A 144,179-nucleotide genomic window follows, 5' to 3' on the forward strand; every position below is an offset into this window, starting at 1 on the left:
ACTTAAAGTGGGAGTGTACATTTGGAATGAAATGGTTAAACACTAACAGACTGGAAAACTCTCCATGCCTTGAACATTACAGCAGCTGACATGTTGTTGCATTGATGGTTAAATTGTTGCCATTGATGCAAAGGGCAAAGAGAATATTCATCACCAGTGGGAGCAGTTACTTGTATAGAAACATAGAAACATAGAAAATAGGAGTAGGCCACTTGGCGCTTCGAGCCTGCACTGCCATTCAATAAGATCATGGCTGATCATTCCTTCAGTACCCCTTTCCTGCTTTCTCTCCATACCCCTTGATCCCCTTAACCGTAGGGGCCATATCTAACTCCCTCTTGAATATAGAAACATAGACATAGAAAATAGGTGCAGGAGTAGGCCATTCGGCCCTTCGAGCCTGCACCGCCATTCCATGAGTTCATGGCTGAACATGCAACTACAATACCCCATTCCGGCTTTCTTGTCATACCCCTTGATGCCCCTAGTAGTAAGGACTACATCGAACTCCTTTTTGAATATATTTAGTGAATTGGCCTCAACGACTTTCTATGGTAGAGAATTCCACAGGTTCACCACTCTCTGGGTGAAGAAGTTTCTCCTCATCTCGGTCCTAAATGGCTTACCCCTTATCCTTAGACTGTGACCCCTGGTTCTGGACTTGCCCAACATTGGGAACATTCTTCCTGCATCTACCCTGTCTAAACCCGTCAGAATATTAAATGTTTCTGTGAGGTCCCCTCTCATTCTTCTTGCATCTACCCTGTCTAAACCCATCAGAATATCAAATGTTTCTGTGAGATCCCCTCTCATTCTTCTGAACTCCAGTGAATACAAGCCCAGTTGATCCAGTCTTTCTTGATATGTCAGTCCCGCCATCCTGGAAATCAGTCTGGTGAACCTTCGCTGCACTCCCTCAATAGCAAGAATGTCCTTCCTCAAGTTAGGAGACCAAAACTGTACACAATACTCCAGGTGTGGCCTCACCAAGGCCCTGTACAACTGTAGTAACACCTCCCTGCCCCTGTACTCAAATCCCCTCGCTATGAAGGCCAACATGCCATTTGCTTTCTTAACCGCCTGCTGTACCTGCATGCCAACCTTTAATGACTGATGTACCATGACACCCAGGTCTCGTTGCACCTCCCCTTTTCCTAATCTGTCACCATTCAGATAATAGTCTGTCTCTCTGTTTTTACCACCAAAGTGGATAACCTCACATTTATCCACATTATACTTCATCTGCCATGCATTTGACCTATCCAAGTCACTCTGCAGTCTCAGAGCATCCTCCTCGCAGCTCACACTGCCACCCAACTTAGTGTCATCCGCAAATTTGGAGATACTGCATTTAATCCCCTCATCTAAATCATTAATGTACGATGTAAACAGCTGGGGCCCCAGCACAGAACCTTGCGATACCCCACTAGTCACTGCCTGCCATTCTGAAAAGTACCCATTTACTCCTACTCTTTGCTTCCTGTCTGCCAACCAGTTCTCAGTCCACATCAGCACACTAACCTCAATCCCATGTGCTTTAACGTTGCACATTAATCTCTTGTGTGGGACCTTGTCGAAAGCCTTCTGAAAGTCCAAATATACCACATCAACTGGTTCTCCCTTGTCCACTCTACTGGAAACATCCTCAAAAAATTCCAGAAGATTTGTCAAGCATAATTTCCCTTTCACAAATCCATGGTGACTTGGACCTATCATGTCACCTCTTTCCAAATGCGCTGCTATGACATCCTTAATAAGTGATTCCATCATTTTACCCACTACCGATGTCAGGCTGATGGTCTATAATTCCCTGTTTTCTCTCTCCCTCCTTTTTTAAAAAGTGGGGTTAAATTGGCTACCCTCCACTCCATAGGAACTGATCCAGAGTCAATGGAATGTTGGAAAATGACTGTCAATGCATCCGCTATTTCCAAGGCCATCTCCTTAAGTACTCTGGGATGCAGTCCATCAGGCCCTGGGGATTTATCGGCCTTCAATCCCATCAATTTCCCCAACACAATTTTCCGACTAGTAAGGATTTCCCTCAGTTCCTCCTTCTTACTAGACCCTCTGACCCCTTTTATATCCGGAAGATTGTTTGTGTCCTCCTTAGTGAATACCAAACCAAAGTACTTGTTCAATTGGTCTGCCATTTCTTTGTTCCCTGTTATGACTTCCCCTGATTCTGACTGCAGGGGACCTACGTTTGTCTTTGCTAACCTTTTTCTCTTCACATATCTATAGAAGCTTTTGAAGTCCATCTTAATGTTCCCTGCAAGCTCCTCTCGTACTCTATTTTCCCTGCCCTAATCAAACCCTTTGTCCTCCTCTGCTGAGTTCTAAATTTGTTCCAGTCTCTGGGTTCACTGCTATTTCTGGCCAATTTGTATGCCACTTCCTTGGCTTTAATACTATGCCTGATTTCTCTTGATAGCCACAGTTGAGCCACCTTCCCTTTTTTATTTTTACACCAGACAGGAATGTACAATTGTTGTAGTTCATCCATGCGGTCTCTAAATGTCTACCATTACCCATCCACTGTCAATCCCTTAAGTATCATTCGCCAATCTATCCGAGCCAATTCACGCCTCATACCTTCAAAGTTACTCTTCTTTAAGTTCTGGACCATGGTCTCTGAATTAACTGTTTCATTCTCCATCCTAATGTAGAATTCCATCATATTATGGTCACTCTTCCCCAAGGGGCCTTGCACATCGAGATTGCTAATTAATCCTCTCTCAATACACAACACCCAGTCTAAGATGGCCTCCCCACTAGTTGGCTCCTCGACATATTGGTCTAGAAAACCATCCCTTATGCACTCCAGGAAATCCTCCTCCATCGTATTGCTTCCAGTTTGGTTAGCCCAATCTATATGCATATTAAAGTCACCCATGATAACTGCTGCACCTTTATTGCATGCACCCCTAATTTCCTGTTTGATGCCCTCCCCAACATCACTACTACTGTTTGGAGGTCTGTACACAACTCCCACTAACGTTTTTTGCCCTTTGGTGTTCTGCAACTCTACCCATATAGATTCGACATCATCCAAGCTAATGTCCTTCCTAACTATTGCATTAATCTCCTCTTTAACCAGCAATGCTACCCTACCTCCTTTTCGTTTTACTCGATCCTTCCTGAATGTTGAATATCCTTGGATGTTGAGTTCGCAGCCCTGATCATCCTGGAGCCATGTCTCTGTAATCCCAATCACATCATATCTGTTAACATCCATTTGCGCAGTTAATTCATCCATCTTATTACGGATACTCCTTGCATTCAGACACAAAGCCTTCAGGCTTGTTTTTTTAACACCCTTTGTCCTTTTAGTGTGCAGTGTGGTGCAGTGTGGCCCTTTTTGTTTCTCGCCTTTGTTTACTCAGCCTTCCACTATTGCTTTTTACCTTGTACCATCTGTTTCTGACTCTATATTACTTCGCCCTGTCTCACTGCATAGGTTCCCATCCCCCTGCCATATTAGTTTAAACACTCCCGAACTGCATTAGCAAATGTTACCCCCAGGATATCAGTTCCAGTCCTGCCCAAGTGCAAACCATCCATTTTGTACAGGTCCCACTTCCCCCAAAACTGGTTCCAATGTCCCAGGAATTTGAATCCCTCCCTCTTGCACCACTGTTCCAGCCACGTATTTATTCTAACTATCCTGCTCCCTCTACTCTGATTAGCACGTGGCACTGGTAGCAATCCAGAGATTACTACCTTTGAGGTCCTACTTTTAAATTTCACACCTAGCTCCCTAAATTCAGCTTGTAGAACCTCTTCCCGCTTCTTACCTATATCGTTGGTACCTACGTGTACCACGACAACTGGCTGTTAACCCTCCCTCTCTAGAATGCTCTGCAGCTGCACCAAGACATCCTTGAACTTGCACCAGGGAGGCAACATACCATCCTGAAGTCTCGGTTGAGGCTACAGAAACTCCTATTTATTCCCCTCACAATAGAGTCCCCTATCACTATAGCTCTCCCACTCTTTTTCCCGCCCTTCTGTGCAGCAGAGCCACCCATGGTGCCATGAACCTGGCTGCTGGTGCCTTCCCCTGGTAAGTCATCTCCCCCAACAGTATCCAAAACGGTATATCTGTTTTGGAGGGAGATGACCGCAGGGGACTCCTGCACTACCTTCCTGCTCTTGCCTTGTTTCTTGGTCACCCATTCACTATCTGTCCTAAACCTTACCTGCGGTGTACCAACTCACTAAATGTGCTATCCACAACATTCTCAGCATCGCGCATGCTCCAGAGGGAGTCCATCCGCAGCTCCAGTGCCGTCATGCGGTCTGTCAGGAGCTGCAGCTAGACACACTTCCTGCACACATAATAGTCAGGGACACTGGAAGTGTCCCTGATTTCCCACATAGCACAGGAGGAGCATGACATGGGTCCAAGCTCTCCTGCCATGACTTAACCCTGAAATTAATTTATTTACTAAAATTTACTTAAACACCAAACAGCTACTTAGTAGTTCGCTGCCAATTAAACCAATCTAATAGTCAGTCTAAAAGAGAGTTATACTTACCAGTCGAACAGCCAACCACTTACCAGCTTGGCTGATACGTGACCTCTCGATTTCGCACCCCTCTATCTTTGTCTGCAGCTGGTTGGGCTGGTCTCTGGGCTTTCGTCCCATACTCTCGCATCCTTATCAGCTGCTCTAGTGTCAGCATTGGTAGGAAAAACAAGACAAAACAGCACCTGCCACCCCCACTTGCCTGAACTCACCCACTTACCAAACTCACGAATGCCACTCTATGCTGCTGCATTCAATGAACTGACATCAACATCTCTCTGCGGCAGGGAATGCCACAGGTCAACAACTCTCTGAGTGAAGAAGTTTCTCCTCATCTCAGTCCTAAATGGCCTACCCCTTATCCTAAGACTATGTCCCCTGGTTCTGGACTTCCCAACATCGAGAACATTCTTCCCGCATCTAACCTGTCCAGTCCCGTCAGAATCTGATATGTTTCGATGAGATCACCTCTCATCCTCCTAAACGCCAGTGAATAAAGCCCAGTTGATCCAGTCTCTCCTCATATGACAGCCAAGCCACCCCTGGAATCAGCCTGGTGAACCTTCGCTGCACTCCCTCAATAGCAAGAACATCCTTCCTCAGACTAGGAGACCAAAACCAAAACCAAATACAATATTCCAGGTGAGGCCTCACGAAGGCCCTGTACAACTGCAGTAAGACCTCCCTGCTCCTATATTCAAATCCCCTAGCTATGAAGGCCTTCTTTACCGCCTGCTGTACCTGCGTGCCCACTTTCAGTGACTGATGAACCATGACACCCAGGTCTCTTTGCACCTCCCCTTTTTCTAGTCTGCCGCCATTCAGATAATATTCTGCCTTCGTGTTTTTGCCCCCAAAATGGATAACCTCACATTTATTCACATTATACTGCATCTGCCATGTATTTGCCCACTCACCTAACCTGTCCAAGTCACCCTGCAGCCTCTTAGCATCCTCCTCGCAGCTCACACCGCCCCCAGTTTAGTGTCAAGCGCAAACTTGGAGATATTACACTCTATTCCTTCATCCAAATCATTAATGTATATTGTAAAGAGCTGGGGTCCCAGCACTGAGCCCTGCGGCACCCCACTAGTCACTGCCTGTCATTCTGAAAAGGATCCGTTTATCCCGACTCTCTGTTTCCTGTCTGCCAACCAGTTCTCTATCCACGTCAGCACATTACCCGCAATATCATGCGCTTTGATTTTGTACACCAATCTCTTGTGCGGGACCTGTAAAAAGCCTTTTGAAAGTCCAAATACACCACATCCACTGGTTCTCTAGTAGTTACATTCGCAAAAAATTCCAGAAGATTCGTCCAGCATGATTTCCCTTTCATAAATCCATGCTGACTCGGTCCGATCCTGTCACTGCTTTCCAAATGAGCTGCTATTTCATCCTTAGTGATTGATTCCAACATTTTCCCCACTACTGATGTCAGGCTAACTGGTCTATAATTACCTGCTTTCTCTCTCTCTCCTTTTTTAAAAAGTGGCGTTACATTAGCTACCCTCCAGTCCATAGGAACTGATCCAGAGTCGATAGATTGTTGGAAAATGATCACCAATGCATCCACTATTTCTAGGGCCACTTCCTTCAGTACTCTGGGATGCAGACTATCAGGACCCAGGGATTTATCGGCCTTTAATCCCATCAATTTCCCTAACACAATTTCCCACCTAATAAGGATATCTTTCACTTCCTCATTCTCACTAGGCCCATTGTCCCTTCGTGCATTCGGAAGGTTACTTGTATCTTCCTTTGTGAAGACAGAACCAAAGTATTGGTTCAATTGGTCTGCCATTTCTTTGTTCCCCATTATAAATTCACCTGAATCAGAATGCTAGGGACCTACGTTTGTCTCTACTAATCTTTTTCTCTTCACATATTTATAGAAGCTTTTGCAGTCAGCTTTTATGTTCCCTGCAAGCTTCCTCTCGTACTCTATTTTCCCCTTCTTAATTAAACCCTTAGTCCTCCTCTGTCGAATTCTAAATTTCTCTCAGTCCGGAGGTTTGTTGCTTTTTCTAGATAATTTATATTCCTCTTCCTTGGTTTTAACACTATCCTTAATTTCCCTTGTTAGCCATTGTTGAGCCACCTTCCCAGTTTTATTTTTACTCCAGACAGGGATGTACATCCATGTGATCTTTAAATGTTTGCCATTGCTTATCCACCGTCAACCCTTTAAGTATCCTCTGCCAGTCTATTCTAGCCAATTGCCACCTCATACCGTCAAAGTTACCTTTCCTTAAGTTTAGGACCCTAGTTTCCGAATTAACTTTGTCACTCTCCATCTTAATAAAAGGAATTCTACCATATTATGGTCACTTTTCCCCAAAGGGCCTCGCACAACAAGATTGCTAATTAATCCCTTCTCATTGCACATCACCTCGTCGAGGATGGCCAGCTCCCTGTTTGGTTCCTCGACACATTGGTCTAGAAAACCATCCCGCATACACTCCAGGAAATCCTCCTCCACCGCATTGCTACCAGTTAGGTTAGCCCAATCTGTATGTAGATTAAATTCGCCCATGATTACTGCTGTACCTTTATTGCACACATCCTTTATTTCTTGTTTGATGTTGTCCCCAACCTCACTACTACTATTTGGTGGTCTATACACAACTCCCACTAGCGTTTTCTGCCCTTTGGAATTCCCCAGCTCCACCCATACCGATTCCACATCATCCAGGTTAATGTCCTTCATTATAATTGCATTGATTTCCTCTATAAACCAGCAAAGCCACCCCGCCTTATTTTCCTTTCTGTCTATCCTTCCTAAATGCTGAATAGCCTTGGTTTGAGTTCCCAGTCTTGGTCACCATGGAGCATGTCTCCGTGATGCCAATCACATCATATCCATTAACTGCTATCTGTGCAGTTAATTCATACAACTTATTCCAACTACTCCTCACATTTGAGGCAGAGAGGCTTGAGGCTTGTCTTTTTAAACACAATGTGCCCCTTTTGAATCTTGCTGTATTGTGGCCCTTTTTACCTTGGGTTTCTCTGCCCTCTACTTTTACTATTCTCCTTTCTATCTTTTGCTTCTGCCCCCACCCCTTCTATTTCCCTCTGTCTCCCTGCCATATTAGTTTAACTCCTCTCCAACAGCACTAGCAAACACTCCCCCTAGGACATTGGTTCCAATCCTGCCCAGGTGCAGACCATTCGGTTGCCTGGGGCCATGGCTCTGGAGTCCCCTCCCTACATAAGGTAGAGGACCAGGATTTGACCATTTGGTCCCTTCAACCTGCTCCACCATTCAGTAAGATCTTGGCCTCAACTCCACTTTCCTGCATGCTCACCGTAACACTTGACTCCTAAAGGGCTTACCTCTGGGTACTTGTCCCATTCCCTTATGTTGCTCAGGACATTTTACAAGTGCTACATCAATGCAAGTTGTTGGATTACAGCATTGGAACAATCACTGAAATACACCAAATAATATACTCTCAATGGATACACAGATTTAGAATTAGATCTTCCACACAAGACCCTGAAGATGCAGTTCAACAAATCAGACTTACACCAGAAGAAAAGAGGAACAATAAAGCAGTTACACAGCCCAGTGTAATTCTGGGCAGACATTAATCTGAAAATAAGCAACCACTCACTCAAATATAAAATGACAAAACCCAGTTCAATACCAAACAGTTTATTCACCATGAGGCCAGGTCTCACAGCCTGTACAAAGTCACAGGCAGTCATTCCGTGCATGAGAGAATCTCAGACAATTCTCTAAAGACTGGTACAGAACACAACAAGCTTGTTCCTGGCAGTCAGTTCAATCGCTCTCCCCCAGGTGTGCTTGTCAAACAGGTACTCCCCCATGCCATTCTCAGGGGCTCCCAGTCTCTTCAGGTTGGTGATGTGATCTCCAAGCTTCTTGATCATCTTCACTTGTTCATCCAAGTAGTGGGTCTCCAGGAAGTCACACAACTGAAAGAGGGAAACAAGTTAGGGCCAGGAGCAGATCTCAAGGAACATTGGAACATACCCCTCGAGAATTTGGATTGTAATCCTCTTGAACTGGAGGATAGTTAAGTGGTGCGATTAAAAATCAATGGAATTACTGCACCATTTAGATTAAACTTGCTGCACGATAGTTGCTGGGGCACATTTACTCGTCAATGTCCACAGTAGGCCAGCCTCCTGTCCCTTCCTACCACTTACCCACCACAAAAGACATCCCAACATGAAGCTATTGAGCAGTGATCTTTGCAATAGGCTCAAGGACAGCAAGGTTCCACCACCTCCAACTTACCCAGAAACCCACATCAGGAACTTGCATGAGGGTCAGTGTTCCCAGTGGAGAGTTTGTGCAGATCCCGCAGACTCTGGTTCACATTCTTCTCCATCTGCAGAGCTCTCTGCATCGCCTCCAGACCATTGCTCCAGTTTCTGAAGAGGTAAGTCCTTTACAATGGATTAAACAAACAAGTATTAAGGAATTCAGGATGAAAAAAATGCAATCAGAAGTCTAGGTTAACATGAACCAATGTGTTAGAATATAGAATTACTGCATTAAGCCATCAATCACTGGTGTCAAATTAATGACATGAATAGCATGGATATATTGAAGGGGAAGCTAATTAAGTACACAAGGGAAAAAGGAATAAAAGGATATGTTGCTAGATAAAGCAAGGTGGGAGGAGACATCTGGAGCCTAATCACCGGCATAGACCAGTTTGTCCGAATGACTGGTTTCTGTGCTGTAAATTGGAACCAACTGCTTTAGAATGTATTGGGAACAATCAGTCTAAGGGGAGCCAGACAGAAGGCCCCTCGTTTATGGAGCCAAACCTTGATGTCTGCCAAGATGATTCGATCTCCATGCCAATTCTGGAATTCCATCAGTTTCTCAGCATGCTCTCATTCCTCATGTGACTGCTCCTTGAAGAACGCAGCAAAGTGACGCAGGGAAACATCATCCCGGTCAAAGTAGAAGGACTGCAGAAGGATCAGAAGAGTAGTTGTTTATTGCATGGCAGACCCTTTATCATGGGCACTGTACATGAAGCCAAACTCTTCTTGCTTTCAAGGGCTCAGTCTCACTGAACTTGTATGTACATAGTTATGGAAACTAGCACCTACTCAACTAACCTGGTAAAGATGGTGGATAATCTCACCTCCAGTTGCAGGGAAACTGACAAATGGAAACTTAGTGATTTGCAAAAATTTGAAGGCTATGGGAACATGGAGTGGACGAGTTGTATCGCTCCACCAAACAGTCAGTGAGGCACAATGGACTGAATGGCCTCCTGTGCTGCATCATTCATGATCACCAATTCAGTTTTGATTGAACATGCTCAAAACTAGACCCTTAATCTTGGCACCCAATATTCATTGTAGCTCTGGAAATTAGAGAAGGAATTGTAAAGATTTATACCCTGGTCACCAGTCACACACTAATAAATCATGGTTTATTGACAGATCTCCTTTGTACAGGCTAGTTGAGGGGCAGTATTGGAACTCAGAGCAACCCCCTTAAAAGTAGAGATAATGGGGGCAAATTTGACCTTATGGTGTTTTCCCATGCACCTCCAAGCACCACCCCCCCGCCAACATTTTACCTCAAGCAGCGCCGGAAAATTTCCCTGCGATCGTGGCCGATTCTCAGACCATCTGTGGAGCTGGCGTGGTGCAGAACAAAGAGGGGGGGCGGAGCTAGGTCCCAGTACTGAGAACATTGCGGCGACCTCTGCACATGCGTGCTAGAGTCTGCACACATGTTCTGTAGCTCCTGGCAGGCCGTTTCAGCAAACAAGCGCTGCAGCTGTGCGAGGGGCCAAAGTACACCATCCCTGGCCAAATAGGTTCCCTCATCGGCAGCTCGCTGCATTCCCCAAGTTACGAGTTTTTTTTTTTCTAAATTTGTTTATTGATTATTACTTTGGTCTTGGTGCTTTAGGGGCAGGGTTCCTTCTATTTTCTTTGTTAACTAATCGCTTATTACTTTGTGCTTTAAATGTAGTTACTTGCACCAATTCTTTAACTAAGAAATCTTTCTGTGAGGAACCATACATTAGTTTGTACAACTTTTTTCTGGCCAAATTGGCATAAATGGTGTAAGTGGCTGGGAACGCCCCCTTTTGAAAAAAAAACTGACCTAACAATTAAATGGCCACATTTGCAACTAAAAGATACCAGAAAAAAAACCAGGTTACACCAAAAAAAAGTGCAACTCATGGGGAAATTTGGGCCCCTCGTCACAGTGCAGAATTCATCTAGTTTTTCTATTTTGAACTATTTCAGCTGAACTGACTACATTCATGTCAAGGAATTAAAACTACCACAAGCAGCATGAATTTGGCACCATCAACACAAAAAAGCATTTCAGAAGAGAACCAGATACGACAGAATAAAAGTTGAGAACCCCTCAGAAGTGGAGGTGCTTAGTGAAGGTCACAGGGTAGGGAAGAAAAGAGATTGAGGGAGAAGCCACTGAGTACAGACAATTGATGAAAGCTTTAGCTGGGCTGGGTACAGCACAGGATTTCATAAATTCACATTACATAGTCTCCATTGTGGAGTGGCAAAAACACAAACCTCACAATAGAGAGATAAACATAGGAGGAATAAAACTCCATGTTGATCTGCTTGTTGACAGCATCCTCACAGTCCTGGTGGCCATCTTGCAAAACCATCTTACTGTTTTATTTTCTGAAGTAAAAACATTGTCGAAGTACAAAGGTAACATTGAATCAATCTCAAACTCCTGCATTAATACTGAGGGATAATCCAGGGTGTGGCACTCTTGATGATGAGTGACAGTCATCAACACTCAATCAGAAGTGTCAGCCTCTCAGAGCACCAATCAAGTAAAGGAAGGAGGTTAGATGGCTTCCCAGAGCCAGTCAGATCTTTGAAGAATGAACATCATTGGCTGACAACTCAATGAGGATCTCAATTGTCCTAACTTTCCTCAAACACAGTTCAAATATCCAAAGTCACAGGTTTAATTGGATCCTCTACTCTTTGGGCTAATTAATTGGGATGATTAAATCAGCTATCGGAAACACTTAAACCATAAGTGCCCCCTTTATAAAGGGGAATAGACTGAAAGATCGACATTATGGCAAAACTAACATAAAAATCTTTCAAATTTTATGTTAGTTCCCTGTATCCACGCTGCACTGCAGTCCCTCTGGTGCCCACAGGTCACGGAAAGGCTCCAGCATACCAACAGACACTGCTTGCTCCCTCTCCAGGGATAACCAGGCACGGACATAGCCGCAGAAGAGAGGCAGGCAGACGGAGAGAACACCCCATCGACTGTGCTCTGCCTGGACCAGTTAATGGCCACCTTGAAAGGGTCATTAAATCCTCTGTTGTTTGCGAGTCAGTGTATTTTTACTAGTACTGGTTTGTTCAGTGGGTTGGTCATTTGCAGGTATCTGCGGGTTTGAAGCAACATCCAAATAACTCATTGGATATTTATCAATAGACTATGTCTAGAAATAGAAACAGAGAAGTTGAGAAAGGGAAGGGAAGAGACAGAGATGGACCATGTGAAGGTGAGAGAAGGGTGCAAATTGGAAACATAGTGAATTAAATTTTCCAGTTTATTCTGAGAGCAGGAAACAGCACCGATGTTATCAATGTGCCAGGAAAAGAGGTGAGGGAGGGGACATGGTGGTATTTAAATACAAGGATAAGAATCTTGAATTTGAGGCGCTGTCAGACTGGGAGCCAATGCTGCTGTTATGTATCAAATAACTCCACGAGGCTAAGTACGGTGAGCTAGTTCAGGCATGACCTTACTCCAGTTTATTTATTCTCAAAGTGAGGATTCGACATGGCTGCCAACATTATATACACAGCTTGCATTGTCTACCAGTGACAATTAGGGCTCCGACAGTCACGCCAGGTAAAACCCAGTTAACATACATAACATCATTCACTCTTAAAGTCCTTGGTATAGGTTGCATTTACTAGTTGAGACGGTCTGGGGCCTTTCGCTCCCTGGTTGATCTTCTCAGTTTGAAACCAAACTTGGGTGAGTTAGTAGGACCATTGTTGCATTGCGGAACAGTCGGTCTGACAGGGCTATCAGGGATGGTAGGTATGTCTTCATGAATCACACAAGGCTCAACTAATGGTTGGATGTGTGTTGGTTGGTCAATGATGATGTCATCTTCAATTTATTCCGGGATTGTCTGTGAATCGCAGTTTGGTTTGGTTAATGTGCTTCTTGCACGTTTGGCTATTTAACCGTTTGACTACAAACACCTTGTTCCCCTCCTTGGCCAAAACCGTGCCAGCAACCCACTTTGGACCATGACCATAATTCAGGACAAACACAGGGTCATGAACAGCAATGTCACATGATACAGCCGCGCGATCGTGGTACCATTGCTGCTGTTGACTTCTGATTTTGACATGATCATTGAGATCCAGGTGTACAAGGGAAAGCCTGTTTTTGAGGCCTCTCTTCATTAAGGAGAGGCAGAAGTCCGGGGTCGGAGGCCTATAAAAGTCCAGCGAGTGAGGATTGTCGGTGAGTCGAGGAGAGGCGGGAATCTGGGTTCAGAGGCCTATAAAATACCCGTGAGTGAGGAGCATCGGTGAGTTGAGGAGAGGCCAGGGACGGAGGCCTATAAAAGATTAGCTGGTGCAGCTGCAGGGGCTGATGGTAAACAAAGAAGTAGAAAGAAATCGAAAGTCAAGGGGGTAAGTGATTGGCTGGTGATTGGTGAGTAATTTTTATTTTTCTTTTCCCTGTCAGTAGGTAACCTTTATCATTGTTGTTGCCAAATTAAGTTAATCTTCGGGTTAAATCATGGCAGGAGAGCTCGGACACGTGTCATGCTCCTCCTGTGCTATGTGGGAACTCAGGGTCGCTTCCAGTGTCCCTGACGACTACATGTGTGGGAAGTGTACCCTGCTGCAGCTTCTGACAGACTGCATTGCGACACTGGTGCTGCGGATGGATTCACTTTGGAGCATGCGCGATGCTAAGGATGCCATGAATAGCATGTTCAGTGAGTTGGTCTTACCGCAGGTAAAGGTTACACAGACAGATCGGAAATGGATGACCAACAGGAAGAGCAGTGGAAGGATGGAAGTGCAGAGGTCCCCTGCCATCATCCCTCTCCAAAACAGATACACCGCTTTGGCTACTGTTGGGGAAGATGACTCATCAGGACAGGGCAGCAGCAGCCAAGTCCATGGCACCGTGGGTGGCTCTGCTGCACAAGAGTGCAAGAAAAAGAGTGGAGGAGTTATAATGATAGGGGATTCTATTGTAAGAGGAATAGATAGACGGTTCTGCGGCCGCAATCAAGACTCCAGGAAGGTATGTTGCTTCCCTGGTGTAAGGGTCAAGGATGTCTCTGAGCGGTTGCAGGACATTTTGAAGGGGGTGGGTGAACAGCCATTTGTCATGGTGCATATAGGTACCAACGATATAGGAAAACAACAGGATAATGTCCTATAAGCTGAATTTAGGGAGCTAGGAGTTGAATTAAAAATAGGACCTCAAAGGTAGTAATCTCAGGATTGCTACCAGTGCCACGTGCTAGTCAGAGTAGGAGTCGCAGGATAGCTCAGATGAATACCTGGCTTGAGGAGTGTTGCAAAAGGGAGGGATTCAAATTCCTGGGTCATTGGAACCGGTTCTGGGGGACGTGGAACCAGTACAAGCTAGATGGTCTGCACCTGGGCAGGACCGGAACCAATGTCCTTGGGGGAGTTTTTGCTAGTGCTGTTGGGGAGAGGATAAACTAATATGGCAGTGGGATAGGAACCTATGCAGAGAGACAGAGGGAAGTAGAATGGGAGCAAAAGCAAAAGATAGAAAGAAGCAAAGTAAAAGTGGAGGGCAGAGAAACCCAAGGCAAAAATCAAAAAGGGCCACATTCCGTAAAAAATCTAAAAGGGCAAAGTGTGTTAAAAAGACAAGCCTGAAGGCTCGCGCCTCAATGCGTGGAGTATTCATAATAAGGTGGATGAATTAACTGCACAGACAGCAATTAATGAACATGATATAATTGGCATCACGGAGGCACGGCTCCAGGATGACTAAGGCTGGGAAATCAACATCCAGGGTATTCAACATTCAGGAAGGATAGACAGAAAGGAAAAGGAGATGGGGTAGAATTGCTGGTTAAAGAGCAAATTAATGCAATAGTAAGGAAGGACATTAGCTTGGATGATGTGGAATCTGTATGGATAGAGCTGCGGAATACCAAAGGGCAGAAAACGCAAGTGGGAGTTGTGTACAGACCACCAAACAGTAGTAGTGAGGCTGGGGACAGCATCAAACAAGAAATTAGGGATGCTTGCAATAAAGGTACAGCAGTTATCATGGGCGACTTTAATCTACATATAGATTGGACTAACCGCACTGGTAGCAATACGGTGGAGGAGGATTTCCTGGAGTGTATTCGAGATGGTTTTCTGGAGCAATATGTCAAGGAACCAACTAGAGGGCTGGCCATCCTAGACTGGGTGATGTGTAATGAGAAAGGACTAATTTGCAATCTTGTTGTGCGAGGTCCCTTGGGGAAGAGTGACCATAATATGGTAGAATTCTTTATTAAGATGGAGAGTGACACAGTTAATTCAGAAACTATGGTCCTGAGCTTAAGGAAAGGTAACTTTGATGGTATGAGAAGTGAATTGGCTAGAATAGACTGGCAAATGACACTTGAAGGGTTGATGGTGGATAGGCAATGGCAAATATTTAATGATCACATGGATGAACTTCAACAATTGTAAATCCCTGTCTGGAGTAAAAAATAAAACAGGGAAGGTGGCTCAACCGTGGCTAACAAGGGAAATTAAGGATAGTGTTAAATCCAAGGAAGAGGCATATAAATTGGCCAGTAAAAACAGCAAATCTGAAGATGGGGAGAAATTTAGACTTCAGCAGAAGAGGACAAAGGGTTTAATTAGGAGGGGGAAAATAGAGTATGAGAGGAAGCTTGCTGGGAACATGAAAACTGACTGCAAAAGCTTCTATAGTTAAATGAAAAAGATTAGTGAAAACAAACGTAGGTCCCTTGCAGTCAGATTCAGGTGAATTTATAATGGGGAACAAAGAAATGGCAGACCAGTTGAAGAAACACTTTGGTTCTGTGTTCACTAAGGAAGACACAAATAACCTTCCGGAAGGACTAGGGGACCGCGGGTCAAGTGAGAAGGAGGAACTGAAGGATATCCTTAATAGGCGGGAAATTGTTTGAGGGAAATTGATGGGATTGAAGGCCAAAAAATCCCCAGGGCCTGATAGTCTGCATCCGAGAGTACTTAAGGAAGTGGCCCTAGAAATAGTGGATGTATTGGTGATAATTTTCCAACAGTCCATCGACTCTGGATTAGTTTCTATGGACTGGAGGGGAGCTAATGTAACACCACTTTTTAAAAAATGAGGGAGAGAGAAAATGGGTAATTAGAGACCAGTTAGCCTGACATCAGTAGTGTGGAAAATGTTGGAATCAATTTTTAAAGATGAAATAACAGCGCATTTGGAAAGCAGTGACAGGATCGGTCCAAGTCAACATGGATTTATGAAAGGGAAATCACGCTTGACAAATCTTCTGAAATTTTTTGAGGATGTAACTAATAGAGTGGACAAGGAAGACCCAATAGATGTGGTGTATTTGGACTTTCAACAGCTTTTGACAAGGTCCCACACAAGAGATTGGTGTGAAAAATTAAAGCACATGGTATTGAGGGGAGAGAAGACAGGAAGCAGAGAGTCGGGATAAATGGGTCCTTTTCAAAATGAAAGGCAGTGATTACTGGGGTGCCGCAGGGCTCAGTGCTGGGACCCCAGCTCTTTCCAATACACATTAATGATTTGGATGAAGAAATTGAGTGTAATATCTCCAAGTTTGCAGGTGACACTAAGCTGGAAGGTGGTGTGAGCTGTGAGGAGGATGCTAAGAGGCTTCAGGGTGATTTGGACAGGTTAGGTGAGTGGGCAAATGCATGGCAGATGAATTATAATGTGGATAAATGTGAGGTTATCCACTTTCGGGGCAAAAGCACAAAGGCAGAATTTTATCTGAATGGCGGCAGATTAGGAAAAGGGGAGGTGCAACGAGACCTGGGTGTCATGGTACATCAGTTATTGAAAGTTGGTATGGAGATACAGCAGGCGGTGAAGTAGGCAAATGGTATGTTGGCCTTCATAGCTAGGGATTTTGAGTATAGGAGCAGGGAGGTCTTACTGCAGTTGTACAGAGCCTTGGTGAGGCCTCACCTGGAATATTGTGTTCAGCTTTGGTGTCCGAATCTGAGGAAGGACGTTCTTGCTATTGATGGAGTGCAACGAAGGTTCATCAGACTGATTCCAGGGATGGCTGGACTGACATATGAGGAGAGACTGGATCGACTGGGCCTTTATTCAATGGAGTTTAGAAGGACGAGAGGGGATCTCATAGAAACATATAACATTTTGACGGGACTGGACAGGTCAGATGCAGGAAGAATGTTCTCAAAGTTGGGGAAGTCCAGAACCAGGGGACACAGTCTAAGGATAATGGGTAAGCCATTTAGGACTGAGATGAGGAGAAACTTCTTCACTCAGAGGGTTGTTAACTTGTGGAATTCCCTTCCGCAGAGAGTTGTTGATGCCAGTTCATTGGATATATTCAAGAGGGAGTTAGATATGGCCCTTACAGCTAAAGGGATCAAGGGGTATGGAGAGCAAGCAGGAAAGGGGTACTGAGGTGAATGATCAGCCATGATCTTATTGAATGGTGGTGCAGCCTCGAAGGGCCGAATGGCCTACTCCTGCACCTATTTTCTATGTTTCTCCGTTAACAGCTTGGCAGGGGGGATCCCGGTGAGTGAGTGGAGTCTCGTCTGGCAAATGAGCAGAATGCAGGTCAAGTGGGGAGCCATGAGTCACGCGTTTTTGGCTCTGCTTAATGGTTTGGACAGCCCGCTCCGCTTGACCACTAGACATGGGTTTGAAAGGGGCAACCTGATTTGCTTGATGCCATTATGAGTCATAAACTCCTGGAACTACGAACTGGTGAAACACGGTCTGTTGTCGCTGACAAGGACGTCGGGTAGTCCATGAGCGGTGATCATTGCCCGGATGCTTTCAATAGTGGCTGTGACGTTCTGGATGACATAATTACGCATACAATCCACTAAAAATATGTTGCCGAGAAATGGGCCGGCAAAGTCTATGTGGATCCTTGACCACGGTTTGGACGGCCATGACCATAGATTCAGCGGAGCCTCCACAGGTACATTACTCAGTTACATGCAAATGTTGCACTGATGCATGCATGACTCCAAGTCCGAGTCAATGCCGTGCCACCAAACGTGAGACCTGACAATGGTCTTCATTATGACAATGCCTGGATGGCTGCTGTGTAAATCTTGCACAAAAGTTTCCTTGCCTTTTTTTGGCCTAACAACACGATTACCCTATAACAGACAATCAGACTGAACAGACAATTCATCTTTGTGGTGGCTATAAGGCTTAATTTCATCCTGCATTTCCCTGGGAATGGCAGACCAATTTCCATTTCAGACACACCTTTTTACGTTTGACAGCACAGGATCATGGCTGGTCCAGGTCCTAATTTGGCGAGCCGTGAAGGGTGATCCCTCGCTCTCGAACGCATCCATGACCAGCAACAAGTCTGCGGGCTGCGGCATTACCACCCCGGTTGTGGGAAATGGTAGCCAGCTGAGCGCATCAGCACAGTTTTCAGAGCCTGGTCTGTGGCGGGTGACATAATCATAAGCGGATAATGTCAGTGCCCAAGACACTGGTGTTTATACCTTTGTTCTCAGAAAACAATGAAATGAGCGGCTTGTGGTCTGTTTCAAGTTCAAACCGAAGCCCTAATATGTATTGGTGCATTTTCCTAACCCCATATATGCATGCTAAAGCCTCTTTCTCTACTAAACTATAGGCTCTATCCGGCTTTAGACAGACTTCTGGATGTGTAGGCAACTGATTGGAGTTTGCCTGATACATTGGCTTGCTGGAGCACACAACCGACCCTATATGAAGAGGCGTCGCAGGCTCGCACTAACCGCTTATATGGGTCATAGTGTACCAGTAATTTATTGGAACATGGTAGGTTCCTGGCCCTCTCAAAGGCTCTGTCTTGAGATTTGAGTTGTTACCCTTTCTTAGCAACATGTGCAAAGGCTCTAGCAATGTGCTCAAACTAGGTAGAAAGTTACCGAAATAGTTGAGAAGACCCAGGAACGAATGCAGCTCCGTCACACTCTGGAGTCTGGGTGCATTCTTAATGGCCTCTGCCTTCGAGTCCCTAGGCCTGATGTCATCTGCCACAATCTTTCTCCCCAGGAATTCAACATCTGGTGCCATGAAAACAGACTTGGAGTGTTTTAGCCTGAGTCCCACTCTGTCCAGATGACGTAGAACCTCTTCCAGGTTTTGCAGGTATTCGGTGGCATCGCGACCGGCGATCAGGATGCCATCTTGGAAGATGACAGTTATCGGGAAGGACTTCAGCAAACTCTCCTTATTTCTCTGAAATATGGCTGCCATCGAGCAAATTCCAAAAAGGCATCTGTGGTATATAAACAGTCCTTTGTGCGTGTTGATACAAATCATTTTTTTTGAAGATTTGACCAGCTCCTGTGTCATGTAAGCAGCATTCAGGTCCAATTTGGTGAACGACTTCCCCGCCGCTAACATTGCAAACAGGTCGTCAGCCTTGGGTAATGGATACTGATACTGTATCGAGACTCGGTTGATTGTTACCTTGTAGTCGCCACAGACCCTGACCGTGCTATCACTTTTCAACATCGGGATAATTGGACTGGGCCATTCGCTGAACTCGACTGGTGATATGATTCCTTCTCGTTGAAGTCTGTCCAGTTCGATCTCGACCTTCTCCCACATCATGTACGGAACAGCCCGAGCCTTGTGATGAACGGGTCTTGCATCAGGGCCAAGATGGATCTGCACCTTGGCTCCTGTGAAGTTGCCAATGCCTGATTCGAACAACGAGGGAAACTTGCTCAGCACTTGAGCACACGAAGCATCATCCACTGAGGATAAGGCTTTAATATCGTTCCAGTTCCATTTCATTTTCTCAAGCCAACACCTGCCGAACAGTGTTGGGTTATTAACTGGAACGATCCACAACGATAAATCATGCACAGCTCCATCATACGATACCTTTACTGCCGCGCTGCCAATGACTGGTATGAGCTCTTTGGAGTAGGTACACAGCTTCGTGTTGATTGGGCTCAGTTTGGGTCTTTTTGCCTTCGTGTCCCACAGCTTTTCGAAAGCCCTCTGGCTTATTATTGACTGACTCGCACCCGTGTCCAATTCCATGGATACTGGAACCTCATTTAATTTAACTTCCAGCATTATCGGAGGAATTTGGTAAAAGAATGTACCCCATACACTTCTCCATCCTGTACCTCGGGTTGAGTTGCCTTAGCCGCTTGATCCACACTGGATCGATCATCCTCGGCCACGTGGTGTGTCGCAGCATGCTTGCTCGGTTGCGGACACATTCACTGAAGGTGCCCCACCGCCTTTGCACACTTATTCTTGAATCGACATTGATGGGCCCCAATGATAGCCCCCGCAATGCCAACCAGGCGAGATTTGTTTCGCCCCCAATGGCACACTTTGAGCAGTTACAGGTCGTACGAATGCGGACGAGTAGGCCCTGCCATGTGCAGCTCTGTCTGCCGACGATATTATTTTATGCACAGTACTTGCCGGTGAGCTTCGATGCTGGGAAGATATCTGTTTCGAGTTTTCGTCCGAAGACATGCATGCCTGGACGATCATGATGGCACTGCTCAAGTCTAGAGATTCAGCAGCCAGCAGCTTTCGAATGATGACCTTGTGGCCAATGACAAGCACGAAAATGTCCCACAGCATTTCCTGCAACGCAGCTCTGAAGTTGCACGGCTCAGCGAGACGTCTCAGGTCGGCGACAAATTCCGCCACATCCTGGCCCTCGGAGCGATTGTGAGTAAAGAAATGATACCTCGACATGATGATGCTTTCCTTCAGTTCAAAGTGGTTCCAAACCAGCGTACACAATTCATCGTAAGTCTTATCCGTTGTCGAGTCAGTGAGAGGAGATTCTTGATAAGGCCATAAATTTTTTACCCACAAACTGTGAGGAGAACCTGCGCTTAATTGCGTTATCGGTTCCTTCCAATCCATTGGCTATGAAGTACCAGCCGAGGCAATCAGTGAAATCCTCCCAGTCTTCCCCTTCCATGAATCACTCCAAAATTCCAACAGACATGGTTGGGTGAAAGCTCGTATTTTTAACTCGTCACCAATTGTTATGTATCGAATAACTCCACGAGGCTAAGTATGGTGAGCTACTTCAGGCATCACCTCACTCCAGTTTATTTATTCTCAAAGTGAGGATTCAACATGGCTGCCAACATTATATACACGGCTTGCTCGTGTCTGCCAGTGACCATTAGGACTCCGATAGTCACGCCCTCCATTGACAGGTAAAACCCAGTTAACATATATAACAGATGGTCCACAATCACAGGGGTTATGGGTGAATGGACTAGGTGTCTGTTACAGGCAGCAGAGTTTTGGATAAGCTTAAGTTTATGGAGCATGTAAGGCGAGCAGGAGAGCATTGAAATAGTCAATTCTAGAGATAAAAAGGCACAGATGAGGGTTAACCATTCGCTCAGTTCTGAGCTAAGAGCGAGGAACGCCTGCAGCTGAACCACATCCCTGTTCAGCATGTTAAATTTATCTAGAACCTTGGCTAGACAACACTTGGAGTATTGTGCACAGTTCTGATCACCATAGAATTCGTAATCTAAGAGAGACTTCAAGAGAAACTTTTTTACTCAGAGTGTTTAGAATCTTTAACTCGCTATTAAAAGGAATAGTTGAGGCAAAAAGCATAGACAGTGTTTAAGGGGAAGCTGGATAAACACATGAGGGAGGAATTATTGGAAGGATATGCTGATCGGGTTAAATGAAGTTGGGAGGAGGCTCAGTGTGTGAAGTCAAGTCCTCTCAGTACTTCGCTCTCCATGCTCATGATTGAAAGACGATTAAATCGATCTTGTCTAATTCGTTTTCTCACCTCATCCTTGATGCGTTTTACGTTCAAGAAGAACCGCTCACCACTACAATTTGCCAGGCTGAATGGCCTTTTTCTGTGCTGTAAATTCTATGTAATTCTTAAAACAAGGGCACCTGTAAAGTTTTTCACATCGAGTGAGCTGAAGAATTTGTTTTATCTGAAACATGAAGCCATGAAACTCATCAGCACGCAAAACCCAACATGACTTGTAGAATTGTGACTCATCAACGTATGAATTGTGGTGACATCGATACTCCAAAAGTGCCATTGAGAGATGCAAAGAGTACGGTAACATCGTGATTATGGTACTGGATGAGTAATCCAGAGGCCTAGACTAATGATCCAAAGTCCCACCACGGCAGCTGGGGAATTTAAATTCAGTTAATTAAATTTAAATCTGAAATAAAAAGCTGGTATCATAAATGTTGCCCAGGGAGCTATCGGATTGTCGTAACAACCCATCTGCTTCACTAATGTCCTTCGAGAAGGAAATCTGCCATCCTTACCCGGTCTGGCCTATATGCGACTCCAAACCCACAGAAATGTGATTGAGTTTTAACTGCCCTCTGAAATGGCCTATCAAGCCACTCAGTTGTAACAAACCACTACGGGAAACATTAATAAGAATAAAACATGACGGATACCCGGCATCGACCTTGGCACCGGCTTCTGACATGACAATGGTACACCCAGCCCAGTCGACCCTGCAAAGTCCTCCTCACTCGTCTGGAATGTTGTGCCAAAATGGGGAGAACTGTCCCACAAGCTAGTCAAGACCAGGCCCTCAAAACTGTTACCAAGCTCATGGTCTACAGGGCTGTAGTAATACCTGCCCTCCTGTATAGCTCAAAGACATGGACCATGTACAGCAGACACCTCAAGTTGCTGGAGAAATATCACCAACTATGCCTCCGCAAGATCCTACAAATCCCCGGGGAGGACAGGTGCACCAACATCAGCATCCTCGTCCAGGCTAACGTCCCCAGCATTGAAGCACTGACCACACTCGATCAGCTCCGCTGGGCAGACCACATAGTTCGCATGCTAGACACGAGACTCCCAAAGCAAGAGTTCTACTCTACTCTGAGCTCCTTCATGGCAAATGAGCCAAAGGTGGGCAGCGGAAATGCAAAAAGGACACCCTCTAAGCCTCTCTGATAAAGTGCGACATCCTCACTGACACCTTGGAGTCCCGAGCGCACGACCACCCTAAATGGAGGGAGTGCATCCGAGATGGCGCTGAGCATCTCGAGTCTCATCGCCATGAGCATGCAGAACTCAAGCACAAGCAGCAGAAAGAGTGTGCGGCAAACCAGTCCCATCCAGCCCTTCCCTCAACGACTATCTGTGACTCCCGTATTGGACTGTTCAGCCACCAAAGAACTCACTTCAGGAGTGGAAGCAAGTCTTCCTCAATTCCGAGGGATTGCCTATGATGATTATAGTCAAGCAATAGCCTGACAGTGATAATCACAGAATCATACCTTTCAGCCAATGTCCCAGATTCCTTCATTACCATCCTTGCGCATGTCCTGTCCCACCGGAAGGGCAGACCCACCAGAGGTGGTGACACAGTGGTATACAGTTGGGAGGGAGTAGCAGTAGGAGTGCTCAATATTTACTTTGGACCCGATCAAGTCCCATGGGTTCAGGTCAAGTATGGGCATGGAAACCTACCGCCCTCCCTCAGCTGATGAATCGGTACTCCTCCATGTTGAAGGCCACTTGGAAGAAGCACTGATAGTAGCAATGGACTTCAATGTCCATCACCAAGAGTGGCTCGGTAGCACTGACCAAGCGGGATGTGCCCTGAAGGATATAGCTGCCAGATTGGGTTTGCGACAGATGGAGAGAGAACCAACACAAGGGAGAAACCTACTTGTCCTCAACCTCACCAATCTACCTGTCACAGACTGATCTGTCCATGACAGCATTGGTAGCAGTGACCACCACACAGTCATTGTGGAGATAAAATCCTGTCTTCACACTGAGGACACCCTCCTTCGATTGGCTCGACCACAGTGTTAAATGGAATAGATTCAAAACACATGTAGCAGCTCAAAATTGGGCATCCAGGAGGCACTGTGGGACATCAATAACTGCAGAATTGTATTCCACCACAATCTGTAAATTCATGGCCCGGCATATCCCTCACTCTAGCTTTACAAACAAACCAAGTGACCAATCCTAGTTCAATGAGGAGTGCAGACGAGGATACCAGGAGCAACACCAGGTGCACCTAAAAATGAAATGTCAATTATCGAAACTGCAACTCGACTACATGCATGCTAAAAAAACAGAAGCAACATGCTACAGACAGAGCTAAGCGATCCCACAATCAACGGATCAGATCAAAGCTCTGCAGTCCTGTCACATCTAGTCATGAATGGTGGTGGATGATTAAACAACAAATGGAGGGAGGAGGCTCCATGAATAACCCCATCCTCAAATGATGGCGGAGCCCAGCATGCGAGTGCAAAAGACAAGGCTGAAGTATTTGCAACCATTTTCAGCCAGTAATGTCTCATGGATGATTTTTCTCGGCCTTCTCCTGAAGTGCCCACCACCACAGAAGCCAGTCTTCATCCAATTCAATTAACTTCACATGATACTAAAAAAACAGCTGAGCGCACTGGATACTGCAAAGGCAATAGTCCCCGACATCATCCTAGCTGTCTTATGCTCCAGAATTAGCCACCCCTCAGCCCATATGTTCCAGTACAGAGATACTGGCATCTACGCGACAATGTGAAAAACTGCCCAAATACATCCTGTCCACAAAAAGCAGGACAAATCCATTCCGGCCAATTACCGCCCCATCAATCTACTCTCAATCATCAGCAAAGTAATGGAAGATGTGGTCAAGAGTTCTACTCATCAATACCTGCTCACCGATGCCCAGTTTGGGTTGCGTCAGGACCACTTGGCTCCTGACCTCATTACAGCCTTGGTCCAAACATGTACAACGGAACTGAATTCCAGAGGTGAGGTGAGAGTGACTGCCTTTGACATCAAGGCAGCATCTAACTGAGTGCAGCCTCAAGGAGCCTTAGTAAAATTAAAGTCAATGTGAATATAGAAAACTTTCCACTGGCTGGAGTCATACCGAGCACAAATGAAGATGGCTGTCACTTTTGGAGGTCAATCACCAAAGCCCCAGGACATTGTTGCAGGAGGTCCACACGGCAGTGTCCTCGGCCCAGCAATCTTCAACTGATTCATCAATGATGTTCCCTCCATCATAAGGTCAGAAGTGGGGATGTATGTTGAAGATTACACAGTGTTCAGTTCAATTTGCAAAACCTCAGAAAATGAAGCAGTCCAAGCCCGCATGCAGCAAGACTTGGATGATATTCAGGCTTGGGCTGATAAGGGACAAGTAACAATGGCACCACACTAGTGCCACGCCATGACTGTCTGCAACAAGCAAGAGTCTAACCATCTGCCCTTAGCATTCACTGTCACTGAATTCCCCAGCATCAACCCCTGTGGGTCACCGTTGACCAGAAACTTAACTAGACCACCCTCACCTGCAAGTTCCCCTCCAAGTTACACGCCATTCTGATTTGTAAATATATCGGCGTTCCTTCTTCGTCACTGGGGCAAAATCCTGGCACTCCCTCCCTAACAGCACTGTGGGAGTATCTTCACCACAAGACTGCAGCAGTTCAAGAAGATGGCTGACCAGCACCTTCTCAAGGGCAATTAGGGACGGACAATAAATGTTGTCCTTGAGCTCAAACATTGCTGGTCTCTATAGCTGTTACTCACTTCTTTGCCCACACAGCTTAACAGAAAATCCACAGCAGCAGCGGTTCGTTTACTGAGCTACCCGCAGTAATAACTCTGAATGCAAAGAGCACAGATGCATTCAAGGGGAAGCTAGATAAATTTGAGGGAGAAAGGAATAGAATGATATGCTAATAAGTCTAGATGAAGTGGGGTGGGAGATGACTCACATGGAGCATAAACCACAGCATGGCCCAGTTGGCCCGAATGCTCTTTTTCTGAGATGTAAATTGTAAGTAATTGTTAAAACACGAGCACCTGTAGTTTCACATCGAGTCAGCTGGTGACTTTGGTGAATACATGAAGTCATCAAACCCATCAGCACGCAAAGCCAGGCTGACTCGTGGAACTGTGGCTCATCAATATATGACATTTTGTAACATCGCTACCCCAAAGGTGTTTTTGAGAGTTGTGAAGACATTAACCTGGAATGTGTCCATGGCAAATTAATTGCACCAACTACAGTCCTCGGCTAAATACCTAAAAATAACTTGTAAACACTGGATTATTGGAGCTGAGGAATTAACATTTGAATCCATCCATAGCCGAAGGAGAGAAATGGAGATCCAATCCAGGGTGATGGTTGAGTAATGCACAGTGGTATTAAATACAAATTGATAGAGTTTAAGGCATTAGGGCCAGGGCAGGGGAGAAATGTGTTTAATTTCTTGGGCCTTTTGCTTTATGCAATGAAATACATTTATTCCTTCCAGAAGGATTATATTTTGTTGGAGTACAGTTAGTCTTTCAATACCTTACCCAATTCCTTATTCATGTGAATCTAGGTTGTGTTGGTGCGTTATTCAACCATGATGGGAGCGGGTGGAAGAGAAGCTGTCCTAGAACCACACCGACTAGGGTATCCACACTGACCAATGAAGCTGTGACAGCAAGCTGATGCCACCTGTTGCTTTCCCTTCTCACCCAATTTTAGTGCCCAGAGTTCAGTGTGCTGAGACATTGCTTGTCTGCCTACAAAGCTTAACAGAAAGGCTATAGCAGCAGTGGTGAGTCCTGATACTGAAGTGCCTGGATAACTGAACAGGATCTGTAGTAGCTACTGCAAACAAACTGCTCTTCACAGGGCTGATACACTTAAGAGGAAGCTAATCCAGGACTTTCTTCACTTGACTGAAATGGTGCAACACTGATTTACTGGCAAATTTCCCTGTGTTAAACACATGTTACATCAACTTGTATTTTAATTCGATTGAATTGTCATTTATGCAAGTGCCGATATTTGGAAGAGGTAATTTTATACAGATGTCCAAGTCCCAAGCTCTGGAGATCCCTCCCTAAACATCTCTGTACCTCCTTAAAACATACCTCTGACTGTGCTTTTGGTCATTGGGCCAAATCTCATAACACTGTTGCACAGCACTGTGTAATTCTTGTTTGATGTAAACCGAGACTCCAGGATGGTATGTTGCCTCCCTGGTGCAAGGGTCAAGGATGTCTCGGAGCGGGTGCAGGACATTCTAAAAAGGGAGGGAGAACAGCCAGTTGTCGTGGTGCACATTGGTACCAACGACATAGGTAAAAATAGGGATGAGGTCCTACGAAACGAATTTAAGGAGCTAGGAGCTAAATTAAAAAGTAGGACCTCAAAAGTAGTAATGTCGGGATTGCTACCAGTGCCACGTGATAGTCAGAGTAGGAATCGAAGGATAGCATAGATGAATACGTGGCTTGAGCAGTGGTGCAACAGGGAGGGATTCAAATTCCTGGGGCATTGGAACCGGTTCTGGGGGAGGTGGGACCAGTACAAACCGGACGGTCTGCACCTGGGCAGGACCGGAACCAATGTCCTAGGGGGAGTGTTTGCTAGTGCTGTTGGGGAGGATTTAAACTGATATGGCAGGGGGATGGGAACCAATGCAGGAAGACAGAGGGAAACAAAAAGGAGGCAAAAGCAAAAGACAGAAAGGAGATGAGGAAAAGTGGAGGGCAGAGAAACCCAAGGCAAAGAACAAAAAGGGCCACTGTACAGCAAAATTCTAAAAGGACAAAGGGTGTTAAAAGAACAAGCCTGAAGGCTTTGTGTCTTAATGCAAGGAGTATCCGCAATAAAGTGGATGAATTAACTGTGCAAATAGATGTTAACAAATATGATGTGATTGGGATTACGGAGATGTGGCTCCAGGATGATCAGGGCTGGGAACTCAGCATCCAGGGGTATTCAACATTCAGGAAAGATAGAATAAAAGGAAAAGGAGGTGGGGTAGCATTGCTGGTTAAGGAGCAAATTAAGGCAATAGTTCGGAAGTACATTAGCTTGGATGATGTGGAATCTATATGGGTAGAGCTGCAGAATACCAAAGGACAAAAAACGTTAGTGGGAGTTGTGTACAGACCTCCAAACAGTAGTAGTGATGTTGGGGAAGGCATCAAACATGAAATTAGGGGTGCGTGCAATAAAGGTGCAGCAGTTATAATGGGTGACTTTAATATGCACATAGATTGGGTTAACAAAACTGGAAGCAATACTGTAGAGGAGGATTTCCTGGAGTGCATAAGGGATGGTTTTTTAGACCAGTATGTCGAGGAACCAACTAGGGGGGAGGTCATCTTAGACTGGGTGTTGTGTAATGAGAGAGGATTAATTAGCAATCTCGTTGTGCGAGGCCCCTTGGGGAAGAGTGACCATAATATGGTGGAATTCTGCATTAGGATGGAGAATGAAACTGTTAATTCAGAGACCATGGTCCAGAACTTAAAGAAGGGTAACTTTGAAGGTATGAGGCGTGAATTGGCTAGGATAGATTGGCGAATGATACTTAAGGGGTTGACTGTGGATGGGCAATGGCAGACATTTAGAGACCGCATGGATGAACTACAACAATTGTACATTCCTGTCTGTCGTAAAAATAAAAAAGGGAAGGTGGCTCAACCGTGGCTATCAAGGGAAATCAGGGATAGCATTAAAGCCAAGGAAGTGGCATATAAATTGGCCAGAAATAGCAGAGAACCCAGGGACTGGGAGAAATTTAGAACTCAGCAGAGGAGGACAAAGGGTTTGATTAGGGCAGGGAAAATAGAGTACGAGAAGAAGCTTGCAGGGAACATGAAGACGGATTGCAAAAGTTTCTATACATATGTAAAGAGAAAAAGGTTAGTAAAGACAAACGTAGGTCCCCTGCAGTCAGAATCAGGGGAAGTCATAACGGGGAACAAAGAAATGGCGGACCAATTGAACAAGTACTTTGGTTCGGTATTCACTGAGGAGGACACAAACAACCTTCCGGATATAAAAAGGGGTCGGAGGGTCTAGTAAGGAAGAGGAACTGAGGGAAATCCTTATTAGTCGGGAAATTGTGTTGGGGAAATTGATGGAATTGAAGGCCGATAAATCCCCAGGGTCTGATGGACTGCATCCCAGAGTACTTAAGGAGGTGGCCTTGGAAATAGTGGATGCATTGACAGTCATTTTCCAACATTCCATTGACTCTGGATCAGTTCCTATGGAGTGGAGGGTAGCCAATGTAATCCCACTTTTTAAAAAAGGAGGGAGAGAGAAAACAGGGAATTACAGACCGGTCAGCCTGACATCGGTAGTGGGTAAAATGATGGAATCAATTATTAAGGATGTCATAGCAGTGCATTTGGAAAGAGGTAATATGATAGGTCCAAGTCAGCATGGATTTGTGAAAGGGAAATCATGCTTGACAAATCTTCTGGAAACTTTTGAGGATGTTTCCAGTAGAGTGGACAAGGGAGAACCAGTTGATGTGGTATATTTGGACTTTCAGAAGGCTTTCGACAAGGTCCCACACAAGAGATTAATGTGCAAAGTTAAAGCACATGGGATTGGTGGTAGTGTGCTGACATGGATTGAGAACTGGTTGTCAGACAGGAAGCAAAGAGTAGGAGTAAATGGGGACTTTTCAGAATGGCAGGCAGTGACAAGTGGGGTACCGCAAGGTTCTGTGCTGGGGCCCCAGCTGTTTACACTGTACATTAATGATTTAGACGAGGGGATTAAATGTAGTATCTCCAAATTTGCGGATGACACTAAGTTGGGTGGCAGTGTGAGCTGCAAGGAGGATTCTATGAGGCTGCAGAGCGACTTGGATAGGTTAGGTGAGTGGGCAAATGCATGGCAGATGAAGTATAATGTGGATAAATGAGGTTATCCACTTTGGTGGTAAAAACAGAGAGACAGACTATTATCTGAATGGTGACAGATTGGGAAAAGGGCAGGTGCAAAGAGACCTGGGTGTCATGGTACATCAGTCATTGAAGGTTGGCATGCAGGTACAGCAGGCGGTTAAGAAAGCAAATGGCATGTTGGCCTTCATAGCGAGGTGATTTGAGTACAAGGGCAGGGAGGTGTTGCTACAATTGTACAGGGCCTTGGTGAGGCCACACCTGGAGTATTGTGTACAGTTTTGGTCTCCTAACCTGAGGAAGGACATTCTTGCTATTGAGGGAGTGCAGCGAAGGTTTACCAGACTGATTCCCGGGATGGCGGGACTGACCTATCAAGAAAGACTGGATCAATTGGGCTTGTATTCACTGGAGTTCAGATGAATGAGAGGGGACCTCATAGAAACGTTTAAAATTCTGACAGGGTTAGACAGGTTAGATGCAGGAAGAATGTTCCCAATGTTGGGGAAGTCCAGAACCAGGGGACACAGTCTAAGGATAAGGGGGAAGCCATTTAGGACCGAGATGAGGAGGAATTTCTTCACCGAGAGTGGTGAACCTGTGGAATTCTCTACCACAGAAAGTTGTTGAGGCCAATTCACTAAATATATTCAAAAAGGAGTTAGATGAAACCCTTACTACTAGGGGAATCAAGGGGTATGGTGAGAAAGCAGGAATGGGGTACTGAAGTTGCATGTTCAGCCATGAACTCATTGAATGGCGGTGCAGGCTAGAAGGGCCAAATGGCCTACTCCTGCACCTATTTTCTATGTTTCTAAGTTATTTTAATTGAAAAATAAGCAACCACTCAAACTTACAAGGAGACAAAACCCAGTCCAATGTTGAACAGTTTATTTATACAAAGTCACAAGCCATCATTCCCTACATGCCTGGCGGAGGGTCCCCCAATTATATCAATACAAGTACGAAACACTAAGCTTAATCCAGTCAGTTTAGTCACTCTCGCCCAGGATGTGTTTGTCAAACAGGTACTCGCCCATCCCATTCTCAGGGGCTCCCAATCTCTTCAAGAAGCTTGGAGATCACATCACCAACTTGATCATTTTCATTTGTTCTTCCAGATAAAATCTTAGAATAGTACAGCATAGGAGACAATTTGGCCCATCGAGTCTGCACTGGTTCTTTCGAAGAGCAATCCGGTTAGTCCCACTCCCCCGCGCTTTTCCCATATCACTGATTTTTTTTCTCCTTTAGTATTTATCCATATCCACACTGAAGGCTATTATTGAATCTGTATCCACCATCCTATCAGGCCGTGCATTCCAGATCATAAACATTTGTTATGCAAAAAGGTTTTCCCTCATGTCACCTCTGGTTCTTTTGCCAATCACCTTAAATCTGCACACTCTGGTTATCGACCCTTCGACCATTGGAACAGTTTCTCTATCTCAATCCTTCATGATTTTAAACACCTCTATCAAATCTCCTCTTAGCCTTCTCTGCTCTCAGGAGAATATCACAAAAATGATCATCATCATCATAGGTAGTCCCTCAGAAGTGAGGAAGACTTGCTTCCATTCTAAAAATGAGTCCTTAGGTGGCTGAACAATTCAATAAGAGAACCACAGTCCCTGTCACAGGTGGGACAGACAGTCGTTAAAGGAAAGGGATGGTGAGACAAGTTTGCTGCATGCTTTTTCCGCTGCCTGACGTGATTTCTGCATGCTCTCAGCGATGAGACTCGAGGTGCTCAGCGCCCTCCCAGATGCATTTTCTCCACAAGGCAGTCTTTGGTCAGGCTGTCCCAGGTGTTGGTGTGGATGTTGCAGTTTATCAGGGAGGCTTTGAGGGTGTCCTTGTAATGTTTCCTTTGCCCACCTTTGGCTTGCTTGCCGTGAAGGAGTTCCGAGTAGAGCGCTTGCTTTGGGAGCCTCGTGTCTTGCATGCAAACGATGTGGCCGGCCCACCGGAGCTGATCAAGTGTGGTCAGTGCTTCAATGCTGGGGATGTTGGCCTGGTTGATGACCCTAATGTTGGTGCTTCTGTCCTCCCAGGAGATTTGTAGGATCTTGTGGAGACATCGTTGGTAGTACTTCTCCAGCGACTTGAGGTTTCTACTGTACATGGTCAATGTCTCTGAGCCATGCAGGAGGGTGGGTAATACTACAGCCCTGTAGACCATGAGCTTGTTGGTGGATTTGAGGGCCTAGTCTTCAAACACTTTTCCTCAAGCAGCCAAGGCTGTGCTGGCGCACTGGAGGCGGTGTTGAATCTCGTCATTAATGTCTGCTCTTGTTGATAAGAGGCTCCAGAGGTATGGGAAATGGTCCACGTTGTCCAGGGCCACGCCATGGATCTTGATATTCAAAAAGGAGTTAGATGAGGTCCTTACTGCTAGGGGGATCAAGGGGTATGGCGAGAAAGCAGGAATGGGGTACTGAAGTTGAATGTTCAGCCATGAACTCATTGAATGGCGGTGCAGGCTAGAAGGGCAGAATGGCCTACTCCTGCACCTATTTTCTATGTTTCTATGATGATTGGGGACGAGGAGGGTGCACTGTGCGGTGAGGACAGGCTGATGGAGGACCTTTGTCTTACGGATGTTTAGCGTAAGGCTTATGCTTTCGTACGCCTCAGTAAATACATTGACTATGACTTGGAGTTCAGCCTCTGTATGTGTGCAGATGCAGGTGTCGTCCGTGTATTGTAGCTCGACAAGAGACGTTGGGATGGTCTTGGACCTGGCCTGGAGTCGAATAAGGTTGAACAGGTTCCTACTGGTTCTGTAGTTTCGTACCACTCCAGCGGGGAGCTTGTTGATTGTGAGGTGGAGCATGGCAGCGAGGAAGATTGAGAAGACGGTTGGGGCAATGGCACAGCCCTGTTTGACCCCAGTCCAGACATGGATCATGTCTGTAATGATGCCATTGGTAAGGATCATGGCCTGCATGTCGTCGCGGAGCAGGCGGAGGATGGTGACGATTTTTTGGGGGCATCCGAAATGGAGGAGGATGCTCCATCGACCCTCGTGGTTGACAGTGTCAAAAGCCTTTGCAAGGTCGAAGAAGGCCATGTATAAGGGCTGGTGCTGTTCCCTGCATTTTTCCTGCAGCTGTCACGCTCTAAAAATCATTTCCGTTGTGCCTCATTCGGGGACGAAATCCACACTGTGACTCCGGGAGGAGCTCCTCAAAAGGGATATAGAGGCACTGGAAAAGCTGCAAAAATGATTTACCAAGATCATAGCAGATCTGAGAGGTTATATCTATCTATCATAGATGCATTTAAGGAGAAGTTAGGAAACACATGAGGGAGAAAGGAATAGAAGGATATTCGGATGGGTTGAGATGAGGAGGGGTGGGAGGAGCTCGTGCGGAGCATAAACACCGGCACGGACCCATTGGGCCAAATGGCCTTTTTTTTATGCTGTAAATTCTATGTAATTCTTAAATCATGGACGCCTGCAAATTCTTTCACAACGAGTGTGCTGAAGACTCTTGTGCGCAACGTGAAGCTGTCGAACACATCAGCAGTAAACCCAACCCGACTGGTAAAATTGCAGCTCATCAACGTGTGAAATGTGGTGACATGGAAACCCCACAAATGCCTTGGAAAGATGCAAAGACATTAACGTAGAATACCTGAAGACAGCAATTTAATTGCACGCACTGCAGTTCTCAGCTAAGTTCCATAAATTAACCTGTAAATACTGGATTATTGCTAGCGGCAGCATTATCAACATTTGAATCCATTCGTGAGAAGGAGACAAATGGGAATCCAGTAGGATTTGTGAAGGACAATTGCTATTTGGTATGAAAAGCACAATGGGCCTGAATACCAATCAATACAGTTCTGGAGGAACTGCTGGTGTTGGGTTCATACACTAATGGAACAGGCCGGTGGGGGTGGTGGGGCGGAGTAGGGGGGAACACAGGGAGAAAAAGATATTTTTGGGACGAGTATATTTAATTTGGGTGTTTGGAGTAGTGCATTTAATAAAGTACATTTACTCCGGCCAGATAGATATTTTGTTGGAGTACAGTTCCACACACATTCCTTACTCATGCAAGTGTCTAGATAGAGAATGAGGGCAGGATAGACAACCATGAATTAGAGGGACAGGGAGGGGTGTCAAAACCAATCTCAATAGGGTATCCACACTTCCCCAATAAGAGATCTTTTGAATTCTTGACCCTGAACCTTTGATTATAATTAAGGCTGGGATTGTTAGCATTTTGTAGTCTTAAGGAAACAATGGATATGAAGATCAGGCAGGAAAGTGGAGTCAAGATTGAAGATCAATTATGATCTTATTGCATGTCAGAGCTGGTTCGAGGGGCTGTATCCTGCTCCTGAATCTTACATGGAGAGCAAGCCACTGACAATTGTTGATTCTCCTCGACCCTGCCCCCTGCATCAGTTCAGTTAGCTCAGACATTGCTGGTCTGTCCAACACTTATTTGCTTCTCAGCTAACATAGAAACATAGAAAATAGGTGCAGGAGTAGGCCATTCGACCCTTCTAGCCTGCACCGCCATTCAATGAGTTCATGGCTGAATATTCAACTTCAGTACCCCATTCCTGCTTTCTCGCCATACCCCTTGATCCCCCTAGTAGTAAGGACCTCATCTAACTCCTTTTTGAATATATTTAGTGAATTGGCCTCAACAACTTTCTGTGGTAGAGAATTCCACAGGTTCACCACTCTCTGGGTGAAGAAGTTCCTCCGCATCTCGGTCCTAAATGGCTTACCCCTTATCCTTAGACTGTGACCTCTGGTTCTGGACTTCCCCAACATTGGGAACATTCTTCCTGCATCTAACCTGTCTAACCCAGTCAGAATTTTAAATGTTTCTATGAGGTCCCCTCTCATTCTTCTGAACTCCAGTGAATACAACTTACCCAGAACCCCATATGAGGAACTTACTTGAGGGTCAGTGCTCCCAGTGGAGAGTTTGTGCAGATCCAGCAGACTCTGGTTGACATTCTTCTCCATCTGCAGAGCTCTCTGCATCACCTCCAGACCATTGCTCCACTTGTCCTGCTCAGGTTTCTGAAGAGGAAAGTCACAGTTCCTTCACAATGGATTAATTAAAAATAATTGAAGGAATTAGGGATGAAAAATGCAAAAATGAAAATCAGAATCTAGGATGCCATGAACCAATGTGTTAGAATATAGAATTAATGCATTAAGCCATCAACCACTGGAGTTAAATTTGATGAGATGAATAGCATCGATGTATTTAAGGGGAAGCTAAATAAGTACACGAGTGAAAAAGGGATAGAAGGAGGATATGTTGCTGGATAAAGCAAGTTGGGAGTAGATGTCTGCAGCCTGATCACCAGCATAGACCAGTGTCCAAATGGTTGGTTTATGGTGTAAATTGGAACCAACTGCTTTTGAATGTATTGGGAGCCATACAGAACACCTGTTTAAGCCAAACCTTGATGTCCGCCAAGATGATTCAGCCTCCACGCCGATTCTGGAATTCCATCAGTTTCTCAGCAGGCTCACGTTCCTCATGTGACTGCTCCTTGAAGAACTCAGCAAAGTGACGCAGGGCAACATCATCCAGGTCAAAGTAGAAGGACTGCGGAGGGATCAGAAGAGTATTGGGCATCACATGACAGATCCACTATTGTGGTTATTGTGCATAAAGCCTGTTATGTATTTAACCCCTTCTAACCTGTATTAGACCACCACCACCATCACACCTACCTGTTGGAATCCCAAGAGATCCAACATCCTTTGGGAGCATGGTGTATATAAGCAGGCCTACCATGAGGTACCTGCACTCTGGAGTCTTATAAAGGAGTTGACGTCACACTTGCTCATTGTACTCAGATTCATCCTTTATTTTGAATGTACCAGAACCAAACTCAATTTTGCTTCCTGCTAAAGGGGTCACAGTCTCCCTGTATTTCCATGTATAATGTTACACATGCTAGCACCAGCCTACTGGCTTCACTAATGTGGTAGAGTGGAAAACCCCCTAGCAATAGAGAAGCTGGCTAATGGAAAATCACAGGTTATTGGACCGCATCCTCTTGCCATAGGCAAGAAGGACATTTTTTTTTAAAATAAGTGCATGGCCTACTTGAAAGGATGGTGGAAGTAAATTAAATGGCAACAGTCAGAGACATAATACAGACCTTTTGCAGGGCTATGAAATGGAGCAGGGGAGAAGGACTAGTTGGATAGCTCCACCTAACAGCCAGCACTGGCCCAATGGCGACCTTCAGTGCTGTCTCATCCCATGGTTACCAATTCAGCTTGGATAGAACATGCTCAAAACTACAACCTTAATCAATTTTAAGTTTAGAAATTAGAAAGATTACTACTCACAGTACCACTTCAATCATGGTTTATTGACCCAGATCTATTCTGTACAGGCTAGCCAAGGGATACTACTGGAACGAGAAGCAAATCCCTTAAAGTAGGAGATCTAGTCACAGTGCACAATTCACATAGTACATCTGGCCCAAGTGTTACTGGCTACATTCATCCCATGGAACCAAAACTAAGCAGCATTCATTTGGCACCTTCAACACTAATCAAGGCATTTCAGCAGACAACCAGATACCACCCCTCAGAGTTTGAGGTCATCGGTGAAGGTCAAGGTGGAGAAGCAGAGGGGTTAGGGGAGAGTTCCAGAGTAGGGAGGGGAGAAATGGCTGAAGGTTTTATCACCAATAAAGCAAAGGGAGTTAGATTAAAGACAGAAGGGCAAAAACTGGTATGTAAAGCTGGAGTTCAAGAACATTAGGAACAGGAGTAGGCCATTCAGCCCCGCAAGCCTGTTCCACCATTCAATATGGTCAGATCTGCAGCTCAACTCCATTTATCCAGTAAGTAATTAGGAAAGCAAATGTTACATTGGACTCTAATTCCTTCATAACAGAAGCTAAGAGTAAAGAAGTCTTGCTACAATTATACAGGGCATTGGTGAGGATTACCTGGAGTATTGTATACAATTCTGGTCTCCTCACCAAACGAAGGAGATACTTGCCTTAGGAAGTAGAACAAAGGTTTACTAGACTGGTTCCTGGAATGAGGGGATTTCACTATGTCGAGAGATTCAGTAGACTAGGCGAGTATGCCACAGACTTTAGTAAAATGAGGTGCAAATCCAATTGAAACAGCATTCTTAAGGGGCTTTACAGGAATAATGCAGAGAAAATCTTAACCGGAACTGGGGAAATCTAGTACAGGGGGGTTACAGTCTGAGAATAAGGGGTTGGCCATTAAAGACTGAGAGGAGTTGAAATTTATTCACTCAGAGGGTGATGAATTTATGGAATTCTCTACCCCAGAGAGCTGAGGATGCCCAGTTGTTGAGTATATTCAAGACAGATTGATATACTTTGGGGAAATAAAGAAATTATAGGATATGGGGAGAGTGCAGAAGGTGGAATTGAGGGAGAAGTTCAGCCAAATGGCCTACTCCTATTGCTTATGTTCTAATCCCTTGATACCCTTACCCAACAAAAAACTTGCCCAAGCAACCACAGCCTTAGGTGGTTAGAATGTGGGAAGCAGGGAGAGAGAATATGTTCCAGACTTCCACCACACATGAAAAATTGCTTCTCAACTTCTCTCATAAATGGTCTATTTCTAATTTGAAGACTGAATCCCCTCATTACAAAAAGCAAGGTAAGGAAAGGCCATGGAGTGATTTAGAAATGAAGGTTAGGAATCCTGAATGCCATGCATTGAATGCAAAGTGTATTCCAAACAAACTTCAACAACAAGCTCACAAAGGCCCAGGAAAGAGTCATTAAGATTCACCAACTATGGCTCAGGTACTGCATGGAACATAAAGGCAGTTTGTTAAAGAATACACAAGGTGATTACTTCTATTATAGTATAACTTTAACAAATTAATTCACTGTGCATCAAGTGAGGGGTGGGCTGGATACAATACAGAATCTAGTAACTTCACATTGCACAGGTCCCATTGTGAAGTGCTCAGAAATACATGACTCACCATGGAGAGATAAACATAGGAGGAACAGAGCTCCATGTTGACCTGCTGGTTGACAGCAGCCTCACAGTCCTTGTGATAGTTCTGACACACTTGAGAAGCCATTCTAATTTGCTTTTCCAAAAATCTAAGACTTGTTGAAGCACAAAGCTAAAAGTTGGTTAACACCAAACTGCTGGATAATGCAGGGCGCGACAGCCTAGCTGTGAATGACATTCCTCAATACCCAATCACAAGTTGCAGCCTCTGTCAGAGCACCAATCAAGGAAAGGGAGGCGGGGCCATGACTCCCAGAGCCAGTCATGAACTTTGAAGAATGAACATCATTGGCTGACTCTTCTTTTTGCCGGTGGCAATTGTCAATTTAACTTCAAGTCTGGGCCCCCTTTTTAAAGGGGCACAACCAATAAAGACTGCAACAAAAGATGTGAAAGGAAACTTAACAAATTAACTTAAAATTCTATACCCGGGATGATGATGCACTCCAGCTCCTCCTCTCACGGAAGGCCGCAAGCGTGACGATGGACACCGCATGCTCCGTCTCCAGGGACACCCGGGCACGAACTTAGCCACGGAAGAGAGGCGGGCAGTCGGCCCGAACGACTACCTCGAACGCCTGCTGCCCGGCCCTGTTGCCGGCCCCCTTGCCCAGGTTAATTGAATCTTCCATTGTTTGCGAGTCAGTGCCTTTTTAATAGTTCTGTTCGGTTCAGTGGGTTGGTCATTTTCAGGTATGTGTGGATGCAACATTCAAAGGCAGACCAGTGAGTCTGCAAAGCAACCGACAGCGGGTCAGGTGACTGGACAGTGAGTGTGAGGAATGTGACAAGTGCAAGTGCTCAGATACTCCATCACTTCCAAGTTTAGTGAGCACCTGTACACACAGGAGCTAGAATGTGGTGCGGACTGTGGGATTTTGAGTTCTTGTTATGTTACCATGACATTTTACAAGCAATGGAATGGACTGCAGTCCAAAAAGAAAGAAAGACTTCTATCCAAATATCTCCTTGCACCTGGACTTCATTGTGGCAGCCTTGGGAACGCTTATCCTCTCAGGAAGAAGAAAGAATTACATTTGTACAGCTCTTTTCACAGCCTCAGGATGCCCCAAAGCTATTTACAGCTAATGAAGTACTTTTTGAAGTGTAGTCAGTGTTGTAATGTAGGAAATTACAACACTCTGTGCGGCAGACAATTTGTGCACAGCAAACTCCCGCAAACAGCAATGTGATAATGACCAGGTAAGCTGTTTTAGTTGAGGGATAAATATTGTCAAGGACAGCGGAGTGAATTACCTTGAGATCTTGAGAAATAGAAACCTGAGATCTTTTACTTCTACCGAAGCGAGCAGACAGTTTGCTGTTTCATCGGCATGACGGCACCTCCAACAGTACAGCACTCCCTCAGTACTGCTCCTCTGACAGTGCAACACTCCCTCAGTCATCATCATCATAGGCAGTCCCTCAAAATCAAGGAAGACTTGCTTCCAATCTAAAAGTGAGTTCTCAGATGACTGAACTGTCCAATACAGGAATTACAGTCTCTGTCACAGGTAGGACAGACAGTCGTTGGAGGAAAGGGTGGGTGGGACTGGTTTGCCGCACACTCCTTCCGCTGCCTGCGCTTGTTTTCTGCATGCTCTGGGCGATGAGACTCGAGGTGCTCAGCACCCACCCTGGATGCTCATCTTCCACTTAGGGCAGTCTTTGCCCAGGGACTCCCAGGTGTCGGTGGGAATGTTGCACTTTATCAAAGTGGCTTTGAGGGTGTCCTTGAAACATTTCCTCTGCCCACCTTCGGCTCGCTTGCAATGTAGGAGTTCCAAGTAGAGCGCTTCCTTTGGAAGTCTTGTGTCGGGCATGCGAACAATGTGGCCCGCAGAACAGAGCTGGTTGACTGTGGTCAGTGTTTCAATGCTGAGTATGTTGGCCTGATCGCGAACACTAACGTTGGTGCGTCTGTCCTCCCAGGGAATTTGCAAGATCTTGCACAGACATCGTTGGTGGTATTTCTCCAGCGATTTGAGTTGTCTACTGTATATGGTCCACGTCTCTGAGCCATACAGGAGGGCGGATATCACTACAGTCCTGTAGACTATAAGCTTGATGCCGGATTTGAGGGCATGATCTTCGAACACTCTCTTCCTCAGGCCGCTGAAGGCTGCACTGGCGGTGTTGAACCTCGTCATCAATTTTTGCCCTTGCCGATAATAGGTTCCCGAGGTATGGAAATTGGTCCACGTTGTCCAGGGCCACACCGTGGATCTTGATGCCTGGGGGGCAGTGCTGTCTGGTGGGGTCAGGTTGGTGGAGGACCTTTCTCATCTCTCTCATCTGGAAGGAGGAGAGCATGCTGGGAGATCTCAGACACGCAGTAATCGTGACCATCTTTAAAAAAGGGGACAAGTCCGACTGCGGCAACTACAGAGGAATCTCCCTGTTATCAACCACCGGGAAAGTCAGCGCTAGAATCCTCCTCAACCATCTTCTCGCTGTGGCTGAGGAGTTCCTCCCAGATTCACAGTGCAGATTCCATCCACTATGGGGTACAATGGACATGATCTTTATGGCGCGACAACTGCAAGAGAAATACAGGGAACAGCACCAACCCTTGTACATGGAGACCTTAGAAAGTCCTTTGACACTGTTAACCTTGAGGGACTTTGGAGCATCCTCCTCCGTTTCGGCTGCCCCCAAAAGTTTGTTGCCATACTCCGCCTGCTCCACGACAACATGCAAGCCGTGATCCTGACCAATGGATCCATCTTAGACCCAATCCACTTCCAGACCGGGGTCAATCAGGGCTGCGTCATTGCGCCAACCCTCTTCTCGATCTTCCTCGCTGCAATGCTGCACCTCACATTCAATAAGCTCCCTGCAGGAGTGGAACTAAACTATCGAACCATTGGAAAGCTGTTCAACCTTCATCGCCTCCAGAACAGATCCAAGACCATCCCATCCTCTGTCGTCGAACGACAGTACGCGGATGACGCTTGCGTCCGCGCAAATTCAGAGGATGAACTCCAAGTCATCGTCAACATCTTCACCGAGGCGTTTGAAAGCATGGGCCTTATACTAAACACATGTAAGACAAAGATCCTCCACCAACCTGACACCCTCAGTACTGCCCTCCGACAGTGCAGCCCACCCTCAGTACAGCCCCGCCGACAGAGCAGCACTCCCTCAGTGCTGCCCACCGACAGTGCAGCCCACCCTCAGTACTCCCTCTCCGACAGTGCAGTTTATCCCTCATTACTGCCCCACCGACAGTGTAGCACTCTCTCAGTACTGCCCCTCCGATAGCGCGGCGCTCCCTCAGTACTGTCTCTCCGACAATGTGGCGCTCCCTCAGTACTGCCCCTCTGACAGTGCGGCTCTCCCTCAGTAGTGCCCCTCTGACAGTGCAGCGCTCCCTCAGCACTACCTCAGTACTGTCTCTCCGACAATGGAGCACTCCCTCAGTACTGCACTGGGAGTGTCAGCCTGGAGTTGTGCTCAAATCTCTGGAGTGGGAATTGAACCCACGACCTTCGGACTCCGAAACGAGAGAGTGCGACCCACCGAGTCAATCTGACTGATTGATAAAACTAAAAGCTCTCAGTCACCTTGTCCATCAATATCTATCTCAATCATTTGTAAATTCTCCACGTTATCTTCCTCCACGATCCCCAGACTCAACCCCCATGTTGATGCCTTGTGGCCTAGAGCCATTTAGTTTCTATTCCCACTGTCGAATTCACTTCCCTTGTCTCATTCTCTTGCATTTCCCAAATTAAATGGAATTTTCCCACCCAGCAGCCCATGTATCTCGATATCTTTGTTTTTGTAGGTCTTCCTCTCCCCTATTATTAGATCCATGCAAGCTTTGAATGATGGGTAACTGTGTATGTGTGTTTTTTAATGTTTTAAATATCTGAGGAGACACCTTTTGCATGAGTGTATTCTGTCTACTTTACATGTACTACGGTAATTGTGCAGTACATTCTTACAGGGCTTGAGAGGATAGATACAGGGAGGATGTTTCCCCTGGCTGGGAGTCCAGAACAACGGGTCACAGTTTCAGAATAAGCAGTCAGCCATTTAGAACTGAGATGAGGAGAAACTTTTTCACTCAGAGGGTGGTGAATCTTTGGAATTCTCTACCCCAGAGAGCTTTGAATGCTGGGCCATTGAATACATTTAAGGTGGAGATAGACAGATTTTTGAACGACAGTGGAGGCAAGGGTTATGGGGAACAGGCAGGAAAGTGGAGTTGAGGCCAAGATCAGATCAGCTAAGATCTTATTGAATGGTGGAGCAGGCTCAAAAGGGCCAAATGGCCTACTCATGTTATTATGTAAACCTCTCTGCCTCCTTTAAGACACTAAAATGTACCTGTAGTCCCACTGCCTCATGTGGCTGAACACACATGAACATTTTCAGCATTTCCGCATTGCAATGCAAGTTTGAAATGCATGGATAGAATTTTCAAGATAAACTTTAAATTGAAATTAAATCTTCAACATGTCTGAATTTTTATCTAGATTGATATTGTGCAATGAGAAGAGGTTGTGCGGGGTCCTTTAGGGAAGAGTGACCATAACATGATTGAAATCTTCATGAAGATGGAAAGTGAAGTAGTCCAATACAAAATGAGGGTCCTATATCTAAACAAAGGAAACTACGAAGGTATGAGGAATGAATTGGTGATGATAGATTAGTAAGATTAATTAGAAGTCATGATGGTGGATAGTCAATGGTTAACAGTAAAGGAACGAATGCATGAATTGCAACAGTTATACATTCCTTTCTGGCGCAAATACACAAAAGGAAAAGTGGCCCAACTATGGCTTACAAAAGAAATTAAGGATAGTATTAGATTGAAAGAGGAGTCATACAAAGTTGCCAGAAAAAGTCGCAAGCCTAAGGATTCGGAGCAGTTTATAATTCAGCAAAAAAGGACCAAGAGATTGATTAAGAGGAAGAAAATAGAGTACGAGAGTAAACTTGCAAGGGACATAAAATCCGACGGCAAAAGTTTCGACAAGTACGTAAAAAGAAAAAGATTAGTGAAGACAAATATAGGTCCTTTACAGTCACATATGTGAGAATTTATAAAGGGGAACAAGGAAATGGCATAACAATTAAATAAAGACTTTGGTTCTGTTTTCTATTCACGGAAGAGGACACAAATAACGTCCAAGAAATGCTCGCGAACCAAGGGTCTAGTAAGCAAGAGAAACTAAAGGAAATTATTAATTTTTTTAAAAAGTGCTGGTGAAACTAATGGGACTGAAAGCCAATAAATCCCCAAGGCCTGATAATCTGCATCCCATAGTATAAAAGCAGTAGCCATGGAAATAGTGGATGCATTGGTTATCATCTTCCAAATATATAGATTATGGAACAGTTCCTGCAGATTGGAGGAAAGCAATTGTAACCCCACTATTTAAAAAAGGAAGAGAGAAAACAGGGAACTACAGACTGGTTAACCTAATATCAGTAGTAGGGAAAATGCTAGAATCTATTATAAAGGATGTTATAACGGGACACAGAAAATATCAACAGACTTAGACAAAGTCAGCATGGATTTATGAAAGGAAAATAGTGTTTGACAATGCTACTGCAGTTTTTTGAGGATGTAACTGATAGAATAGATAAGGGAGAACCAGTGGATGTAGTGTATTTGGATTTTCAGAAGGCCTTTGATAAAGTCCCTCATAAGAGGTTAGTGTGCATAATTGAAGCACACAGAATTGTGGCCAATATACTGGCATGGATTGAAAATTGGTTAATTGATAGGAAACAGAGAGCAAGAATAAACAGGTCTTTTTCTGGGAGGCTGGCAGTGACTCGTGTGATAGAACAAGGATCAGTGCTTGGGCCCCAGCTATTCTATATAAATAGATGGTTTGGTTGAGGAAACAGTGTAATATTTCCAAGTTCAGGAGCAAGGAAGTCTTACTACAGTTATGCAGGGCCTTGGGGAGACCAGACCTGAGAGTATTGCATGCAGTTGGTCTACTTAATTAGAAAAGGGTACACTTGAATTAGCAGACATGCAGCAAGTGTTCACCAGACTGCTTCCTGGGCTGGCAGGACTGTCGTATGAAGAAAGATTGGGTCGATTAGACCTGTATTTACTAGCGTTTAAGAAGAAGAGAGGAGATCGGATCTAATTGAAATGTACAAAATTCTGACTGGGCTGGATAGCCTGGATGTGGGGAAAGCATGTTTCCCTTGGCTGGAAATTTTAGAACAAGTAGGCACAGGCTTAGGATACAGTGTAGGAAATTTAGGACTGATGAGAAAGTTGTTCAGAGGGTGGTGAAGCTGTTGAATGTGTGACCACAGACAGCAGTGGAACCCAAGTCACTGAATATATTTTAAAAAAAGGAGATAGATAGATTTCTTGGGATAAAAGACATCGAGAGGTAGGGGGAGAAAGCAAGAATACAGTGTTGAAATAGATCAGCTGTGATATTGAATGAGTGCAGGCTCAAAAAAGCCAAATGGCCTGCTACTGCACCCATGAATACACATGTCACAATATTGAAATTATCCCAGCAAAAAAAAAAAATTATAGGACTGCTCCTACTGGCAGAAGAACCACAGCTGACCTGAGGAAACACTTTTATGCAGTGAGTGGTTATAATCTGGACTGCACTGCCTGAGAAGGGGGGGGGGCGGGGGGGAGGGGGTGGAGGCAGGTTCAATCATGGCTTTCAAAAAGGGAATTGGATAAGTACCCGAGGGAAAATATTTTGCAGGGCTAGGGGAGCAGGCTGAAGTGCTCTTGGAGAGCAGTCAGGTGCTCAACTGCCCAGGAGGCCAATCATTCTATGACCAAATCTTAGTGCAATACTTGCTGTAACCAAGTTATGGTAACTGAAAAAGCAGCAACCACAAACTTGCAAGGAGACAAAACCCAGTCCAGTATTGAACAGTTTATTTACAGTTCATTACATTTCACAGAGCCCAGGTCTCAGCCTGTACAGTCACAAGCCATCATTCTCTGTAGGAATGAGTCTCACACACACAGACAATTATATAAACGCAAACTTTAATCACTATCCCCCAGGGTGTGCTTGTCAAACAAGTACTCTCCCAGGCCATTCTCAGGGGCTCCCAGTCTCTTCAGGTTGGTGATGTGATCTCCAAGCTTCTTGATCATCTTCACTTGTTCATCCAAGTAGTGGGTCTCCAGGAAGTCACACAACTGAAAGAGGAAACTAGTTATGTACAGTAGCAGATATCAAGGAGCATTACAGCTTATCCTCAAGTTTGGATTTTAATCCTCTTGGACTGGAAGATAGTTAAGTGATGCAATTGAAATCAATGGAATTACTGCATTATTTAGATGAAAACTTGCTGTACAAAAAGGTGCAGGATCAGACACATTTACAATATCTACCCCCATAAAAATAGACCCAACAAAGTTATTGGGCATGGAGATCTTAAATTATGTCCAAGGACAGTAACTTGCCAAAGGCCCACATTAAAAGCATTAGGAACTTACATGAGGGTCAGTACACTCAGTGGCAAGCTTGTGTAGATCCAGCAGAGTCTGGTTCACATTCTTCTCCATCTGCAGAGCTCTCTGCATTGCCTCCAGACCATTGCTCCACTCATCCTGCTCTGGTTTCTGAAGAGGAAATTCTGATGTGTTTATTTAATCCATTTTGTAAGTGAACAAGTATTTATTACAGTTTAGATGCTCTGATAACAACTACAAGGCAACATATTGTACTTCAAATGTAGTGACCTTCGTCCATTTAATGAAACTCCAGAGTGAGGATCACACATGGTGGCCTGCCTTTTATACTGGGCCTGGAACACCTGTACATATCTCCCACTGCAGTGCAATCTGGTGGCACACCTTCGTGACCATACAGCTGGTGCACACATTTCCCATAGTAGTGCCATCTGGTGGCACATATGCAATAGTACAAGCAGTAAACAGGTTTGGATAAATGACAGTAGTGAAGGAGTTAGGGATGAAAAAATGCAATCTGAAATCCAAGATACTGTGACCCAATGTGTTTGAATATAGAATTACTGCATTAAGCAATTAACCACTGGAGTCAAATTGATCAGTTGAAGAACAGATGTATTTAAGGGGAAGCTAAATAAGTACATGAGGGAAAAAGGAATAGGTGGTTATGTTTCTGGATAAAGCAAGGTGGGAGGACGATGTCTGGAGCCTGATCACCAGCATAGACTAGTTTGTCCAAATGGCTGGTTTCTGTGCTGTAAATTGGAACCAACTGCTTTAGAATGTATTGGGAACAATCAGTCTAAGGGGAGCCAGACAGAAAGCCACTCGTTTATGGAGCCAAACCTTGATGTCTGCCAAGATAATCCGGCCTCCACGTCGATTCTGGAATTCCATCAGTTTCTCAGCATGCTCACGTTCCTCATGTGACTGCTTCTTGAAGAACTCAGCAAAGTGACGCAGGGCAACATCATCCCGGTCAAAGTAGAAGGACTGCAGAGCGATCAGAGGAGTAGTTGTTTATTGCATAGCAGAACCATCATGAGCATTTTACATAAAGCCACGCCCATTGCTCTTGCTTTTAAGGGCTCAGTTTCATTGAACTTTTATATAGTTATGGAAACTAGCCCCTATATAACTAACCTGGTAAAGATAGTGGATAATCTTACCTCCAGCAAAAGGGAAACTGGCAAATGGAAACTGAGTGATTTGCAAAGATTTGCAGGGCTATGGGAACAGAGAGTGGATGAGTTGTATCGCTCCACCAAACATGTCAGTCCACCAACGATGGACTGAATGACCTCCTGTGCTGCATCATTCCATGGTCACCAATTCAGCTTTGATAAATTAGAATCTTAATCTTAACACCCAATATTCTTTGTAGCACTCAAAATTAGTGAAGGAATTCTATCAAGATTTATACCCTGGTTACCAGTAGCACACTAATAATCATTGTTTATTGACACAGATCTAGTGTGTGCAGGCTAGTTGAGGGGCAGTATTGGAACTCCAAACAACCCCCTTAAAAGTAAAGATCTAGTCACAGTGCAGAATTCATGTCATACAAAAGAGAAAAAACTAGCTGAGTTTTACTAGCTACAGTTATGCCAAAGAATTAAAACTACCACAAGCAGCATGAATTTAGCACCATCAAAACATTTGAGAATCAGATGGCACAGAATAAAAGCTATGAGAACCCCTCAGAATTTGAGGAGCTTGGTGAAGTTCACAGGGTAGGAAAGCAGAGGGGTTAAGGGAGAGGCCACAGAGTACAGACAATTTATGAAGTCTTTACCACCAATAAAGCAAAGAAAGTTAGAGGAAAGACAGAAAGATACAAACTTGTATTTAAAATTAAGAGGTTCAAAACACTTGGGAAGCAGAAACATTTGTAACACTTGCTTCCCAACCTCCCCCTGTGGAGGGGAGGGATGGCTGGGAAAGAAAGTGTTTCAGATTTCCATCACACTGGTGGGAAAAAAAAACTTCCTGACTTCCCTCCTAAATAGAGGAGCTGTATTTTTATGACATCACCCATTGAACCAGCAATATAAGAAAAGTCCATGCAGTGATTTAGAATGAGGAGACAAATTCTGAATTCTGAATTCCTCACATTGAGTGTAGAATGCATTACAAATAAACTTCAAGCTCAAGAGCGCAGGAAAGAGAGTCATTAAGATTCAATATCAGAATATGGTACAGCTGCTGCAAGAAACAGACAATTTGTTAATGAGTACACAGGAAGATAAATTATATCATATTGTAGCTTTAAAAATTAATTCACTGCATAGATTGCAACAAGGGGGGAGGGGGGGGGAGTGGAGGAGGAGGGGCAGCAGAAAGAAATAGGTGGGCTGTGTACAGCACAGGATTTCATAAATTCACATTACATAGTCACCATTGTGAAGTAGCAAAAAACACAAAACTCACCATAGAGAGATAAACATAGGAGGAATAGAGCTCCATGTTGATCTGCTTGTTAACAGCATCCTCACAGTCCTGATGGTAGTTCTGACGCAGTTGAGAAGCCATCTGACTATTTTATTTTCTGAAGTAGAAACTTTGTAGATGTAAGAAGGTAACATTTATTCAATCTCAAACTCCTGTATTAATACTGAGGGATAATCCAGGGTGTGGCAGTCATGCTGATGAGTGACAGTCATCAATACCCAATCAGAAGTTGCAGCCTCTCAGAGCACCAATCAAGTAAAGAAGGAGGTAAGATGGACTCCCAGGGCCAGTCACATCTTTGAAGAATGAGCACCATTGGCTGACAACTTAATGAGTATCTCAATTGTCCGAACTTTCCACAAACACAGTTCAAATATCCAGAGTCACAGGTTTAATTGGATCCTCTACTCTTTGAGCTAATTAATTGGAATTATTAAATCAGCTATCGGAAACACTTAAACCATAAGTGCCCCTTTATAAGGGGGAATAAACTGTAAGATCCACATTATGTCAAAACTAACATAAAAACTTTTCAATGTTACATTATTTCCTTGTATCCACGCTGCACTCCAGTCCCTCTGGTGCCCACCGGTCACGGAAAGCCTCAAGCATACCGGCAGACACCGCGTGCTCCCTCTCCAGGGACACACTGATACGGATATAGCCGCAGAAGAGAGGCAGGCAGACGGAGAGAAAACCCCATCGACCGTGCTCTGCCTGGACCAGTTAATGGCCACCTTGAAAGATTCATTGAATCCTCTGTTGTTTGCGAGTGAGTGTCTTTTTAATAGTTCTGGATTGTTCAGTGGTTTGGTCATTTGCAGGTATCTGCGGATTTGAAGCAACATCCAAACAACTCATTGGATATTTGTCGATAGACTATGTTTAGAAATAGAGACAGAGAAGTCGAGGAAGGGAAGTGAAGTGACAGAGATGGACCATGTGAAGGTGAGTGAACGGTAGAAATTGTAAACATAGTGAATTAAATTTTCCAGTTTGTTGTGAGAGCAGGAAACAGCACCGATGTTATTCATGTGCTGGGAAAAGAGGTGAGGGACGGGCCATGGTGGAATTTTAATACAAGGATAAGAATCTTGAATTTGAGGCGCTGTCAGACCGGGAGCCAATGGTGGTCCACAAACACAGGGGTCATGGGTGAATGGGGCTAGGTGTGTGTTAGGATACGGGCAGCAGAGTTTTGGACAAGCTTAAATTTATGGAGCAAGTAAGGCTCGTAGGAGAGCATTGAAGTAGTCAATTCTAGAGATAAAAAGGCACAGATGAGGGTCAACTATTAGCTCAGTTCTGAGCTCAGAGCGAGAATGGTGACAGATTAGGAAAAGGGAAGGTGCAACGAGACCTGGGTGTCATGGTACATCAGTCATTGAAGGTTGGCATGCAGGTACAGCAGGCGGTTAAGAAAGCAAATGGCATGTTGGCCTTCATAGCGAGGGGATTTGAATACAGGGGCAGGGAGGTGTTGCTACAGTTGTACAGGGCCTTGGTGAGGCCACACCTGGAGTATTGTGTACAGTTTTGGTCTCCTAACTTGAGGAAGGACATTCTTGCTATTGAGGGAGTGCAGCGAAGGTTCACCAGACTGATTCCCGGGATGGCGGGACTGACCTATCAAGAAAGATTGGATCAATTGGGCTTGTATTCACTGGAGTTCAGAAGAATGAGAGGGGACCTCATAGAAACGTTTAAAATTCTGACGGGTTTAGACAGGTTAGATGCAGAAAGAATGTTCCCAATGTTGGGGAAGTCCAGAACCAGGGGTCACAGTCTGAGGATAAGGGGTAAGCCATTTAGGACCGAGATGAGGAGAAACTTCTTCACCCAGAGAGTGGTGAACCTGTGGAATTCTCTACCACAGAAAGTAGTTGAGGCCAATTCACTAAATATATTCAAAAGGGAGTTAGATGAAGTCCTTACTACTCGGGGGATCAAGGGTTATGGCGAGAAAGCAGGAAGGGGGTACTGAAGTTTCATGTTCAGCCATGAACTCATTGAATGGCGGTGCAGGCTAGAAGGGCTGAATGGCCTGCTCCTGCACCTATTTTCTATGTTTCTATGTTTCTATGAATGCCTGCAGCTGAAACACATCCCTGTGCAGCATGTTAAATTTATATAGTACCTTGGCTAGACAACACTTGGAGTATTGTGCACAGTTCTGATCTCCATAGAATTAATAATCTAAGAGACTTCAAATGAAATTTCCTTACTCAGTGTTTAGAATGTTTAACTCGTCATCGAAAGGAATAGATGAGGCCAAACGCACAGATGCGTTTAAGGGGAAACTGGATAAACACGTGAGGGAGCACGGATTGGAAGGATATGCTGATACGATTAAATGAAGTTGGGAACAGGCTCAGTGTGTGAAGTCAAGTCCTCTCTGTACTTCGCTCTCAATTGAAAGAATATTAAGTCGATCTTGTCCCATCCTTGATTCGTTTTACGTTCGAGAAGGACCGCTCACCACTGCAATTTGCCAGGCTGAATGGCCTTTTTCTGTGCTGTAAATTCTATGTAGTTCTTAAAACATGGGCACCTGTAAAGTTTTTCACGTCGATTGACCTGAAGAATTTGTTTTGTCTGAAACATGAAGCCGTCAAATTCATCAGCACGCAAACCGAACCTGACTTGCAGAATTGTGAGTCATCAACGTATGAATTGTGGTGACATCGATACTCCAAAAGTGCCATTGAGAGATGCAAAGAGTACGGTAACATAGTGGTTATGTTACTGGATGAGTAATTCATAGGCCTGGACGAATGATCCAAAGTCCCACCACGGCAGCTGGGGAATTTAATTTCAGTAAATTAAATTAAAATCTGGAATAAAAAGCTAGTATCAGTAATGTTGCCCAGGGAGCTATCGGATTGTCGTAAAAACCCATCTGCTTCACTAATGTCCTGAGGGAAGGAAATATGCAGTCCTTACCTGGTCTGGCCTGTATGCGACTTCAAACCCACAGCAATGTGGTTGAGTCTTAACTGCCCTCCGAAATGGCCTAGCAAGTCAGTCAGTTATAACAAACCGCTACGAGAAACATTAAGAACAAAACAGGACAGACCACCCGGCATCGACCTCGGCACTGACCTCTGACATGACAATGGTACACCCAGCCCAGTCAATAATGCAAAGTCCTCCTCACTAACATCTGGAATCTTGTGGCAAACTGGGGAGAGCTGCCCCACAGGTTAGTCAAGCAACAACCCGACATAGTCATAATCACAGAATCATACCTTCCAGCCAATATCCCAGACTCCTCCATCACCATCCCTGCGTATGTCCTGTCCCACCGGAATGGCAGACCCACCAGAGGTGGTGACACAGTGGTATACAGTCGGGAGGGAGTAGAGGTTGGTGTCCTCAACATTAATTATGGACCCGATCAAGTCCCATGGGTTCAGTTCAAGCTTGGGCATGGAAACCTCCTGCTGATTACCACCTACCACCCTCCCTCAGCTGATGAATCAGTACTCCTCCATGTCGAAGGCCACTTGGAAGAAGCACTCATAGTAGCAATGGACTTCAATGTCAATGACCAAGGGTGGTTCGGTAGCACTGACCAAGCGGGCTGAGTCCTGAAGAAAATAGCTACCAGATTGGGCTTGTGACTGATGGTGAGAGAACCAACATAAGGGAAAATCCTGCTTGACCACATCCTTACCAATCTACGAGCCATAGATTCATCTGTCCATAACAGCATTGATAGCAGTGACCACCATACAATCCTTTTGAGGCGAAGTCTTGTCTTCACACTGAGGACACCCTCCTTCGTGGTGAGTAGGTCGACCAGAGTGTTAAATGCAATAGATTCAAAACAGATCTAGCAGCTCAAAACTGGGCATCCATGAGACACTGTGGGCCATCAGCAGCCGCAGAATTGTATTGAACCACAATCTGTAACCTCATGGTCCGGCGTATCGTTCACTCATTACCATCAAGCCAAGGGACCAAACCTGGTTCAATGAAGAGTGCAAAGAGAATGTCTGGCACAATACCAGGCACAACTAAAAATGAGCTGTCAATTGGGGAAGCTGCAACTCAGGACTACATGTAAGCTAAACAGTGGAGCTAACGTGCTACAATCAGATCTAAGCAATTCCACAATCAACGGATCAGATCAAATCTCTGCAGTCCGGCCACATCCAGTCATGAATGGTGGTGGACAATTAAAAAACAAATAGAAGGTGGAGGCTCCTTGAATAACCCCATCCTCAATGATGGCGGAGCCCAGCACGCGAGTGGAAAAGACAAGGCCGAAGTATTTACAACCATCTTAAACCAGTAGTGTCTCATGGATGAAATTCTTGGCCTCCTCCTGAAGTGCCCACCACCACATAAGCTAGTCTTCATCCAATTCAATTCACTTCACATGATATCAAGAAACAGCTGAGTGCACTGGATACTGTAAAGGCAATTGGCCCCAACATCATCCTAGCTGTCTTATGCTCCAGAACTAGCTGCGTCTCTAGCCCAGCTGTTCCAGTACAGAGACACTGGCATCTACCCGACAATGTGAAAAACTGCCCAGGTATGTCCTGCCAGGAAAAGCAGGACAAATCCATTCCGGCCAATTACCACCCCATCAGTCTACTCTCAATCATCAGCAAAGTAATGGAAGATGTTGTCGACAATATGCTCACTGATGTCCAGTTTGGGTTGCGCCAGGACCACTCGGCTCCTGATCTCATTGCAGCCTTGGTCAAAACATGTACAAAGGATCTGAATTCCAGGTGAGGTGAGAGTGACTGCCTTTGACAGCAAGGCAGCATCTGACTGAGTGCGGAATCAGGTAGCCCTAGTAAAATTGAAGTCAATGCGAGTATAGAAAACTCTCCACTAGCTGGACTCATATCTAGCAGAAAGGAAGATGGTTGTTGGAGGTCAATAATCTCAACCCCAAGACATCGCTGCAAGAATTCCTCAAGGCAGTGTCCTTGGCCCAACTATCTTAAGCTGCTTCATGAATGACCTTCCCTCCATCATAAAGGTCAGAAGTGGGGATGTTTGCTGATGATTACACAGTGGTCAGTTCCATTTGCAACACATCAGAAAATGAAGCAGTCCATGCCCACATGCAGCAAGACCTAGATGACATTCAGTGTGGGGCTGATAATGGGCAAGTAACAATGGCACCACACAAGTGACAGGCAATGGCTATCTGCAACAAGTGAAAGTCTAACACCTGTCCTTAACAATCACTGTCGTTGAATTCCCCAGCATTAACCCCTGGGGCTCACCGCTGATCAGAAACTTAACTAGCTCAGCCGCATAAAATACTGTGGTAATAAGAGTGGGCCAGAGTCTGAGTATTCTGCGCTGAGTGTCTCACCTCCTGACACCCTAAAGCCTTTCCACCATCTACAAGGTGCAAGTCAGGAGTATGGTGGCATACTCTCCACTTGCCTAGATGAGTGCAGCTTCAACTCTCATCAAGAAGCTCGACACCATCTCGGACAAAGCAGCCCGCTTGATTGGCTCCCCATCCACCACCTTCAACATTCACTGCTTCCACCACCGGTGCACCATGGCTGCAGTGTGTACCATCGACAAGATGCACTGCAGCAACTCGCCAAGGCTTTTTCAGCAGCACTTGCCAACTCATGAGCTCTAGCAATTAGAAGGATAAGAGCAGCAGAAGTTTGGGAACACTATCACCTGCAAGTTCCCCTCCAAGTTACACACCAACCTGACATGGAAATATATCACCATTCCTTTTTCGGCACTGCGGCAAAATCCAGGAACTCCCTCCTAACAGCACTGTGGGAGTACCTTCAACACAAGACTGCAGCAGTTCAAGAAGATGGCTGACCAGCACCTTATCAAGGGCAATTAAGGACGGGCAATAAATACTGGCCTTGAGCCCAGACATTGCGGGTCTCTATAGCTGTTACTTGCTTCTTTGCCCACACAGCTTAACAGAAAATCCACAGCAGCAGCGGTACGTTTACTGAGCTACCCGCAGTAATAACTCTGAATGCAAAGAATATAGATGTATTTAAGGGAAAGCTAGATCAACACAAGGGAGAAAGGAATAGAAGGCTATGCTAATAGGTCTAGATGAAGTGGGGTGGGAGAAGGTTCACATGGAGCATAAACCACAGCATGGCCCAGTTGGCCCGAATGGTCTTTTTCTGTGCTGTAAATTGTAAGTAATTCTTAAAACACGAGCACCCCTGTAAAGTTTCACATCGAGTGAGCTGGAAACTTTGTTGAATACATGAAGCCATCAAACCCATCAGCACGCAAACGGCTGACTCGTGGAATTGGGGCTCATCAATATATGAAATATTGTAACATTGATATCCCAAAGGTGCTTGAGAGTTGCTAAGACATTAAACAGGAATGCGTGTTCATGGCAATTTAATTGGACCCAATAAATTCCAGTAACATTTGAATCCATTCAAGGCAGCGAAGGAGAGAAATGGAGATCTAATCCAGGGTGATAGTTATGAAATTTGCAATGGTACTAAATACATAATTGTATAAGTGGGCTTATAAATTGAGGGTTTAGGCATTGCTGCCAGGGCAGGGGAGAAATGGGTTTAACATCTTGTGCCTCTTGCTTCGTGGAATTAATTAAATACATTTACTCCTTCACGAAGGATTATATTTTGTCGGAGTATAGTGAGTCATTCAATACCTTATTCAGGTGACATTCAATACCTTATTCAGGTGAATCGAGGTTATGTTGGCAAGTTATTCAACCATGATGGGAGGAGGCAGAAGAGAAGCTGTGCCAGAACCACACCCACTAGGGTATCCCACACTAACCAATGAAGCCATGACAGCAAGCTGATGCCACCGGTTGCTTTTCTGCCTCACCCAATTGTAGTGCCCAGAGTTGAGTGTACTGAGACAGTGCTTGTCTGCCTATAAAGCTTAACAGAAAGACTATAGCAGCAGTAGTGAATCCCATTACTGAATTGCCTGGATAACTGAACAAGATCTATATAAGCTACTGAATACAAACTGCCCTTCACAGGGCTGGTACACTAAATAGGAAGCTAATCCAGGACTTTTTCTTCACTGGACTGAAATGGTGCAACACTGATTTACTTGCAAGTTGGCCCTGTCTTTAACAGATGTTGCATTGATGACAATTCACTCCAACAAAATATAATGGCAGATAGATGGAACAGTTAATTTTATACAGCTTTTAAGTTCCAAGCTCTGGAGATCCCTCCCAAAATATCTCCTTGATACATACATCTGACCAGGCTTTTGGTCACTGGGCCAATATCCCATGGGGCTGTCAATTGTCCGAACGCACAGTTGAACATTTTAGATCTTACAACAGGTGCTTGATTATCCCAGTCAATACATCAACATTACACTAGAAGAACACATTTCATAGGACTGCATCCCATCACACTGTTGCACAGCTCAGTGGAATTCTTGTTTGATGTAAACCAAGTCATGTTAAATGAAAAATAAGCAACCACTCAAATTTACAAGGAGACAAAACCCAATCCAATGTTGAACAGTATATTTAGTGTGATGGGTCTCAGCCCTTTGTGCAAAGTCACAATCCATCATTCCCTACAAGACAGGGGTCTGATTATGTAAATACAAGTACAAAACACAAATAGTTTGATCCCATCAGTCAGTTCAGTCACACTCCCCCAGAATGTGCTTGTCAAACAGGTACTCCATTCTCAGGGGTTCCCCATCTCTTCAGGTTGGTGATTTGATCTCCAAGTTTCTTGATCATCTTCACTTGTTCATCCAAGTAGTGGGTCTCCAGGAACTCACACGACTGAAAGAGGGAATCTAGTTATGGCCGGAACAGATCAAGCAACATCCAAACTTATCCCTCGAAAGTCGGGTATTTTAATCCTCTTGGACTGGAGCATAGACAAGTGGGGTTATTAAGACTGATGTAAATTTTCTCCACTCACTCAGTAACTCCTATACAATGGGTGCTCAGATGCTGGAAACATATTTATGTCTACAGCAGGCCAACCTCCCAGTCCTCTCCCCAAGTAACTGAAGAACCCAGGAGAGATACCCCAACACAACACTATTGGGCAGAGATCTTTGGAATAGGCTCCAGGACAGCAATGTTCCAATGTCCCGAACGTACCCAAAAACCCACATGAAGGAACTTACATAAGTGCCGGTGCTCCCAGTGGAGTGTTTGTGCAGATCCAGCAGACTCTAGTTGACATTCTTCTCCATCTGCAGAGCTCTCCACATCGCCTCCAGACCATTGCTCCACTCATCCTGCTCTGGTTTCTGAAGAGGAAAGTCACAGGCAGTTCACTTACAATCAATTAAACAACATACATGAGAAAGTAGAAGGAAGACAGGTGAAAAAGCAACCAGACGTCCAGGTTACCATAAACAATGCATCACAGGAATATGCAATTATTGCATTCCACCACCAGAACCATGGAATCAAATTGGAACAAATTGCTTTAGAAAGTATTTAAAACAAATTATGCCAAGGGGATTCTGAAAGAAGGCCACTCATTTATTGAACCAAACCTTGATGTCCGCCAAGATGATTCAGCCCGCACGCTGATTCTAGAATTCCATCAGTTTCTCAGCATGCTCACGTTCCTCATGTGACTGCTCCTTGAAGAACTCAGCAAAGTGACGCAGGGCAACATCATCCCGGTCAAAGTAGAAGGACTGCGGAGAGAATTTTAAACAGCTTCTTCAGACATAGATCTTCATCTACAATGCAAGAATATTATTTTTCCCCCTAGTTAGCTAATTCTGAGTCTTTCAAAAATAAATACCATTTGTTAACTAGCTAAAGTGCAATTTGCTTCACTAACCTGAGTTGGATAGCCACTCCTCCCTGTAACAGGAAGAAAGAGGTCTAGTCAAACTCAATTCTACTCCTGGATAAGTAATACTTCTGGTCATTCACACAAGACGTTAAACAGAAACCCTGTCTGTCCTCAGGTGGATGTGAAAGATCTCAAGGAAGAGACATTTACACTAGCCTATATTCTCTAGAGTTTGGAAGAATCAGAGGTGATGTCATCGAAACATACAGAATTCTTACAGTGCTGGACAGGGTAGATGCAGGGAGGAGGTTTCCCCTGGCTGGGGAGTCAGGAACCAGGGGTCAGTCTCAGAAAAGGGGTCAGCCATTTAGGAGTCAGGGGAGGAGAAATTTCTTCCCTCAGAGGGTGGTGAATCTTTGGAATTCACTACCCCAGAAGCGTATATTCAAGACAGATCAATAGATTGGATATTTAGGGAACAAAGGGATATGGGGACAGTGCAGGAAACTAGAGTTGAGGTAGAAGATCAGCAGTGATTTTGTTGAATGATGGATCAGGCTGAGGGACCAATGGCCTACTCCTTTGTTCTAGTTAATACTTCAGAGAACAGGGGAGATCGCTGCAGTGTGCCAGCCAATATTTATCCCTCAACCCTCACCACTAAAACAGATGATCTGATCATTATCTCATTGCAGTTTGTGGGAGCTTACTGTGCACTATTTGGCTGGCTGCATTTCCCACTTTACAATAGGTAACTACACTTAACTCCTTCATTGGCTACAAAGCACTTTGGGACATTCCAAGGTAGTGAAAGGCACTATAGAAATGATTATTCTTCCTTTCTAATCCAAGATTGGGCACGGAGTGAAAAAAATCCTCCACTCCAGTAGTTTTCGCAGCAATAGTGTGTTAGTGTTAGTGTTTTCTCGGAAGAATCACTCGACACTCAGAATCGGTTCCAACACCAAAGCGGTCTTTATTTCACCGGTGGGGAGAGAGCCTCTGGTTAACTCCAGGTATTCCACTCTCCACCGAACAAATAGTTTCATGGATTTTTATATGTTTTACAACAGTTTACGACAGTTACATCAGCCCATTTCGGTTGGATACTATCCAATCATACTGATTATAGATTCAATTAGACCAATAGATAGAGTTAGTCTCTAAATGTGAAGTAGCTCATGTGTTGCCAAGAGATGTGTTGCTAAGGTGTGTGTTGCTAGGAATTACTCATGCATCTTGTAACATGGTCCAGGCCCCCTTTATCTTACTATCCTTGGGTGCTGTCTTTGGGTAGCCTCCTTATTAGAATTACATATTCGGTTCTTGTCATCTCGGGCTGATTCATGCCCTCGTTATGTGATGTAGGCCCCCCTTATCTCTATTTCTCGGGGCTCTGCTGTGTGGAGTTATAATGGTTTGTTATAGTTATCTTGTATCCAAGGCATTCCTGGCAGTGGGCCTCACAGGGTTATTGCTCGGTCAGTCTCAGTCAATAGTTCACAGCTTGACTACCTGATTTCCCATCATGCTTGGAGGAGCCCTCCAGGCAGCCATTTTATATTTGGCCACTTTAAACATATTTGTGTATTCAGCAGGTGCCTAATGCTTAGTGTTTAGATATATTCAGCAGGTGCCTAATGCCTACAAGAGATCTCAGCAGTGAGCAGGGCTCCAAAGCCAGGATTCTCAATATTTCACCTCCAATTAATGAGATCACTAGTTAGGACCTGCCCACATTTCACTCACTACAGTTCCCCCACTGAAATTGAACATTGTCTCAGGTCAACAAGGCCCTGACCAGGTTTGTGCTCTTCCGTAACACACTCAGGCAGCAGCTGAGCTGGTTTCAGATTTTAAACTTGAACAGAGGGCAGCTGCTACAGGGAGCAGTCCATTAACTCAACAAGATCCCCCTGTATTACACACCTGAAGCCCTCACTGCCCAAAGACTCTTCTCCCCCAGGGAAGGAATCCAGAGAAATACAGCTTAAAGCCAGTTCATGGAACTGGAGAATTTCCAACTTTTCAGAATGTAGCAACAAGGAATACAAGACTCACCATGGAGAGGTAAACATAGAAGGAACAGAGCTCCATGTTGATCTGCTTGTTGACAGCAGCCTCACAGTCTTTTTTGTAGTTCTGACACACTTGAAGGCCATCCTCACGACCTATATTACACTATCACCTGCACAGTTCTAGTATTAACCTTTTCTTACAGAAGCACCTTTATTTATACTACTGGGCCAGCTGCATTCAAAGAAGGAATAACATCCAGACTGATTCCCGGGATGGCGGGACTGACCTATCAAGAAAGACTGGATCAACTGGGCTTGTATTCACTGGAGTTCAGAAGAATGAGAGGGGACCTCATAGAAACATTTAGAATTCTGATGGGTTTAGACAGGTTAGATGCAGGAAGAATGTTCCCAATGTTGGGGAAGTCCAGAACCAGAGGTCACATTCTAAGGATAAGGGGTAAGCCATTTAGGACCGAGATGCGGAGGAACTTCTTCACCGAGAGTGGTGAACCTGTGGAATTCTCTACCACAGAAAGTTGTTGAGGCCAATTCACTAAATATATTCAAAAAGGAGTTAGATGAGGTCCTTACTACTAGGGGGATCAAGGGGTATGGCGAGAAAGCAGGAATGGGGTACTGAAATTGAATATTCAGCCATGAACTCATTGAATGGCGGTGCAGGCTAGAAGGGCCGAATGGCCTACTCCTGCACCTATTTTCTATGTTTCTATCACCAATGATGATTGGCTCTCAGGATTTGTCAATCAGGAATCTTCCTTGAATCCAGGCTCCAATTCACAAAAGAGACATAGAAAATTAGTAGCAGTAGTAGGCCATGCAGCCCTTCGAATCTGCATCGCCATTCAATATGATCTTGGCTGATCCTCTATTTCAACACCATATTCTAGCTCTTTTGGGGTGGTTTGTGGCCCAGAGCCAATCAGAGCTTTGGAAAACATGGCATTCGGCCCAATCAGTCCATGCCGGCGTTTATGTTCCACTCGAGCCTCCTGTCTTTCCTCCTCTAAATTTATCAGCAAAACTCTCTATTTCCTTCTCCCTCATATGCTTGTCTATCCTCCCCTTAAATGCTTCTATACTATTCAATTAAAGCACTTCCTGTGGTAGCAACTATCTGCATAAAGATGTTTCTCCTGAATTCCCTATTGGATTTCTTGGTGACTATCTTATATTGATGGCCTCTAGTTTTGCTCTTCTCCACAAGTGGAAACATTCTCTCTGTATCCACTCTATCAAAGCTTTCATAATTGTAAGGACCTTTATTAGGTCACCCTCAGCATTCTCTTTTCAAGAGTAAAGAGCCTGTTCTTTCAAGATAGGTATACCCTCACATTTCTGGTATCATCCTTGTAAATCTTTTTTTACACCCTCTTCAGTTGTTCTGTAACTGTGTCTCATCATAGATTCATGCAGCACAGAAAGAGGCATTCAGCCCATTGTGCCTGTGCAGGCTCTTTGAAGGAGTGATCGAATTAATCCCACTCCTCAGCTCCTTCCCCATAGCCCTGCAATGTTTTTCTTTCCTCCTATATATCCAATTCACCTTTTCAAAGTTACTGTTGAATCTGCTTCCACCGCCCTTTCAGGCAGCGTGTTCCAGATCACAACAACTCTCTGCGCAAAAACAATTCTCATCTCTCCTCTCTGGTCCTTTGCCTTTCATGTTGGTGTTTCTCTGAGATCCAACGCCGTGACGTCTGGTTTCAGTGCAGAAGTGGTTCAGTCATGGATTAGCTGATGAGAGGTGTTCCCTTGGATTAAAACTCTGTTTTAGATAGGTCAGAGAGGGTGGCAGTGATTCAGATCCAGAGCCACCAATCACACACAGGTCCTTATAATTATGAAAAGTTTGATAGAGTGGATAGAGAGAGAATGTTGACCCACCTGAACCGAACATCTATCTGGGTATTTACACCTGTATTGGTCGAAGGATCCAAGATGCAGTCACAAAGGGCTTTGAGCAAACTGATGGACATCACATGGTCACACTCAATGCCAGCCCAGTGGGCAGCAGAGACTTCGATTCAGGCCTGTGGTTACTGGGACTGAGGGAAGCTTTGATCCTTCCACAGGATCTCTTTCATTCAGTGTCACTCCCTGTGGGGAATCGGGATGGCGGTAGGCAAAGAAAGCACAAGGTGGTGAGAAGCTTCCTTTGCCATTGATGAATTTTCATACAATAGCAAAGATTGAATAAGGTGACTGGAAACTTTGAGAGATGCAAAGACATTAACGAGGAATGATTGAAGATGGCAATTCCATTTCACTCATTGCAGTTCTCAACTAATTAATTTATAAACGTTGGATAAATACAATTGAAGTGTTGAAGGGTGTGGGGGCAGGAGAAATATTTATTGTTCTTCCTTGGTGGTTTAATTTATTGCTTTTTGCGTTTAATGAAATTCTTTTACTCCTTGCAGAAGGAATACATTTTATTTGAGTACAGTTCATGATTATCTCTCTCTTTAATGCCTTATACAACTTCTTATTCACGTGGGAGCCGAGGTAGACAGTTTATTCAATCAACATCCGAAAGACAAAACAGAAAAAATATTAGGAACCAAGTTCATCCTATCCCCAAAAAGAATTCACACTTTCTGCCCCAAGAGGCCAACATTTGAGATGCATTTCCCAATCACCCAATTGTAGTTGCCTTTTGTACTGTAAGCATCGGCGTAAACATCGACACAAACTTCAGGATTTTGGACTTTAAGTTTGGACATTGCTTTTCCATATTTCATTTACAGAGCTGACAGCATGACTGGGACAGACCCAGGCATTTTCCACAGGAATACACATCAGGTGGGTGGGGATAGTCTGGGATGGGTCAATGGCTGAAAGCAGGAACCTCATCACAGGTAGATGGCTGATGGGTTACCATTACATGACAAAAGGGTCCTCCATCAGTGAGAGATCAGATAAACTGGTCAGTGCTCAAGCCATCAAACTGGAATGAGATAGCCCTGAAGCACAGGAACCTCAGGACAAAGGAAGCTATTGGCCACCCAGACTCGTTGGAGCCTTTATCCCCAGGAGGAGCCTGGTAACAAAGGCACAGGCCGGAGATGTGAATCATGCTCTTTAGTTGGACTGCCTCAGGCAAAGGACTGGTTTATGGGGCAAGGATTCAGCAAGCATTTTTCAGGTATAAGAAAAGCAGTTTACTGCCATCTTTCTCTCTATCTCTCTTTCTTCTACAGTTGCTTGCTTTATTCAACACCTTCAAGGATTGAGCACTCCATCTGGGACAGAGAGAAGAAACCATCAACAAGAAAAGACAGCCTCGTGACTTTGACTGCGAAGCTGACCTTGAGACTGGAACTTGTAAACGACTGATACGAAACCAGGAGAAGCAGCGAATAAGCCAGAGGGGGTAACTGGTGAGCAGTATCCCAACCCACATATCCTTTAGACCAGCACATCATGTGGAGCGGTGTTGTGCATACCAACCAAGCCTTAGGGGTTTAGTGGGGAGGTTCTGCACGGATCATAGGTGTACGCACAGTCTTTGGTACATATTCAATGGTGCACTATTGATCCAAGCAGGTGTGTTTTAGTCGTGGATACTTTGCATTCGGATGGGCCCGTCTTGTGTGTTGGATTGTGTTTGTTTTACACCACCGGGGTGTGTTTTGCTGGAAGCAAGCAGGTGCTTTAACATGAAAGCATTATGACAGAGAGATCTATCTGAAACTGAATATTCTGTTCACTACTATAATTCCCAGGTCTAGAACTAAAATGGCTTTTGGGTGGGGGGGGGGGGGGGGGGGTGTACAGAAATGTAAAATAACTAAGACAAACCACTTACAGTACCATGAGTTCAGGGTACTCCCACAATGAGCTCAGACATTGCTGGTCTCCACAGTTGTGTTACTTTGACCACAAAACTGACCAGAAAGTCAGCAGCAGCACCAAGTTGGGTTCCGTGAGGGACCTCCAGTGTATGCCACAGGAACTACGCAGTGGGATTGGTAAAAGCTTACTTTAAATTAAATGCATTTTTATCAAAATTACAGCAGCTGAGAGTTTGTTGTATTGAGGGATTAAAAGAGCTGCCATTGACACAGAGCAGAAAGAATATTTACCACCAGTGGAAGCAGTTACTTTGGCCCAAGCTCTAGAGTTCATACCCTGAAAATTCTTTCTTACTCCCTTTAGACCTTCCTGTTTGAGCAAGAGTTTAGTCATCTTTCCTGTCACTCATTTTTGTTTGGTAACACTCCTGCCAAATGCCTGGGTACATTTTACTATGTTAAAGGTTATATCAGCAGCAAGTTCTGTTACAATCCGAGGTGAAGAGAAATGCTGGAACACAATAATTGAAATACAAGACGACAAATTGCTCCCAAGGTATAAACAGAATTAAAATTAGCTCAACATACAAGCTTAAATTTGTAGCTCAATAAATTAGACTTAGACCTGAAGGAGAGAGGAAAATAAAGCTGTTACACAGCCCAGTATAATTCTTGTCTGATGGAAACCAAATGCTGTTAATCTGAAGATAAGCAAACACTCAAATTTACAAAAAGACAACCCAGTTCCATATTGGACAGTTTATTTACAGTCAATTACATTTCACATCACAAGACCAGGTCTCAGCCTGTACAAAGCCACAAGCCATCATTCGCTTCAGGACAGAGTCTCACGTACTGAACATAAGCTTCAATCACTCTCCCCTAACGTGTGCTTGTCAAACATGTACTCCCCCAGGCCATTCTCAGGGGCTCCCAATCTCTTCAGGTTGGTGATGTGATCTCCAAGCTTCTTGATCATCTTCACTTGTTCATCCAAGTAGTGGGTCTTCAGGAAGTCACACAACTGAAGGAGAAGAGGGAAACAAGTTATGGCTAGTAGCAGATATAAAGGATCATCAGAGCATCCCCTGGAGTTGGGATTTTAATCATCTTGGACTGGAGAATAATAAAGTAGGGCAATTGAGATTGATGTAAATTTGCTCTAAGATCCAGTAACTCATGCACAATGAGAGCTTAGATCCTGGAAACACTGGGACATAGTTACTTCTCAATGTCCACAGTAGGCCAACTTCCCAGTCCTCTCCACTGACAAACCCAGGAGAGACCGCCAAAAACAAAGCTATTGGGCATGGAGCACTTTTGAAACAGCTCAAGGACAGCAACAATCCACCACCTCCAACTTAACTAGAACCCCATGAGGAACTTACATGAGGGTCGGTGCTCCCAGTGGAGAGTTTGTGCAGATCCAGCAGACTCTGGTTGACATTCTTCTCCATCTGCAGAGCTCTCTGCATCGCCTCCAGACCATTGCTCCACTCATCCTGCTCTGGTTTCTGAAGCAGAAAGTCACAGGCAGTTCACTTACAATGGAACAAACTAAACAAGAGACAGTACAAGGAAAATAGGGGTGAAAAAGCAACCAGACATCAATGTTACCATAAACAATGTCACAGGAATATAGAATTACTGCATTCCAATACCACAACCATGGAGCCAATTCCTTTAGGAGGTATTTGAAACAAGCAATCTTAGGGGATCCAGATAGGAGGCCACTCCTTGATTGAACCAAACCTTGATGTCCGCCAAGATGATTCGGCCTCCACGCTGATTCTGGAATTCCATCAGTTTCTCAGCATGCTCACATTCCTCATGTGACTGCTCCTTGAAGAACTCAGCAAAGTGACGCAGGGCAACATCATCCCGGTCAAAGTAGAAGGACTATGGAGAGATCAGAATTTTTGGGCATCACATGGCAGACCTATTATTGTGGGTATTGTACATAAAGCCAAACTCAATTTTGCTTCCGGCAAAAGGATTTAAAGTCTCCCTGAATTTCCATGTACAATGTTACACAGGCGAGCACCAGCCCATTGACTTCACTAATGTGGTAGAGAGAGTGGATAATCCCCTAGCAATAGGGAAACTGGCTAATGGAAAAATCAAGTGATTGGCAAAAGGACAAGGACTAGAGGAAACTTGGTTATTTTTAAATGCATGGGCAATTTGAAAGGATGGTGGAAGTAAATTAAATGGCAACATTAAAAAAAAAAGACTTAATACAGACAAATCTGTAAGGCTGAGATCAAGCAGGGGAGAGAGACTAGTTGGATAGCTCCACTCAAGTCAGCACAGGCATGATGGGCCAAATGGCCTCCTTCAGTGCAGTATCATCCCATGGTTACCAATTCAGCTTTGATAGAACATGCTCCAATCTAAACCTTAATCTTGGCACCGAATGCTCATGTGTAGCTTTAGAAGTGAGATTTTTTATTAATTATTATTATTATTATTATTATTATTAATAATACACAGTACCACACCAATGATGGCTTACTGACCCCAATCTATTTTGTTCAGGCTATACATGGGGCACTACTAGAAAAGTAGAGATCTAGTCACAGTGCACAATTCATACAGTACATCAGGCCCAATTGTTACTGGCTACATTCATCCCGTGGAACCAAAACTAAGCAGCATTCATTTCACACCTTCAGCACTAAACATCAAGGTATTCCAACAGACAACCAGATACCACCCCTCAGAGTTTGAGGTCAAGGTAGGAAAGCAGAGGGATTAAGGGAGAGTTCCACCGAGTAGGGGGGGAAATGGCTGAAGGCTTTACCACCAATAAATCAAAAAGGGAGTTAGAGAAAAGACAAAGGCAAAAACTGGTAGCTAAAATCGAGGTCGTCAAGAACGCAAGGAACAGGAGTAGGCCATTCAGCCCCTCAAACCTGTTCGACCATTCAAATGGTCAGATCTGCAGCTTACCACCATTTATCCAGCAAGTAATTAGGACAGCAAATGGTGTTAGCATTTGTTACAAAGGGATTAGATTTCAAGAGTAAAGAACTCTTTCTACAATAATATAGGGCATTGGTATGGACACATCTGGAGTATTTTGTATAATTCTGGTCACCTTACCAAACAAAGGACATACCTGCCTTAGAGATGGAACAAAAGTTCACGAGACTGGTTCCTGGAATGAGGAGATTGCCTTATGTGGAGATTGAGTAGACTAGGCCAATGTTCTAGAGTTTAGTAGAATGAGGTGCAAATCTAATTGAACAAAATTCTTAAGGGGCTTGACAGGGTTAAAGCTTATCCTAACTGGATATATCTAGAACCAGGGGGTCATAGTTGGAGAATAAGGGGTTGGCCATTAAAGTCTGAGAAAGGTTAAAATTTCAATACTCAGAGGGTGATGATTTATGGAATTCTCTACCCCAGAGGGCTGTGGATGCTCAGTTATTGAGTATATTCAAGACAGGAGGTCAATTTATTTTTGGGAAACTGAAGAAATTATGGACCAAGGGGATAGTGCGGGAAGGTGGAATTGAGGGAAGAGATGAACCAAATGGCCTACTCCTATTGCTTATGTTCTAATCCCTTGATACCCTTACCCAACAAAAACCTTGCCCAGGCACCCACAGATTTGGGTGGGTGGAATATGGGAAGCAGGGAGAGAATACGTTCCAAACTTCCACCATTGCTTCTTGATTTCCCTCCTAAATTGTCTGGTTCTAATTTGAAGACTGAATCCCCTCATTGCAAACAGCAAGGTAGGGAAAGGCCATGGAGTGATTTGGAAATGAGGATATAAATTCTGAATTCCATGCATTGAAAGCAGAGTGTATTACAAACAAACTTCAACTACAAGCTCACAAGAGCCCAGGAAAAAGAATCATTAAGATTCACCGATTATGGCTCAGGTACTGCATGGAACAGAGGCAGTTTGTTAAAGAATACACAAGGTGATAATTTCTATAGTATAGCTTTAACAAATGAATTCACTGCATCAAGTGAGGGGTGAGCCAGATACAGCACAGAATGTAGTAAATTCACATTGCACAGGTTCCATTGTGAAGTGCTCAGAAATATAAGACTCACCATGGAGAGATAAACATAGGAGGAACAGAGCTCCATGTTGACCTGCTGGTTGACAGCAGCTTCACAGTCCTTGGGGTAGTTCTGATGCACTTGAGATTCCATCCTAATTTGCTTTTCCAAAAATCTAAGCCTTGTTGAAGCAAGAAGCTAAGAGTTAACTAATTTCAAACTCCTGTCTTTATACTGCTGGATAATCCAGGGTGGGACAACCTAGCTGTGAGTGTCATTCATCATACCCAATCACAAGTTGCAGCCTTTGTCAGAGCACCAATCAAATAAAGGGAGGCGGGGCCATGACTCCCAGAGCCAGTCATGAACTTTGAAGAATGAACATCATTGTTTGACCCTTCTTTTTGCCGGCAATTGACAATTTAAAGTCAAACATGGCTCCCCTGTTTAAAGGCACACAACTATTTTTGTTGTAAACTAATAATCAAATGCCTCCTGATTAAAGGGGGGGAGCGGGGGCACACTCCAAAAACTTTTCAAGTGCCCCTTTTTTTTTAAGGCATTGAAACACAAGTTATACAAGTGATCCCTGGCTAAAAGGGGGGAGAGGCACTAAAACCATCACAGTAAACAAATTAAACTTTAAACAATAGTAATCAAATTAAAATTTGTTTGCCAGGGGTGATGATGCACTCCAGTCCCTCCTCTCACGGAAGATCGCGAGCATGTCGATGGACACCACATGCTCCGTCTCCAGGGACGCCCGGGCACGAATGTAGCCGTGGACGAGAGGTGGACAGTCGGGCCGAACGACCACCTCGAACGCCCGCTGCCCTGCTGACGGCCACCTTGTCCAGGTTAATTGAATCTTCCGTTGTTTGCGAGTCAGTGTCTTTTTAATATTCTGCGCGGTTCAGTGGGTTGGTCATTTTCAGGTATCTGTGGATGCAGCATCCAAAGACAGACCAGTGAGTCTGCAAAGCAACCGACAGCGGGTCAGGTGAATGGACAGTGCATGTGAGGAATGTGACAAGCTCAAGTGCTCAGATACTCCATCACTTCCAAGTTTAGTGAGCACCTGTACACACAGGAGCTAGAATGTGCTGCGGACCATGGGATTTTGAGTTCTTGTTATGTTACCATGACATTTTACAAGCAATGAAATGGACTGCAGTCCAAAGAGAAAGAAAGATTTGCATCTGGACTTCATTGTGGCAGCCTTGGGAACGCTTATCCTCTTAGAAAGAAGAAATAATTCCATTTATATAGCCCTTTCATGGCCTCAGGATGTCTCAAAGCTTTTTACAGCCAATCAAGTTCAGCAATGTGTTAATGACCAGATAATCTGTTTTGGTTGAGGGATAAATATTGTTAAGGATACCGAAGAGAACGCCCCCTGCGCTTCTTCGAAATAGCATCCTGAGACAGATGGTCTAGCATCTCATCTGAAAGACGCAGCTCCGACATTGCAGCAATCCCTCAGTACTGCCCCTCAGACAGTGCAGCAATCCCTCAGTACTGCCCCTCAGACAGTGCAGCAATCCCTCAGTATTGCCCCTCAGACAGTGCAGAACCCTGTCAGTAATGTGTGTGTGTGTGTGGAGGCAGGGTCATTGAATACATTTAAGATAGATAGATAGATAGATTTTTGAACAATAGGGGAGTCAAGGGCTATGGGGAACATGCAGGAAAGTGTTGATACCAAGATCAGACCAGCCATGATCTTATGGATTGCCTATGCATGTTATTATGTAAACCTCTCTGCCTCCTTTAAGACACTAAAATTTACCTGTCATCCCACTGCCTTATGTGACTGAACAAACGTGAACATTTTCAGCTGTTGTATTACAGTATTGCAATGCTTGATTGAAATGCATGAATAGAATTTGCAAGATATACTCTTATGTATTAATGCTTGGGGGTCACCAGACACCAGAGCACACCACGGTCGGATGCCATCGGGCTGTATGCATGTGTGTTTGGTCAACTGAATATAAGCTGGATGTCTTTTTCACGCTGGCACTCTTGGGTTGGAATAAAGATGGATCAGGTTGCACCTGAGTGCGTTTACAGTAACCAGACTTTTGAGTCATTATGTATATGTAGAATTGAAATTAGGTCTTCAACATGTCTGAATAGCTATCGTAGATTGGGTACTGTGCAATGAGAAGGGGTTAATTAACAGTCTTGTTGGGTGGGGTCCTTTAGGGAAGAGTGGCGATAACATGAATGAATTTTCATGAAGATGGAAAGTGAAGTAGTCCAATCATAATCTAGGGTCCTAAATCTAAACAAAGGAAACGACAAAGATATGAGGAATGGCTATAATAGATTGGGAAGTGTGATTAAAAGGCATGACGGTGGACAGTCAATGGCTAACATTTAAGGAACGAATGTATGAATAGCAATAATTATACATTCCTTTCTGACTCAAAAATACAAAAGGAAGAGTGACCCAACCATGGTTTACAAAAGAAATTAAGGATAGTATTAGATCCAAAGAGCTGTCCGTTATGTATTTAACCCTTTGTAACCTGCATTGCACCTGACCACCAGAGGACCCACCTGTTGGAGTCCCAAGGCATCCCAGCATCCTTTGGGAGCACAGTATATAAGCAGGCCACCCATGAGGTATCTGCACTCTGGAATCTTAAAGGAGCCAAGATCACACTCGCTCTTTACACACACACTCATTATAAATGGGGAGACTGAGTACTAACAGTCATACAATGTTGCCAGAAAAAGTAGCAAGCCTGAGGATTGGGAGCAGTTTAGAATTCAGCAAAAAAAGGACCAAGAGATTGATTCAGAGGGGGAAAATAGAGTATGAGACTAAACTTGCAAGGAACATAAAAACGATTGTAAAAGTTTCTCCAAGTACGTAAAAAGAAAAAGATTAGTGAAGACAAATGTAGGTCCTTTACAGTTAGAATTGGGATAATTTATAATGGGGAACAAAGAGATGGCATAACAATTGAATACTTCAGTTTTGTCTAAGAGAACACAAATAACATCCCACAAATGCTAGGGAACCAAGGGTCTAATGAGCAAGAGGAATTAAAAGAAATTAGTAAGAAAATAGTGCTGCAGAAACTATTGGGACTGAAAGCTGATAAATCCAAGGCCTGATAATCTGCATCCCAGGGTACTAAAAGTGGCAGCCATGGAAATAGTGGATGCATTGGAGTATTTTTTTTTTTTATAAAGGCTATAACTGATATTAGATAAGGGAGAACCAGTGGATGTAAATTATTTGGATTTTCAGAAGGCCTTTAATAAAGTCCCACAAGACTTTAGTGTGCAAAATTAAAGCACATAGAATTAGGGGTAATATACTTGCATGGATTGAAAATTGGTTAATTGATAGGAAACAGTAGGAATAAACAGGTCTTCTCCTGGATGGTGGGCAGTGACTAGTGAGATACCACAGGGATCAATGCTTAGGCCCCAGCTAATCACCTATATAAATAGATTTGGAGGAGGAAACCAAAATGTAATATTTCCAATTTTTCCCCTAGTACAGGAGCAAGGATGTCTTATTACAGTTATACAGGGCCTTGGTGAAACCACAGCTGGAGTATTGTGTGCAGTTTTGGGTCTCCTTAACCAAGAGAGAGCACAGCAAAGGCTCACCAGACTGATTCCTGGGACGGAAGGATTGTCGTAGGACGAGAGATTGGGTCGATAAGGCCTGTATTCACTAGAAGAGGAAAAGGGGACCTTATTGAAACATACAATTCGGACTGGGTTGGATCGGGAGGATGTTTCCCCTGGCTGTGAAGTCTAGAATAAAAAAGGGGCATAGGCTCAGGATAAGGGGTAAGAAATTTAGCAGAGAGATGGATAACTCTTCACCGCAGAAGGCAGTGGAGGCCAAGTCACTCAATATATTTAAGGAGATAGCTATCTTGATACAAAAGGCATGAAGGATTATGGGGTAAAAGCAGGAATATGGTGTTGTGTTAAAGAATCAGTTGTGATTGTATTGAATGGCAGTGCAGGCTTCAAGGGGCGAATGGCCTACTACTGCTCCTATTTATGTTTCTATGAATATAGATGCCAATATATTGAAATTACCACCGCAAAAGAAAAATTATAGGACTGTTCCCACCCACAGAAGGGTCAACAACCAGCAGAGATTTAAGGCAAGTGGCAGAAGAATTACAGCTGACTTGAGGAAAAACTTTTAAGCAGTGAGTGGTTAGTATCTGGATTGCACTGCCCGAGAGGGTTGCAGAGGTAGATTCAATCACTGAATTGGACAAGCACCTGAAGGAAAAAAAAATTGTAGGGCTACAGGGAAGTGGGACTAGCTGAAGTGCTCTTGCTGAGAGCTGGCATGGGCTCAACAGGCTGAATGGCCTCCTGTGCTGTTACCATTCTATGATTGAATCTCAGGGCAACACTATTGCATAGCCTAGTACAATACTGGGGCTGTAACCAAGTTATGGCAAATAGAATATAAGCAACCAATCAAACTTGCAAGGAGACAAAACCAATCCAATATTGGACTGTTTATTTACAGTTAATTACATTTCACATCAAGAGCCCAGGTCTCAGCCTGTACAAAGCAAAAGTAGAAGAGAATCTCAATTATTTAGTCACAAGATTCAGTCACTCTCTCCCCCAAGGTGTGCTTGTCAAACAGGTACACTCCCAGGCCATTCTCAGGTGCTCCCAGTCTCTTCAGGTTGGTGATGTGATCTCCAAGCTTCTTGATCATCTTCACTTGTTCATCCAAGTAGTGGGTCTCCAGGAAGTCACACAACTGAAAGAGGGAAACTAGTTATGACAGCAGCAGATATGAAGGAACATTGGAGCTTACCCCTGAAAAGTTTGGATTTTAATCCTCTTGAACTGGAGGATAGTCAAGTGGTGCAATTGAAATTTCTGGAATTACTGCACCGCATTAAGATGAAAACTTGCTGTACAAAAAGGTGCTTGGATCACAGACACATTTACAATATCTACCCCCAAAAAATAGTCAACACAAAAGCTATTGGGCATGGAGATCTTTTTAAATTAGGTTCAAGGACAGCAAGGTTCCACCACCTACAACCTACCCAAAAGGCCCACATTGAAGCATTAGGAACTTACATGAGGGTCAGTGCTCCCAGTGGAGAGTTTGTGCAGATCCAGCAGACTCTGGTTCACATTCTTCTCCATCTGCAGAGCTCTCTGCATCACCTCCACACCATTGCTCCACTCATCCTGCTCTGGTTTCTGAAGAGGAAATTCTCATGTTCACTTACAATGTATTGAAGGAATTAGGGCTGAAAAAATGCAATCAGAATTCTAGGAGACCATGAAGCAATGTGTTAGAATATAGAAATACTGCATTAAGCCATCAACCACTGGAGTCAAATTGATCAGGTGAATAGCACAGATGTATTTAAGGGGGAGCTAAATCAGAACATGTGGGGAAAAGGGAGAAGGATAGGTTGCTAGATAAAGCAAGGTGGGAGGTGATGTCTAGAGCCTGATCACCAGCATAGACTAGTTTATCCAAATGGCTGGTTTCTGTGGTTTAAATTGGAACCAACTGCTTTAGAATGATTTGGGATCAATCAGTCTAAGGGGAGCCAGACAGAAGGCCCCTCATTTATAGAGCCAAACCTTGATGTCCGCCAAGATGATCTGGCCTCCACGTCGATTCTGGAATTGCATCAGTTTCTCAGCATGCTCACGTTCCTCATGTGACTGCTCCTTGAAGAACTCAGCAAAGTGACGCAGGGCAACATCATCCCGGTCAAAGTAGAAGGACTGCGGAGAGATCAGCAGAGTAGTTGTTTATGCAAGGTAGACCCATTATAATTGGCATTGTATATGAAAGCAAGAGCAATGGGCTTGGCTTTAAGAGCTCAGTCTCATTGAACTTTTATGTAGTTATGGAAAATAGCCCCAACACAACTAACCTGGTAAAGATAGTGGATAATCTCACCTCCAGCAAAAGGGAAACTGGCAAATGGAAACTTAATGATTTGCAGGGCTATGGGAAGAGTGGAGGAGTTGTATCGCTCCACCCAACAGACAGCGAGGCACAATGGACTGAATGGCCTCCTGTGCAGCATCATTCCACGATCACCAATTCAGCTTTGATTGAACATGCTCAAAACTGGAAACTTAAATCTTGGCACCCAATATTCATTGCAGCTCTGGAAATTAGTGAAAGAATTGCCACAAGATTGATATCCTGGTCACCAGTAGCACACTCCAATAATCATTGTTTATTGACACAGATCTATTGTGTGCAGACTAGTTGAAGGGCAGTATTGTAACTCTGAGCAACCCCCTTAAAAGTAGAGATCTAGTCACAGTGCAGAATTCATATAGAAAAAACAACACTAGTTGAGTTTTACTAGCTAGTTATGCCAAGGAATTAAAACCACAAGCAGCTTGAATTTAACACCAAAACATTTGAGAACCAGATGCCATGGAATAAAAGTTATGAGAACCCCTCAGAATTTGAGGTGCTCGGCGAAGTTCACAGGGTAGGAAAGCAGTGGGGTTAAGGGAGAGGCTACTGAGTACAGACAATTTATGAAGCCTTTACCACCAATAAAGCAAAGAAAGTTAGAGGAAAGACAAAAAAGGGCACAAGCTAGTATTTAAAAAATTGTTAGAAACACTAGGAACAGGAGGGAAGCAGAAAGATTTGTAACATTTTCATCCCATCCTCCCAGTGGAGGTGAGGGATGGCTGGGAAAGAAAGTGTAGCAGATTTCCACCACATTTGTGGGAAAGAATACTTCCATTTAGGAAGGAAGTCAGGAGAAGCTGTATTTTTATGACATCACCCATTGAACTGGCAATGTAAGGAAAGTCCATGGAATGATTTAGAATGGAGGAAACAAATTCTGAATTCCTCACATTGAGAGCAGAAAGCATTCCAAATAAACTTCAAGCTCAAGAGCCCAGGAAAGAGTCATTAAGATTCAATATCAGAACATGGTACAGCTGCTGCAAGGAACAGAGAGTTTGTTAATGAGTACACAGGAAGATAAATTATAGCTTTAAAAGTGAATTCACTGCATAGATTGGGGGCAGGGGCAGCAGAGAGAAAGAGGTGGGCTGGATACAGCACAGGATTTCATAAATTCACATTCCATAGTCTCCATTGTGAAGTACCAAAAAACACAAAACTCACCATAGAGAGATAAACATAGGAGGAATAGAGCTCCATGTTGATTTGCTTGTTGACAGCATCCTTACAGTCCTGGTGGTAGTTCTGACACACTCGAGAAGCCATGTTAGTCATGTGTTTTTTCTTCTGAAGTATAAACTTTGTCGAAGTACAAAAATAACATTTAACCAAATATCAAACTCCTGCATTAATACTGAGGGATAATCCAGGGTGTGGCAGTCTAGATGATGAGTGACAGTGTTCAATATCCAATCAAAAGTTGCAGCCTCTCAGAGCACCAATCAACTAAAGGGAGGAGGGGAGATGGACTCCCAGAGCCAGTCAGATCTTTGAAGAATAAGCATCATTGGCTGACAACTCAATGAGGATCTCAATTGTCCTAACTTTCCTCCAACACAGTTCAAATATCCAGAATCACAGGTTTAAATTAATCCTCTTCTCTTTGGGCTAATTAATTGGGATGATTAAATCAGCGATCGGAAACACTTAAACCGTAAGTGCCCACTTTATAAGTGGGAATCAACTGTAAGGTCAACATTATGACAAAACTAACATTACAAACTTTTCAAATTATAATTCAGTTCCCTGTATCCACGCTTCATTCCAGTCCCGCTGGTGCCCAGTGGTCATGGAAAGCCTCAAGCATACCGGCAGACACCGTGTGCTCCCTTTCCAGGGATACCCATGCACGGACATAGCCGCGGAAGAAAGGCAGGCAGACAGAGAGAACACCCCATCGTCCGTGCTCTGACTGGAGCAGTTAATGTCCACCTTGAAAGATTAATTGAATCCTCTGTTGTTTGCGAGTCAGTGTATTCTTAATAGCTCTGGATTGTTCAGTGTGTTGGTCATTTGCAGGTATCTGCGGGTTTGAAGCAACATCCAAATAACTCATTGGATATTTATCAATAGACTATGTCTAGGAATAGAGACAGAGAAGTCGAGAAAGGGAAGGGAAGGGACAGAGATGGACCATGTGAAGGTGAGTGAACGGTAGAAATTGGAAACATAGTGAATTAAATTTTCCAGTTGATTGTGAGAGCAGGTAACATCACCGATTTTATCAATGTGCTGGGAAAAGAGGTGAGAGAGGGGCCATTGTATAATTTAAATACAAAGATAAACATTTTGAATTTGAGGTACTATCAGACCGGGAGCCAATGATGGTCCACAATCACAGGGGTTATAGGTGAATGGGACTAGGTGTGCATCTAAGTCTAGCTGGAAAGCATTGAAATAGTCAATTCTAGAGATAAAAAGGCACAGATGAGGGTTAACCATTAGCTCAGTTCTGAGCTCAGAGCGAGGAACACGTGCAGCTGAACCATATCCCTGTGCAGCATGTTAAATTTATATAGAACCTTGGCCAGACAACACTTGGAGTATTGTGCACAGTTCTGATCTCCATAGAATTATATAGAAAGTTAGAATTAGTAATCTAAGAGAAACTTCAAGAGAAACTTCTTTACTCAGAGAGTGTTTAGAATGTTTAACTTGCTATCGAAAGGAGTAGTTGAGGCAAAAAGCATAGCTGTGTTTAAGGGGAAGCTGGATAAACACATGAGGGAGGAAGGATTGGAAGAATATGCTGATAGGGTTAAATGAGGTTGGGAGGAGGCTCAGTGTGTGAAGTCAACTCCTCTCAGTATTTCACTCTCCATGCTTATGATTGAAAGACTATTAAATCGATCTTGTCCCATTCGTTTCCTCACCTCATCCGAGATGCGTTTTATGTTAGAGAAGGACCGCTCACCACTGCAATTTGCCAGGCTGAATGGCCTTTTTCTATGCTGTAAATGCTATGTAATTCTTAAAACATGGGCACCTGTAAAGTTTTTCACATCAAGTGAGCTGAAGAATTTGTTTTGTCTGCAACATGAAGCCGTCAAACCGATCAGCACACAAACCCAACCTGAACTGTAGAATTGTGAATCATCAACATATGAATTGTGGTGACATCGATACACCAAAAGTGCCATTGAGAGATGCATAGAATACGGTAACATAATGGTAATGTTACTGGACGAGTAATCCAGAGGCCTGAACTAATAATCCAAAGTCCCACCATGGCAGCTGGGGAATTTAAATTCAGTTAATTAAATTATAATCTGGAATAAAAAGCAAGTGTCATAGAAACATAGAAACATAGAAAATAGGTGCAGGAGTAGGCCATTCAGCCCTTCTAGCCTGCACCGCCATTCAATGAGTTCATGGCTGAACATGAAACTTCAGTACCCCCTTCCTGCTTTCTCGCCATAACCCTTGATCCCCCGAGTAGTAAGGACTTCATCTAACTCCCTTTTGAATATATTTAGTGAATTGGCCTCAACTACTTTCTGTGGTAGAGAATTCCACAGGTTCACCACTCTCTGGGTGAAGAGGTTTCTCCTCATCTCGGTCCTAAATGGCTTACCCCTTATCCTCAGACTGTGACCCCTGGTTCTGGACTTCCCCAACATTGGGAACATTCTTCCTGCATCTAACCTGTCTAAACCCGTCAGAATTTTAAACGTTTCCATGAGGTCCCCTCTCATTCTTCTGAACTCCAGTGAATACAAGCCCAGTTGATCCAGTCTTTCTTAATAGGTCAGTCCCACCATCCCGGGAATCAGTCTGGTGAATCTTCGCTGCACTCCCTCAATAGCAAGAATGTCCTTCCTCAAGTTAGGAGACCAAAACTGTACACAATACTCCAGGTGTGGCCTCACCAAGGCCCTGTACAACTGTAGCAACACCTCCCTGCCCCTGTATTCAAATCCCCTCGCTATGAAGGCCAACATGCCATTTGCTTTCTTAACCGCCTGCTGTACCTGCATGCTAACCTTCAATGACTGATGTACCATGGCACCCAGGTCTCGTTGCACCTTCCCTTTTCCTAATCTGTCACCATTCAGATAATAGTCTGTCCCTCTGTTTTTACCACCAAAGTGGATAACCTCACATTTATCCACATTATACTTCATCTGCCATGCATTTGCCCACTCACCTAACCTATCCAAGTCACTCTGCAGCCTAATAGCATCCTCCTCGCAGCTCACACTGCCACCCAACTTAGTGTCATCCGCAAATTTGGAGATACTGCATTTAATCCCCTCGTCTAAATCATTAATGTACAGAACAGCACAGAACCTTGCGGCACCCCACTAGTCACTGCCTGCCATTCTGAAAAGTACCCGTTTACTCCTACTCTTTGCTTCCTGTCTGACAACCAGTTCTCAATCCACGTCAGCACACTATCCCCAATCCCATGTGCTTTAACTTTGCACATTAATCTCTTGTGTGGGACCTTGTCGAAAGCCTTCTGAAAGTCCAAATATACCACATCAACTGGTTCTCCTTTGTCCACTTTACTGGAAACATCCTCAAAAAATTCCAGAAGATTTGTCAAGCATGATTTCCCTTTCACAAATCCATGCTGACTTGGACCTATCATGTCACCATTTTCCAGATGCACTTCTATGACATCCTTAATAATTGATTCCATCATTTTACCCACTACTCAGGTCAGGCTGACCGGTCTATAATTCCCTGTTTTCTCTCTCCCTCCTTTTTTAAAAAGTGGGGTTACATTGGCTACCCTCCACCCCATAGGAACTGATCCAGAGTCAATGGAATGTTGGAAAATGACTGTCAATGCATCTGCTATTTCCAAGGCCACCTCCTTAAGTACTCTGGGATGCAGTCCATCAGGCCCTGGGGATTTATCGGCCTTCAATCCCATCAATTTCCCCAACACAATTTCCCAACTAATAAAGATTTCCCTCAGTTCCCCCTCCTTACCAGACCCTCTGACCCCTTTTATATCCGGAAGGTTGTTTGTATCCTCCTTATTGAATACCGAACCAAAGTACTTGTTCAATTGGTCTGCCATTTCTTTGTTCCCCGTTATGACTTCCCCTGATTCTGACTGCAGGGGACCTACGTTTGTCTTTACTAACCTTTTTCTCTTTACATACCTATAGAAACTTTTGCAATCCGCCTTAATGTTCCCTGCAAGCTTCTTCTCGTACTCCATTTTCCCTGCCCTAATCAAACCCTTTGTCCTCCTCTGCTGAGTTCTAAATTTCTCCCAGTCCCCAGGTTCGCTGCTATTTCTGGCCAATTTGTATGCCACTTCCTTGGCTTTAATACTATCACTGATTTCCCTAGATAGCCACGGTTGAGCCACCTTCCCTTTTTTATTTTTATGCCAGACAGGAATGTACAATTGTTGTAATTCATCCATGCGGTCTCTAAATGTCTGCCATTGCCCATCCACAGTCAACCCCCTAAGTATCATTCGCCAATCTATCCTAGCCAATTCACGCCTCATACCTTCAAAGTTACCCTTCTTTAAGTTCTGGACCATGGTCTCTGAATTAACTGTTTCATTCTCCATCCTAATGCAGAATTCCACCATATTATGGTCACTCTTCCCCAAGGGGCCTCGCACAATGAGATTGCTAATTAATCCTCTCTCATTACACAACACCCAGTCTAAGATGGCTTCCCCCCTAGTTGGTTCCTCAACATATTGGTCTAGAAAACCATCCCTTATGCACTCCAGGAAATCCTCCTCCACCGTATTGGTTCCAGTTTGGCTCGCCCAATCTATGTGCATATTAAAGTCACCCATTATAACTGCTACACCTTTATTGCATGCACCCCTAATTTCCTGTTTGATGCCCTCCCCAACATCCCTATTACTGTTTGGAGGTCTGTACACAACTCCTACTAACGTTTTTTGCCCTTTGGTGTTCTGCAGCTCTACCCATATAGATTCCACATCATCCAAGCTAATGTCTTTCCTAACTATTGCATTAATCTCCTCTTTAACCAGCAATGCTACCCCACCTCCTTTTCCTTTTATTCTATCCTTCCTGAATGTTGAATACCCCTGAATGTTGAGTTCCCAGCCCTGATCATCCTGGAGCCACGTCTCCGTAATCCCAATCACATCATATTTGTTAACATCTATTTGCACAATTAATTCATCTACCTTATTGCGGATACTCCTTGCATTAAGACACAAAGCCTTCAGGCTTGTTTTTTTAACACCCTTTGTCCTTTTAGAATTTTGCTGTACAGTGGCCCTTTTTGTTCTTTGCCTTGGGTTTCTCTGCCCTCCACTTTTCCTCATCTCCTTTCTGTCTTTTGCTTTTGCCTCCTTTTTGTTTCCCTCTGTCTCCCTGCATTTGTTCCCATCCCCCTGCCATGTTGCCCAGGGAGCTATCGGATGGTAAAAACCCATCTGCTTCACCAATATCCTTAGAGAAGGAAATCTCTGTCCTTACCTGGTCTGGCCTATATGTGACTCCAAATCCACAGCAATGTGGTTGACCCCTCTTAACTGCCCTCTTAAATGGCCTAGCAAGCCACTCAGTTGTAACAAACCACTACGAGAAACATTAATAAGAATAAATCAGGACGGACTACCCAGCATCCACCATGGCACCGGCTTCTGAGATGACAATGGTACACCCAGCCAGCCCAGTGGACCCTGCAAAGTCTTCCTCACTAACATCTGGAATCTTGTGCCAAAATGCGGAGAGTTGTCCCACAGGCTAGTCAAGACCAGGCCCTCAAAACTGCCATCAAGCTCATGGTCTACAGGGCTGTAGTAATACCTGTCCTCCTGTATAGCTCAGAGACATGGACCATGTACAGCAGACACCTCAAGTTGCTGGAGTAATATCACCAACAATGTCTACAAATCCTACAAATCCCCATGGAGGACAGGCGCACCAACATCAGCGTCCTCGTCCAGGCTAACATCCCCAGCATTGAAGCACAGATCACATTCGATCAGCTCCGCATGGGCAGGCCACATAGTTCGCATGCCAGATATGAGACTTCCAAAGCAAGTGCTCTACTCGGAGCTCTGTCAAGCAAATGAGCCAAAGGTGGGCAGCGGAAACACTACAAGGACACCCTCAAAGCCTCCCTGATAAAGTGCGACATCCTCAGTGACACCTTGGAGTCCCTGGACCAAGACCACCCTAAGTGGAGGAAGTGCAGCCGAGAGAGCGCTGGGCACTTCGAGAGTATGCAGAAATCAAACACAGGCAGCGGAAAGAGCGTATGGCAAACCAATCCCATCCATTCCTTTCCTCAGCGACTATCTGTGGCTCTCGTGTTAGACTGTTCAGCCACCAAAGAAATCACTTCAGGAGTGCAAGCATGTCTTCCTCGATTCCAAGGGTCTGCCTATGATGATGATAGTCAAGCAACAGCCTGACATAGTCATAATCACAGAATCATACCTTTCAGCAAATGTCCCAGATTCCTCCATCACCATCCCTTCGTATGTCCTGTCGCACCGGAAGGGCAGACCAACCAGAGATGGCGGCTCAATGGTTTACAGTCAGGAGGGAATAGCGGTAGTAGTCCTCAACATTTACTCTGGACCCGATCAAGTGCCATGGGTTCAGGTCAAGCATGGGCATGGAAAGCTCCTGCTGATTACCTTCGACCACCCTCTCTCAGCTTGAATCAGTACTCCTCCATGTTGAAGGCCCCTTGGAAGAAGCACTGATACTAGCAATGGACTTCAATGTCCATCACCAAGAGTGGCTCGGCAGCACTGACCAAGCAGGCTGAGTCCTGAAGGATATAGCTGCCAGATTGAGCTTGCGACAGATGATGAGAGAACGAACACAAGGGTAAAACCTACTTGACCTCGTCCTCACCAATGTACCTTTCACAGATTCATCTGCCCATGACAGCTTTGGTAGCAGTGACCACCACACAGTCCTTGGAGACGAAGTCCTGTCTTTACATTGAGGACACCCTCCTTGGTGGTGAGTGGCTGAACCTCAGTGTTAAATGGAATAGAATCAAAACAGATCTAGCAGCTCAAAACTTGGCATCCATGAGGCAGTGTGGGCCATCAGCAGCTGCAGAATTGTATTCCACCAAAATCTGGAAATTCATGGCCCAGCATATCCCTCGCACTAGCTTTACAATCAAACCAAGTGACCAATCCTGGTTCAATGAGGAGTGCAGACAAGGATACCAGGAGCAACACCAGGCGCACCTAAAAATGAGATGTCAACCTGGAGAAGCTGCAACTCAGGACTACATACATACTAAACAGTGAAAGTAACATGCTACAGACAGAGCGAAGCGATCTCACAATCAATGGATCAGACCAAAGCTCTGCAGTCCGACCACAACCAGTCATGAATGGTGGTGGACGATTAACCAACAAATGGAAGGAGGAGGCTCCATGAATAACCCCATCCTCAATGATGGCGGAGCCCAGCATGCGAGTGCAAAAGACAAGGCTGATGTATTTGCAACAACTTTCAGCCAGAAGTGTCTCATGGATGATTTTTTTCAGCCTTCTCCTGAAGTGCCCACCACCACAGAACCCAGTCTTCATCCAATTCAGTTCACTTCACAAGATATCAAGAAACAGCTGAGTGCACTGAATACTGTAAAGGCTATAGGCCCCGACATCATCCTGTCCGGTTCATGGTCCAGAACTAGCCGCGCCTCGAGCCAAGCTGTTCCAGTACAGAGACACTGGCATCCACCCAACAATGTGAAAAACTTCCCAGGTACGTCCTGTCCACAAAAAGCAGGACAAATCCATTCAAGCCAATTACCGCTCCATCAGTCAATTCCTCATCATCATAGGCAGTCCTTCAAAACAAGGATGACTTGCTTCCAAAAAGGAATGAGTTCACAGGTGTTTCAATGAAGGACCTAATATTCCAGATCCTGAACTACATCTTGGAGGGTTAAAAATGCCCGTGCTTGGATTTTTTAAACGTGTGGTGCCTGTTGCACACCAGTCACCACACGGGCTTGACAGAGCTAGGACTTGGTCCAGTGACAAGGATTACCCAAGATGACTGGAGACTAGCTCTGCTGCACAGACTGAGCGCGCACACATACAGCAGTGTGGGCTTGCTCGTGCTGCCCCTGGGCCCTCGTCTCCTCTGGGCCCCAGACTCACGCCTCTCCTGGGCCCCGGTCACTTCCTTCTACAAACTCTTGACACTTCTTCGCCCCTCCTGCTGTGCCTGCCCGCACTGCAATGAGCGACCTGACTTCGCAGTCATTATCACATTGCTGTTTGTGGGAGCTTCCTGTGCGCAAATTATCAGCAAAGTGATGGAAGATGTTGTCGACAGTGGTACTCATCAATAATCTGTTCACCGGTGCCCAGTTTGGGTTGCGCCAGGACCACTCGGCTCCTGACCTCATTACAGCCTTGGTCCAAACATGTACAAAGGAGCTGAATTCCAGGTGAAGTGAGAGTGACTGCCTTTGACATCAAGGCAGCATCTGACTGAGTGCGGCATCAGGAGCCCTAGTAAAACTGAAGTCAATGCAAATATAGAAAACTCTCCACTAGCTGGAGTCATATCTAGCACAAAGGAAGTTGGTTGTGATTGCTGGAGGTCAATCATCTCACCCCAGGACATAGCTGCAGGAGTTCCTCAGGGCAGTGTCCTATGCCAACTATCTTATACTGCTTCATCAATGATCATCCCTCCATCATAAAGGCCAGAAGTGGAGATGTTTGTTGATGATTGCACAGTGGTCAGTTCAATTTGCAACACCTGAGAAATGAAGCAGTCCACGCCCAAATGCAGCAAGACCTGGACAACATTCAAGCTTGGGCTGATAAGGGACAAGTAACAATGGTGCCACACAAATGCCAGGCAATGACTATCTGCAACAAGCAAGAGTCTAACCACCTAACCTTAGAATTCACTGTCACTGAATTCCCCAGCATCGAAACCTGGGGTCACCGTTGACCGGAAACTTAACTAGACCAGCCGCAAAAACACTTTGGTAACAAGAGTGGGTCAGAGGCTGGGTATTCTGCAGTGAGTGTCTCACCTCCTGACAACCTAAAGCCTTTCCACCATCTACAAGGCACAAGTCAGGAGTGTGGTGGAATACTCTCCACTGACCTGGATGAGTGCAACTTCAACAATACGGAAAAAGCATGAGACCATCCAGGACAAAGCAGCTCTCTTGATTGGCATCCCATCCATCACCTTCACCATTCGCTGCCTCCACCACCGGTGCACCATGGCTGCAGTGTGTACCATCGACAAGATGCACTGCAGCAACTCACCAAGGCTTTTTCAGCAGCACTTGCCAACCCAAAAGCTCTAACACCTAGAAGGAAAAGGGCAGCAGAAGTTTGGGAACACTATCAGCTGCAAGTTCCTCTCCAACTTACACACCAACCTGACTTGGAAATATATCACCATTCCTTCTTCGTCACTGGAGGAAAATCCTGAAACTCCCTCCCTAACAGCATTGTGGAAGTATCTTCACCACAAGACTGCAGCGGTGCAAGAAAATGGCTGACCAGCACCTTCTCAAGGGCAATTAGGAACGGGTAATATATGCTGGCCTTGAGCTCAGACATTGCTGGTCTCTGTAGCTGTTACTCACTTCTTTGCCCACACAGCTTAATAGAGAATCCACAACAGCAGTGGTGCGTTTACTGAGCTACACGTAGTAATAACTCTGAATGCAAAGAGTATAGATGCATTTAAGGGGAAGCTAGATAAACACAAGGGAGAAAGGAATAGAAGGATATGCTAATAAGTCGAGATGAAGTGGGGTGGGAGAAGGCTCACATGGAGCATAAACCACAGCATGGGCCAGTTGGCCCAAATGGTCTTTCTCTGTGCTGTAAATTGTAAGTAATTCTTAAAACATGAGCACCTGTAAAGTTTCACATCGAGTGAGCTGGAGACTTTGTTGAATACATGGAGCCTTCAAATCCATCAGCACGCAGACCCAGGCTGACTCATGGAACTGTGGCTCATCAATTTTTGAATTTTGTAACATTGATACCTCAAAGGGTCTTTTGAGAGTTGCTAAGACATTAACCTGGAATGTCTGTACATGGCAATTTAATTGCACCCAATACAGTTCTCAGCTAAATTCCTAAAAATAACTTGTAAACACTGGATTTTTAGAGCTGCAGCATTAACATTTGAATCCATCCATAGCCATAAAGGAGAGAAATGGAGATCCAATCCAGGGTGATGGTTATATAATGCACAGTGGGACTAAATACAAATTGATAGTGGGCTAAAAAATTGAGAATGTTGGCATTGGGGCCAGGGCATTTGAAAAATGGGTTTAACTTCTTGGGCCTTTTATTTTGTGGAATTAATGAAATATATTTACTCATCCCAGAAGGATTATATTTTGTTGGAGTACCGTTAGTCCTTCAATACCTTACCCAATTCCTTATTCATGTGAATGGAGGTTGTGTTGGTGCGTTATTCAACCATGATGGGAGCGGGCGGAAGAGAAGCTGTCCCAGAACCACACCCATAGGGTATCCACACTAACCAATGAAGCTGTGACAGCAAGCTGATGCCACGTGTTGCTTTCCTTCCTCACCCAATTGTAGTGCCCAGAGCTCAGTGTGCTGAGACATTGCTTGTCTGCCTACAAAACTTAACAGAAAGCCTATAGCAGCAATTGGGAGTTCCATTACTGAACTGCCTGGATAACTGAACAGGATCTGTAGCAGCTACTGAATACAAACTGCTCTTCACAGGGCAGGTACACTAAATAGGAAGCTAATCCAGGACTTATTCTTCACTGGACTGAAATAGTGCAAACTGGTTTAATGGAAAACATTCCTGGTGTTGAACACATTTTACAGCTACTTGCATTTTGTTGGATTTAATTGTTATTTATGTAAGAGCAGATAGTGAGACCAGGTAATGTTGTACAGAAATCTAAGGTCCAAGCTCTGGAGATCCCTCCCTAACCATCTCTGTACGTCCTTAATACATACCTCTGATCAGGTTTTTGGTCACTGGACCAATATCCCATGGGGCTGTCAATTGTCTAAATGCACCCTTCAACGTTTTAGATCTTACAAGAGGTATGGAGAAGCTGGCAACAAGATGCACTGCAGCAACTCGCCAAGGCTTCTTCAGCAGCACTTGCCAACGCATTAGCTCTAACACCTAGAAGGACAAGGGCAGCAGAGGTTTGGGAACACTATCACCTGCAAGTTCACCTCCAACTTACACACCAACCTGATTTGGAAATATATCGCCGTTCCTTCTTCGTCACTGGAGGAAAATCCTGAAACTCCCTCCCGAACAGCACTGTGGGAGTATCTTCACCACAAGACTGCAGCGGTTCAAGAAAATGGCTGACGAGTACCTTCTCAAGGGCAATTAGGGATGGGCAATATATGCTGGCCTTGAGCTCAGACATTGCGTGTCTCTATAGCTGTTACTCACTTCTTTGCCCACACAGCTTAACAGAAAATCCACAGCAGCAGTGGTGCGTTTATTGAGATACCTGCAGTAATAACTCTAAATGCAAAGAGTATAGATGCTTTTAAGGGGAAGCTAGATAAACACGAGAGAGAAAGGAATAGAAGGATATGCTAATAGATCTACATGAAGTGGGGTGGGAGAAGGCTCACATGGAGCATAACCCACAGCCTGGGCCAGTTGGCCCGAATGGTCTTTTTCTGTGCTGTAAATTGTAAGTAACTGTTAAAACATGAGCACCTGTAAAATTTCACATCGAGTGAGCTGGAGATTTTGTTGAATACATGAAGCCATCAAATCCATCAGCACGCAGACCCAGGCTGACGCGTGGAACTGTGGCTCATCAATATATGAAGTTTTAAAACACCGATACCCCAAAGATGCTTTTGAGAGTTGCTAAGACATTAACCTGGAATGTGTGTACATGGCAATTTAATTGCATGCAATACAGTTCTCACTAAATTGCTAAAAATAACTTGTAAACACTGGATTATTGGAACTGCAGCATTAACATTTGAATCCATCCATAGCCATGAAGGAGAGAAATGGAGATCCAATCCAGGGTGATGGTTATATAACAAACAGAGGGCCTAAATACAAATTGATAGTGGGCTTATAAATTGAGTGTGTAGGCATTGGGGCCAGGGCAGGGGAAAAATGGGTTTAACTTCTTGGGCTTTTTGCTTTGTAGAATTAATGAAATACATTTACTCCTTCCAGAGGATTATATTTTGTTGGCGTACAGTTAGTCCTTCAATACCTTACCCAATTCCTTATTCATGTGAATCGAGGTTGTGTTAGTATGTTATTCAACAATGATGGGAGCGGGCGGAAGAGAAGCTGTCCCAGAACCACACCACACAAGGGTATCCACACTAACCAATGAAGATGTGACAGCAAGCTGATGCCACCTGTTGTTTTCCCTCCTCACCCAATTGTAGTGCCCAGAGCACATTGTGCTGAGACATTGCTTGTCTGCCTACAAAACTGAACAGAAAGCCTATAACAGCAGTTGTGAGTTCCATTACTGAACTGCCTGGATAAGTGAAGAGGATCTGTAGCAGCTACTGAATACAAACTGCTCTTCACAGGGCAGGTACACTAAATACGAAGCTAATCCAGGATTTATTCTTCTCTGGACTGAAATGGTGCAAAATGGTTTAATGGAAAACATTCCTGGTGTTTAACACATTTTACAGCTACTTGCATTTTGTTGGATTTAATTGTTATTTATGTAAGGTCAGATATTGGGAACAGCTAATGTTACACAGAAGTCTAAGGTCCAAGCTCTGGAGATCCCTCCCTAATCATCTCTGTACCTCCTTAATACATACCTTTGATCAGATTTTTGGTCACTGGGCCAATATCCCATGGGGCTGTCAATTGTCTAAACGCAACCTTCAACGTCTTACATCTTACAACAGGTATATATCCCAGTTACGACAATCGACATTACACTCGAGGATAAACAAATTTCATAGAACTGAATGCCATCACACTGTTGCACAGCTCAGTTTAATTCTTGTTTGATGTAAACCAAGTTATGTGAAATGAAAAATAAGCAACCACTCAAATTTACAAGGAGACAAAACTCAGTCCAATGTTGAACAGTTTATTTACACTGACGGGTCTCAGCTCTTTGTACAAAATCACAAGCCATCATTCCCGACAGGACTGGGTCTAAATTATAGAAATACAAGTATTAACCACAATAAGCTTCATCCAGTCAGTTTAGTCACTCTCCCCCAGGGTGTTCTTGTCAAACAGATACTCTCCCAAGCCATTCTTGTGGGCTCCCAGTCTCTTCAGGTTGGTGATGTGATAACCAAGCTTCTTGATCATCTTCACTTGTTCATCCAAGTAGTGGGTCTCCAGGAAGTCACACAACTGAAAGAGGGAAACTAGTTATGTCCAGCAGCAGATACCAAGGAATGTCAGCTTCCACTTAAGAATTTAAATTTTAATCCTCTTGCAGTGGAGTATAGTCAAGCAGTACAATTGATGGAATGAAATTTAACTTACTGCACAATAGGTGATCAGATCCTGGGATCACTGAGATACATTTACTAGTCAATGTCCACGGTAGGCCACCTTCCCCTGTCCCTTCCCAAAGCTCAATTGAAATTCACCAACAAAGCTGTTGGGCGTGGAGATCCTTTAATTAGGCGCGAGCACAGCAAGGTTCCACAACCTCCAACTTACCTAAAAGCCCACATTAAGAATTTACATGAGGGTCGGTGCTCCCAGTGGAGAGTTTGTGCAGATCCAGCAGACTCTGGTGCACATTCTTCTCCATCTGCAGAACTCTCTGCATCGTCTCCAGACCATTGCTCCACTCATCCTGCTCCGGTTTCTAGAAAGCAACATTTCACATATAATGGATTAAACAAACCTACAATCAAATGTCAACATTACCATGATCCAATGTGTTAGAATATAAAATTGCCATGAGGCCATCACAACTATTGGAGTCATATTAATGAAGCAAATAGCATATTTAAGGGGATACTAGGCAAGTGCATGGGAGAGAAAGGAATAGAACAATATGTTGATCGGGTTAGATGAAGCAAGAAGAGAGAAGGCTTGTGTGGAGCATAAAAACTGGCATTGACCAGCTTGGCCAAATTAGAAACAAATTGTCTTATATTGATGGCCTTTAGTTTTGCTCTTCCCCACACATGGAAACATTCTCTTTGTATCTACTCTATCAAACATTTCATAATTATATAGACCTCTATTTGCTCACCTCTCAGCCTTCTCTTTTCAAGAGAAAAGAGACCCAGCCTGTTCATCCTTTCCTGATAAGTATACCCTCACTTTTCAGGTATCATCCTTGTAAATCCTTTTTACACCCTCTTCAGTTGTTCTGTAACTGTGCCTCATCATAGATTCATACAACACAGAAGGAGGCCATTCAGTCCATTGTGCCTGTGCAGGCTCTTTGAAAGAGTGATCCAATTAGTCCCACTCCTCAGCTCCTTCCCCATAATCCTGAGATTTTTTTCTTTTCACCTATATATCCAATTCACCTTTTCAAAGATGCACTTAAATCTGCTTCTACCGTACTTTCAGGCAGCGTGTTCCAGATCAAAACAACTCGTTGCGTAAAAAAATTTCTCATCTCTCCTCTCTAGTCCTTTCCCTTTCATGTTGGTGTTTCTCTGAGATCCAAAGCTATGACGTCTGGTTTCAGTGCAGAAGTGGTTCAGTCCTGGATTAGCTGTTGAGAGGTGTTCGCTTGGATTAAAACTCTGCTTCAGATGGGCAGAGCGGATGGCAGTGATTAAGGTCCAGAGCCACCAATCACATCCACAGGCACTGCCCTTTTGAGGGAGATACCACCAATGAGCACAGTTGAGCCACCTGACCCGAACATTTGTCTGTATATTTACACCTGTATTGGTCGAAGGATCCAAGATGCAGTGACTGTCCTGCGGTCACAAAGGGCTTAGACCAAACTGATGGACATCACATGGTCACACTCAATGGCCATCCTGGTGGGCACCAGAGACTTCGATTCAGGCCTGTGATCATTGAGTCTGGGGGACCCTTTGATCCTTTCCACAAGATCTCTTTGAATTCAGTGTCACTCCCTGTGATGAATCGGGATGGCGATAGGCACAGAAAGCCCAAGGTGGTGAGAAGTTTCCTTTGCTATTGATGAATTTTCATACAATAGCAAAGATCGAATAAGGTGACTGGAAACTTTGAGAGATGCAAAGACATTAATGAGGAATGACTGAAGATGGCAATTTCATTGCACTCACTGTAGTTCTCAACGAATTAACTTATAAACATTGGATAAATACAGTTGCAGTGTCAAAATTTGAATCCATTCTCAGGGTGAAGGAGACACATGGAGATCCAGTAGGATTTGGAGAGGTTGATTGTGATTTGGTATGAAATGCACAATGGGACTGAATACAAATAGATACATTTATGGAGAAGCTGCTTGTTACACTCATAATAAATGGTTAGACTGAGTATTGTGTGTAATGAGCAAGTGTGATCTTAGTTCCATTATTACAATTACATCGTGGGTGACCTGCTTATATACTGTGCTCCCAAGGGATTCCCTCAGGTGGTCAGGTGTGATGCAGGTTACAAGGGGTTAAATACATAACATCACTCCCCCGTGAAGTCAACAGTACACTTATTTACAAGGTGAGACAATCTGGGGCTTTGTGCTCCCTTGTCTATCGTCTCGGTACAAATGCTGGTGAAGGTGGGTTGGTCCTTTCTTCACTGGGCTTTTGGGCAGCTGACTTTGCCGGGCTTCTGGGGATGATGAGTTCTGTTTTGTGGTCAACTATGATGTCAGTTGCCACTTGTGTGTGTGTGTTGGAAGGTCAAATTTGGTTGGGTCCTCTTCGGGTTGTTTGTAGCTGTTGGTGAACCGCAATTTGATTTGGTCCAAATGTTTTCTGTGCATTTGTCCATTGGTCAGTTTGACCTGAAACACCCTGCTCCCCTCTTAGGCTGTGACCAAGGTGAGCCATTTGGGACCATATCCATAATTGAGCATAAACACAGGATCATTGATCTCAATAACGCATGACAAATTTGTGCGGATATGGTACACACTTTGTTAATGTCGCTTGCCCTCCACGTGATCATGGCGATCAGGGTGGACAAGAGAGAGCCTTGTTTTAAGCACCCTTTTCATGAGCAGCTCAACTGGGGGAATCCCGGTGAGTGAGTGGGGTCTGGTGCGGTAGCTAAGCAGTACTTGGGACAACTCGGTCTGCAGGGAGCCTTTCGACACACGTTGCAAGTTTTGCTTGACGGTCTGAACTGTCTGTTCTGCTTGGCCGTTGAATGCGGGCTTGAACGGGGCAGATGTGACATGTTTGATCCCGTTGCGGGTCATGAATTCCTTGAATTCAGCACCGATGAAGCACGGCCTATTGTCACTGACTAGGACATCAGGCAAGTCGTGCGTGGCAAACCTGGCTCGTAGGCTTTCAATGGTGGCCGTGGATGTGCTTACAGTCATTATTGCACATTCAATCCATTTTAAGGAAGCGTCCACGACAACCAAAAACATTTATTCCAAGAATCTACATGGATCCTCGACCACAGTTTGGATGGCCATGACCACAAACTTAGCGGTGCCCCTCTGGGTGCTTTGCTCAGCTGAGAGTAAGTGCTGCACTGGTGCATGCATGACTCTAAATCTGAGTCGATGCCAGGCCACCACACGTGAGATCTGGCTATGGCTTTCATCATTACGATGCCTGGGTGGGTGTTGTGCAGTTTGCAAATAAATGTGTCTCTGACTTTCTTGGGCAAGACCACGCGATTACCCCACAAAAGACAGTGCGCCTGCAGGGACGACTTGTCTTTGTGCCTGTGGAATGGCTGAATCACTTCCTGCATCGCCACTGGGACACTGGACCAGCTCTCATGGAGAACACAGTTTTTTTACCAAGGACAGTACTGGATCCTGGCTGGCCCAGATCTGGTGGGCCGTAATGGAGGACTTCTCGTTCTCAAATGCCTCCGTGACCATGAGCAAGTCCGCTGGCAGTGCCATTTCCACCCCGGTGGTGGGCAATAGTAGCAGACTGAGAGCTTCTGCACAGTTCTCTGTGCCCGGTTTGTAGCAGATTACATTGTTATATGCCGACAGTGTGAGCGTCCATCTTTGGATGCGGGCAGAGGCATTGGTATTAATCCTTTTGCTCTCCGAGTATAGCAATATGACCGGCTTGTGTTCAGTTTCAAGCTCGAACTTCAGGCCAAACAAGTACTGGTGCATTTTTTTACACTGTACATTCATGCCAGAGACACTTTTTCAACCATGTTGTAGGCCCTTTCGGCCTTGGATAATTTCCTGGATGCATGCGCAACTGGTTGCAAGATCCCCGATTCATTAGCCTGTTGTAACACACACCATACCCCATATGACGACGCATTGCAATCTAACACTAATCATTGACATGGGTTATACAGGACAAGCAGTTTGTTAGAACATAATAAGTTTCTGGCTTTCTTAAAGGCAGCCTCTTGTGAATTCCTCCATACATAGTCATCTCCCTTGTGCAGTAGCGCATGTAGGGGTTCTAGCAGGGTGCTTAACCCAGGTAGGAAATTACAGAAGTAGTTAAGGAGTCCCAGGAATGACCGCAGCTCCATCATGTTCTGTGGTCGTTGCGTATTCTTGATGTCCTCCGTCTTGGCGTCGGTGGGTCTGATGCCATATGCAGCGATTCTCCTTCCTAAGAATTTGACGTTCTGTGCCAAGAAAACGCACTTTGAGCGTTTCAATCTGAGCCCCAGGCGATCCAACCAACTAAGAATCTCCTCCAGATTCTTCAAGTGCTCTATGGTGTCCCGACCTGTAACCAATAATTCGTCCTGGAAGACCACTGTGCAAGGAACTGACTTTAGCAGGCTTTCCATGTTCCACTGGAAGATCGCTGCGGCCGACCGAATCCCGAACAGGCACAGGTTGTAGATAAATAGACCTTTGTGCGTGTTATGCAGGTGAGACCTTTTGAAGACTCCTCCAGCTCCTGCGTCATGTAGATCGAGGTCAGGTCCAGCTTGGTGAACGTCATCCCTCTAGCCAGGGTCGCAAATAGATGGTCTGCCTTGGGTAACGGGTTCTGGTATTGCAGCGAAAAACGGTTAATCGTTAGGTTATAGTCCCCGCAAATTCCAACCGTACTGTCCTCCTTGAGTTCCGGGACAATCGGACTGGCCCAGTCGTTGAATACCACCGGCGCAATGATGCCTTTGCGTTGCAGCCTGTCCAGCTCAATTTCCACTTTTTCACGCGTCGTGTACGGTACCGCCCGAGCCTTGCGGTGGATGTGTCACGTTCCAGGAAACAAATGGATCTGCACTTTCGCCCCCCGAGAAGCATCCAATGCTTAGCTCGAATAACAATAGGAACTTGCTTGGAACCTGGGTGCATGAGGCTTCGTCGACGGACAAAAGCGCTCGGACGTCATCCCAGTTTCAGCGGATTTTCCCCAGCCATCTTCTGCCAAACAACGTGGGGCCATCCCCTGGCACAATCCACAGTGGGAGTTCATGTACTGCTCCATCATAGGAGACTTTGACTTCAGCACTGCCAATTACAGGGATTAGTTCTGTTATGTTTGTAACCTTCACATAACTGTAACCAATATGTAACAACACTGTACACTGTATACAACTGTGAAATACACACCTTGACCACAGTGGGTGAACTTGTAGGAGACACTCCTCATCTGGTCAGCCAGGTACTTAAAGGGAGGTTCCACGCAAGCTCAGCACTCCGTGGTCCTAGGAATAAAGGTGCAGGTCATGTAGTGACCTTGTCTGCAGGACAAGCCTCGTATGACTTTATAGTACAGTGCAGAGACACCACATTTGGCGACGGGAAACGCGAATTAACGACTCACGAGGATGGCCACCATGAAAGGTACTGTGTTGGTGAGGACTGGGACGATTTCGTTGAGAGGCTCCAGCAGAACTTTGTCACGAAGGACTGGCTGGGAGAGGCAGCAGCCGACAAGTGAAGGCAGCACCTACTTACCAGCTGTGGGTCTAAGACGTATGCGCTGATGAAAGACCTGCTCACACCTGAGAAGCTGGCAACAAAACCTTTGAGGAGCTCAGTAAACTGATCGGCGAGCACCTCAAACCAGCGAGCAGCATACAAATGGACCGACACCGATTCTATTCACACAGACGTCAGGAGGGACAAAGCATACCAGACTTCGTTGCAGACCTTCGGCGTTTAGCTAGCCTCTGTAAATTCACAGTTGCCGACAGCGGGGAGATGTTAAGGGATTTCTTCAGTTAAGGGATTTGGTCATGCCGGGTTTTTCAGGAAGCTTATTGGGACCAAGGACTTGACTTTGCAAAGTGCAGTTTTGATAGCTCAGACCTTCTTAGCAGGGGAAGGGGAGACCAAGATAGTTTAGGTGCACAGCCCTGGTTTCAACGTGGTGATGAATCAGGGAGTTAATGGTAAAAAAGACACAGAACCCCGCAGGCAGGCAAGGGCAATTTGACACCGCTCAGGCAGGCAAGGGCAATTCGACACTGCCCAGGCAGCAACAGATTCCAGGGTGGGACAGCAACAGAGACAATGGCAGGAGGATCGGCAATTCACACCATCACAAGGGACAATGCGTCCCGGGATGGGACCATTGACACTCAGCAACAGAGTGATCAGAAGTAATCAAAGAGACAATCAGAGAGGAATGCCTGGTAACAGTCCATTTGTCCACAACAATCTCAGCTCATGCTGGAGGTGTGGTGGCAGACACACTGCAAAAACCTGCAGGGTTCAACAATTTATCTGCAATAGCTACAATTTCAAGGGACATTTGGCCAGAATGTGTAGAAAACCCATAGCGAGGTTAATTTACGAGGCAGAGGAACCAGATGAAGAGTCTGCAAGACAGTTGGATGCTTGGGGCACAGCCATGGATGCTGAAGTTCAGCGGGTTCACGTGGCAGACATCCAGAGCTCATACACTAAAACGCCGCCTATGATGATGAAAGTTCTATTAAATGGCATCCCTGTACACATGGAGCTGGACACAGGAGCTAGACAGTCACTTATGAGTGTCCAACAATTCGAAAGACTATGGCCACATAAAGCTAGCAGACCCAAACTAGAACGCATTGAGACGCAATTACGAATGTACACCAAAGAGATCATCCCAGTGCTCGGCAGTGCAAATTTGGTGGTCACACATAATGAATCAGAGAACGGGCTGCCACTCTGGATTGTCCCGGAGAATTGGTCCTGCGCTTTTTGGGAGGAACTGGCGAGCCGAGATGAACTGGAAATGGGGGGATGTGCACGCCATTTCATCTGTGGAGCGAAGTTCATGCTCACAGGTCCTCCAGAAATTTGAATCACTATTTCACCCTGGTGTCGGGAATTTCAAGGGCGCCAAAGTAGTGATACGCATCAGTCCAGTGCACCACAAAGCCAGAGCCGTGCCGAATGTGATGCGTGAGAAAATTGAGAGGTAGTTGGACAGGCTGCTAAGAGAGGGCATAATATCGCTTGTTGAATTCAGTGACTGGGCAAGCTCCATCGTCCCTGTCCTTAAAGCGGCTAGCTCGGTCAGGATTTGTGGCGACTACAAGGCCACCATCAACCAAGTGTCACTACAGGACCAATACCAGCTTCCAAGAGCGGAGGATCTTTTTGCCACGCTAGCAGGTGGTAAATTGTTCACCAAGTTGGACCTCACTTCAGCCTACATGACCATGGAACTGGCGGATGAGTCCAAGCTACTAACCAACATCACTACGCACAAGGGGCTATTTGTTTACAAAGGTGTCCGTTTGGCATTCGATCAGCAGCCGCTAGCTTCCAGAGGAACATGGAAAGCTTGCTTAAATCCATTCCTGGCACAATCGTATTCCAAGATGGCATCCTCATCACGGGTTGAGACACCGAGGAACACCTCCACAACCTGGAGGAGGTGCTACGCCGACTGGACCAAATAGGCTTGCGACTAAAGAAGTCCAATTGTGTGTTTTTGGCCCCAGATGTCGAGTTTTTGGGCAGGAGGATTGCCGCAGATGGGATCCATTCTACCGAATCTAAAACGGAGGCGATCCGTCGTGCGTTGCGGCCTGGCAACACATCGGAGTTGCGGTCATTCCTGGGACTCTTAAACTACTTCGGGAATTTTCTGCCGAACTTAAGTACATTGTTGGAGCCACTACACGTGCTCTTGCGTAAGGGTTGCGAATGGTTTTGAGGGGACTGTCAGGAACGGGCTTTCAATCGGGCGCGGAACCTGCTTTGTTCAATAAGCTGTTGACCTTATACAAGCCCTGTAAGAAACTGGTTTTAACGTGTGATGCATCATCCTGTGGGGTTGGGTGTGTGTTGCAGCAGAGTAATGATGAGGGCAAACTTCAACCTGTGGCTTTTGCCTCCAGGTCGTTCTCCCAGGCAGAACGAGGATATGGGATGTTTGAAAAGGAAGCACTCACATGTGTCTATTGGGTAAAAAAGATGCACCAGTACCTTTTTGGCAGAAGGTTCGAGTTAGAAACGGACCACAAGCCATTAACATCCTAGTTGTCCGACAGCAAGGCTGTCAATGCCAATGCGTCAGCTCGCATACAGCGATGGGCTTTCACGCTGGCTGCGTATGATTACACCATACGGCACCGACCAGGCACCGAAAATTGCACTGATGCACTCAGCAGGCTCCCACTGACGACTATTGAGGGGACATCGGAGTAAAGTGCAGAGATGGTCATGGCCGTTTATGCTTTCGGCAGCGCAGGCTCCTCCATCACAGCCCGTCAGATCAAAATCTGGACCAACAGAGATCCCCTCCAATCACTGATAAAGAAATGTGTCCTGACTGGGGATTGGGCGCCCGCACACGGAGCGTGCCCCAAGGAGGTCAGACCGTTTCACTCTCCATCCAAGCCGACTGCCTATTATGGGGCAGCCGGGTGGTCATGCCCCAGAAAGGAAGGGAAGCCTTCATCAGGGAACTCCACAGCGAGTACCCAGGCATTGTGCTCATGAAGGCCATTGCCCGGTCACATGTATCATGGCCGGGAATTGACTCAGACCTGGAACACTGTTTTCGTAGGTGCACGACGTGTGCTCAGTTGGGAAATGCCCCGAGGGTGGCCCCCCTCAGCCCATGGCCCTGGCCCACCAAGCCATCGTCACGCATTCACGTCGACTATGTGGGCCCGTTTATGGGAAAAATGTTCCTGATTGTTGTCGATGCATACTCGAAATGGATCGAGTGCATCATATTGAATCCATGCACGACATTCACCACTGTGGAGAGTCTGCGCACGGTATTTGTGACCCACGGCTTGCCAGACATCCTAGTTAGCGACAATGGCCCGTGTTTTACGAGCTATGAATTCCAGGAGTTTATGTTGGGTAATGGTATCAAACACGTCAGGACAGCGCCGTTCAAGCCGGCTTCCAATGGCCATGCGGAATGTGCGGTTCAAATCATAAAACAGGGCATGCTCCGGATTCAAGGACCCTCTCTTCAGTACCGCCTATCGCGCCTCCTGCTGGCCTATATGTCCCGCCCGCATTCACTCACGGGAGTCCCGCTGGCGGAACTACTCATGAAACACATGCTTAAAATGCGGTTGTCCCTCATTCATCCTGCTCTGTAGGACATTGTTGAGGGCAAGCGCCAGTCCCAAATCGAGTGCCATGATTGCAACCCAGTGGGGAGATGCACAGAAATCAATGACCCTGTATTCGTTCTCAATAACGCATTGGGACCCATGTGGCTTGAGGGCACTGTAATAGGCAAAGAGGGGAATAGGGTCATAGTGGTCAGACTAAACAATGGGCAGATATGCCGCAAACATCTGGACCAGGCAAAGAAAAGGTTCAGCATGGACACTGAGGAACCTGAAGAAGACTATGGGATGTCAACCACACCACTGCCAGTGAACGAGCAACAAGGACATTCAACAGCATGCACAGTCCCTGCAGCCAGGCCGGAGAGGCTGGAACCAACTCAGGCGACAGAGATACATGCCACAGTTCAACCACCAGAGCCACAACTTTGGCGCTCCACGAGAGAGCGTCGACCGCCTGAAAGACTCAATCTTTGACCCAAAGACATTAGGGGGGAGGTGATGTCATGTTTGTAACCTTCACATAACTGTAACCAATATGTAACAACACTGTACACTGTACACAACTGTGAAATACACGCCTTGACCACAGGGGGTGAACTTGTAGGAGACACTCCTCACCTGGGCAGCCAGGTACTTAAAGGGAGGTTCCACGCAGGCTCAGCACTCTGTGGTCCTGGGAATAAAGGTGCAGGTCATGTAGTGACCTTGTCTGCAGTACATGCCTCGTGTGACTTTATAGTACAGTGCTGAGACACCACAAGTTTCTTGGTATAAATCCTTAGTTTAGTGTGATTGGGGCTGAGCTTGGGCCTGTGTGCTTTCTTTCCCCACAGCTTGTCAAAGGCCTTTTTACTCATTATGGACTGACTTGTCCCCGTGTCCAGCCGCATAGTTACTGGAATGTCATTCAGTTCAACTTTCAACTTAATAGGTGGGCAGTTTATCATGAATGTGTGTACCCTGGACATTTTTGCCTCCTCAGTACGAGTTTCCAATTCAGTCTGATCCACTGTGGATCGATCTTCCTCTGCAATGTGGTGGTTTGCAGTATTTGCAGAGTTTGCAGCTCGCCTGCACATTCATTGGAGGTGTCCCATAGTTCTGCAACTATTGCATGCATGGGGCCGATGATCACCTCCACAGCGCCAACATGGTGTTAACTGCCTCGCATTAACAGATGATGGCGGATTCTGGGTCAATTGAGGTCGGGCCACAGCAGCCGGCTTGTACGTTCAGCCATGTACATTTCTGCTCGAGACCGATGTTACTTTATGCAAAGTACTGGCAGAAACTTTTTTTTCTGTGAAATCTGCTTAGTTTTGTTGCTGGTGGACCTAAGTGCCTGGGCTATCGTTATGGCTTTACTGAGGTTCGGAGTTTCTACAGTCAACAGTTTGCGAAGGATTGTCTCATGTCCGATGCCCAGTACAAAAAAGTCTCTGAGCAGTTGTTCTAGGAATCTCTCAAACTCACAATGTCATTCGAGGCTTCTTAGTTTGGCGACATAGCTCACCACTTCCTTGCCCTCCGATCATTGACATGTGTAGAACCGATATCTCGCCATCAAAATGCTTTCCTTAGGATTTAGGTGCTCCCGGACCACAATTCTTCGTAGGATTTCTCTGTTGCTTTTGCCGGGGCCAGTAGATCCTTCAAGATGCCATAGTTTGTTGCCCCACAGAAAGTTAGGAGGAGCGCCCTTTGTTTGATGGCATTCTCGTCCCCTTCTAGCTCATTGGCCACAAAGTATTGCTTGAGTCTCTCCACGAAGACCTCCCAATCATGCAACTTCTCCAGGATGCCGACTGTTCTTAGCATTTTCGCGCAGGTGCTCGTTACCTCATCGCCCATTGTTAAACTCGTAATAAATGCTTAGACTGAGTATTGTGTGCAATGAGCAAGTGTGACCTTAGCTCCTTTATTACAATTCCAGAGTGCAGGTACCTCGTAGGTGGACTGCTTATATACTGAGCTACCACAGAATACTGGAATCCCTTGGGACTGCAACGGGTGGATCCTCTGATAGTCAGGTGTGATGCAGGTTGCAAGGGGTTTAACACATAACACTCATGGTATTGAGTTTGTAAATTGATGGAGCTTGGTGGGGGGGGGGGGGTTCAGAAAGAGGGGGAAGAGTGCTTCGCGCCAGAGAAATATCGATTTAACTTGCTTTATTTTGTAAGATATTTGTTTTACATATTTAATGAAATACATTTACTCCATACAGATGGATTGTCTAGAGTTGTAGTTCAGGTCCAAAGGTGCAACTCATCCTTCAATACCTTACTTGAGAGCGTGTGGAAGGGGGTTGGCGAGGAAGGTGAAATATTTTCAGAACCAAGTTGTATCCTCTCCCGCCCAGAAATTTACACATTTCCACCGCAACTGGAGTAATTATGTTTCAGATTACTTTCCCAAGTACCCAATTGTAGTTGCCTTCAGTACCATGTGTTCCAGGAGCTGTCACAATGAGCTCTGACACCACAGTGCTATTTTACCCACAAAGCTGACAGCAGCAGCAATGAGTTGGTTAAGTGAGCAAACTGCAGCATATCCCACAAGAGTAACTCAGTCAGATTGGTACAAGCTCATTTTTTGAAGAAATACTACGTAAAGTGCTTTCCTAGGGTACTTACCATTCTTAATAGGATTGATCCATGGAATGAAATGGTGCAACACTACTTCATTGTTAAAATGTACAGAGAGTTTCTCAACATTATAGCAGCTGATATTTTGTTGTATTGAGGGATTAAAGAGAGAGTTGCTGTTGATGCAAATGGCAGAGAGAATTGGGCCAAGTTCGAGAATTCCCTTCCTAAAAATTCTCTCCCTCACCTCTGACACTCCTTAAAACCTTCCTCTTTGTCCAACAGTGTCACCTGTGGCTCAGATGCAAATTGTGAATTAAATTAGATCTTCAAAGCAGGAGCCTGATAATCCAGACAAAAATCAGACTTGCACGAGAAGGAGCGAGGGCAATAAAGTGGATACAGAGCCCCGTGTAATTCTGGCCTAAAGTTAATCTGAAAATAAGCAACCACTCATTCAAATTTACAAGGAGACAAAAAACAGGAGACAGCACTGAACAGTTTATTTACATTTCACATCAAGAGCCCAGGTCTCAGCTCTTTGTACAAAGTCACAAGCCCCCATTCCCTGCAGAATTGGAGGGGTGGGTTCCTCAATTATATAAACACAGGGACTGAACACAAGCTTCAGTCACTCTCTCCAAGGCTATGCTTGTCAAACAGGTACTCCCCCATGCCATTCTCAGGGGCTCCCAGTCTCTTCAGGTTGGTGATGTGATCTCCAAACTTCTTGATCATCATTACTTGTTCATCCAAGTAGTGGGTCTCCAGGAAGTCACACAACTGAAGGAGAAGAGGAAAACAAGTTATGGCCAGTATCTGAAAGTTGTGATTTTAATCCTCTTGGACTGGGGCATCGTCTAATGGGGTAATTAAGATTGATGTAAATTTGCTTTAATGATCCAGTAACTCTGTACAATGGGTACTTAAATCCTGGAAACACATTCATGTCCACAGTAGGCCAACCTCCCGGTCCTCTCCCCAATTAACTGAAGAACCCAGGAGAGAAACCCCAACACAACACTATTGGGCAGAGATCTTTGGTGTAGGCTTGAGGACAGCAATGTTCCACGACCTCCAAATTACCCAGAAACCCACATGAGACACTTACATAAGGGTCAGTGCTCCCAGTGGAGCGTTTGTGCAGATCCAGCAGACTCTGGTTCACATTCTTCTCCATCTGCAGAGCTCTCTGCATCACCTCCAGACCATTGCTCCACTCATCCTGCTCTGGTTTCTGAAGAGGAAAGTCACAGGCCATTCACTTACAATCAATTAAACAAAATACATGAGAAAGTAGAAGGAAGACAAGTGAAAAAGCAACCAGACATCCAGATAACCATAAACAATGTGTCACAGGATGATGCAATTATTGCATTCCACCACCAGGACCATGGAATCAAATCCAGAAAGAAAGCTAGTTGTTTATTGAAACAAACCTTGATGTCAGACAAGATGATCCGGCCTCCACGTCGATTCTGGAATTGCATCAGTTTCTCATTCCTCATGTGACTGCTCCTTGAAGAACTCAGCAAAATGACACAGGGCAACATCATCCCGGTCAAAGTAGAAAGACTGCAGAGAGAATTTTAAACAGCTTCTTCAGACATAGATAATGCAAGATTATTTCCCCCCCCCCGCAGTTAGTGAATTCTTAATCTTACAAAAATACCAACCATTTGTGAACTAGCTTAAGTGCAATTCGCTTCACTAATCGAAGTTGGATAGCTGCTCCTCCCAATAACAGGATGAAAGATGTCAAATCAAACTCAATTCTACTCTTGAACAAGTAATACTTCCCATCATTCACAAACACTGTTAACAAAGGCTGTGTCTGTCCTCAGGTGGATGTGAAAGATCAAGAAATTGAGTAGATTAGGCCTCCATTCTTCCAGAGAAAGAGGATCTCAGGGAAACATTCAAAATTCTTACAGGGCTGGTGTGTGGAGATGTAGGAAGGTTTCTTCCCCTAGCTGGGGAGTCGAGAACCAAGGGTCAGCCATTTAGGATTGATAATGAGAAATTCCCTCTGTGGGTGGTGATTCACTACCCCGGAGGGCTGTAATAGCTCAGCAGTTGAGCATATTCAAAACAGATCAATACGATCATTGGATATTTAGGGAATCAAGCAATATGGGGACAGTGCAGGATAGTAGAGTTGAGGAAGATGATTGCACGACAGAGCAAGCATGAGGGTCCAAATGGCCTACACTCACTCCTGCTCATATGTTCCACATAACAGGTAACTACACTTAACACCTTCATTGACTACATAGCACTTTAGGACATGCCAAGGTAGTGAAAGGCACTATAGAAATTATTCTTCCATTCTAATCCAAGATTGGACATGGAGTGAGAAAAATCCTCCACTCCAGTAGTTTACACAGTAATAGTGTAATAGAGATCTCAGCAAGGCTCCAACACCAGGATTCTCAGTACTTCACCTCCAATTAATGAGAACACTAGTGAAAACCTGCCCACATTTCACTCACAACAGTCCCCCCAATGAAACTGAACATTGTTTCAGGTCAACAGGCCCCTGATCAGGTTTGTGCTCTTCTGTCACACACTCAGGCAGCAGCAGAGCTGGTTTCAGATATTAAACCTCAAGAGGGCAACTGCTACAGGGAGCAGTCCATTAACTCAACAAGTTTGTCTGTATTACACACCTGAAGTCTTCACTGCCCAAAGACTCTGCTCTCCCAGGGAAGGAAGTTCAGGGAAATACAGCTTAAAGCCAGTTCATGGGACTGGAGAATATCCAACTTTTCAGAATGCAGCAACAAGGAATACAAGACTCACCATGGAGAGGTAAACATAGGAGGAACAGAGCTCCATGTTGATCTGCTTGTTGACAGCAGCCTCACAGTCCTTGTGGTAGTTCTGACACACTTGGGAGGCCATCATGACTATGTATATTACTGCACAATTCAAGAACTAATCCTTTCTCTCACATGCACCTGTATTTATACTACTGGGGCAGCCTGCATTCACACACGGAATGACAGCACCAATGATGATTGACAATCCCTGATAGCCAATCAGGAATCTCCCTTCAATCCAAGCACCAATTAACAAAGGAGAGGGGGTTTAGGGGCGGGAGGTTGAGGCCCAGAGCCAATCAGAGCTTTGGAAAACAGGCCATTCAACCCAACCAGCCCATGCCGGTGTTGTGCTCCACTCGAGCCTCCCGTCTTTCATTGTCCAAATCTATCAGAAAAAGCCTCTATTCCCTTCTCCCTCTTATGCTTGTCTCGCCTCCCTTTAAATGCTTCCCTACTATTCACCTAAACCACTCCCTGTGGTAGTGAGTTCCATAATCTCACCACTCTCTGCGTAAATAAATTTCTCCTGAATTCCCTATTGGATTTCTTGGTGACTATCTTATATTGATGGCCTCTAGTTTTGCTCTACCCCACAAGTGGAAACATTCTCTCTTTCAAAGCTTTCATAATTGTAAGGACCTTTATTAGGCCACCTTCAGCCTGTTCATCCTTTCCTGATAGGTATACCCTCACATTTCTGGTATCATCCTTGTAAATCTTTTTTACACCCTCTTCAGTTGTTCTGTAACTGTGCCTCATTATAGATTCATACAGCACAGAAGGAGGCCATTCAGCCCATTGTGCCTTTGCAGGCTCTTTGAAAGAGTGATCCAATTAGTCCCACTCCTCAGCTCCTTCACCATAGTCCTGCAATGTTTTTCTTTTCTCCTATATATGCAATTCCCTTTTCAAAGTTACTGTTGAATCTGCTTCCACTGCCCTTTCAGGCAGTGTGTTCCAGATCACAACAACTCGCTGTGTAAAAACAATTCTCATCTCTCCTCTCTGGTCCTTTGCCTTTCATGTTGGTGTTTCTCTGAGATCCAAAGCCGTGATGTCTGGTTTCAGTGCAGAAGTGGTTCAGTCCTGGATTAGCTGATGAAACGCGTTCGCTTGGATTAAAACTCTGTTTTAGATGGGTCAAAGGGGGTGGCAGTGATTCAGATCAAGAGCCACCAATCATACCACTGGTCCTTATAATTATGAAAAGTTTTGATAGAGTGGCTAGAGAGAGAATGTTGAACCACCTGAACCGAAAATGTATCGGGTATTTATACCTGTATTGGTTGAAGGATCTATGATGCAGTCACAAAGGGCTTTGAGCAAACTGATGGACATCACATGGTCACACTCAATGGCCACCCAGGTAGGCACCAGAGACTTTGATTCAGGCCTGTGGTTACGGAATCTGGGGGAACCTTTGATTGATACTTTGCACAGGATCTCTTTGAATTCAGTGTCACTCCCTGTGGGGAGTAGGGATGGTGATAGGCACAGAAAGCCCAAGGTGGTGAGAAGCTTCCTTTGCAATTTATGAAGTTTCATACAATAGCAAAGATCGGATAAGGTGACTGGAAACTTTGAGAGAGGAATGACTGAAGACGGCAATTTCATTTCACTCACTGCAGTTCTCAACAAATTAATTTATAAACATTGGATAAATCATCAGCATTATAGACAGTCCCTCGAACAAGGATGACTTGCTTTCACAGGAGATCATAGATCTCTCAATGAAGGACCCGATGTTCTAGTCCTGAACTCCAATTGAAGGGGTGTAAGATGCCTGTGTGTGGATTTTATTATCGTGGTTAGAATTGCACATCAGCCACCACACGGGCTTGACCGAGCTAGGCCTTTATCCCGTGGCGAGTGGTAACCAAGATGACCTGGAGGCCTGCTCTGCTGCATGGACCTAGTGCGCACACATATCACAGTGTGGTCTGGCCCTTGCTGCCCTTGGGTCTTCCGCTCTTCTGGGCACCGTACCCACATTTGCCGCACCTACGCCACGATCTCTCGCCGCTCCTCCACCACAAACATTCTCTGCTCCTCTGTCAAACATTCGCCGCACTTCCGCCACGATCTCTAAGCGCATCTCCGCCACAAGAACTAAACTATTTAAGCTTCCTTATTAAGCTAACATCCAGTGGCAACCTGAAGATCATTTGCCACATATGTAAATTCATTCATTCATCTCTCAAATCTGAGCATATTTTGGAAACAAATTAACTTTTGTTATAAACATCTCTAATAAAGTTAGACTAAATGTTACAGAATCAGAATAATTTCAGTTCGCATTACACTAAATCATAACAAACATACTAAACGTCAGTCATGAAAATATACTAAATATGATGAATTAATTGTAAATCTATCCGCTTAGAACGAATTTTCCATGGAAGTAACTTTGTTGATATTGTCTCTTTTATCCAACCTTTCCTTTTGTAATTGGTCTTCATTATATTCTCTAAATCCTCTTTCTGATTTATCAATCTCCAACTCTCAGATACTGTAGCTCTGTTTATTTTGACTCTCCCTCAGTTATTCTTTCACTGGTCTGCATCTCTCTCCAACTTTGTCCTTCAAAATGTCCAGCTCTTTTTGCTTTCTTGTCCCTTCAAATTCCTCCACCTCTATTTTGTTCATCTCTCTTGCATTCAGAATCCTGCTTTGCCGTCCTCTCTCTTCAGCTCTCTTCCTTTTGTCCATCAGATTTCCAGTTTCATTTTGTTCATCTTAATTTTGAATTTTTTCCAGCATCCCCACCCTCTCATTTGATTTTACCTCTTGGTCCTCTTAAGATAGGACACATGCAGCAGAATTCTAAATGAGCGGATATTTACGGAGAGTTGAGGATGGTATGCTGGCCAGGAGAGCTTTGGAATAGTCGAGACTAAAGGTGACAAAGGCATGGAAGAGAGTTTCGGCAGCAGATAGACTGGGAAGGCAGTGAGCAATATTATGGAGATGAAAGTTGTTATATATGTAAACTTGTATATACTCTGTACAGCCACCAGAGGGCTCATCCCCTGGAGTCCCAAGGGATTCCATAATCCCTTGTGAGCGCAGGTATTTAAGGAGGCCTCACAAGTTGGAGAGGCGCTCTGGAGACCTGCAATAAAAGACTACGGTCACACTTTACTTTGAGCTCAGTCTCACTCTTTCTCCATACATAACAACTGGCAACGAGATACAGATAGCCAACGCAAAGATGCAGAAAACAGTGGGCAGCCTTGAGTAATTTTCGGAGAGAAATGATTGGGAAACCTTTGTGGGTTGACTCGATCAATACTTCGTAACCAACGAGCTGGATGGAAAACAGAACGCTACCAAACGAAGAGCAATTCTCCTCACTGTCTGTGGGGCACCAAAATATGGCCTCATGAAAATCTGCTTACTCCAGCGAAACCCACGAAGAAATCGTACGATGATTTGTGCACACTGGTCCGGGAGCATTTGAACCCAAAGGAAAGCGTTCTGATGGCGAGGTAACGGTTCTACACCTGCAAAAGTTCTGAAGGCCAGGAAGCAGCGAATTATGTCACCGAGCTAAGATGCCTTGCAGGACTTTGTGAATTTGAAGGACATTTGGAGCACATGCGCAGAGGCTTTTTCGTACTTGGCATTGGCCACGAAACCATACTTCGCAAACTTTTGACTGTAGAGGCCCCAACCTTGAGTAAAGCCATAGCGAGAGCCCAGGCATTCATTGCCACCAGTGACAATATGAAGCAAATCTCTCAGCACACAAGTGTTGCTACAAGTACTGTGAAAAAAGTGATGTTGTTTTCAAATCGCAATGTACAGGGCAGGTCATGCATGCTTGCAGCTGCACGTCCGCAGATGTCTCAGAGTCCACCATCAAGGGTGATGAATGCAAGGCCATTAACACCTTGTTGGCGCTGCGGGGGTGATCATTGTTTTCATTCATGCCAATTCAAAGGGTACAGTTGCAAGGGCTGTGGAACAATGCGGCACCTCCAACGTATGTGCAGGCGAGCTGTAAATCCTGCAAACCACCATGGTGCAGAGGAGGACAGATCCACGGAGGATCACGATGAACCAGAGCATCAGACCGAGGTGGCAGAGGTACATGGGGTGCACACATTCACCACAAAGTGTCCCCTGATAATGCTGAATGTTGAACTAAATGAACTCCCGGTGTCAATGGAGATGGACACAGGTGCGAGCCAGTGAATCATGGGCAAAAAGACTTTGGAAAAATTGTGGTGCAGCAAGGTCTCAAGGCTAGTTTTAACTCCAATTCGCACAAAATTAAGAACTTACACAAAGGAATTGATTCCCGTAATGGGCAGTGCTACTGTAAAGGTCTCCTATGATGGAGCATGGCACAAGCTACCACTCTGGGTGGTACCGGGCGATGGTCTCATGCTACTCGGCAGGAACTAGCTGGGAAAGATATGCTGGAAGTGGAACGACGTCCGAGCCCTATCGCCCGCTGACGACACTTCGTGTGCCCAGGTCTTAAACAAGTTCCCTTCGCTGTTCGAACCAGGCACGGGAAATTCCAAGGAGCAAAAGTGCAGATCCATCCATCAGAAGGCGAGAGCAGTATCGTACATGGTGAGAGAATGGATAGATATCAAGCTCGACCGGCTGCAAACAGAAGGCATCATTTCAATGATCGAGTTCAATGAGTGGGCCTGTCCTATTGTCCCAGTCCTCAAGGGAGATTGCACCGTCAGAATCTGTGGTGATTACAAAGTAACTGTCAATCGTTTCTCCCTGCATGACCAATATCCGCTACCACAGGCCAGTGACCTCTTTGCAACGCTGGCGGGAGGAAAGATGTTCACGAAGCTGGGTTTGACTTCAGCCTACATGATGCAGGAACTGGAGGAATCATTGAAGGGCCTCATCTGCATCCACACGCACAAAGGTATTTTCATTGATAACAGATGCCCGCTTGGAATTTGATCAGCGGCGGCGATATTCCAGAGAAACATGGAAAGCTTCCTGAAGTCAGTCCCGCGCACTGTGGTCTTCCAGGACGACATCTTGGTTTCAGGTCGGGATCCAGTTGAGCATCTGCAGAACCCGGAGGAGGTTCTTAGTGGACTCAACTGCGTGGGGCTCAAGTTAAAATGTTCGAAGTGCGTTTTCCTGGTGCCTGAAGTGGAGTTCCTGGGGAGGAAGGTCACGGCGGACGGCATGAGGCCCACCAATTCGAAGGTGGAGGCAATCGAGAACGCATCGAGGCCACAGAACGTGACAAAGCTGCAGTCATTTCGAGGACACCTGAACTATTTTGGTAACTTCTTACCGGGTCTCAGCACATTGTTATTGTCCCTCGTGAAAAACTGTGTGCTTCACTGGAGCTGGTCCAATGTCCCAGTGGAAATGCAGGAAGAGATAAAGCCGTACCAGTGGCGCAAAGATGAAATATCTATACAGGCAGACTGCCTTCTGTGGGGCAATGGAGTAGTGGTTCCCAGGAAGGGCAGAGACACCTTCGTTAGTGACCTCCACAGTACCCACCCAGGCATCGTAATGATGAAAGCGATAGCCAGACCCTAAGCAATGCACCCAGGGAGGCGCTGCTAAGTTTATGGTCTTGGCCCTCCAATCCATGGTCTAGGGTACACGTCGACTATGCAGGCCCGTTCTTGGGTAAAATGTTCCTTGTGGTTGTAGATGCGTACTCCAAATGGATTGAATGTGATATAATGTCGGCGAGCATGTCCGCTGCCACTACTAAAAGCCTGCGGGCCATGTTTGCCACACACGGCCTACCCAATGTCCTGGTGAACGACAATGGGCCATGTTTTACCAGTGCTGAGTTGAAAGAATTCATGAACCGTAACGGGATCAAACATGTCACATCTGCCCTGTTTAAACCAGCATCCAATGGTCAGGCAGAGAGAGCAGTGCAAACCATCAAGCAGGGCTTAAAGAGGGTAACGGAAGGCTCACTGCAGACTCGCCTATCCCGAGTCCTACTTAGCTACCGCGCGATACCCCATTCGCTCACTGGGATCCCACCTGCTGAACTGCTCATGAAAAGAGCACTTAAGACAAGGCTCTCGTTAGTTCACTCTGATCTACATGAACAGATAGAGAGCAGGCGGCTTCAACAAAGTACATACCATGATAGCACAAATGTGTCATGCGAGATTGAAATCAATGATCCTGTATTTGTATTGAATTATGGACAAGGTCCCAAGTGGCTTCCCGGCACTGTCATGGCCAAAGAGGGGAGCAGGGTGTTGCTGGTCAAACTTTCAAATTAACTCATTCACCGGAAACACTTGGACCAAATCAAACTCAGATTCACGGACTAACCTGAGCAACCCACATTGGACCCTACATTTTTTGACCCCCCAACATACACACCAGTGGCAACTGGCACCGCGGTTGGCCATGAAGCAGAACCCATCATCCACAGCAGCCCAGCAGGACCCACCACACCGGGCAGCCCAGCAAGGCCAGCGGCAGAGCAGCCCAGCCAGGGCACAATAGATGATTCGCTAATACCGGCATTCACACCGAGACGATCAACCAGGGCAAGAAAGGTCCCAGATCGACTCACCTTCTAATTACACTGTTAACTTTATGGGGGAGTGTTGTTATATATGTAAACTTGTCGATACTCTGTACAGCCACCAGAGGGCTCATCCCCTGGAGTCCCAAGGGATCCCACAATCCCTTGGGAGCACAGGTATTTAAGGAGGCCTCACAGATTGGAGAAGCACTCTGGAGACCTGCAATAAAAGACAAAGGTCACACTTTACTTTGAGCTCACAGTGTTCAGTCTGACTCTTTCTCCACACATAACAGAAGTACGTGGTCTTTGTGATGGAAATGATATTGGATCAGATAGATTAACTGTGAGGAAGGCTGTAAGCAACTTTAGGACACAGATAAGTCAGTTGGCTCGGCAGATGGTTGTTAGATGAAATTTTAGGTGCAAAAACATGACATGGATAAATACAGTTGTAGTGTCAACATTTGAATCCATTCCTGCGGTGAAGGAGACACATGGGGATCCAACAGGATTTGGAGAGGATGATTGTTATTTGGTATTGAATGCACAAGTGGATATGTTTATGGAGGAGCTGTATTGGGTTTATTAATTGCTGTAACAGAAAGTGTTGAAGGGTCCGCGGGCAGGAGAAATATCTATTGTTCTTGCTTGGTGTTTTAAGTTAACTGCTTTGTGTGTTTAATTAATACATTTACTCCTTCTAGAAGGATTACATTTTATTCGAGTACAGTTCATGATTACCTCTCCCTTTAATGCCTTGAAAACTTCTTATTCATGTAAGAACCGAGGTAGACAGGTTATTCAATCAAGAGAGAGACAAACACAGAAAAAATGTTAAGAACCAAGTTCAATCCTCTCCCCAAAAGGAATTCACACTTTCTGCCCCAAGTGGCCAGTGGCTTGTAAGTAAATATGGCATTTCAGCTGCATTTCCCAATCACCCAATTGTATTGCCTTTAGTACTGTAAGCATCAGCGCAAACATCGACACAAACTTCAGGATTTTGGACTTTAAGTTTGGACATTGCTTTTCCATATTTCATTTACTGCAGAAGAGCTGACAGTATGACTGGGACAGGCCTAGGCGTGTTCTACAGGAATACACATCAGGTGCGTGGGGATAGTCAATGGCTGAAAGCAGGAACCTCATCACAGGTAGATGGCTAATGGGTTCCCATTACATGACAAAGGGGCCCTCCATCAGTGTGTGATCAGATAATCTGGTCAGTGCTCAAGCTATCAAAGTGGAATGAGATAGCCCTGAACACAGGAACCTCAGGACAAAGGAAGCTGACTCATTCGGCCAGACTCATTGGAGCTTTTATCCCCAGGAGGAGCCCAGTAACAAAGGTACAGGCCGGAGATGTGATTTATGCTCTTTAGTTGGACTGCCTCAGGCAAAGGACTGGTTTTTGGCACGAGGATTCAGCAAGCATTGTTCAGGTATAAGAAGTGTCAGTTTGCTGCCATCTCTCTCTCTCTTCGACACTTGCTTGCCTCATTCAATGCATTCAAGGACCGAGCACTCCATCTGGGGCGGAAAGAAGAAACCATCTTTGAAAAAAAGAGCACCTCGCTATTTCAATTATGACTTGGAAACCACAGCTTGATACGGAACCAGAAGATACACCTCGTCTGGAGAAGCAGTGAGTAAGGCAAAGGGGTAACTGATGAGCATTATCCCAACCCACACATCGTTTAGACCACCGCATAGTGTGGAGGGGTGTCGTGTGACCCAACCAAACCTAAGGAGTTTAGTAGGGAGGTTCTGCGCGGATCATAGGCATACGCACAGTCTGTTGCACAGATTCAGTGGTGCGCTATTGGTCCAAGCAGGACTATTAGTTGTGGCTACTTTGCGATTTTGGGGGGGGGGGGGGGGGGGCACGCAGTGTTGTTTGTTGTGCTGTGTTTGTTTGTTTTATGCTAGCAGGGTGTGTTTTACAAGAAGCATGTGTGAGATTTAATTTGAATAAAAGCATTGTGACGGTTGAGACCAAAAGATCTGTCTATAACTGAGTATTCTGTTCACTGCTATAATTCCCGGGTCTCAAACTGATGTGGGAGGTGTTGATTTGAGACCACCAACCACTTCCATACCATGGATTCAGGGAGCTCCCACAATGCGCTGAGACATTGCTGGTCTCTCACCAAAGTCATTCTGTGCTACTGTATCCACAAACCTGACCAGCAAGTCAGCAGCAACAATATGGAGTTTGGTTCCCACTGAAATAATATATATATTTTGGGATTGTTCCTGGGAATGAAATAGTTCTACTCTAATTCATTGGCAAACTCTCCTTGCATTTTAACAAAATTACAGCAATTGAGAGTTTGTTGTATTGCATCAGTTACCATTGATGCAAATAGCAGAAAGACTACTTATTACCAGTGGAAACAGTTACTTTGGCCCAAGCTCCAGATCACACACGCGCACACACACATAGTGTGTGCTTGTCAAACAGATACTCTCCCAGGCCATTCTCAGGGGCTCCCAGTCTCTTCAGGTTGGTGATGTGGTCGCCAAGCTTCTTGATCATCTTCACTTGTTCATCCAAGTAGTGGGTCTCCAAGAAGTCACACAACTGAAGGAGGGAAACTAGTTAAGATGGAGCAGATATCAAGGAACATTGGAGCTTACCCCTCAGGAGTTTGGATTTTAATCGTCTTGAACTGGAGGAGTTAAGTGGTGCAATTGAAATCAATGGAATTACTGGATCATTTAGATTAAACTTGTGCACAATAGTTGCTGGGACACATGTACTAGTCAATGTCCACAATAGACCGACCTCCTGTCCTTTCCTACCCCACTCACCCCCCACAAAAAAACCTGTAAATCCTTACACAATACCACAAATCCACACGAGGCACATTATATGGACAAGGTCACTCCATGACCTGAACCTTTAATCACAGGAATAAGAAGTGATGACCCTGCATGGGACCTCCCTTTATATACCTGGATGACCAGGTGAGGAGTGTCTGCGACAAGTTCACCCCGTGGTCAAGGTGTGCATTTCTTACGTATATTCAGTATTGCAGTGTTGTTACATTTATGACAAAACCCACCCCAACATAAAGCTCTTGGGCAGAGATCTTTTGAAACAGCTCAAGGATAGCAAGGTTCCACCACCTCCAACTTATCCAGAAACCTACATGAGGTACTTACATGAGGGTCAGTGCTCCCAGTGGAGAGTTTGTGCAGATACAGCAGACTCTGGTTCACATTCTTCTCCATCTGCAGAGCTCTCTGCATCGCCTCCAGACCATTGTTCCACTCCGCCTGCTCTGGTTTCTGAAGAAGAAAGTCACAGTTCCTTGACAATGGATTAAACAAAACACAAGTTTGAAGGAAATAAGGGATGAAAAAATGGCATCAGAAGTCTAGGATACCATGAACCAATGTGTTAGAATATAGAATTACTGCATTCAGCCATCAACCACTGGAGTCAAATTGATGAGGTGAATAGCAGATGGTTTTAAGCTAAATAAGTACACGAGGTTAAAAGAAATAGAAGGATCTGTTGCTAGATAAAGCAAGGTGGGAGCAGATGTTTGGAGCCTGATCACTGGCAGAGACCAGTTTGTCAGAATGGCTGGTTTCTGTGCTGTAAATTGGAACCAACTGCTTTAGAATGTATTGGGAGCAATCAGTTTAAGGAGAGCCAGACAAAAGGCACCTCATTTATTGAGCCAAACCTTGACGTCCACCAAAATGATCTGTCCTCCACGCCGATTCTGGAATTCGATTAGTTTCTCAGCGTGCTCACGTTCCTCATGTGACTGCTCCTTGAAGAACTCAGCAAAGTGACGCAGGGCAACATCATCCCGGTCAAAGTAGAAGGACTGCAGAAAGATCAGAAAATTGGTTGGGTATCACATGGCAGATCTATTATTGTCACTATTGTACATAAAGCCAAACTCAATTTTGCTTCCTTCAAATAATTCAAAGTCTCCCTGAATTTCCATGTACAATATTACACAAGCTCGCAACTGCCTACCGACTTCACTAATGTGGTGGAATGAATAATCCCCTAGCAATAGGGAAACTGGCTAATGGAAAATCAAAAAAGTGATTGGCGAAAGGACGAGGACCAGAGGTAACTTTTTTTAAAATGCATGGGCAGCTTGAAAGGATGGTGGAAGTAAATTAAATGGCAACATTTAAAAAAAAAGACTTAATATGGACAAATCTAAAGGGCTATGAGATCAAGCAGGAGAGAGACTAGTTGGATAGCTCCAGCCAACAGTCAGCACAGGCATGATGGGCCAAATGGCCTCCTTCAGTGCTGTAGTATTCCATGGTTATCAATTCAGCTTTGTTAGAACAAGCTCAAAACCATATCCTTAATCTTGGCACCCTATACTCAATTGTAGGTTTAGAAATTAGTGAAAGATTATTAACAGTACCACTGCAATCATGGTTTATTGAACCCAATCTACTGTGTATAGGCTAGCCAAGGGGCACTACTGGAACTAGAAGTAAAGTAAAGTAGCGATTTAGTCACAGTGCACAATTCACATAGTAGATCTGGCCCAAGTGTTACTGGCTACATTCATCCCATGGAAGCAAAACTAAGCAGCATTCATTTCATACCTACAGCACTAAATATCAAGGCATTCCAGCAGACAACCATTACCACCCCTCAGAGTTTGAGGTCATCAAAGAAGATCAGGAGAAGCAGAGGGGTTGAGGGAGAGTTCCACCAAGTAGGGGGAAACATGGCTGAAGGCTTTACCACCAATAAAATCAAAAGGGAGTTTGAGAAAAGACAGAAGGGCAAAAACTGGTACCTAAAGCGAAGAGGTCAAGAACATTAGGAACAGGAGCAGGCCATTCAGCCCCTCAAACCTGTTCCACCATTCAATTCGGTCAGATCTGTAGCTAACTCCATTTATCTAGCAAATAATTAGGAAAGCAAATGGTATGTTGAAATCTAATTCCTTTGTAACAAATGTTAAGAGTAAAGAAGTCTTGCTACAATTATACAGGGTATTGGTGAGGACACACCGAGAATACATAAGAACATAAGAATTGGGAACAGGAGTAGGCCATCTAGCCCCTCGAGCCTGCTCTGCCATTCAACAAGATCATGGCTGATCTGGCCATGGATTCAGCTCCACTTACCCGCCGGCTCCCCAAAACCCTTAATTCCCTTATTGGTTAAAAATCTATATCTATCTGTGCTTTGATTACGTTCAATGAGCTCGCCTCAACTGCTTCCCTGGGCAGAGAATTCCACAGATTCACAACCCTCTGGGAGAAGAAATTCCTTCTCAACTCAGTTTTTAAATTGGCTCACCCGTATTTTGAGGCTGTGCCTCCTAGTTCTAGTCTCCCCGACCAGTGGAAACAATCTCTCTGCCTCTATCTTGTCTATCCCTTTCATTATTTTAAATGTTTCTATAAGATCACCCCTCATCCTTCTGAACTCCAACGAGTAAAGACCCAGTCTACTCAATCTATCATCATAAGGTAACCCCCTCATCACCGGAATCAGCCTAGTGAATCATCTCTGTACCCCCTCCAAAGCTAGTATATCCTTCCTTAATTAAGGTGACCAAAACTGCACGTAGTACTCCAGGTGCAGCCTCACCAATACCCTATACAGTTGCAGCAGGACCTCCCTGCTTTTGTACTCCATCCCTCTCGCAATGAAGGCCAACATTCCATTTGCCTTCCTGATTACCTGCTGCACCTGCAAACTAACTTTTTGAGATTTATGCACAAGGACCCCCAGGTCCCTCTGCACCGCAGCATGTTGTAATTTCTCCCCATTCAAATAATATTCCCTTTTACCGTTCCCCCCCCCCCCGCCAAGGTGGATGACCTCACATTTTCCAACATTGTATTCCATCTGCCAAACCTTAGCCCATTCACTTAACCTATCTAAATCTCTTTGCAGCCTCTGTGTCCTCTACACAACCCGCTTTCCCACTAATCATTGTGTCATCTGCAAATTTTGTTACACTACCCTCTGTCTCCCTCTTCCAGGTCATCTATGTATATTGTAAACAGTTATGCTCCCAGCACCGATCCCTGTGGCACACCACTAACCACTGATTTCCAACCCGAAAAAGGACCCATTTATCCCGACTCTCTACTTTCTGTTAGCCAGCCAATTCTCTATCCATGCTAATACATTTCCTCTGACTCCATGTACCTTTATCTTCTGCAGTAACCTTGTGTGGCACCTTATCGAATGCCTTTTGGAAATCTAAATACACCACATCCATCAGTACACCTCTATCCACCATGCTCGTTATATCCTCAAAGAATTCCAGTAAGTTAGTTAAACATGATTTCCCTTTCATGAATCCATGTTGCGTCTGCTTGATTGCACTATTCCTATCTCGATGTCCCACTATTTCTTCCTTAAATGATAGCTTCAAGCATTTTCCCCCACTACAGATGTTAAACTAATCGACCTATAGTTATCTGCCTTTTGTCTGCCCCCTTTTTTAAACAGAGGCGTTACATTAGCTGCTTTCCAATCCGATGGTACCTGTCCAGAGAATTTTGGTAGATTATAAAGAATGCATCTGCTATAACTTCCGCCATCTCTTAATACCCTGTGTACAGTTCTGGTTTCCTGACCAAACAAAGGACATACTTGCCTTAGAGGTGGAACAAAGGTTCACTAGACTTGTTCCTGGAATGAGGAGATGGCCCTATGTAGAGAGATTGAGTAGACTGGGCCAATGTTCTAGAGTTTAGTAGAATGAGGTGCAAATCTAATTCTTGAGGGGCTTGACAGGGTTAATGCAGAAATAATGTTTACCCTAACTGGAGAAATCTAGAACCAGGGGGTCACAGTCTGAGAATAAGAGGTGGGCCATTAAAGACTGAGAGGAGTTGAAATTTCTTCACTCAGAGGACTGTGGATGCTCAGTCATTGAGTATATTCAAGACAGAGTTCAATCGACTTTTGGGAATGAAATAAATTATGGACTATGGGGATAGTGCGTGAAGGTGGAATTCAGGGAGAAGATCAGCCAAATGGCCTACTCCTATTTCTTATATTCTAATCCCTTAATCCCCTTACCCAACAAAAACCTTGCCTTGGCAACCACAGCGTTGGGTGGGTGGAATGTGGAAAGCAGAGAGAGAGAGAGAGAGAGAGAGAGAGTGTATATGTTCCAGTCCACCACAAATGAGAAAAATTGCTTCCCGACTTCCCCCCCCTAAATGGTCTGGTTCTAATTTGAAGACTGAATCCCCTCATTGCAAAAAGCAAGGTAGGGAAAGGCTATGGAGTGATTTAGAAATGAGGATGGGAATTCTGAATTGCATACATTGAATGCAGGGTGTATTCCAAATAAACTTCAACTACAAGCTCACAAGAGCCCAGGAAAGAAAGTCATCAAGATTCTCCAAATATGGCTCAGGTACTGCATGGAACAGAGAGGCAGTTTGTTAATGAATACACAAGGTGATAATTTCTATTATAGTATAGATTTAACAAATTAATTCACTGTGCATCAAGTGGGCAGGATACAGCATAGAATCTAGTAAATTCACATTGCAGAGGTTCCATTGTGAAGTGCTCAGAAATACGAGACTTAAACATAGGAGGAACAGAGCTCCATGTTGACCTGCTGGTTAACAGCAGCCTCACAGTCCTTGTGGTAGTTCTGACACACTTGAGAAGCCATCCTAATTTGCTTTTCCAAAAATCTAAACCTTGTTGAAGCAAGAAACTGGGAATTAGTTAATTGCAAACTCCTATATTTATACTGCTGGATAATCCAGGGCGGGACAGCCCAGCTGTGAGTGACATTCCTCAATACCCAATCACAAGTTGCAGTCTCTGTCAGAGCACCAATCAAGTGAAGGGAGGCGGGGCCACGACTCCAGAGCCAGTCATGAACTTTGAAGAATGAGCATCATTGTTTGACCCTTCTTTTTGCCAGCAACTGTCAATTTAAAGTCAAGCATGGTCCCCTGTTTAAAGGCACACAACTATCTTTGTTGAAACTAATAATCAAGTGCCCCCTGATTAAAGGGGGTGCACACTCCAAAAACTTTTCAAGTGTCCCTTTTTTTTTGTTTTTTTTAGGGCATTGAAACACAAATTATACAAGTGACCCCTGGCTAAAAGTGTGGGGTGGGGGGCGGGGGCACTAAAACCGGCACAGTAAACGAATTAAACTTTAAACAACAGTAATCAAATTAAAATTTGGTTGCCAGGGGTGATAATGCACTCCAGTCCCTTCGGCACCCACCTCTCACAGAAGGCCGTGAGCGTACCGGTGGACACCGCGTGCTCCATCTCCGGTTGCGAACATAGCCGTGGAAGAGAGGCGTACAGTCGGGCAATACGACGACCTCGAACGGCCGCTGGCGTGCCTTGTTGATGGCCCACTTACCCAGATTAGTTGAATCCTCCGTTGTTTGCGAGTCAGTGTCTTTTTAATAGTTCTGCACGGTTCAGTGGGTTGGTCATTTTCAGGTATCTGTAGATGCAACATCCAAAGACAGAGCAGTGAGTCTGCAAAGCAACCGACAGCGGGTCAGGTGAACGGACAGTTCGTGAAATGAATGTGACAAGCGTAAGTGCTCAGATACTCCATCACTTCCAAGTTCAGTGAGCACCTGTACACACAGGAGCTAGAATGTGGCGCGGACCGTGGGATTTTGAATTCTTATGATGTTACCATGACATTTTACAAGCAATAAAATGGACTGCTGTCCAAAAAGAAAGAAAGACTTGCATCCGATTATCTCCTTGCACCTGGACTTCATTGTGGCAGCCTTGGGAACGCATATCCACTTAGAAAGAAGAAAGAATTCCATTTATATAGCCCTTTCACGGCCGCAGGATGTCTCAAAGCTCTTAACAGCCAATCAAGTTCAGCAGTGTGTTAATAACCAGAGAATCTGTTTTGGTTAGGGATAGATATTGTCAAGGACACTGGAGAGATCACCTCCTGCGCTTCTTCGAAATAGCATCCTGAGATCTTTGACGTCCATCTAAGAGAGCAGATGGTCTAGCGTCTCATTTTAAAGATAGCACCTCCGATAGTGCAGCGCTCTCGCAGTACTGCCCCCTCCGACAGTGCAGCGTTCCCTCAATACTGCCTGTCTGCATTTCCTCAGTATTGTATGAGTGTGTGTGTGTGTGTGTGTGTGTGAAGGCAGGGTCATTGAATACATTTAAGGTGGAGATAGATAGCTATTTGAGAGATAGTGGAGTCAAGGGTTATGGGGAACAGGCAGGAAAGTGGAGTTGAGGCCAAGATCAGACCAGCCAGCATCTTATTGAATGGGGGAGCAGGCACGAGGTGACAAATGGCATACGCATGTTATTATGTAAATCTCTCTGCCTCCTTTAAGACACTAAAATCTACTTGTGGTCCCACTGCCTTATGTGGCTGAACACACATGAACATTTTCAGCTGTTGTATTACAGTATTGCAACACTAGATTGAAATGCATGAATAGAATTTGCATGATATACTGTTATGTATTAATGTTTGGGGGTCACCAGACACCAGAGCCACGGTCGGACGTCATCGGGCTGTATGCATGTGTGCTTGGTCACCTGTATATAAGCTGGGTGTCTTTGTCACTCTGGTACTCTTGGGCTGGAATAAAGATGGATCAGGTTGCACCTGAGTGAATTTACAGTAACCATTATATATACAAAGAATTGAAATTAGGTCTTCAACATGTCTGAATAGCTATCGTAGATTGGGTATTGTGCAATGAGAAGGGGTTACTTAATAGTCTTGTTGTGCGGGGTCCTTTAGGGAAGAGTGACCATAACATGATTGAATTCTTCATGAAGATGAAAAGTGAAGTAGTCCAAGCCAAAACCAGGGTCCTAAATCTAAACAAAGGAAACTACGAAGGTATGAGGAATGGCTATGATAGTTTGGGAAGAGTGATTAAAAGGCATGAGGTGGACAGTCAATGGATAACATTTAAGGAACGAATGCATGAATTGCATTGACACAAAAACACAAAAGGAAAAGTGGCCCAACCATGGTTTACAAAAGAAATTAAGGATAGTATTCAATTCAAAGAGGAGTCTGTTATGTATTTAACCCTTTGTAACCTGCATTACACCTGACCACAGAGGGCCCACCTGTTGGAGTCCCAAGGGATCCCAGCATCCCTTGGGAGCACAGTATATAAGCAGACCACCCACGAGGTACCTGCACTCTGTAATCTTATTAAAGGAGCTACGGTCACACTAGCTCTTTATACACAGTTCTCAGTCTCACTGTTTATTATGAGTGTAACAGAGTCATACAATGTTGCCAGAAAAAGTAGCAAGCTTGAGGATTGGGAGCAGTTTAGAATTCAGCAAAAAAGGACCAAGAGATTGATTAAGAGGGGGAAAATAGAATATGAGACGAAACGTGCAAGGAACATAAAAACCGATGTAAATGTTTCTCCAAGTGTGTAAAAAGAAAAAGATTAGTGAAGACAAATGTAGGTCCTTTAGTCAGAAATGAGATAATTTATAATGGGGAACAAGGAGATGGCAGAACAATTAATACTTTGGTTGTGTCTTCTAAGAGAACACAAATAACATCCCAGAAATGCTAGGGAACTAAGGATCTAGTGAGCAAGAGGAATTAAAGGAAATTATTATTAGTCAACATGAATTTATGAAAGGAAAACCGTGTTTGACAAACCTACTGGAGTTTTTTTTTGAGGCTATAACTGATAAATTAGATAAGGGAGAACCAGTGGATGTAATGTATTTGGATTTTCAGAAGGCCTTGGATAAAGTCCCAGAAGAGTTGTGTGCAAAATTAAAGCACATCGAATTGGGGGGTAATATACTGGCATAGATTGAAAATTGGTTAATTGATAGGAAACAGCGAATAGGAATAAACAGGTCTTTTCCTGGGTGGTGGGTAGTGATTAGTGTGATACAAGGATCAGTGCTTGAACTCTAGCCAATCACAAATAGGTTGAGGAGGAAACCAAATGTATTATTTCCAATTTTTTCCCCAATACATGTCCTGCTACAGTTTTACAGGGCCTTGGTGAGACCACACCTGGAGTATTGTGCGCAGTTTTGGGTCTCTAAGCATGAGAAAGCACAGCAAAGGCTTACCAGACTGATTCCTGGGATGGAAGGATTGTCGAACAAAGAGATTGGGGTCGATTAGGCCTACATTCACTAGAAGAGCAATAGCAGATCTTATTGAAACATAAAATTCTGACTGGGTTAGATAGACTGGATGCAGGGAGGATGTTTCCCCTGGCTCGGAAGTCTAGAATAAAAAAAAAAAAGAGGCACAAGCTCAGGATACAGGGTAGGAAATTTAGCACTGAGATGAGACATTTTCAGTCAGAGAGTGGTGAAGCTAGGGAATTCTTGACCACAGAAGGTAGTGGAGCCAAGTCATTGAATATATTTTTTAGGAAGGATATAGATATCTTGATACAAAGGCATGAAGGACAATGGGGTAAAAGCAGGAATATGGTGACTTAAAGGATCAATTATCATATTGAATGGCATAAAGGGCCAAAAAGCCTACTACTGCTTCTATTTATGTTTTTATGAATATATGTCAATATATTTAAATTACCACAGCAAAATTGCTCTTCACTAATGCCAGGGCCAATAGTTATTAAAATAGGATTCTAATTCAGGACTTTCTTCACGGGACTGAAGTGGTGCAACACTGATTTACTGGCAAAATTTCAGTTTAACATGTTTCAACTTGCAGTTTGTTGGATTAAAAATTGTCATTTATGCAAGGGCTGATTATTGGAAGAAGTAATTTTATACAGCTGTCCAAGTCCCAAGCTCTGGAGCTCCCTCCCCAAAACATCTCTGCACCTCCTTAACTCTGCTTTTGGTCACTGGGCCAATAACCCAGCAGGCTGTCAACTGTCTGAATGCACCCTTGAAACATTTTAGATCTTACAACAGGGGCCTGAATGGCCCAGTCAATACAAAAAACAACATTACACAAGAGGATAAACAAATTTCATTGGATTAAATCCCATAGCACTGTTACACAGCCCTGTATAATTCTTGTTTGATGTAAACCACATTATGTTAAATGAAAAATAAGCATCCACTCAAACTTAAAAAGGAGACAAAACCCAATCCAATGTTGAACAATTTATTTAGAGTGATGGTCTCAGCTCTTTGCACAAAGTCACAAACAATCATTTCCTACAGGAAAGGGTCTAATTATAAATATATGTACTAAACACAACAAGCTTGATCCAGTCAGTTTAGTCACTCTCCCCCAGGGTGTGCTTGTCAAACAGGTACTCGCCCAAGCCATTCTCAGGGGCTCCCAGTCTCTTCAGGTTGGTGATGTGATCTCCAAGTTTCTTGATCATCTTCACTTGTTCATCCAAGTAGTGGTCTCCAGGAAGTCACACAACTGAAAGAGGGAAACTAGTTATGTCCAGGAGCAGATATCAAGGAATGTCAACTTCTGCTTGAGAATTTAAATTTTAATTCATCTTGAACTGGAGGATAGTCAAGTGCTGCAATTGGGATTGAAGTAATTACTGCAACATCAGATTAAATTTTCTGCATAATAGGTGCTCAGATCTTGGGATCACAGACACCTTTACGAGTCTATGTCCACAGTAGGCCAACTACCCCCATTCCTTTCCACAACTCAAAAATAATCCATCAACAAAGCTATTAGGCATGGAGAGCCTTTAATTAGGCTCAAGCACAGCAAGATTCCACAACCTCCAACTTACCCAAAAGCCCACATTAAAATTTTTAACAACTTACATGAGGATCTGTCCTCCCAGTGGAGAGTTTGTGCAGATCCAGCAGACTCTGGTTTACATTCTTCTCCATCTGCAGAGCTCTCTGCATCACCTCCAGACCATTGCTCCACTCATCCTGCGCTGGTTTCTGGAAACAAAAAACAATTCACATAATGTATTAAACAAACATACAATAAAAAAGATCAACATTACCATGAACCAATGTGTTAGCCTCATAGCAATTTTATATTCTATCACAAACATTGGAGTCATATTGATGAAGCAAACAGCATATTTAAGGGAAGGCTAGGCAAGTGCATGGTAGACAAGTGAATAGAATAATATGTTGATTGGGTTAGATGAAGCCAGGAGAGAGAGGAGGCTCATGTGGAGCATAAAAACTGGCATTGACCAGATTGGAACCAATTCCAGCTTTAGCATGTATTGGGAACAATCAGTCCAAGGGGATCCAGACACAATGCCACACATTTATTGAATCAAACCTTGATGTCCAAGATGATTCAGCCTCCACGCAGATTCTGGAATTCCATCAGTTTCTCAGCATGCTCATGTTCCTCATGTGACTGTTCCTTGAAGAACTCAGCAACGTGACGCAGGGCAACATCATCCCAGTCAAAGTAGAAGGACTGCAGAGAGAATTTAAAACAGCTTCTTTAGACCTTGATCTTCACATACAATGCAATATTATTATTTTTGCCCCAGTTAGTGAATTCTTAAACCTTCAAAAATAGATACCATTTGTTAGCTAGCAAAATGCAATTCACTTGAGTTGAGCCTCACCTCCCTATTACAGGATGAAAGGTGCAATCAGCAAAGAAAAACTATAAACTAAAATTCAGGATTATATTTCATGTCCAGTCAAACTAAATTCAACTCCTGGATAAACGATACCTCCTCTACTTTGTTATTTACACAAAACTTCTGTCCTCAGGTGGGTGTGAAATATTGAGAGAGAGAGAGAGAGAGAGAGAGAGAGAGAGAGAGAGAGAGAGAGAGAGAGAGAGAGAGAGAGAGAGAGATTGAGTGGACTAGGCCTCTATTCTCCAGAGTTTAGAAGGATGATCTCATTGGAAATACACAAAATTCTTATAGGGCTTGAAGGATTAGACACAGGGAGGATGTTTCCCCTTGCTGGAGTCTAGAACCCAGGGTCACAGTCCCTTAAGGGGTCAGCCATTTAGGACTGAGATGAGAAATTTCTCCACTCAACAGGGTGGTGAATCCTTGGAATTCTCCACCACAGGGGCTGTGGAGGCTCCGTCATTGAGTATATTCAAGACAGAGCAATAGATTTGTGGATATTAAGGGTATCAATGGATATTGGGACAGTGCAGCAAGTAGAGTTGAGGTAGATCAGCAGCAATGATCTTACTGAATGATAGAACAGGCTTGAGGGGTAAAGAACACTCGACATACAACATGAGAAATAGGAGCAGGAGTAGGCCACACAGCCACTCGAGCCTGCTCTGCCATTTAATACAATCATGGCTGATCTGATCATGGCCTCAGGTCCACTTCCCTGCTTGCTCCCCATAACATCTTTAAGAAACTGTCTATTTCAGTCTTAGTTTATAGAATGTCCCAGCTTCCACAGCTCAGAGGCAGCAAATTCCACTGATTTACAACCCTCAAGATATTTCTCCTCAGTTTTAAATGGACAGCCCCTTATTCTAAGATTATGCCCTCTAGTTCTAGTCTCCCCCATCAGTGGAAACATCCTCTATATCCACCTTGTCAAGCCTCCTCAAAAATCATGTTTTGATAAGATCACCTCATTCTTCTGAATTCCAATGTCTAGAGGCCCAACCTATGCTCAAGTCAACCCCTTCATCTCCAGAAATCAGCCTAGTGAACCTTCTCTGAACTGCCTCAAGAGCAAGCTTATCCCTTCATAAATATGGAAACCAAAACTGCACTCAGTATTCCAGGTGTGGCATCACCAATACCATGTATAACTGTAGCAAGACTACCCTGCTTTTATATTCCATCCCCTTTGAAATAAAGGTCAGGATTCCATTGTCCACCCTAATCACTTGCTGTACCTGCATACTATCCTTTTGTAATCCATGCACAAGTACCCACAGGTCCCACTGTACTGCAGCATTTTGCAATTTTTCCTCCATTTAAATAACTGGCTTTGATTTTTTTCTGCCAAAGTGCAGGACCTCACACTTTCCAACATTGTACTCCATCTGCCAAATTTTTGCCACTCACTTAGCCTGTCAATGTCCTTTGGCAGATTTTTGGGTGTCCTCCTCACACATTGCTTTTCCTCCTATCTTTGTAATGTAGCCAAGTTTACTGACAATACACTTAGTCCCTTCTTCCAAGTCATTATAGATTGTAAATAGTTGGGGTCCCAGCATGGATCTCTGCAGCACCTCACTAGTTACTCATTGCCAACTAGAGATTGAACCATTTATCCCAACTCTTCTGTTGGTTAGCCAATCCTCTAGCCATGCTAATATTACCTCCAAAGCCCATGAACTTTTATCTTGTGCAGTAACCTTTTATGTGGCACCTTGTCACATGCCTTCTGGAATCCAAATATACCACATCCACTGGTTCCCCTTTATCCATCCAGTTCATTACATACTCAAAAGAATTCCAGCAAATTTGTCAAACAACTTCCCCTTCATAAATCCATGCTGACTGCCTGACCAAATTTCCTCTAACTGGTTTATAGTTTCCTGATTTATATAGACAGACATTTGTAGTTTTCTGAAACTGTTGGGAACTCCCCAGAATCCAGGGAATTTTGATAAATTACAACCAATGCATCCACAATCCCTGCCTCTACTCCTCTTCAAGACCCTAGGATGCAAGCCATCAGGCTCAGGGGATGTATCTGCCTTACTGAGTACCACCTCCTTAGTGATGGTGATAGTTCCTCCCCCCTATAGGAATATTTTTAGTGTCCTCTACCATACAGACTGATACAAAATATTTGTTCAGAGTTTACCATCTCCATGTTCCCCATTACTAATTCCAGTCTCACCCTCTAAGGGACCAACATTTACTTTAGCCACTCTTCCTTTTTAATATACCTATAGAAACTCTTGCTTTCTGTTTTTATATCTCATGCTAGTTTACTTTAGTCTAGCATCCTTTCATAAACATTTTTTAAGTCAATCTTTGCTGGCTTTTAAAAGCTTCCCAATCTTCTGTCCTCCCACTAGTTTTGGCCACTTTGTATGACCTTGTTTTTAAAATTGGATACCATCCTTTATTTCTTTAGTTAGCCTAATCCTGCTTCTATGTTCTAGGTACTACTTGAGAGTAGGGGAGATTTCTGCAGTGTCCTGGCAAATATTTATCCCTTAGCCAACACACTGAAACCAATGATCTGATCATTATCCCATTGCAGTTGGAGAGCTTACTGTGCAGTAATTGGCTACTGCATTTCCCACATTACAACAGGTGACTACACTGAACTACTTCATTGGTTACAAAGCACTTTGGGACATTCCAAGGTAGTGAAAGGCACTATAGAAATGATGATTCTTCCATTCTAATCCAAGTTTGGGCATAGAGTGAGAAATATCCTCCACTCCAGTAGTTTCCACAGCAAGTGGGCAATAGAGATCTCAGCAGTGAGCAAGGCTCCAACACCAGGATTCTCAGTACTTCACCTCCAATTAATGAGAACACTAGTGAGGAGCTGCCCACATTTCACTAACTACAGTCCCCCACTGAAACTGAACATTGTTTCAGGTCAACAGGCCCCTAACCAGGTTTGTGCTCTTCTGTTGCACTCAGGCAGCAGCAGAGCAGGTTTCAGATATTACACCTCAATAAAGGGCAGCTGCTACAGGGAGCAGTCCATTAACTCAACAAGATCCCCTTGTATTACACACCTGAAGTCCTCACTGCCCAAAGACTCTTCTCCCCCAGGGAATGAAGTTCAAAGAAATACAGCTTAAAGCCAGTTCATGGAACTGGAGAATTAACAACTTTTCAGAATGCAACAACAAGGAATACACAACTCACCATGGAGAGGTAAATATAGGAGGAACAGAGCTCCATGTTGATCTGCTTGTTGACAGCAGCATCACAGTCCTGGTGGTAGTTCTGACACACTTGGGAGGCCATCATTACTATCACCTACACAATTCTGGCACTAACCCTGTCTCACACAAGCTCCTGTATTTATACTACTGGAACAGCCTACATTCTAACAAGGAGTGTCATGACCAATGATGATTGACAATCCCTGAGAGCCAGTCAGGAATCTTCCCTGAATTCAAGCACCAATTAAAAAGGAGAGGGTGTGTGGGGAAGGGAGTGAGACCCAGAGCCAATCAGAGCTTTGTAAAACATGACATTCGGCCCAACCAGTCCATGGCGGCGTTCATGCTCCACTTGAGCCTCCTCCCGTCTTTCCTACTCTAAATCTATCAACATAAGCCTGTAATCCCTTCTCCCTCTTATGCTTTTCGAGCCTACCCTTAAATGCTTCCCTACTATTCATTAAACCACTCCCTGTGGTAGTGAGTTCCATAATCTCACCACTCTGCATAAAGAAATTTCTCCTGAATTCCCTATTGGATTTCTTGGTGACTATCTTATATTGATGGCCTCTAGTTTTGCTCTTCCCCACAAGTGGAAACATTCTCTCCGTATCCACTCTATCAAACCTTTCATAATTATAAGGACCTCTATTAGGTCACCACCCCCCCCCCAGCCTTCTCCTTTCAAGAGTACATAGACCGATCCTGTTCATCCTTTCCTGATAGGTATACCCTCACATTTCTGGTATCATCCTTGTAAATCCTTTTTACATCCTCTTCAGTTGTTCTGTAACTGTGCCTCATCATAGATTCATACAGCACAGAAGGAGGCCATTCAGCCCAACGTGCCTGTGCAGGCTCTTTGAAAGAGGGATCCAATTAGTCCCACTCCTCAGCTCCTTCCCCATAGCCCTGCAATGTTTTTCTTTCCTCCTATATATCTAATTCCCTTTTCAAAGTTACTGTTGAATCTGCTTCCACGGCCCTTTCATGGCAGCACGTTCCAGATCACAACAAATTGCTGCGTAAAAAAAATTCTCATCTCTCTGCTCTGGTCCTTTGCCATTCATGTTGGTGTTTCTCTGAGATCCAAAGCTGTAATGTCTGGTTTCAGTGCAGAAGTGGTTCAGTCCTGGATTAGCTGATGAGAGGCGTTCGGTGGATTAAAACTCTGCTTTAGATGGGGCAGAGAGGATGGCAATGATTCAGATCCGGAGCCACCAATCACACCACAGGTCCTTATAATTATGAAAGTTTTGATGGAGTGGATAGAGAGAGAGAATGTTGAACCACCTGAATCAAACATGTATCTGGGTATTTACACCTGTATTGGTCAAAGGATCCATGATGCAGTCACAAAGGGCTTTGAGCAAACTGATGGACATCACATGGTCACACTCAATGGCCACCCCGATGGGCACCAGAGACTTCGATTCAGGCCTGTTACTGGGTCTGAGGGAACCTTTGATTCTTTCCACAGGATCTCTTTGAATTCATCATGTAATGGGAACCCATCAGTGAGAGATCAGGTAAACTGGTCAGTGCTCAAACCATCATCCTGAAATGAGATAGACCCGGAACTTCGGAACAAAGGAAGTTATTGGCACCCAGACTCGCTGAAGCCTTTGTCCCCAGGAAGAGCCCGGTAACAAAGACACAGGCCAGAGATGTGATTCATGCTCTTCAGTTGGGCCTTCACAGGCAAAGGACAGTTTTTTGGCGCAAGGATTCAGTAACATTTTTTAGGTATAAGAGAAGACAGTTTGCTGCCATCTCTCATTCCTCTTCTACACTTGCTTGCTTCGTTCAACGCATTCAGGGACCGAGTACTCTGTCTGGGACAGAGAGAATAAACCATCTACGAGAAAAAAGAGCCTCACTATTTTGACTGGGAACCTGACCTTGAGACTCGGACTTGCAAACCACAGGTTGGTACCGAACCAGAAGATACGACGCATCGGGAGAAGCAGCGAGTAAGCCAGAGGGGTAACTGGTGAGCATTATCCCAGCCCACATATCCTTTAGACCACCGCATAGTGTGAAGGGGTGTCGTGTGTCCCATTCAAGCATTAGGAGTTTAGGCATAAGCACAGTCTGTTGGACAGATTGGATCAATATTGCACCACTCAATCAGGAGTGTGTTAGTAGTGGATACTTTGCAGTAGGGGCCTGTTCAGATGGGGCAGTGTTGTGTGTTTTACTGTGTTTGTTTCACACCACCAGGGTGTTTTATACTGGAAGCAAGTGTGTGCTTTAACTCGAATAAAAGCATTGTGATGGTTGAGACTGAAAGATCTGTCTATAATGGTGTATGCTGTTCACTACTATAATCCTGGGGTCTAGAAGTGATTAAGGGGGTGGGGGAATGGGGAAGGGTGATTTGAAATAACAGAGCAAAACCACTTACAATACCATGGGTTCAGGGAGCTCCCACAATGAGCTCAGACATTGCTGGTCTCCACAATCATTCCATGCTACTTTATCCACAAAATTGACCAGAAAGTCTACAGCAGCAGCATGGAGTTTGGTTGTGTGAGTGACCTGCAGTGTATCCCACAGGGACAACTCAGTGGGATTGGTAGAAGCTTACTTTAAAATACCTAGACTGTTCTTCCCAGGGCAGATACCATACTTGAAATTGGATTGTTCCTGGAATTAAATGGTGTCACTCTAATTCATTGTTAAAATGCAAGGAGAGTTTGCCAACATTACAGCAGCTGAGAGTTTGTTATGTTGAGGGACTAAAGAGAGCTGCCATTGATGCAAAGAGCAGAAAGAATATTTACCAGTAGAAGCAGTTACTGTGGCCCAAGCTCAGTGTTCACACCCCGAAAATTCTCTTCCCTCCCACCTCCTTTAAGACACACCCTTAAAGCCTCCCTGTTTGACCAAGAGTTTGTTCATCTTTCCTGTCTCATTCAAATATACTGACACTCCTGCAAAATGCTTTGGAACATTTACTATGTTAAAGGAGCTATATAATCAGCAAGTTGTGTTACAGCATTTCTCTTCACCTATTGTTGCAACACAATATAGAAATGCATGAAGACAATTTGCTCCCAAGGTATAAACAGAATTGAAATTAGATCTTCAACCATGAATATCCAGCTCAATAAATTAGACTTACTCCTGAAGGAAAGAGGAAAATAAAGCGGTTACATAGCCCAGTGTAATTCTTGTCTGAAGTAAACCAAATGTTAATCTGAAGAGAAGTAACCACTCAAATTTACAAGGAGACAAAACCCAGTCCAATATTGGAAAGTATATTTGCAGTTAATTACATTTCACATCAATAGCCCAGTTCTCACAGCCTGTACAAATTCACAAGCCATCATTCTCTACAGGACAGAGTCTCACACTTATATAAAACACAAGTACAGAACACAAGATTCAGTCACTCTCCCCTAGGGTGTGCTTGTCAAACAGGTACTCCCCCACACCATTCTGAGGGGCTCCCAGTCTCTTCAAGTTGGTGATGTGATCGCCAAGCTTCTTGAACATCTTCACTTGTTCATCCAAGTAGTGGGTCTCCAGGAAGTCACACAACTGAAAGAGGGAAACTAGTTATGGCCAGTAGCAGATATCACACAACATCAGAGCTTCCCCTCGAGGTGGGATGTTAAGTCTTGGACTGGAGGAGGGTCAAGTTGGGCAATTGAGATTGATGTAAATTTGCTCTAATGATCCAGTAACTCCTGTACAATGTGAGCTTAGATCCTAGAATCACTGGGACACATTTACTTCTCGATGTCCACAGTAGGCCAACTTCCTAGTCCTCTCCCCACCCGCTGAAGAACCCACGAGTGACACCGAAAAACAAAGGGGGTCATGGGCATGGAGCTCTTTTGAAACAGCTCAAGGACAGCAATGTTCCACCACCTCCAACTTAACCAGAAACCCACATGAGGAACTTACATGAGGGTCAGTGCTCCCAGTGGAGAGTCTGTGCAGATCCAGCAGTCTCTGGTTCACATTCTTCTCCATCTGCAGAGCTCTCTGCATCACCTCCAGACCATTGCTCCACTCATCCTGCTCTGGTTTCTGAAGAGGAAAGTCACAGGTAGTTCACTTACAATGGAACAAACAAAATACACAAGACAGAACAAGGAAAATAGTGGTGAAAAAGCAACCAGACGTCCATGTTACCATAAACAATGTGTCAGAAATATAGAATTACTGCATTCCACCACCAGAACCACGGAATCAAATTGGAACCAATTGCTTCAGAAAGTATTTCAAACAATCAATCAGTCCAAGGGGAGCCAGACAGAAGGCCACTCATTTATTGAATCAAACCTTGATGTCAGACATGATGATCCGTCCTCCACGCCGATTCAAGAATTGCATCAGTTTCTCAGCATGCTCACGTTCCTCGTGTGACTGCTCCTTGAAGAACTCAGCAAAGTGACTCAGGGCAACATCATCCCGGTCAAAATAGAAGGACTGCAGAGAGAATTTTAAACAGCTTCTTCAGACTTAGATCTTCATACACAATGCAAGATTATTATTTTCCCCTTAGTTAGCTAATTCTGAGTCTTTCAAAAATAAATACCATTTGTGAACTAGCTAAAGTGCATTTCACTTCACTAATCGGAGTTGGATAACCACTCCTCCCTGTAACAGGATTAGGGATGCCCAGTAAAACTCAATTCTACTCCTGGACAAGTAATACTTCCGGTCAAACAGAGGCCCCGTCTCAGGTGGATGTGAAAGATCTCAAGGAAGAGACATTTACACTAGGCCTATATTATCTAGAGTTAAGAAAAAGAATTAGAGGTGATCTCAATGAAACATACAAAATTCTTACAGCGCTGGACAGGGTAGATGCAGGGAGGATGTTTCCCCTGGCTGGGTAGTCAAGAATAAGACTGAGTGGAGGAGAAATTTCCATTCAGGACTGAGGGGAGGAGAAATTTCTTCCCTCAGAGGGTGGTGAATCTTTGGAATTCACTACCCCAGAAGAGTATATTCAAGACAGATCAATAGATTATTGGATATTAAGGGAACAAAGGGATATGGGGACACTGCAGGAAACTAGAGTTGAGGTAGAAGATCAGCAATGATCTTATTGAATGACAGAGCAGGCTCGAGGGGCCAATGGCCTACTCCTATGTTCCATGTACTACTGCAGGGAGCTCTCTGCAGTGTCCTGGCTAATACTTATCCCTCAACCAACACCACTAAAACAGATGATCTGATCATTATCTCATTGCTGTTTGTGGGAGCTTACTGTGCACTTATTGGGTGCAACATTTCCCACATAACAGGTAACTACACTTAACTCCTTCATTGGCTACAAAGCACTTTGGGACATTCCAAGGTAGTGAAAGGCACTATAGAAATGATTATTCTCCATTCTACTTCAAGATTCAGATAGTGCGAACAATCCTCTACTCCAGTAGTTTACACACCAATAGTGTAATAGAGATCTCAGCAGTGAGCAAGGCTCCAACACCAGGATTCTCAGTACTTCACCTCCAATTAATGAGAACACTAGTGAGGAGCTGTCCACATTTCACTCACTACAGTCCCCCCACTGAAACTGAACATTGTCTCAGGTCAACAGGCCCCTGACCAGGTTTGTGCTCTTCTGTCACACACTCAGGCAGCAGCTGAGCTGGTTTCAGATATTAAACCTCAATAGAGGGTAGCTGCTACAAGGAGCAGTCCATTAACTCAACAAGATCCCCCTGTATTACACACCTGAAGTCCTCACTGCCCATAGACTCTTCTCCCCCAGGAAAGGAAGTCCAGAAAAATACAGTTTAAAGACAGTTCATCAAACTGGAGAATTTCCAACTTTTCAGAATACAAAAATACAAGACTCACCATAGAGTGGTAAACTTAGGAGGAACAGAGCTCCATATTGATCTGCTTGTTGACAGCAGCCTCACAGTCCTTGTGGTAGTTCTGACACACTTGAGAGGCCATCTTCACTATCTATATTATACTATTATTTCTCACAATCACCTGCCACGTTCTAACACTGACCCTTTCTCACACAAGCTCCTGTATTTATACGACTGGGACAGCCTGAATTCAAAGAAGGAATGACATCACCAATGATGATTGACAATCCCTGAGAGCCAATCAGGAATCTTCCTTGAATCCAGTTACCAATTAACAAAGAAAACATAGAAAAATAGGAGCAGTCGTAGGTCATTCGGCCCCTAGAGTCTGCACCATCATTCAATTTGATCATGGCTGATCCTCTATCTCAACACCATATTCTTGCTTTTTTTTTGGGGGGGGCGGGGTGGGGCTGAAGCCCAGAGCCAATCAGAGCTTTGGAAAATATGCCATTTGGCCCAATCAGTCCATGCCGGTGTTTATGTTCCAGTCGAGCCTCCCGCCTTTCCTCTACATCTATCAGCATAACCCTCTATTCCCTTCTCCATCTTATGCTTGTCTATCCTCCCCTTAAATGCTTCCATACTGTTCACTTAAACCACTACCTGTGGTAGCGAGTTCAACGTTCTCACCACTCTCTGCGTAAAGACGGTTGTCCTGAATTCCCTATTGGATTTCTTGGTGTCTATCATATATTGATGGCCTCTAGTTTTGCTCTTCCCCACAAGTGGAAATATTCTCTCTGTATCCACTCTATCAAACCTTTCATAATTATAAGGACCTCTATTAGGTCACCCCCCCGCCCCCCCTCAGCGTTCTCTTTTCAAGAGTAAAGAGACTCAGCCTGTTTATCCATTCACGATAGGTATACCCTCACATTTCTGGTATTATCCTTGTAAATCTTTTTTGCACCCTCTTCAGTTGTTCTGTAACTGTGCCTCGTCATAGATTCATACAGCACAGAAGGAGGCCATCATGCCTGTGCAGGCTCTTTGAAAGAGTGATCCAATTAGTCCCACTCCTCAGTTCCTTCCCCATCGCCCGACAATATTTTTCTTTCCTCTTATATATCCAATTCCCTTTTCAAAGTTACTGTTGAATCTGCTTCCATGGCCCTTTCAGGCAGTGTGTTCCAGATCACAACAACTCGCTGTGTAAAAACAATTCTCATCTCTCCTCTCTGGTCCTTTGCCTTTCATGTTGGTGTTTCTCTGAGATCCAAAGCCATGATGTCTGGTTTCAGTGCAGAAGTGGTTCAGTCCTGGATTAGCTGATGAGAGGCATTCGCTTGGATTAAAACTCTGCTTTAGATGGGGCAGAGGGAGTGGCAATGAATCAGATCCGGAGCCACCAATCACACCACAGATCCTTATAATTATGAAAAGTTTGATAGAGTGGATAGAGAGAGAATGTTGACCCACCTGAACCAAACATGGATCTGGGTATTTACACCTGTATTGGTCAAAGGATCCATGATGCAGTCACAAAGGGCTTTGAGCAAACTGATGGACATCACATAGTCACACTCAATGGCCACCCCGGTGGGCACTCGAGACTTTGATTCAGGCCTATGGTTACTGGGTCTGAGGGAACCTTTGATCCTTTCCACAGGATCTCTTCGAATTCAGTGTCACTCCCTGTGGGGAATCGAGATGGTGATAGGCACAGAAAGCCCAAGGTGGTGAGATGCTTCCTTGGCCCTTGATGAATTTTCATACAATAGCAAATAAGGTGACTGGAAACTTGGAGAGATGTAAAGACATTAACAAGGAATGACTGAAGATGGCAATTTTATTGCACGCAGTGCAGTTCTCAAATAATTAATTTATAAACATTGGATAAACAGTTGTAGTGTGAACATTTGAATCCATTCCTGCAGTGAAAGAGACACATGGGGATCCAGCAGGATTTGGAGAGGCTGATTGCTATTTGGTATGAAATGCACAAATGGATAAGATTATGGAGGAGCTGTATTGGGTTTATTAATTTGTGGAAGGGTGTGGTGAGGCAGGAGAAATATCTATTGTTTTTGCTTGGTGTTTAAGTTAACTGCTTTTTGCATTTAATGAAATACATTTACTCTTTCCCGAAGAATTACATGTTATTCGAGTGCAATTCATGATTACTTCTCCCTTTAATGCCTTGTACAACTTTTTATACATGTAGGAGTCGAAGTAGACAGGTTATTCAATCCAGAGAGAGACAAAACAGAGAAAATGTTAAGAACCAAATTCAGTCCTCTCCCCTAAAAGGAATCCACACTTTTTGCCCCAAGAGGCCAGTAAGTAAATATATTATTTCAGGTGTATTTCACAATCATAGTTACCTTTAGTACCCTGGGTTCAGGGAGCTCCCACAATGAGCTCAGACATTGCTGGTCGCCACAGTCGTTCTGGTCAATTTTGTGGGTAAAGTAGCACAGAAATTCTGCAGCAGCAGCATGGAGCTTGGTTCCGTGAGCGACCTGCAGTGTATCCCACAGGTACTACTCAGTGGGATTGGTAGAAGCTGACAATAAATACCTAGACTGTTCTTCCCAAGCAGATACCATTCTTGAAATTGGATTGTTTCTGGGAATGAAATAATGTCACTCTAATTCATTGGCAAACTCTCCTTGCATTTTAATACAGTTACAGCAGCTGAGAGTTTGTTGTATTGAGGGATTAAAGAGAGTTGCCATTGATGCAGAGAGCAGAAAGAATATTTACCAGTAGAAGCAGTTACTTTGGCCCAAGCTCAAAGTTCACACCCCGAAAATTCTCTTCCCTCCCCCCTCGTCCAAGACACTCCTTAATACCTTCCTGTCTCATGTGTCTCACTCAAATTGTATTTAGTGACACTCCTGCAAAATGTCTTAGTGAAATGTACTATGTTAAAGGAGCTATATAAAATCGGCAAATTGTTGTGTTACAGCATTTATCTTCACCTCTGCTGCAACACAATCACTGAAAGGCAAGAAGACAATTTGCTCCCAAGTTATAAACCAAATTGAAATTAGATCTTCGACATGCAACACTGAATATCCAGCTCAGTAAATTAAACTTACATCTAAAGGAAAATCGAAAATAAAGCTGTTACACAGCCCAGTGTAATTCTAGTCTGATGTAAACCAATTCATGTTAATCTGAAGATAAGCAACCACTCGAATTTACAAGGAGACAAAACACAGTCCAATATTGGGCAGTTTATTTACAGTTAATTACATTTCACACCAAGTGCACAGGTCTCAACCTATACAAAGTCACTAGTCATCATTCTCTACTTGATTGAATCTCGCACACAATTATATAAAACACAATAAGCTTGTTCCTGGCAGTCAGTTCAATCGCTCTCCCCCAGGGTGTGCTTGTCAAACAGGTACTCTCCCAAGCCATTCTCAGGGGCTCCCAGTCTCTTCAGGTTGGTGATGTGATTTCCAAGCTTCTTGATCATCTTCACTTGTTCATCCAAGTAGTGGGTCTCCAGGAAGTCACAACTGAAAGAGGGAAACGAGTTATGACCATGAGCAGATATCAAAGAACTTCAGAGCTTATCCCTCGAGAGTTTGGATTTTAATCCTCTTAAATTGTAGAATAGGTCAGTAGTGCAATTGAAATCAATGGAATTACTGCACCATTTAGACTAAACTTGCTGCACGATAGTTGCGGGGACACATTTACTAGTCAATGATCACAGTAGGCCAGCCTCCTGTCCCTTCCTACCTCGCCACCCCCACCCCCCACAAAAAAAAACACACCAACATGAAGCTATTGGACAGAGATCTTTGGAATAGGCTCAAGGACAGCAAGGTTCCACCACCTCCAACTTACCCAGAAACCCACATGAGAAACTTACATGAGGGTCAGTGCTCCCAGTGGAGAGTTTGTGCAGATCCAACAGACTCTGGTTCACATTCTTCTCCATCTGCAGAGCTCTCTGCATCACCTCCAGACCATTGCTCCACTCATCCTGCTCTGGTTTCTGAAGAGAAAATTCTCATTCATTTAAAATGGATTAAACAAAACACAGTATTGAAGGAATTAGGGATGAAAAAAATGTAATCAGAAGTCTAGGATACCATGAAACACTGTGTTAGAATATAGAATTACTGCATTAAGCCATCAACCACTGGAGTCAAATTGATCAGGTGAATAGCATAGATGTATTTAAGGCGAAGCTAAATAAGTACATGAGGGAAAATGGAATAGAAGGGTATGTTGCTCGATAAAGCAAGGTGGGAGGAGATGTCTGGAGCCTAATCACCGGCATAGACCAGTTTGTCCAAATGGCTGGTTCCTGTGCTATAAATTGGAACCAACTGCTTTAGAATGTATTGGGATCAATCAGTCTAAGAGGAGCCAGACAGAAGGCCCCTCGTTTATGGAGCCAAACATTGATGTCTGCCAAGATGATCCGTCCTCCACGCCGATTCTGGAATTCCATCAGTTTCTCAGCATGCTCACGTTCCTCATGTGACTGCTCCTTGAAGAACTCAGCAAAGTGACACAGGGCAACATCATCCCGGTCAAAGTAGAAGGACTGCGGAGAGATCAGAAGCATAGTTGGGTATCACATGGCAGATCCATTATTGTGAGTATTGTACATATAGTCAAACTCAATTTTGCTTCTTTCAAAGGGTTCAAAGTCTCCCTGAATTTCCATGTACAATGTTAAACAAGCTAGCAGCAGCTTACTGACTTCACTAATGTGGTAGAGAGGGGATAATCCCCTCGCAATAGGGAGGCTGGATAATAGAAAATCATAAAAGGTGATTGGCAAAAGGATGAGGACCAGAGGCAGCAATGGGAAACTTTTTTTTTAAATGCATGGGCTGCTTGAAAAGGATGGAGGAAGTAAATTAAATGGCAACAGTTAAAAATAGACATAATATGGACAAATTTGCAGGGCTTTGGGATCAAGCAGGGGAGTGGGACTAGTTTGATAGCTCCACCCAACTTTCAGACATGCTTGATGGGCTGAATTGCCTTCTTTGGTGCTATATCATCCCATGGTTACCAATTCAGCTTTGATAGAACATGCTCAAACAATAAGCTTAATCTTGGCACCCAATTGTAGAGTTACAAATGAGAGAGATTACTATTAACAGTACCACTCTAATCATGGTTTATTGACCTAGATCGATGTTGTACAGGCTAGCCAAGGAGCACTACTGGAACGAGTAGCAAACCCCTTAAAGTAGAGATCTAGTCACAGTGCACAAGTCATGTAGTACATCTGGCCCAAGGGTTACTGGCTACATTCATCCCATGGAACCAAAACTAAGCAGCATTCATTTGGCACCTTCAACATTAAACATCAAGGCATTCCAGCAAACAACCAGATACCACCCCTCAGAGTTTGAGGTCATCAGTAAAGGTCAAGGTAGGGAAGCAGAGGGGTTAAGGGAGAGTCCTGCTGAATTAGGGGGAAAATGGCTGAAGGCTTTACCACCAATAAAACAAAGACAGTTAGAGAAAAGACAGAAGGGCAAAAACTGGTACCTAAAGCGAGGAGGTCAAGAACATTAGGAACAGGAGTCGGCCATTCAGCCCCTCAAACCTGTTCCACCGTTCAATGGTCAGATCTGCAGCTTAACTCCAATTATCCAGCAAGTAATTAGGAAAGCAAATGGTAGGTTAGCTTTTGTTACAAAGAGATTAGAGTTCAAGAGTAAAGAAGTCTTGCTATAATTATATAGGGCATTGGGGAGGACACACCTGGAGTATTGTCGACAGTCCTGTTCTCCTTACCAAACGAAGGACATACTTGAATTAGAGGTGGAACAACAAAGGTTCACTAGACTTGTTCCTGGAATGAAGAGATGGCCCTATGTGGAAAGATTGAGTAGACTAGGCTAATGTTCTAGAGTTTAGTAGAATGAGGTACAAATCTAATTAAACAAAATTCTTAAGGGGCTTGACAGGGTTAATGAAAAAATATTTACCCTAACTGGGGAAATATAGAACCAGGGGGGTCACAGTCTGAGAACAAGGGGTTGGCCATTAAAGACTGAGAGGAGTTGAAATTTATTCACTCAGAGGGTGATGAATTTATGGAATTCTCTACCCCAGAGAACTGTGGATGCTCAGTCGTTGAGTATTTTCAAGACAGAGGTCAATGAATTTTTGGGAACTACCGAAATTATGGGGATAGTGCAGGAAGGTGGAATTGAGGGAGAAGATCAGCCAAATGGCCTACTCCTATTTCTTATGTTCTAATCTCTTGATACCCTTACCCAACAAAAACCTTGCCCAGGCAGCCACAGCCTTGGGTGGGTGGAATGTGGGAAGCAGGGAGAGAAACTATGTTCCAGAATTCCAACACACGTTTGAAAAATTGCTTCCCGACTTCCCTCCTAAATGGCCTGGTTCTAATTTGAAGATGGAATACCCTCATTGCAAACAGCAAGGTAGGGAAAGGCCATGGAGTGGTTTAGAAATGAGGATATGAATTCAGAATTCCATGCATTGAATGCAGAGTGTATTCCAAACAAACTTCAACTACAAGCTCACAAGAGCCCAGGAAAGTGAGTCATTAAGATTCTCCAAATATGGCTCAGGTACTGCATGGAATAGAGAGGCAGTTTGTTAAAGAATACACAAGGTGATATCGTATATTATAGTATAGCTTTAACAAATGAATTCACTGTGTAACAAGTGAGGGGTGGGCCGGATACAGCACAGAATCCAGTAAATTCACATTGCACAGGTTCCATTGTGAAGTGCTCAGAAATAGAAGACTCACCATGGAGAGGTAAATATAGGAGGAACAGAGCTCCATGTTGACCTGCTGGTTGACAGCAGCCTCACAGTCCTTGTAGTAGTTCTGACGCACTTGAGAAGCCATCCTAATTTGCTTTTCCAAAATTCTAAGCCTTATTGAAGCAAGAAGCTGAGACTTAGCTCATTTCAAACTCCTGTCTTGAAACTGCTGGATAATCCAGGGGTGGACAGCCTAGCTGTGAGTGACATTCCTCAATACCCAATCACAAGTTGCAGCCTCTGTCAGAGCACCAATCAAGTAAAGGGAGGAGGGGCCATGACTCCCAGCGCCAGTCATGAACTTTGAAGAATGAACATCATTGACTGACTCTGCTTTTTGCCGGCAATTGTCAATATAAAGTCAAGCATGTACCCCCTTTTTAAAGGAGCATAACCAATAAAGACTGCTAAAAAATATGTTAAAGGAAACTTAAGAAATTAAATTAAAATTCTATACCCGGGGTGATGATGCACTCCAGTCTCTTCTCTCACGGAAGGCTACGAGCGTGCCGATGGACACCGCATGCTCCATCTCCAGGGACACCCGGGCGCGAACGTAGCCGCGGAAGAGAGATGGGCAGTCGGACCGAATGAACACCTCGAACAGCCGCTGCCCGACCCTGTTGATGGCCCACTTGCCCAGGTTAATTGAAGCCTCCGTTGTTTGCAAGTCAGTGTCTTTTTAATAGTTCTGCGCGGTTCAGTGGGTTGAACATTTTCAGGTATCTGCGGATGCAACATCCAAAGGCAGACCAGTGAGTCTGCAAAGCAACCGACAGCGGGTCAGGTGACTGGACAGTGCGTGTGAGGAATGTGACAAGCGCAAGTGCTCAGATACTCCATCACTTCCAAGTTTAGTGAGCACCTGTACACACAGGAGCTAGAATGTGGCGAGGACCGTGGGATTTTGAGTTCTTGTTATGTTACCATGACATTTTACAAACAATGAAATGGACTGCTGTCCAAAAAGAAAGAAAGACTTGCATCCGAATATCTCCTTGCATCTAGACTTCATTGTGGCAGCCTTGGGAACGCTTATCCTATTAGAAAGAAGAAATAATTACATTTATATAGCGCCTTTCATGGTCTCAAGATGTCCCAAAGGTCTTTACAACAAATGAAGTATTTTTGGAAGTATAGTCAATGTTGTAATGTAGGAAATTACAACAATGCGTGCGGCAGACAATTTGCGCACAGCAAGCTCCCGCAAACAGCAGTGTGATAATGACCAGATAATCTGTTTAGGTTGAGGGATAAATATTGTCAAGGACAACAGAGAGAACTCCCCCTGCGCTTCTTCGAAATACCATCCTGAGATCTTTTATGTCCACCTAAGTGAGCAGCGGTCTGGCGCCTCATCCGAAAGGCAGCACCTCCGACAGTGTTGGTCTTCCTCAGTACTGCCCCTCCGACAGTGCTGGTCTCCCTCAGTACTGCCCCTCCGACAGTGCAGCGCTTCCTCAGTACTGCCCCTCTGACAGTGCAGCGCTCCCGCAGTGCTGCCCCTCCGACAGTGCAGCACTCCCTCAGTACTGCGCCTTTGACAGTGCAGCGCTCCCTCAGTACTGCCCCTCCAATAGTGCAGTAGTTCCTTAGTACTGCCGTTCCAACAGTGCAGCACTCCTCAGTACTGCACCTCTGACAGTGCAACACTCCCTCAGTACTGCCCCTCCGAAAGTGCAGCGCTCCTTCAGTACTGTCCCTCTGACAGTGCAATGCTCCCTCAGTACTGCACCTCTGACAGTGCAGCACTCCCTCAGTACTACCTCTTGTCTGTCAATATCTAGCTCAATCATCTCTAAATTCTCCACGGTCTCTGCCTCCGCGATTCCCAGACTCAACTCCTGTGTTGGTGGCTTGTGGCCCAGAGCCATTTAGTTTGTGTTCCCACTGTCGAATTAACTTCCCTTCTCTCATTCTCTTGCATGTTCCCAAATTTAATGCTATTTCCCACCCAGCAGCCCATCTCGATACCTTTGTATTTGTAGGACTGCCTCGCCCCTATTATTAGATCCATGCAAGTTTTGAATGTGCATGTGTTTTTTTTTATGTTTTAAATATCTGAGAAGACACCTTTTGCACTTGTGCATTCTGTCTGATTTTACATGTACTACGGTAATTCTGCAGTACATTCTGATGGGGCTTGACAGGATAGATGTAGGGAGGATGTTTCCCCTGGCTGGGGAGTCTAGAATACGTGCTCACAGTTTCAGAATAAGCAGTCGGCCATTTAGGATTGAGATGAGGAGAAATTTCTTCACTCAGTCGGTGGTGAATCTTTGGAATTCTCAACCCCAGAGAGCTGTGGAGGCTGCGTCATTGAATACATTTAAGGTGGAGATAGATGGATTTTTGAACGATAAGGGAGACAAAGGTTATGGGGAACAGGCAGGAAATTGTTGAGGCCAAGATCAGATCAGTCATGATATTACTGAATGGAGGTGCAGGCTTGAGGGGCCAAATGGACTAATCACATGATGTAAACCTCTCTGCCTCCTTTAAGACACTTGACCATTTCAGCTGTTGTATTACAGCATTGCAACACAAGAATGAAATGCATGAATAGAATTTGCAAGATATACGTAGAATTGAAATGAGGTCTTCAACATGTCTGGATATCTGTCGTAGATTGGGTTTTGTGCAATGAAAAGGGGTTAATTAATTGTCTTTTTATGCAGGGTCCTTTAAGGAAGAGTGACCATAACATGATTGAATTCATGAAGAAATTCTTCAAGAAGATGGAAAGTGAAGTAGTCCAATCCAAAACTCGGGTCATAAATCTAAACAAAGGAAACTACGAAGGTGTAAGGAATTAATTGTCTATGATAGATTGAGAATATTAATTAAAAGTCATGACGATAGATAGTAAACGGCTAACATTTAAGGAACGAATGCATGAATTGCGACATTTATACATTCCTTTCTGGTACAAAAACACAAAAGGAAAATTGGCCCAACCACATCTTACAAAATAAATTAAGGGTAATATTCGATCCAAAGAGGAGTTATACAAAATTGCCAGAAAAAATAGCAAGCCTGAGGATTGGGAACAGTTTAGAATTCATCAAAAAAGGATCAAGAGATTGATTAAGAGGGAAAAATGAGTATGAGATTAAACTTGCAAAGATCATAAAAACCGACAGCAAAAGTTTCTACAAGTACGTAAAAAGAAAAAGATATTGAAGATAAATGTAGGTCCTTTACAGTCAGAAACAGGAGAATTTATAATGGGGAACAAGGAAATGGCAGAACAATTAAATACTTCAGCTGTCTTCACAGAAGAGGACACAAATAACATCCCAGAAATGCTAGGGAACTAAAGGTCTAGTGAGCAAGAGAAATTAAAGGGAATGAATATGAGTAAGAAAATAGTGCTGGAAAAATTAATGGGACTGAAAGCTGATAAATCGCCAGGGCCCTGATAATCTGCATCCCAGAGTATTAAAAGTGATAACCATCGAAATAGTGAATGCATTGGTTGTCATCTTTCAAAATTCTATAGATTATGGAACAGTTGCTGCGGATTGGATGGTGGCAAATGTAACCTCACTATTTAAAAAGGAGGAAGAAAGATAGATATCTTGATACAAAAGGCATCAAGGGCTATGGGGTAAAAGCATGAACATGGTGATGTTAAAGGATCAGTTTTGATCATATTGAATGGCGGTGCAGGCTTAAAAGACTGAATGGCCTACTACTGCTCCTATATGTTTTTATGAATATAAATATTAAAATTAACCCAGCAAAAAGAGAAAAATTATTAGGACTGTTCCCACTGGCAGAAGGGTTGAGAACCAGCAGACACAGATTTAAGGTGATTGACAGAAGAACCACAGCGGACATGAGGAAAAACTTTTATGCAGTGAGTGCTTAGTATCTGGACTGCACTGCCTGAGAGGGTGGTGGAGGCAGATTCAATCGTGGAATTGAACAAGTAGCTGAAAGAATAAAAATTGCAGTGCTACAGGGAAAGTGCAGGGGAATAGGACTAGCTGAAGTGCTCTTGGCAAGCCAGCACAGGTTCGATGGGCTGAATGGCCTCGCGGGCTGTAACCAATGTATGACTGTTGCATAGCTGAGTGCAATACTTGTGCTGCAAACAAGTTATGGTAAATGGAAAATAAGCAACCACTCAAACTTGCAAGGAGACAAAACCCAGTCCAATGTTGAACAGTTTATTTAGTTAATTACATTTCACATCAAGAGCCCAGGACACCCACACACGAGTACTGGTCAGAAGCTTCAGTCACTCTCCCCCAGGGTGTGCTTGTCAAACAGGTACTCTCCCAGGCCATTCTCAGGGGCTCCCAGTCTCTTCAGGTTGGTGATGTGATCCCCAAGCTTCTTGATCATCTTCACTTGTTCATCCAAGTAGTGGGTCTCCAGGAAGTCACACAACTGAAGGAGAAAATGGAAATGAGTTATGACAGTAGCAGATATCAAGGAACATTGGAGGTTACCCCTGGAGTTTGGATTTTAATCCTCTTGGATTGGAGGATAGTTAAGTGGTGCAATTGAAATTGATGGAATTACTGCATCATTTAGATGAAATCTTGCTGTACAAAAAGGGTGCTGGGATCAGACACATGTACAATATCTCCCCCCAAAAATAGACCCAACACAAAGCTATTGGGCATGGAGATCTTTTAAAATTAAGTTCAAGGACAGCAACTTACCCAAAAGTCCACATTGAAGCATTAGGAACTTACATGAGGGTCAGTGCTCCCAGTGGAGAGTTTGTGCAGATCCAGCAGACTCTGGTTCACATTCTTCTCCATCTGCAGAGCTCTCCGCATGGCCTCCAGACCATTGCTCCACTCATCCTGCTCTGGTTTCTGAAGAGGAAAGTCACAGTTCCTTTACAATGGATGAAACAAACAAGTATTTTTTATGCCTTCAGATGCTCTGATAATGACTCCACAAGGCAATGTATTGTAGTGACCTTAGTCCATTTAATGCAACTCCAGTGTGAGGATCACACATGGTGGCCTGCCTGTTTTTCTTGGCCTGGCATACCTGTACAGGTAACCTACAACCTGACTGTAGTGCCCTCTAGTGGCACATATGTAATAGTACAACTAGTAAACAGGACAGTATTGAAGGAAATTAAGGATGAAAAAAATGCAATCAGAAGTCTAGGTTACCATGAACCAATGTATTAGAACATAGAATGACTGCATTAAGCCATCAATCACTGGTGTCACATTGATGGTGAATATCAGATGTATTTAAGGGGAAGCTAAATAAGTACATGAGGGAAAAAGGAATAGAAGGATATGTTGCTCGATAAAGCAAGGTGGGAGGACAATGTCTGGATCCTGATCACCGGCATAGTCCAGTTTGTCCAAATGGCTGGTTCCTGTGCTGCAAATTGTTCCCAATACATTCTAAAGCAGTTGGTTCCAATCAGTCTAAGGGGAGCCAGACAGAAGGCCACTTGTATATTGAGCCAAACCTTGATATCAGACAAGATGATTCGGCCTCCACGCCGATTCTGGAATTCCATCAGTTTCTCAGCATGCTCACGTTCCTCATGTGACTGCTCCTTGAAGAACTCAGTAAAGTGACGCAGGGCAACATCAACCCGGTCAAAGTAGAAGGACTATGGAGAGATCAGAAGAGTAGTTGATTATTGCATGGCAGACCCATCCTCAGACATTGTACAAGAAGCCACTCATTTTTCTTCCTTTCAAGGGCTGTCTCACTGAACTTGTATGTACATAGTTATGGAAACTAACACCTACTCAACTAACCTGGCAAAGACATTGGATAATCTCACCTCCAGCAATAGGGAAACTGGCAAATGGAAACTTCACAAGAACATGAGAAATAGGAACAGGAGTAGGCCATACGGCCCCTCGAGCCTGCTCAGTTATTCAAGATCATGGCTGATCTGATGATGGACTCTTCTCCACTTCCCCGCCCGCTCCCCCATAACCCCTTGTCATTTAAGAAACTGACTATTTCAGGCTTAAATTTATTCAATGTCTCAGCTTCCACAGCTCTGAGGCAATAAATTCCAGATTGACAAACCTCAAGAAATTTCTCATCTCAGTTTTAAATGGGCAACCCCTTATTCTAAGATCATGCCCTCTAGTTCTAGTCTCCCACGTCAGTGGAAACATCCTCTCTACATGCACTCAGTCAACCCCCTCAAGCTTATACATTCCAATAAGATCACCTCATTCTTCTGAATTTCATTTTTATCCATTTAAATAAAGATCTACTCTTAGATTCTTTTTCTGCCAAAGTGCATGAACTCCCTTTCCAACAGTCAAAAATTTGCCCACTCACAGCCTGCTTATGTCCTTTTGCAGAATTGTGTGTCCTCCTCACATGTGACTGATGAAAAAGCTGGGAGGAACAGCAAACTAGGCTATGTTACTAACTTGGAAGAAGGAACTGGGTGTAATATAGATTGTAAATAGTTGGGGTCCCAGCACTGATCCCTGCGACACTATTAGTTACTAGTTGCCAACTAAAGAATGAACCATTTATCCCGAATCGGTTCCTTAGCCAATCCTCTATTCATGCTAATATATTACCCCCAAAGCCCATGAACTTTTACCTTGTGCAGCAATCTTTTATGTGGCACCTTGTCAAATGCCTTCTGGAAGTCTAAATACACCAGCCACTGGTTCCCCTCTATCCACCCTGTTCGTTACATCCTCAAAAGAATTCCAGCAAATTTGTCAAACACAACTTCCCCTTCAGGCAGAGTCAACATGGATTTATGATCAAATTTTGCTTTTCCCAAATGTCCTGCTACTTTAATAATGGACTCCAACATTTTCCCAATCACAGATATTAGGCCAACTGGTCTATAGTTTCCTGCTTTTTGTCTGCCTCCTTTTTTAAAATAGGGGCATTATATTTGCAGTTTTCCAATCTGCTGGGACCACCCCAGAATCCAGGGAATTTTGGATTAAAACAACTAATGCATCCACAATTCCTGCCACTACTTCTCTTAAGATTCTAGGATGCAAGCCATCAGGTCCAGGAAATGTATCTGCCTTTAGCCCCATTATCTTACTAAGTACTACCTCCTTAGGTGATTGAGATTGTATTAACTTCCTCCCCCGCATCCCCCCCACCCCACCCCATAGCCCCTTGACAATCCACCATTGGAATGTTGTTACTGTCCTCTACCATAGACAGATACAAAATATTTGTTCAGATTTTCTGCCATCTTTATGTGCCCCATTACTAATTCCCCAGTCTCATCCTCTTACTGATTTGCACAAATTTGCAGGCTATGGGAACACATGGAGTTGTATCGCTTCACCCAACATTCAGCAAGGCACAATGGACTGAATGGCCTCCTGTACTGCATCATTCCATGATCACCAATTCAGCTTTGATTGAACATGCTCAAAACTGGAACCTTAATCTTGGCACCCAATATTCATTGTAGCTCT

The 144,179-nt window shown here is 44.4% G+C and overlaps 6 protein-coding genes and 4 pseudogenes across 6 annotated transcripts in view; all 10 read right to left on the bottom strand.

Moving 5' to 3' along the window:
* Positions 1 to 8,276: 8,276 nt before the first annotated feature.
* On the bottom strand, positions 8,277 to 37,569 carry LOC139262525 (ferritin heavy chain B-like; annotated as a pseudogene).
* A 6,936-nt stretch (positions 37,570 to 44,505) lies between these two features.
* LOC139262190 (ferritin heavy chain-like) lies at positions 44,506 to 47,469 on the bottom strand. Its single transcript, XM_070877335.1, has 4 exons — positions 47,368 to 47,469; positions 45,784 to 45,930; positions 44,962 to 45,087; positions 44,506 to 44,661 (listed from the first exon to the last, which is right to left on the bottom strand). The coding sequence occupies exons 1-4, from the start codon at positions 47,467 to 47,469 to the stop codon at positions 44,506 to 44,508; spliced, it is 531 nt and encodes a 176-aa protein (XP_070733436.1).
* Positions 47,470 to 62,845: 15,376 nt separating this feature from the next.
* On the bottom strand, positions 62,846 to 66,150 carry LOC139262191 (ferritin heavy chain B-like). Its single transcript, XM_070877336.1, has 4 exons — positions 66,049 to 66,150; positions 63,730 to 63,876; positions 63,366 to 63,491; positions 62,846 to 63,001 (listed from the first exon to the last, which is right to left on the bottom strand). The coding sequence occupies exons 1-4, from the start codon at positions 66,148 to 66,150 to the stop codon at positions 62,846 to 62,848; spliced, it is 531 nt and encodes a 176-aa protein (XP_070733437.1).
* A 4,444-nt stretch (positions 66,151 to 70,594) lies between these two features.
* LOC139262526 (ferritin heavy chain, oocyte isoform-like) lies at positions 70,595 to 73,246 on the bottom strand. Its single transcript, XM_070877697.1, has 4 exons — positions 73,145 to 73,246; positions 71,614 to 71,760; positions 71,095 to 71,220; positions 70,595 to 70,765 (listed from the first exon to the last, which is right to left on the bottom strand). Exons 1-4 carry the CDS (start codon positions 73,244 to 73,246, stop codon positions 70,595 to 70,597), a joined length of 546 nt encoding a protein of 181 aa, XP_070733798.1.
* A 25,483-nt stretch (positions 73,247 to 98,729) lies between these two features.
* Positions 98,730 to 101,006, bottom strand: LOC139262527 (ferritin heavy chain, oocyte isoform-like; annotated as a pseudogene).
* Positions 101,007 to 109,854: 8,848 nt separating this feature from the next.
* Positions 109,855 to 115,087, bottom strand: LOC139262528 (ferritin, higher subunit-like). Its single transcript, XM_070877698.1, has 5 exons — positions 115,001 to 115,087; positions 113,687 to 113,701; positions 111,131 to 111,277; positions 110,601 to 110,726; positions 109,855 to 110,016 (listed from the first exon to the last, which is right to left on the bottom strand). The coding sequence occupies exons 1-5, from the start codon at positions 115,085 to 115,087 to the stop codon at positions 109,855 to 109,857; spliced, it is 537 nt and encodes a 178-aa protein (XP_070733799.1).
* Positions 115,088 to 119,642: 4,555 nt separating this feature from the next.
* LOC139262529 (ferritin heavy chain, oocyte isoform-like) lies at positions 119,643 to 124,253 on the bottom strand (annotated as a pseudogene).
* Positions 124,254 to 127,561: 3,308 nt separating this feature from the next.
* LOC139262530 (ferritin heavy chain B-like) lies at positions 127,562 to 130,102 on the bottom strand (annotated as a pseudogene).
* A 3,240-nt stretch (positions 130,103 to 133,342) lies between these two features.
* LOC139262531 (ferritin heavy chain B-like) lies at positions 133,343 to 136,846 on the bottom strand. Its single transcript, XM_070877700.1, has 4 exons — positions 136,745 to 136,846; positions 134,393 to 134,539; positions 133,839 to 133,981; positions 133,343 to 133,496 (listed from the first exon to the last, which is right to left on the bottom strand). Exons 1-4 carry the CDS (start codon positions 136,844 to 136,846, stop codon positions 133,343 to 133,345), a joined length of 546 nt encoding a protein of 181 aa, XP_070733801.1.
* A 4,157-nt stretch (positions 136,847 to 141,003) lies between these two features.
* The window catches only part of LOC139262192 (ferritin heavy chain, oocyte isoform-like), a 4,309-nt gene continuing 1,133 nt past the window's right edge, over positions 141,004 to 144,179 (bottom strand). The window contains exons 2-4 of the mRNA XM_070877337.1: positions 142,217 to 142,363; positions 141,471 to 141,596; positions 141,004 to 141,159 (exon numbers count right to left, since the gene is read on the bottom strand). Coding sequence (XP_070733438.1) covers positions 141,004 to 141,159; positions 141,471 to 141,596; positions 142,217 to 142,363 — 429 coding nt within the window. The remainder of the gene's footprint in view (positions 141,160 to 141,470; positions 141,597 to 142,216; positions 142,364 to 144,179) is intronic.

The sequence above is a fragment of the Pristiophorus japonicus genome, chromosome 4 (assembly GCF_044704955.1).
Source record: "Pristiophorus japonicus isolate sPriJap1 chromosome 4, sPriJap1.hap1, whole genome shotgun sequence".
In the NCBI taxonomy this organism is placed as follows: domain Eukaryota; kingdom Metazoa; phylum Chordata; class Chondrichthyes; family Pristiophoridae; genus Pristiophorus; species Pristiophorus japonicus.

What these genes read in the sequence shown, in the direction of transcription:
- LOC139262190 (XM_070877335.1), bottom strand. Translation starts at nt 47,469, where the DNA reads ATGGCTTCTCAACTGCGTCAGAACTACCATCAGGACTGTGAGGATGCT. An exon ending in TTATCTTGGCAGACATCAAG is followed by an intron (nt 45,088 to 45,783) that starts GTTTGGCTCCAT and finishes TTTCCTCTTCAG; the next exon opens with AAACCAGAGCAGGATGAGTG. An exon ending in CTGAGTGTACTGACCCTCAT is followed by an intron (nt 44,662 to 44,961) that starts GTAAGTTCCTAA and finishes TTCCTCTTTCAG; the next exon opens with TTGTGTGACTTCCTGGAGAC.
- LOC139262191 (XM_070877336.1), bottom strand. Translation starts at nt 66,150, where the DNA reads ATGGAATCTCAAGTGCATCAGAACTACCCCAAGGACTGTGAAGCTGCT. An exon ending in CCTATGTTTATCTCTCCATG is followed by an intron (nt 63,877 to 66,048) that starts GTGAGTCTTATA and finishes ATCTCTCCATAG; the next exon opens with TCCTTCTACTTTGACCGGGA. An exon ending in CTGGGAGCACCGACCCTCAT is followed by an intron (nt 63,002 to 63,365) that starts GTAAGTTCCTCA and finishes CTTCTCCTTCAG; the next exon opens with TTGTGTGACTTCCTGAAGAC.
- LOC139262526 (XM_070877697.1), bottom strand. Translation starts at nt 73,246, where the DNA reads ATGGCTTCTCGAGTGTGTCAGAACTACCACCAGGACTGTAAGGATGCT. An exon ending in TCATCTTGGCGGACATCAAG is followed by an intron (nt 71,221 to 71,613) that starts GTTTGGCTCTAT and finishes TTTCCTCTTCAG; the next exon opens with AAACCAGAGCAGGATGAGTG. An exon ending in CTGGGAGCACTGACCCTCAT is followed by an intron (nt 70,766 to 71,094) that starts GTAAGTTCCTAA and finishes TCCCTCTTTCAG; the next exon opens with TTGTGTGACTTCCTGGAGAC.
- LOC139262528 (XM_070877698.1), bottom strand. Translation starts at nt 115,087, where the DNA reads ATGGCTTCTCAAGTGTGTCAGAACTACCACAAGGACTGTGAGGCTGCT. An exon ending in TCATTTTGGTGGACGTCAAG is followed by an intron (nt 110,727 to 111,130) that starts GTTTGGCTCAAT and finishes TTTCTTCTTCAG; the next exon opens with AAACCAGAGCAGGCGGAGTG. An exon ending in CTGGGAGCACTGACCCTCAT is followed by an intron (nt 110,017 to 110,600) that starts GTAAGTACCTCA and finishes TCCCTCCTTCAG; the next exon opens with TTGTGTGACTTCTTGGAGAC.
- LOC139262531 (XM_070877700.1), bottom strand. Translation starts at nt 136,846, where the DNA reads ATGGCTTCTCAAGTGCGTCAGAACTACTACAAGGACTGTGAGGCTGCT. An exon ending in CCTATATTTACCTCTCCATG is followed by an intron (nt 134,540 to 136,744) that starts GTGAGTCTTCTA and finishes ATCTCTCCGCAG; the next exon opens with TCCTTCTACTTTGACCGGGA. An exon ending in TCATCTTGGCAGACATCAAT is followed by an intron (nt 133,982 to 134,392) that starts GTTTGGCTCCAT and finishes TTTTCTCTTCAG; the next exon opens with AAACCAGAGCAGGATGAGTG.